Source organism: Parasteatoda tepidariorum, chromosome 3, assembly GCF_982258835.1.
Source record: "Parasteatoda tepidariorum strain Cologne lab strain chromosome 3, Ptep-v5.0, whole genome shotgun sequence".
Lineage (NCBI taxonomy): Eukaryota > Metazoa > Arthropoda > Arachnida > Araneae > Theridiidae > Parasteatoda > Parasteatoda tepidariorum.
In genome coordinates, this window is record NC_141757.1 from 95,324,431 (window position 1) to 95,432,234 (window position 107,804).

General features: G+C 27.8%; 2 protein-coding genes across 6 annotated transcripts in view; both read right to left on the reverse strand.

The window, feature by feature from the left end:
- The window catches only part of Zip48C (Zinc/iron regulated transporter-related protein 48C), a 15,793-nt gene extending 5,418 nt beyond the window's left edge, over positions 1 to 10,375 (reverse strand). The window contains exons 1-6 of the mRNA XM_016067478.3: positions 10,129 to 10,375; positions 10,011 to 10,049; positions 8,855 to 9,022; positions 4,639 to 4,753; positions 3,072 to 3,227; positions 2,446 to 2,515 (exon numbers count right to left, since the gene is read on the reverse strand). Coding sequence (XP_015922964.1) covers positions 2,446 to 2,515; positions 3,072 to 3,227; positions 4,639 to 4,753; positions 8,855 to 9,022; positions 10,011 to 10,049; positions 10,129 to 10,236 — 656 coding nt within the window. The 5' untranslated portion in view covers positions 10,237 to 10,375. The remainder of the gene's footprint in view (positions 1 to 2,445; positions 2,516 to 3,071; positions 3,228 to 4,638; positions 4,754 to 8,854; positions 9,023 to 10,010; positions 10,050 to 10,128) is intronic.
- A 10,452-nt stretch (positions 10,376 to 20,827) lies between these two features.
- On the reverse strand, positions 20,828 to 89,388 carry Hr38 (Hormone receptor-like in 38). 5 transcript variants are annotated; one of them, XM_016067471.3, is made up of 12 exons: positions 89,018 to 89,383; positions 52,033 to 52,155; positions 30,398 to 30,502; positions 29,843 to 30,030; positions 28,843 to 29,206; positions 27,756 to 28,119; positions 27,479 to 27,662; positions 26,499 to 26,628; positions 25,606 to 25,766; positions 24,483 to 24,688; positions 23,596 to 23,774; positions 20,828 to 22,220 (listed from the first exon to the last, which is right to left on the reverse strand). In XM_016067471.3, the coding sequence occupies exons 3-12, from the start codon at positions 30,462 to 30,464 to the stop codon at positions 21,964 to 21,966; spliced, it is 2,100 nt and encodes a 699-aa protein (XP_015922957.1). In that variant the 5' UTR covers positions 30,465 to 30,502; positions 52,033 to 52,155; positions 89,018 to 89,383; the 3' UTR covers positions 20,828 to 21,963. The 5 variants fall into 5 exon arrangements, with proteins under 5 accessions (XP_015922957.1, XP_015922959.1, XP_015922956.1 ...); XM_016067473.3 differs by lacking the exon at positions 30,398 to 30,502 and having other exon boundaries at positions 89,018 to 89,388; XM_016067470.3 differs by lacking the exons at positions 52,033 to 52,155; positions 89,018 to 89,383 and adding an exon at positions 33,828 to 34,101.
- Between the last annotated feature and the right edge of the window lie 18,416 nt (positions 89,389 to 107,804).

The following is a 107,804-nucleotide window of genomic DNA, read 5'->3' on the forward strand; positions in this document are numbered from 1 at the left end:
TACCAAATACATAAGTTAAAATTAAAAAATACCAATATAACACTTAACTATTTTTTTAACTGATACAACATAAAAAGAATCTTTCAAATATCAAAAACATTGTTCCAATTATGCAGAATATTAATGAATTTCTAAAAATGCAGTGAAATTTAATGCATAAAAACTAGTAACAAGGCTAAAAAAAAATATTTAAGTCTTAATATTTTAATACTATAACAGGAATAAATTTTTATTCCTAATGTGTTTTGACTTTGATTTTTTCTTTATAGTTTTTTTCATGATTTTTTCTCACTTATATTCTATCACCACATTGCCTAAATACTAGGTTAGTAAAGAATTAAACCAAAATTTTAAGATCACATTGCCTCTAAGTGATATATCACATTTCTTCTTTAACACACCACTTTAGATTGGTGCTTACTTTCTAATAAAAGTCCAATAATTAATCCTATGGAGAATCATGAATTTTTAAAATTGTTTCAGTATAAATTACACACAATTAGAAGGGCGATATTTTTTAAACAAATCGAATTATTGTTAAAAGTATTGTCTACATCTAGGTATAGCAAATGGTAAATATCAAAATTTTTCCTTGACTTATTTTCCTATCAGTTATTAAAGTTTTACATTTGCAGTACTTTTATTTTAAGTACATTTGCAGACAAATTCAATGTGCAGGTCTATGTCAAAATAATCTAAACACTCCTGTGTAAATTTTATGATGCAAACAGCAAATTTTACTTTTAATGCTAAGCAACATCAATTTGCAAATTTGATCATTAGCAATAATTTTATTTTCAGAGAAATATTTCATTACAATATTAAACAGCAGAATTGCAATGTTCAATTTGTTGGGCAAACTAAATTTTGATTGAACAATCAGATCACTAATTAAACCCATGAGAATAAAATTAATATCAGAATACAATTCCTTTAAAAAAAAATAAACCTATAGAAGAACTGTCATTCTTCTGTTAAAAAAAATAACCTGTTCAATTTACTGCCTACTCAAAGAGTGAAGACAACTGTGGTAAAGTTTTAGGTACAGTAAATTAAATTCTGATTGTCTTCAATTCTTAGATTACAAATTAAACCAATAAAAACAATAATAAGCAATATCAGAATAAATTATTCTAAGAATGTTTAAAAAAAAGCATTTTTAGAAAAGGCAATTAAAAATATTTTTATTTTGCTATCAGAACTTTAACATATATATATTCAAATGTATTGAATAAACATTACAAATGTTATAAAAAAAATTAAATTATACAAAACATCTGAAATTTCCACAAGAACTATAATTTGATATGAACTTCATTTATCAAATTAAACTAATTGTTGATTCATTAGATAGTGAAATGTAAAATTATGATTTCATACATAGCTTAATTAAAAGCATTAATTTTTCATGGTGCAAAGATTAAATTATAAGGCAAGCAAGTAGGAGAAAGTAAACAGGGCCCGATGGAAACCTTTGCCAACTTGTTCTAGTGTATTAAACAATGCATTTCAATGTTTTTCTTTGCATTCTTACCAACTAGGTCCTTAAATGCGTCTGGCATTCCTGAAAATAAGTTAATCAGCATTCATAATTAATTTTAATTCTAATCATTTTCCTTGATTTTTATATTTTTCATCAATCATTCACTTACGATAAAAAAAAATTATTTTTATAGTTGGAATGATCGACTTTTTTTTAACTAATTCAAAAAATAAAATCTCATATATTAACTCATGTGAACCATTATACAGCTGTGCAATTGAAAAAACGTAAGTTTTTCACTATAGATTCTGAAAAAAGAAGCTTTGACAGCTATTTTCTTTCCCTTGCTAATTAATGTTATCAACAGTAAAATAAAATTTCAGAAAACTGACAAGAAATGATTTTTGAAAGAAATTTTTGCAACATTTTTGTAGGTTATCATACAACAATGTCAAATACATAAAAATATCAATTTTGACTTTTTTGTCACTTCACTTACGTTGATGTTTCGATTGCACTGAAGTATAAATTTTATTTAAAAATTAGTTCATTTAAAATGAATACATCAATCACTTAACAAAACCTATAAATTAGCTCTAAAATCTCATACAGATAAAAAATGAATTTGATTTGCAAAAGTAAAAATATCAATACCATGACTATGTAAGTGTAAAGTAAGAATAGTTTTTGCAATGAGATATAAACTCATAGTCAATTTATTTGCTTCCACCATTTTTGTCTAATATGCAATAATTTTATTATGTCCTCCCACTTTTAAATTAAAACATTTCTCCCTTAACTGCATTAAGAATACTTATCTAGAAGTTAAATGACATCATGAATTAAAATAACTAAATTTACTAAAATAACATTTGATAATTCTATATTTAATGCTCCTAAAAAATTTAGTCATTTTGATGTTAAATTGTTTCTTTCCAAAGAAATAAAAAGAAAAAACTTACCTTGCACTTTCAAAAGTTGAGGATTTTGTTTTGCCAGCTGCACCAAATCCAACTCCTACAGCAAGGCCTTCTAAATTTTTTAAGAAAAAAAAGGTCTAAACTGTAATTTTAATATTTGCATATACACAATAGAGGATCACTTTATTAAAGACTAAAATCGCGGATGATCAGAAAATATGGAATCTAGATAAATATTGCATCACTAAAGGAAAAGCACTCAATCAAATTTTACCGATTATCGCAGAGATTTCTAAACTTTATTAAGGTATTTACAAATATAAATTTTAATATTTGGATTTTAAACACTCAAATTTAATTCAAAACTTAATAATAGGATGATCATAAAATAACCTCATGTATGTGGTAGCCTGTTACCAGAAAACAATTTAATTCAATTATACCAAATATTGCAGCTATTTCTCAACTGCTTGTAAATATCTGTATTTGTCTGAATCTATTTTGAACTATATAATAACACTAACTATTTTGAAACTAATAAATAGCTAGGAAAAGTAAATTCGATTAAAAAAAACATTTAAAAATCACAAATAGCATTAAGTAAACAATAAGGGTCAACTGAGATTGACATCGGAATGAGATTAACACAGGAAAACATTGTATGTTACCTGGTATGTTATGTACTGTAATTGCAATAATTAACAGTAATATTCTTCTCCATCGAACATCTAGTAAGCTTGCTGTATCAATCTCAATGGTACTGCTGTCTCGTCTGTCAAAGTTTTGCTTGTATCTCCTATGCAGATTGTTACCAGTATAGTCATCTAAAAATCAATTTATTTATTATATTAAAAGAACAATACACAGTGATTATAAAATGTTTCAGATATAAATACAAACAATAAAAATTATACACTTGCAAACAAATTTTATATAAATTCAACATAAAAATTCATGAATTACTAATTGGCCATGTGACAACAAAGCAAAAAAAATAAATAAATAAAACTATATCTTGAAACCATTTAGAAAAACTATTACAATAAAATGAATTTTCTTTCCTCAGTTTCATGGCAGGGATTTGGGAAATGAGAAAGACTGAAAAACTGTGGGGAAAACATTGCTGTGTAGACAAACATTTTTTTTTTCTTTTCCAAGATTGTGGCAGATTATGACCACACTTGAAGTGCCAAAAGGAGTTTTAAAAAATTACATTATTTATGTATTTTTAGTATAACTGAAAAGTAGAATTAGAACTCCTTCCAATTTCTCTTTTTTTTTAAACAGACTCATTTAAAAAAAAACAATAAAAACTAAAGAATTATCTTTGTGCTTAAAAGATATGAAACAAAACAAAAAAGTAAAGAGTAAAATATAGATCTAGGACATACTTTCCTTGTGTTTTTCACTGATAAAGATAATAACAAGAATTATAGATAAGAATTAACCTATAAAACTAATTTAGAATCCAATTAGATATAAATCCAAACATACTAATGAATTACAAGCTAGATATATATCAAAAACTCCCAACTAGCTTAATTTGTATAACAAAGTGTTAAACTTGGATGTGCATAACTCTATTGTAAACTACCAAAACCTTTTTTTGAAAATAATTTAATGTTATGAAGTATATCACTGTAGGATATGATCAATAACAGAACAGAAACTTTAGTATCATTGAAATAGTATTTATTAAAGAAATAGAAATTCTTTCCTACAATAAAGAACGCCATACTTAAAAAAATGTAGTAGATATAATTTATTTCAGGTTGCATATCAATAAATTAACTATTACACATTGTCTGCCATTTTTCGTCACAAATAATACACTGCATCAATTTGCATACAGTGATATATTTTACAGGGAAATATTGTAATAGTTTTTTCATTATATTGCTTGAGTGAAGATAGTGCTTTTTACAATATTTTTTATGTAAAAATTAATTTGATTTCTATATTTTTCAGTACTACTAAAAGAAAAATACCATCATCAGTGCCAAGACACTGGCATTACGGTACCTATCTATAAAATTGCAAAAACTGCTCTTTTTTTTCAAAAAAAAAAATCTCATTTGTGTTTTAAAAATTATATCTGACACTAAGAAAAAAATGGCAAAAAATATAAATATTATTGATTAAAAATTGTATTTCATACTAGCCTTTTAATTGAGATTTAAAAAAAAAAATATTTTTGTTTTGAAAAAGAAGTTTGACTTGTCAAATGAAACTTACTTAATAATAAATTGTCATAAACATTATGACTTTCTTTTCTTTTAGATAAGTACATTCCATTATTCACCGGGTCATCAAATGCATCAGAATGTAAAGTAGATTTTGCAAGATTTTCCTGAAGAAAAAAATAAACAAATATTATGCTTTTCTTTATTCAACTACAAAATAAATCCAAAGCAATTCTAACAACAATAATAATAATAAAGCTATACTTATGCTACTTGAAAATAGTAGACACTTTCATTAGCAAAAACATTTTTGTCATTCAATGAATTATTTCAACAATATTAATAAATGCTTATAATAGTGAAATAGAAGTGTTTTCCAACTAAAAATAGCAGTTTACAGAAATAGTTTTGATAAATTGTCGGTAAAAATATTTGATATGATCAAATAACTTGAATTCTCATAAATATAAAAGTAAATTTTAACTCAGTAAATATTCTCTTTTTTTTTTTCAAAAATTCTGAGGATTTAGGAAAAAATTAACAGTAATTGTAGCTTTTGTGGTCGGAATGTTGTAAATGAAAAGAAAAGTTAAAATGTAGAGACATTTCCAACTAAATGTTCTACGCTCTTTTTTATTATTATTATAAATAAATGAATAAAAGGATAATAAATATATGAAAATGTTAAAGAAAATATTGATAAAGCAGAACATTAGTATTAATACAGTTGGTTCTTATTGTTAGAATCAAATGTACTAAAAGCATGAAATAGAAAAAAGAAATTCTTTTCAAAATATGTTTGTAAAACAACTGATATATTTTTGTGATTTGTAATATTTATAATTATAACACTTTTAATCAGTGATAGATTTTATAGTTTAATCAAATTAGATTAATCAGTGATAGATTTTATAATATGCATTCAATAACAAGATGTTAGTACATGACAAATATGATAATATAAATAACTGTACACTTAAATTATAGTAGAAAATCTTTTCCAGGTTTCAGGCACATTAGTAATAAGCATTGGTACAGAGGGATCTTTGACCTTTTGATACAGAGTACATTGGCGCAGAGATCTTTTGAAACAAAAGGAACACCAGTGTCCCTTTTATATATATTTTTATGGTACTATAATTACAAGTAAAAATAGATTTAATATTTTTTTAATAGTAAAAAACAGTCTAATAGTTACTAAAAAATATGTTAGATTATTGGAATTATATTTGTAGTAAAATATAAAATACAAAAAAAGTAGTTTGAAATTTTTTTTTCATTCATATTCAAATATTTATTAATAATTGAATTGGTTAAATAATGAAATTTCAATGACAAATAACTGTATCTCTTAGATCTGAAGAACAGCAAATTTGAAAAATTATTGCTTGAAAGTGAGATCTATTTGGAAGATTTCACCTTTAATGCAGAAATTGACACTGGTATTTCGTGCTGCATTTCTAAATCAGAAATTATTGAAATTTTAAATATAATATTTTTCACTTATTTTGACCAAAATTAATACAAAATAATTGAGAAAAAAAATTTTTAATAAAAATTCTGTATCAAAGAGTTAAAATTATAAAAATTCAGTTCACTATGAAAAAAATGAACAAATACAGTTTAAAAAAGGACAAACACAAATAAACAGTAATTTATGTTATAAAAACTTATCTAACGTCAGCATAAGAGAACTTTTTCTTAAAAATTAATATAAAAAAATATTTTGTATACTAAAACATTTTTGAAGCATTTTATCTTAGTAATTGGCAATATGTGAAATGCATTTTTACATAATATTTCATCTTAGTTATTATCACTAACTTATCACTTAAGAAAGAACTTGTTCCTCTTAGAGCAGAGCAATATATTGTAAAATATCAAAATCATTTAGACATCATGCTAATGATGTTTCATAAAAATTTTCTAGACCAATTGTGAATATCACCTCTTACAATAAATATCAGATTTTAGGATAATTGTCAACAATTATAATGTTGTGATTATTAGTGAAGAATGATAAATATCAAATATGATAATAACAGGACTTTTATTGCAATGGATAACTATAAAACACAATATTATTGTGAGTGTTGACAAATTTAATTTTTAAACAAAAATATTGACTTGTATAAATATAATGTAAATTAGATACATTTGGAAAATATTGGTAATTTTTTCACAATCTATCACAATAGTAATATTCCAACTACTCCCAGCATTAGTTTCTACAGTGTTGGGCAAGAATTAATCTGAAAAATGAGTGGTGGATTATGCATAGATAAACTTCTTTTAATTATAAATACATAATTAAATAAGCATTTCCTTTAGTAACTTATTTATTGAATAATTATTTTTTTTTTCATTTTTAAAACAGTTAATAAAAATAAGTAACTCAAATTTTAAGTGAGTTAATTTAAAAGCCTGAGATTCATTTTTACTTCCATTTACATTAAGCAAACAATCAATATAGCAACATATTTATCAATAAATTTGAATTAAAAGATTGTCACCTTTCACACACGAATGAAGACTGAAAGTCAAGAAAAGAATATACAAAGTTTATTGTAACCTACATATAAATAACTAACATAAAAATACAGATAAATAACTTAAAGTTGAACAAAAGTGAAAGAGAAAACACTGAAGACCTGATTTGCATAAAGTCGATACCAAAAACTGATGCATAGAAATTGACAATTAAAACATGAAAATAAAAATACCATATATTTCCATATATAGGTCATAACTTTTGAATCGGATCTGTTAACTTTTTAAAATTCCATGCAAGGCATCAAAAACAAATATATTTTTTATTGGTCGAGCATTAGCAGTAAATTACCAAATATCATGAAACAGAAATTATAAAACATAAAAAATAAATTAACAGTAAAAATAAAGCACATTAAAATGATTATAGAAAATAATATTTTTTTTTTTAAAAATATTCCTTTTATCGCTTATGTTTCCTCATTAAACAGCAAACAATTACGAAAGGACTTACAGCTACAAGCAAAAATAAAACACATAGAAATGACAATAAGAAAAGAATATTTTCTTTAAAAAACTTTTTCTCTTACCGTTCATTTTTCCTTATTAAAACAGCAAACAATTTAAGGATTCACAACTAGAAGCAAACCGAACAAAAGATTTGGTTCCCGTTGGTTACAAAAGCGATGAAGGATAAAATATTGAGGAATAAGAAAGGGAAAGGTGAACAGATGATTTTAAGAAAACAGCAAATACTGGAAATTGAAGAGTTGCTTTTGTGATGTGTATGTATAAAAAAGAAATGCCAGCAATGGATATTTTGTAATTCCTGAAGTTTCAAAGTTAAAGCCAACACTAAGTTGAATACAGAAGTCAAGTAAAGAAAGGAAATCCACTTAACTGTTCTGACTTTACAAATTAGAACAGAAATCCATCAGATAAAGATATACAGATAAACTTCCGAATTCAAATAGCTCTAATTTGTAATTTACTTCTATTTTTCTGCAAAGTCAAATGGCTCAAGACCTCAACCCAGACTGGTAGTTAAAAGGCTTGGGAAGAAGAGAAAGAGAAAACAAAAGTACAAAAGAAAGAATCTCTGAGACTTATCATAGGTTTTTATTTCAGAGCAAAGGTCAAACGATCAAAGTAAGTCTGAATAGTCGAAAAGGGAAGTTGAAAATTATCCATGAAGTTATTATGACTTATTTTTTGTATGATTGATATGGATTATTTGATATGGTAAATTTTCAAAGAAAAAGCTTAAATTTTGACATACACAGGGATGTTTATATTCAGAAACATATAGTAAATGTAAATTCTTGCTTATAACATATAAGCTCTCATGCGTAATTAATTCTAGACTTTTTGTGAAAAGTTCGTTTTCATGAAGTAGTGAAAAATCTATTTATAATTTTGTAAATAAGTGAAAATAGTTTTTTTAAGGGGGGAAGAAGCACAAAAAACAAGTATTTCGAGGAGATTTTGTTTGAAAATTATAAATTAGTGCCTTTGTTTTTTTGATGGAACCATTTTTATGATAAAAAGTTTGTGAAGGGTTCATTTTAATAATAAACTATTTTGCAAAGAGTTCTTTTTCATGATAAAAATTTTAGTGAAGGGTCTATTAACAGACTCAAATTTCTCCTAAAAGAACTCCTGGCTCTACTCCTGATTACCACAAAAGATATAAACAAAATATACCAGCATATACAAATCTATAGTTTGACTATTAACATCAGTAGTTTGATGCATTACAAGATTTAGGAATTACTTACACAACAAGGTAAATATAAATCTGTTAAAAAAACAAATGCAGCTCCTAAGAGAAATCCCACAGCAACTGGAATAAAAACATATTCTCCTTCAGAGCCATATTGCATAGATTCTGTGGCAATTTCAATAGCTGGTTTCAGTAAAGACCAATATGATGCAGCCATCATAACCTGTTTAAAAAAAATTTAAAATAAGTACACTGATACCAAAATTTAAGTGACAAACATGTTTTTCAAAATAATTCTAAATTTGTACCAGTAAAACTGACAGAATTCGTTTTTTCTGTAAGTTAAAGAACTGGATAATATGTTTAGAAACTGGAGTTAGTATGTTTTTCACATATGACGGCATATAAGATCTGGCCAAAAAGACCAGAAATTTGGAGACATGGTATTTCAACCAGTTAAAATTTAATCCTAAAGTGTAGCCTAAATCTTAAAGCATTTATGTTTTTGAAAAAAAAGTTTAAAACAAATATTTGACAGAAAACGATTTAAGAGTATTGAAAAAATACAATGAATTTATTCCCAGAGAGAAAACAAATAGGCACCAAAATAGTAACCTGGAAATTTGCTAATTAAGCAATAACTTTTTTAAATTATAAATAAAATACTCAAAAAAAATTTATGACGCGCAAATATCTACAACACTTCGTTTATAATCATTTACAATATCTAACTCTACAAGAATTAAAATATTTAATGATGTTCAAAAATTAAAACTGATAAAAGATATATGAATAAAGCTAATTTGCATAAATATTTACAGATTAAAATGTACATTTTAACAAACCCATTTTAATCCAAAATGGATTTAATGTGAGATTCATTAAGAATATAATAGAATTCAGTTTTACTGAAAAAAAGAATCATAAATCTAATAACATTAAATTGTAAATTTAAAATTTATGTAATTTTGCAAGAGGGAATTGACAATGCACATTAAACACTTAACTCACTAAGACAAACGTACACTATGAATTTGCAAAATTTAACAACTAAGCAACCCTATATGATTTTTGCTACATTCACTTCAATTTTGAAACAAATACAAAAAATTAATAGAAATTATTAAAAATTTAAGAAATGAAGAAAAAAATAAAACCTATGTAAGCAAATGATTTAGAATGAAGATATGATACAAACAAAATACACTTACCCCAGCAGCAAAACCTAAGCTGGAATCCAAAAGCTTATGCTACAATAGAAAAAATACATATTGAAAAATTAAAATAAAATTATTAATTTTTAAAAAGACAAAATAAATGAATAATCACTTTGGTAGATGAAAATAAAAACACTAAAGAGGCGCCAGCGCCTGTAACGGCCCATGTAAAAAGCGTCCCTAAAAGAGACTGAAACAGAGGAGAAACTGAACGAATCATATTAATAATTATTTATTATTAAAATACGCATCTTGGAAATTATAAAGAATTGAATAGAATTAGAAGGGCTGAATAAGCACTAACGACTATCACGTCAAGCTGTTTCAACGTTTACAAAACAAAAGAAGTGAAAGTCGTAGTTGTAGTTCACTTTCCATTGCGACATCGATCTTTCAGTGATGCGAATCCGATGAGGAAAACTGCTTGCGCTTTTACCCAAATTTCTAATTATTTTCAATGATTTAGGATAACGTGTTTTTGCTAGTTATCACGCTTCAAATTTAAATATACTTTCTCTGTAGGTTAAATTATCTATTTTTTTTACATAAAATTTCAGAGCAAATAATTATTTTTGTTCTATTAAATTTAAACTAGTTCTGCATCCTGCTCGCTGCTCTCGCCAACTCACAGGACTGCTTTTGCTGTTCCTCTCGGATTTTGCTCAGGATCCTGCTGATTTGCTTATCCACTCTCTCTTTATTACTTTGGACTCCAATCTACTTTATTGTAGCTTTTTATGAATTTTGGTACTTATTTTTTTTCATTAAAAAAAGTTTTCAGTATTGGTGATCGCAACACTCGAATACGCCATCTGGGGTGAGACCGGTTTCATGCCTTTAGCCCTTCTCCCTTCCCTCTCATCCTCTTTTCAGTTGTATAGGAATGTACTACGATATTTTCCCTTTTCCTAATATTTTCCTTTTTATATAATAAAAATATTTTTTTAAAATTTCCATGATACTTTTCTTTAGAACTATGTTTTATGTAGTTTTCAGTTCAATACAGTTTTCCAACTTAAAAGAGTTTGATCTATATGAAAATCAAGAGAGAAACTAACATACTTCCTTCCTCTATGACTTTCCACACGCTAATTGGGTAAGCACGTGAAGTGTTGCCATATTGCCATAGGTAGAGAGTTCTACTCTACGTCACCTACAGCCCATTTTGATCACCAATTTATAGTCACAGCAGTTGTTAAATTTATCCTTCATACACTAACTAGTAAAGTGTATAAACCTGAAGAAAGGGGTAACAAAAATAAAAACACATATCCACGGTGTTCGTAAAAATGGAGTAGTACTCTTTTGTTAACCAAAAATTGAAGTAAAATCGATGAACGACTTCATTTAACACAATTAGCAAAAAAGTTGATCCTGAACATTTGTAAAATGTCTATGTTTGAAACTATTAAAAAAAAAATACTTGAAATAAACATGTAGTAATAAGGCTGAGTACCAGGCATATTCAAACAAAAGTTTAAGGTATAAACACGTGATCCATTATACTACTTAAATGAATTAAAAAAAAAAAAAAGAATAGCCTTTATGAAATATATTGTATACTTTGTAAGAATAATGCCAAAATATTTGTTAATATCTAACGCCATAAAATTTATTTTTCATTGACATCTCACAAAGCGTTAATGACTTCAGTTAATATTTTATTAAGCATCATGATTCTAACACAAATTCCTAATTGTATTTACAATTTTTGTAATGGTAGAAATTAGGCCATTACTATCTAATCTTTTATTTATTTTCAAGGTGAGTAATTCAATCATTGTCCCACATACCTATATACCTAAAATTCAGTTTTATAAAAAGCTAAAGTGATTAGGTTCTTTAAAAGGCAACAATTTTCGTATTGAAAAATGTGCCCTAATTTAAAAGTCAAGAGTTTATTATCACAGACGAAATACGTCTCCGATAACACGATAAGAGAGTGTTATCTCTGTTTATCATTTAAGTCCTTCTTCCATATTATTTTGCATACTTAGAAATCATCTTCTCAAATCAGCTCTAGTAACTGATTCTCTAACTTTCAGATTATTTCATGTGGCAAAAAAAAAAAAGTTTACAAAAAATGGAAATATGTCTACTAAATACTTTTGTGTTAGAAAGTAGTTCTTTAATTTGAGATTCCATCGTTAATATTATGACTATAATAATTAATTTTTATCTTCTTATTCTATATATCTGTCTTTTCTTTAATTTACAAAAAAGATTTTTTTAAATTTTATTATCAATAATGCTTCCTAAATTTCTGCCACAAATATACAAGTATTGAAAAATCATGTCTGCGGTTTAAGATCATGCGATTTAAGAAAAAAGAAGAAAAATTTCTCATTTCTATCAATTTTCTGTTGATGTTAATTGATCATTGATAGGGGCGGTCCATAACCATTGACATACCATCTAGAAGATCTAGTTATAGCCGATCTGAGGTATAAGCCTACTAAGCGGCTGCGTATTGCACCGAGAAAGTGAGCATCAGAGTCAAGTAAGGCTAGATTTAAATAATAATAATAAAAAAAATTAAAAAAAACGTTTTTCTTCCTTCAGGAAGTTTTTTTTCCCGCTTGCTTGTTGAAAAATAAAAGTTAAAATGAACTTATTTTCCTAAAATAAAATGTTGAAATATATCTAATACTCTGGTAACAAAATAACTCTTCAAACTATATAGCAATGCAGTTCCATGTCTTAGATCTTTTTACCAGTGCCAGTGACATTCTGCTCTGATAATTTACGATCTTCAGATGCAGATGACGGTCACTCATAGTAATTTCTCCCCCCCCCCCAAATGTTCCGAGAAAAAAAATTTTTATGAAGGTGATACTTTACTGATATCTACTTTTTCTGTAAAGAAAAATGGGAAGTACACAAAAATAATAAATATAAAATTTCTAAGGAAAACTAATAAGCGAAAGGTGGTTTCTGATTTATCAGAAAAATGAACAATTACTTCGTTAGAGGAAGGGTATAACAGACAATCCTTGAATTTCCTGCTGCACAGGGCTTTTAAAGAAAGTATCCATCTAAAATTTTTATTAGTTTTTCAAATTCTTAAAGTATATCAGCAATTTCAGCTTCAATTTACTTTTTCCTTTGTTCTAAAATTAATTACAAAAAATTAGTTACTTTCTTTCTGTTAAATAATAGTTTTATAAATTTTCACTTTTCAAAATGTAATATTAATTTTAAAGTTTTATAATCATATTATTTTTATTTTTTTATTTTATCAGTCTATGATTTGTTAACAATGCTTCAATTTTAGTTTAAAAAAATTTCAGAAACATAAAATTATTTTCCTTTTAATTATTGTGAAATAATGTGAAGTTGTTAGATTAGTATTAATTTTTAATTAGTTATTAAATTAGTTCTTTTTACCCCATTCGATTGTGTTTTCTTTAATTTTTCGTGATTTAAATATCTATTGCCATTTCATTGATTTAATGTTGATTTTTCCGATTTCAAAATTTTTTGTGATTCTATATTTTTGTGACTTAATTTTTGTTGTTTTTAATTTTCTCAGTATTGAACAAAAAATTATGCCAAATTGGAGTAAAATTAAAAATTATAATAGTGCATGTTACCTCTCCTATAGGTAAATTATAATCTTAAATATGTGATTTTCTTTAAAAAAAAGTTCAAAATATTGCTTTCTTTAAGTTTTAAAATTTAGTGATTACATTTATATTATAGTTATTTATTTTCGCTTTCTTACTGTTCTTCTGCAAATAGTTGTATTTTTAAAATTTTTTAAATACTAACAAATTAAAAATTATATCACTACTAGGAGGCTCCGCCCCCTGCTCGCCAACCCCCGAGAATTGCTACGCAATCCTATGTGGTTCACGCCGTGAACCATGGCTCGCTGCGCTCGCTCGCCAATGAACACAATGTTCTAGCACAAAGACATAATATATTATCATCAAAGACATAGTATTTTATCATCAAAGACATAGTATTGTACTTATGTAGAAGAATTCTACCAATGTTCTTATTGGCTTTTAAAAAAGTATATTAGCTATTTAGATTGTACATGGTGAAAAAATCAAAACATTAGCTAAATAAGAAACATATTAGCAAAATAAATTATCAAATATTGCTTCACTAATATTCTGCATTTTAAAGCGTGAAAATTCAATGCATAAATAAACGCGAAATATAAAAAAATTCAATGCAATCAATACAAACACTTAAACGTTTTTTAGACGTTTAGGTAGCTCCCAGTAGAAAAATATCAATTCAACAGCGGCCTTTTAAAGCATTCTCACTTCAATTAATTAATTAATTCCTAATTGAGTTTAAATTAAATATTGTCATGTTTTTAGTGCATGAATCTGAATTGAACAACCTGATAATGCTCACTCTGGTTATTGTTATCTGGTTGCTCACCACGTGCTCTTGCGCGCCGAATCTAATCAATTAAAAATGAAAACTGTTGCCAGCGCGAGAAAAGAAATATCATCGGTTTTATTGATACATACATACATACATACGTACGTATTAGCGTTTTATGTAATATAGATATTCAGTTTTTTTTATACTCTTATAAAAATTTTGAATTTTATTAAAAATCGTCAAATTTAAATTTTATTTTTAGGACATTAAAACAATTATTTTTAAGACAATTATCACATTTACTTTTATGTTTTAGTGATCATTCCGTCTTTGGTAATATATTAGGAGAACTGGTAATTAATGTAGTTTTTTTTTACGTTAAATTGTACAATATATTTTAACTAGTTTTATTAATTTTTATTTTAATCAATGACGTAAATGCCCACGTTATCAGAAACCGTTTGCTATCTAGTCAACAAAATTCAAATGCCAGATTGATAAAAAATCATTTCTATTTTTGAGCAAATATCAGGAATCAGAATGCATGGAAATCCGATGGTATAAAATTGGGCAATTATCATGGCTGATTGAAGTACTTCTACCTTTATTCATTAAATTTTACATGATTATTCAAGACAAAGCTGTGCGAATCCATCAATGAATAGGGGTAGATGAATTATTTAAGAAATGTACTAATAAATATTTAGCAGTGAATTCACATAATCAGTGAATTCACTGCTAAATATTTAGCAGTGAAGTAAGAAACTTCAGAATGAAACAGCTGAACAATCCAATATGTATACATTTGAACGATTTTTAATTTTTTTGCAATATTTCATGTTTTATATTTTGTCATATTAAAATATGAAGCAAAACTAAATGTTATACCTTATCCTTTTTTTTTATCCTTATCAAATAAAATAATTTCGAAAAGGTAAGATTTATAATTGTATGCAAGCAATACTTGTTTTTTATTTGAAAATACCAGGCGTAAATGACAAATGTAAATATAATATAGATATCTAATATTTTGGTTGCTCTTCTGAAATTGATTAGGATAGGACAGTTTTTTCACTCTATCGATTTTAAATAAAAGTACATTATATAAGTAGTTTGTATCGCATTTTCATAAAAAAAAAAATATTTAATAAATGAACAAATAATTTTAAAAAATATTAAATAAAAATTGCAGATCTTGACTTATTTTTAAAATTACGGATAAAATTAATTTTACTCCGTAAATATTTATTATTATTATCATTAATGGAGGGGAGCACCAAAAATATTTTTGCTTGCACTTGAAAATTGGCACGGACTGGCCCTGATCATTGATGCAGTTAATTTTGAGACAATATATTTAATGGAAACTCTAAATTTACTATAAGATTTCTTTTAATAATTACTAGAGCAATTTTTTTAAAGCTTAAATTACAGATTGTGGCTCGTATAATGAGCGCAAGCACCTGTATTATCTGCGAAGCATCATCAAGGATAAATCCCAAAACATAGACATTAGAGCATTGTAAGAGGTTCAAATAATTTAAATAATGCCTAATAATAAGTAAAGGGTTAAGTTTCCTCCAAAAATCAAACAGACTTTTATGATCTCCGTCCTGCTTTCTTCAATAGTGATTAGCCACATTTCGTTAGTGTTCTTGTTTTTCTCGACTGAAAAATTAACTTGCGATTCCTGATGTACAATACTTTACTTCATTTTTGATAAGGATTCTAGAAACCTAGTTACGGATAGTCATTTAGGAACAATCATTATATAATTAAAACATGGACACAATGGGCGAATTTTTTATAGTTCTCTATAATGGACCAACATGAATAAGATGGTTACCATCATAAGCGTCCCTCAAAAACCATCTTACTGCAGGATGGTGCCGTCATAGACTGATCATAATTCCGTGATATAAATTGAAACAACTTAATGTAATGCTTGATAACATAAGTTTTTTTTTTTTTAGTGTTGATAAAATTCAAAAAAGTTCTGAAGCAATTGTAATTACACTACCACTAGGAAAAATGTTCCTCGAAAAGTGAAAACGTTGGCGACTGTAATACTGTAATTTTAATTTCTGTGTTTTTCTGTAAATTTATACAAAAAAATTTTTTTAGGGTGCGGAGACAATCTCTCACAAATGTTTTTGTCTTAGTTCTCTGTTTAATTGTAAACTTTCTGTTAAACAAAGAATATTTTCAGCGTTTGTAGGTACAATACTGTAATTTTTGTTACACGAAGAATTTTTTAAGTGTGTTTATAGTTTTTGATTAATTGAAAGATAAACTCCTCCTCTTTTTTAAAGTATTTTCAGTTAAATACGTAATAATTTTGTAAAAAATTATTGCTAAAAAAGTTATTATAAATATAAAATCAAAATATTAAATTTTTACGCAAACCTAGCGGAGATATTTTTCCAACTACACAAGTCTTCATATTTTGGCCTTGTGAAGAATTTTTTGTCGGATATGTAAATAGTTAAATTTTTATTTAAAATAGTAAATAAATAAAATTGGCGAAAAGTTTTTTTTCAGTAGCCTTAGGTAAAAGCACTCAAAAAATTTTAAGGCAAATAATTTTTTAAAAAAAGTTGAAATCTAACTAGTAAAAGAAAAAGGTTAACAAGCCAAATTTGTAATAAAAAGTCACAACAATTGTGTACTGATTTGTGTTGTGTTTAGAATAAGCACTCAAAAGAACATACAAGTTCGGAAACAATAATAAACTTTATATTTTAATCGAATATACTTACATTACAGGTAACAACAATAAATAAATATTTTTAACGTGACTAGGAGCTTAAATGCCCGCTGAATGCTGAACAAGTATTTTTAATGAAGCAAAAATATGACATCTCTGGGATATAGAATATGAGATAAAATATTTGATTAAACAATGCACAGTAAGTCTTTATAATATACAAAATTAAACTTGCTTCATCGGAGCAATATAATATCTTTTGACATTGTGCTTTACATGAAACAAGATTAAAATAATTTGCTGCATTTTTCCCAAAATCTTGCAAGATTTTGTTAACTTTTCCATTTCAATCACATAGTCATTTCAAACAATAATATTAATAATAAATAGAGGTAATATCACATAAAAATCGAAAGATCTCAGTAACAATGAAGTGTCTATAATACAAATATTCTCTCATTTTAAATTGCAATCAAGCATTTTCACACATAAAGTTAATGTGAATTAAATAAAATAAATGCAATGAATGTGATCAAGCAGTTTAAAACGATTTTAAAAAAACAGCACTTTTATTGTAATAGATAGATGAAACGAATTATTAGTTATTGTTCTGCAACGGTAACTGAATTAATTATTTAATTGCAAAGAACTGATAAGACGAATAATTATTGCTTCAACGGAAATAAGACCAAATATTTAATTGTAATGAACAATTATAAGGATACATTAATTATCGTTGAGAAACTGAAATTCGGCTAAATATTTTATTGTAATCGACTGATTAAACGAATTATTAACGTTCTGAAATGGTATTGAATTAAATCTCTAATTGTAATGAACTAATAAGGCGAAACTAGTTAAAGGAAAATCAATTATCGTTTTGAAACAATAATAAGGCCTAAAATTTAAATGAAATGAACAGAAAAACGGAACATTAATTATTGTTCTGAAACAGCAATCAAACTACATTATTTTACGAAAGTGAACCTTCAATGCCTTTTCATTTAAAATATCGAAACTCTCCCACAAACACCGCGTTAAAAACCTTACTTGAATAATAGAGCATTTTTTGGAATATGCTAGAAAATACATTTCAAATTTAATTTGATTTCATAAATTTTCTATAAAACTATTTATATTTTAAGAATACTCCGCAAAAGCATGTAATCTTTTATATGTATTTCTAATGTAACATCAAGTGCTCACACATTTTTCTCATTTCAATTTGATATGCAATATTTTCTTTCCTTTTTTTAAAAAAAAATGTGCATGAACTCAGATCTCTGAAAAATTCTAATAAACATATGAAATTTAACTACCGATAAATATACAACAACAATATATATTAATATCTAAGTGAGAAACATATTTCATTAAGTACACAACGTTTCATTTTAAATTCCTTCAAGCATCAGCCATTTTAATTTTTCAAAAACTTTTTTAACTCAAGTTTAAAACAAATCAGCTAGAGAACTTTCTTTTAATCATTTTTTAATAAAAAACAATAAAACAGTGTAAAATTATACTTCTTTTCGAAAAATAATCCTAAGGAAATACAATTCATTTAAGTTACAACAAACATTAACTAGAGGAAATTTTTGAATCCTAAAAAAACTATTTGTAGAATTGAACGTTAGTTAATATCTAAACACACGTTCAATATAACAATTAATGAATCGTAATTTAAATAACTTCCGTATTTGTAACAGATTTAATCCTGAAAAGTTAATTAAAAGACCTTAACAGCACAACAAATCGTATTTCCATATTTACGAGTTATATTTTTAAAGTATATTACATATAAAATATTCACCCTCAATATATATTATTAGAATCCCTGTCAAAAAAAGACAAAAAGCACGTACTCTAGGGGTATATAAACTAATATTTAACAGAAAAAAACAAAAATATTCAAACAAATAATTAAGAAATGCAGATCTGAAAACATCAAAACCTATTTGATTATAGGATGAAACAGGGAGAAGTTGAAGATGATTATTAAAAACACTTCCAAATTTCATTAGGCAAATTTATATTTTCATATACTTCAAACCCTCTTCCCCATTAGTGATTCGAGAGATTTTAAAAGCATTTTGTTTAATCGTCTGTTACTTTTTTGAGAGGGATTCGAAAAATATATATGAAGAGCTGTGAATATAGAATACTCTGCATAGTTAGATCGATAATATACAACAAGAATATGATTCAATCATAAAAATTAACTATTATATAATCTTTATATATACATGCTTTAAAATAGTACAAGTTCTTTCATATCTACTCTAAGTTTAAATGATGTTCATAAAGGAAAAAAACTGGAAATCACAACAGGTCAACTATGGTTGATGAATATGACAGAAACAAATTAAGTGCTCAAAAACAATGCATTAAATAAATTTTCATTAATATCACAAAAAAACAATAGATAGAAATAACTTATTTGGTACATGCATAAGACATAAATTAAAGTCTTATTCTCAGTCTTTCACAGATACTCATGAATCACATTTTCACCATAGTCATTAAATGCAGAGTTATTGTAAGCGATTTCTTTGCATTAAATCGCAATGCACACACATTCTAATTGCTTTGAAAGAACACATATGGCACGACACTGCGACTAGACCTAAGTGAATATTTCTTCAAAAATACATCACAGGTTTTTTTTTTTAAGTACAGAAAATCGAGGAAGTACCAAGCTAGACTTGAAAGCGGGTCTATATATGGTGCATCCAGACCCTTTAACAAAGTTTTTCTTATTAACTCTTCCATGCACTCAACAATCAAACGTTATCACAATTAATTGTGAATATGTAGAGCAAGGCAATTTTTTTTTCAATTTTACACACATACACAAATACAGTAAAATTCGTGTCTTTTTCACTCTGTCTTTAAAAGAGCACTCGTTTTTAGTCATCACGTGATTTAAATCAGTTTTTTTTCTTTTCACTGAAATATGATTGGGCGGGTACTTCTGGCAAATTCCCTGGACGAAACACTGACTTTTATTAGTCTAAAACACTTTATCGATATCTTTTCACAACAACTCTTAAAACCATTATTTATTAACAATACTAATAATCACAAGAATATTTCATTATAGCTTTACAACAACTTGCTTTTTTATAATATTTTTTGCGTGTGTATAGATAATATTTAAATCATTGCTTAGGCCATAAAAAAGTACATAATTGTTAAACAGACAAAAAAAATATACTTTCGATACATTTTAGCTAGGCGCACTACACATCTATGTATTAGTTTAATTATTACTTTGCATAAATAAGATGCGATTATTTAGACATAGATTTAAACTTCCCTTTATTAGCTTTTTAGCACATGATTATATTTATAAAATTTTGTACTTTAAAATTAAAAACTAGAAAGTCAGATTCCAATTTGTACCACATCTACTTCAATATTTTTGTAAGAGATTGTGGTGAAGCAATAGATAAGATGTGTGCTTCGTCGGTTTTGAAGATGTTTTATAAAAATCGTACACCTTAAAAGCTTTAAATAAATAATGTTAAAATAAATAAAAATAAAGATTTAACCAATTTATTACGGTTTCTGAAGCAGCAACAGGTATTCCTCTTATGGAGGAATAGAATAAATTGAAAATATGCGTCACGTACGTGAGTTAACCACTCTATAAAGTAATTTTTGATATCTCGCAACTGAAGTGATGAACCTCAAACGTTAGTATAGTTTAGTTGTGGTTCAACATTATGTTATAAGTAAAATAAAATTATAACACAACTTTTTTTCGTGGAGAATTAAAATAATTTATTTAGCTAAAAACAATAAATAAATATGAGAATTTATACAAAGCAGATATTTTTCCACCTCATAATAACATTAATAAAAATATAACAAGTCCTTTAGATCTGTGTTAACGCATTTATTTCCTTTGAGGTAGAAATGGTCCAATAAACATGATTTATCTGTGTAATAACAAATAAAACGGATAATAATAACACAAAATAAATGTTCAATTTGAAAAATAAGTAATTTTGAACAAAAATATCACAGTTTAGTTAACAAAATATTTATAATAGTTCAGATGTTCAACAAAAAGAAAATAACAAAAAATGTGAAATTTGGTCACATGTACTAACAGTTCTAATAAAAAAATATTCTAAATATCGCATCAAGTCATATAATTTGAATTCAACGAATAACAGTACTTTATACTTTTAAAATATCCATAAATATATACAGAACACGAAATTTATATTTAAGAATCATAAAACTTTCAATTTGCAATAATTTCCAAATGTTTGGTTTTAAGAAATACTGATGCAAGTTGTGCTATTTTTAAAATATGAAATATTCTTTAATCTTTTGGCAATTACAAAATTGAACATCAAATTCGTTATGCATTTTTTTTCTGCAACAATACAAACTAAAAATATTCATTTTTTTTATTTAATTATTAGGAGTGAAAAAATTTGGCAGTTTTTAAATGAATAGTTCATTAGATTAAGCCCTTCACTTCTATAAGCTTTCATTGCAACAAGAATAACATTGATAGCCTATCTATCATAGAGAAGCTTTGGGTCTATAACCCTCTTGTCTACTCGCAAAATCTATTCGACTAAAAGTTGACAACAACACACGCATACGACTTGGTCTACAGATCGACGAGATCTTGATCGATGAGAGTTCTTTTTTATTTTGGTATAGGGTGGACCATTCGCAGGGTGCGAAAGTTTTCCGAGGAGGGGTCATGCCCTCGCACGGCAGGGGCACCCAAGTGAACCCTTTTGGCGGGCGGGCGCCCTGGCATACCGGCAAGGACATGCCTGATGAAGGTTTTTCGCATCCTGCTAGCCACCCTGAGCTTAGGACAAACAAACCAGCCGGACTCTCTATAGTCCGGGTTCATATCTAGATTCAGAATGGCAGGCTGGAGGTGAAGATGTTCTCGACCAGCGGTGGGGCGGGAACAAGATCTTCCAACCTTAGATAGAAGATGCGTTGCAATCCTTGCACGCTTAGAGTCCGCAATTCGGGTAACTGAGTGAGGATTCGACTGAAGTAATGGGGTTTCTTTTGAGCCTCGTTGTTATATGTGACGTGATCACGTAGCGAGCTGATTACTTTCATCTGTAATTGCTCCACGCGTTGGGGATCTTTCAAACCATGTCGTTCTGAAAGGAAATGAAAAAAAATTAGGCATGCAAAATATTCGTCATATAGTGGTTATACATTAGCTAAAAGTTAGTTTTATCCTCTTAACTGTGGAATAAACTTTTATTCAATTCGTTTCACAATGGGGACTTTTCTCTATAGGTATAAGTAATATCATCACACCCCAAGTAATTTGCATAACGTAAAATGACGCATGCCAATCGCAGTAGTAGTTCGCGAAGAACTTAATATTTCGCCATATGCGAACTAAAAGTAACTTAATTATAAAACGAAGTATTTCGTTATAGTTAAAAGGTTAAATTAATAGCCTACCTCAAAATGCAATATTGCCTCTAAAATATACATTTTTATACATGTTCCATACTGATAGCATATTGCAATTTTTACAAGATTTGACAATATGCAATTGTAAAAACTTTATAAAAAAATGAAGTAAAAAAAGAATGCACCTTATAGATCGCAAATTAATATTTATGCGTGAAAGAAATAACAACGTTATCGAAGTCAGCCGAATCACTAGTGGAGAAGGAGGGATGGAAAAGATCTTAACTAATTTAATTCAATGGTAAATCCACACGGATAAAAAATTTCGGTAAAATTAATGTACTGTATGGTAATGACATTACTGGTAAAAAAAACATAATTAAATCTAAATATTCGGTATTTAAACCATTCATTTGGTAATTTTTCCGTTTATATGGAAATAAGTTGGTTTACCGGAAATACTGGTATCCAAAATTTTAGTTCTTATTACATTTAGTAGAAAATAAAAATAAGGAACTGAAAAGCAAATTTAACCGAATAAATGGTTTTTATGCCATCCTCTGTGGTATCTTTATAAAGTTACCATATTTTAGCACATTTACCAAATTTTATTTATAATTTTATAAAAATATTACCAAAAATTTATTTTTACCATCGGAAAAAATTACCGAACTTTTGGGTGCTCCAATAGAGTAAGAAACACTTAAAAACTTGCTATATTCTTGTAGTTTGGACCATACTTTTTTTCTCAGTGCAAGAGGTGTTTCTAATTAATTACCTTTTAAATAGCTTACTTTTTTGGATAATATTAGAATTGTTTAATTTTTAAAATTCTGCAGAGTTATTTAAATGAATTTGAATTAGTAAAATATTTAAAAGCGCGTTTAACAAATAGATATAATTTATTATTTGCTGAAATAAGGGAACAGTGTAAGTTACAGTTCAATAAATTCAATAGTCTTTTTTCATTTAGCTCAACGCACACACGAAAATACATCTATTACTTTGACGAGAGGAGAACTCAAACTTATGAGGTTTATAAGCATTTTAACGCTTACACTTTAAAAAAAATTTTAATTTTTAAGACATCTAAATAAGTATCTAACTCACCAGTGACTAGAGCAAGAGCGCAGAGGCAAGCAAAAGCAGATATGTCGATATCCATACTGTGCAAACTTCGAGAGAAATCCAAGATGGTGTTGAGCCAGTCACCAAAAATCTGTTGACACTGATCTCTGCTAAGGACTGTTCCATTGCAGAAAGTCAATTTTTCATCTTCTGGATGAATCCTAAAAATGAAAACAAGTTTTGTTAAACTATTACATTCTGACAAAAGCAATTACCAAGAATAACTTTTGTTTAAATCATCAGATTTTCACGCACTAAAAGGGGAATAAACTTAATAGTTCAAAGAATCGATTTTGAAAATGCTAATTAAACAGGGCTAACTATTAAGTTAAAAAATTAGACATAATCTTTAAATAAATAAAACAGTCCTTGATAGATTTCTATTTTTAAATTTTTATCATCAAAATAAGGCAGTAGAAAAAATTTTGAATTGTAATCTATACAATGATATGAGCGATTTTAAATAATTCTTACAAAATGAAAATTTCAAAATACTACTTTCTGTCAAATTTCATAACTCAGAGACTTGTTCAGAAACCATTCCAATTTAAATGTTGTATTTTGTCATTTAAAATTACATGTTTAAAATGATGCAAACGATTCTAAAACAGCACCATTTAAAATTGATGATTTATCGATGATAGAATTGAAGATTGATTTATTGATGATTGAATTAATGATAATCTTGACTTATTCACCAAGATATTTGGCTATGAATTTCAGTTTATTCATATTAATTCAAGAACACAACGGAAAGCTAATGAAATTAATTTAAGATTAAGTTTTATTAAATTTTATTACACTTTCAATTAACAGATTTAAATTTAATAACTATTGCACATAAACAAAGGCAATAGGCTAAATCTCACCGATAGGCTAGTCGTAGAGAAAATAACTCTAAGCTTGCTGAATGGAATAACAGTTCTTGATCATCTTTATTTAGTTCTACAAATCCGGGAACTTTGTCAGCAAATTGTCTGATTACTTCTATAGATGAGACCAACAAGTCATAAAATTGCTGTACTTGATCTGCAGCTGTTGTCGGTTCCTGCTTTTGAGCAGTGTGATCAATGAACTGCAATATAAAACAGATTTCTTTAATAAATGGAATTTATAAACCTGACAAAATATTAAGTTACGGACATATTATGAAAGTAAATTTTAAAAAAAAGTCTTTAGAAATTTAGTTATGTGTAAAAAATTTTGACTTTTAAGTAATTTTAGGTGAAAATTTTACGACTATGCTTGGTAAATTTATCAAAGTGAAATTTTGATCATTGTAAACTGCTATTTTTATGAATAAAATTCGTGAAATGTTTCATTTAGACTTTATTTGACCATTACTTTGAAAACGAATTCGAAAAAATTTAATTTAAAATTTGAATACGAGATTTAATTGCAGAATTAAAATACAAGATTGAAAATCTAAATATAACATTGGGAAACGGATTAGAAAAATATAACTAATTTAAAATTAGAGATCGTAATTTAATGTTTCAGTGAGGAAAAAACTACAAAATATAACTTTCATTGAAAATTATTATACTTTGGTATATTATTACTTTTCATTCAATCATTTAAATAAACGGGAGCAAGAACATTAAGGAAAAAGGCATTTAATTGAGAAATTTTTTGTATGCAAGTAAAAGTTTATTATTTCCGTATTTCCTAAAATTAAAGCACTGAAAAATAATCATTTTGCATTTTAATATTCATTCTTTACAAAATCAAACCTAATTTTTTTTTAATAGAACCATTCTTGAATTTAGTTTACCTTAAACGCAATAATATGTTGGTATAAAACATATTTTTAAACCAAACTGTTATTTATTTTACTCCTTATCAGCAAGTGCGTAGTAGAAATCTGCGTCGATTATTGAAAAGGAAGTAATGCTGCGTCGAATATAAATCCTGACTTTTTTATTTTTATAAACAAATATTTCGAAGCTTATTTATTAGATGTAAAAAAAAGAAGAATAAATATTTTAATACCTGAGAATAATCAAGGTTTGCAAGGTCTGGTGTAGTGTCCACATGAGCTCGGACTAAGGCAGTAATAGTGCTGACCGGCGGCGATGGGGGAGACTCTTGGGGGGATTTGGGTTTGGAGGGCAGCCGGCCTCTTCGTCCCTTTAAGCTGTCCGTCCTTACAACTGTAAAAGAAATCACTAATTAAATATTTTAAAATAATTATATATTGCGCAACCTGCTAGCAGAGAAGGAGAATTTCTGTTACGCAGTTCTTATGATTTCGATTATTTTCTGAAATTAAAGTTTTTGGTGTTGGCGCCATCTATCAGCAACTAGGTAAAATCTTTTAGAAATTTGTTTTTCCCTCAATACACCTGTAACCTGCGTTTAACATTATCCGCTTATGTTATTCTCATGCAAATTACGCATTCTTTTAAATAAAGCGTAATTTTTTCAATTTTTGCATAGGATTTTTTTTTTCTACAGATTTTTAACAAAGTAAAAATATTTAATTTATGGAATAATAGTAGGTTATTAATTCTTCGGGGAGTGTAATATATTTATCTTCTCTTCGGATTTAAAAGCATTTATAATTTTTGTTGGATCACATACTCAAATTTTTAATAAAAATGCAGCTTCAAAACTCTTACATTAAATTATCGATTGAATAAATAAAACAATGCTTTTTACTGCATAAAATTATAGCAAATAGCACTGCAGAGTTTTCAAGCTTTTTTGCTTTAAGAAATTTAAAATTTATTCTAACAATAAATGCGCAATTCAATAGATAAGATCTCTCTATACATATTATACACTTCTTTATCTATCATTGTAAATGAAAATTTATAATATTAGTTTAAACAATGGTTTTTCCTATTTGATAAATTTTATAGCAATATAAAATTAATACACACCTTCTTTAACCATGCCAACTGCTAAGCATTTTTGAAACCTGCAAAACTGGCACCGATTCCTACGTCTTTTATCAACTGGACAATCTTTGTTTCCAAGACAGACATATTTTGCATTTTTCTGCACAGTCCTCTGCAAAATTAAAATTAGGAGCATGTGATATTATGCAAAAAAATAATTTTCCATTTTAACACATTTTTTTAATAAACATTAAATCGCTTTCCAATTACAATTGGAAAAATCTATGCATAATGTACATCTTTGTTTTACAGAAGAAAGCAGTATTGGCAAATAAAGTTAGCTAAAGCGATAACACATTTTCACACATTTTTTGCTGTTTTGTATTAATTTAGGTCTAAATAAATGAAAAATATTATATTTAGCATTTTAATAATTTATGGTTAAGAAATACACCATAAAACACTGGTGACTTTTTCCGAGTTAAAGGTAAAATCTTCCAAATAAAGCTCACTTCCAAACAATAATTTTTCAAATTTGATATTATTTGAAGTTATTTAGATCTAAAAAAGAAACAGTTATTAATAATTGAAATTACTTTAATTTACAAAATCAATTATTAATTAATTTTTAAATATGAATAAAAAAATAAACTTTCAAACTACAGTTTTTTAGTTAATTCTGATTAAGTTCTAAATTCTAGAAATCTAACACAATTTTTTTAGTGACTACTAGACGATTTTTTATAATTAAAAAATGCTAAAATATAATTTTGCTTGTAATTAGAGCGTCAAAAAATATGCATAAAGGTTATTCATGACGGTATTCCATCAGCGTCAAAGGGTTAAATATATTCAATATATTAACAAAATCAACAGATTTTAGCTACCCCACGAAGCACGTTGACAGACTATTATCTGCGCAAGCTAAGAGGAAAACTAGAATTCTTCTTTAGTAACAAAGCACCGCAGAATATGAAGTGCTACGTGACATTGCTAAATCTCAGTCTTAGAAAAATAATTACCTTGAAAAAGCCTTTGCAGCCTTCACAAGTTCGAACCCCGTAATGTTGGCAGGCAGCATTATCACCACAGACTGCGCATAACATGGAAGGTGGGGGTGTGCTCTCTTGCGCACTAGGTGAAGATCGACTAGAACCTGAGGTTGCACTAGGAGTTGTTGGAGTAGTGGGTGTAGCATGGCGAACACTGTAATTTACAACAATAACAAGGTATTAGTTTTTTTTCTTCAAATTCCTAAATTACCTTTGCTTAACATGCAAATGAGACATGAATCAATACCTGCTGATTTCAGATGCAGATGAAGTGGACAAGGTGAGTGATGGCTTTTTACTGCTTCGGCTGGATTTCGGACTAGGTGATGGTGAGGTCAATTCGTGCAAAGTAGGAGATTGTTGCCCAAATTGTGTTGGGGTTTCGAGACTGATTCCTGAAACACCCGTGAAGGTAGTGGGAAATGGAGAGACTAACTGATGAAAAGATGGTTTTGATGTAGATCCTTCTGATGCAAAGGATGGTGGCATGAAGGATGAAGAAGAAGGACCAGGACTATCTAGAGCTGGTGTGGCAGATGTAAGCGTTGTAATGGAGGTGACGTCGTCAGGTTGTGAAAATGGTGTCATGGAGATAGAGAAATGATCTGCTTCTATAAAAAAAAACAATAAAATGTCATTCAAGTAAAGAAAGAGTTAACTTCGTGCTACATAAGTATAAAGCTAAACAGCGTGACAAATTATGTCACCAAACAGATCCGGTTTTATAATAAAGAATCGGTTTCAGTGTCGGAACACAAAATGAAAGGTGGAAGCATAGAGATAGCATTCATATAAGGTTTATTTCGTGGTTTACTTCTTCATATTGTGTTAACACTGAAGAAGGTTACTTACTGTCAAATCGAAACTATAGAGCAATTCCCTCATTTACATCTGTCGAATTTGCAGATTTCAGTTTAAAAAATTAAGCTTTTGCGAAAGTAAGTCTTGGTTTCAATTGCCCTAACTCTAAGTTTTTTTTATTAATAGTTTTTTTTTTCATATTAAAATAGTTGTTACGGAAGTAACATATTTGCATTACGTCCATAACAGACAATTTTAGTTTTCAAAAGTTTTTTAAATAAATGAAAGTAGCTAACTATGCAAATGACACCAAGATTTATTTATTCCAACTAAAATTATCAGAAATTCTTGATTTTTTTAAAACTGGCTTATATTCTTTTAAAGTCTGCAAATATGACATTCCTAAATGTTAGAATAGCAATTGTATATTTGCTTATTATTTATGCTCTTTTTTAAGCTGTTTAGTTTCATGCATAAAATGTTAATAAATAGTTTGTTTTCACATTTAAATAAATTATTTCAACAATTCTTACCGATATCTTCCTCCATGGACACTTCTTCAGTTGGAATATCTTCGAACTTGAAGGAGAAAACACCGCAGACATCGGATCTTCTGTATCGAGGGGAATAAGTCTCTTGGAAACTGGGCAGAGATGCGATGCTGGTCGTAGAAGTTGTAGGAGTGAGCTCTTCGGTTGTTGTAGCCGAAAAAATGCTCTGCTGGAACATGTCCTGGAAAGTGCTTCCACTGCAACTGTCCCCGCCTGTCAAGAAACCTTCGGATGGTGCTCCGAACTCCAAAGGAGGTAATTTAAAATCTTCTCCAATAAAAGCCACTTCCTCTGGGAAGGGAATACTGAATTCCGGATTCAGAATGGTGCCACTGAACTGAGTGCTCTGCAGAAGAAAAAAAAATACAATTTTAGATGTTTTTCATAAAGTTAGACAACACAAAGTAAATGTACAGGAGGACAAGAAACACCTCACCAACGACATCGGCTCTTAAAAGAAATGTAGCCACATTTTATTGCTGGTATATGCAATTAAAAAGCATTAAATTTTATCTACAAGAAGTTGCTTGCTATATATTCACACGGTTCTTTTCTGTTGCACTTATTTATTTATTTTTATGTTTACCCTGTGTTTATTCCTACAGTAATCAACGACGCGTAATGGGCGGTGCTTCTTAACTGCTGCATTTATTATGTAATATTGTTGATCTCCGAAGTCAAGAATGCGGTTCAGTCGGTTCTGTTACGTAACAAGCCCTTCTTTTTAGTATATGTGTGAGGAACAGGCACGCTTGAATGTTGATTTTTGCTTAGGTTTGAAAGAAAGTTGAGGCAAATATTTATGATTTGACTATAAGCTTGGTTAAGAGTTAACTCTGACAGGTTATAAAAGGACATCTTGTTCCATTGTAAGGCAACAAATATTTTTAATACAAGAGTTATTATGTGTCAAAGGTGATTAGATAAATCTCAATAGAAAATGATAAGTTAAAAATAAGGTATTTTCAAGACTTTTTATTACCTGCGGCTGTTGGAGGAGAAGCATGGTTACCGGGGCTTCAGTTGTTGCCACTGATGTAGTATTTGTTGTAGTCGTGGTTATTCCACTGTCGCTGCTGGTGACAAGGCTGGATGATGTTGCCGAGACCAGTTCTTCGCTGGGGCTTGTCCTGCAGCCAGTGGCAGACTCTCGATTCGACAGCTCGGGGGCTAAAATAAAAAAAACACGATTTTAAAAACGCATCCCATAAGCCTACATCATAGTAATGGCAAAAAAGAAAGGAAAAAATATCCATGCGTTTTTTTTAACCTATGCTTCAAGATTTGGCATACTTTATAATGAAGGATAAAAGGGGTTATGTTAAAAGACGCCAAATAGCATTCCAACAAGGAAAAATAGGATTTTTTTTCTTAAACTTTCAAGATGCAATGAGAATGGTTTTTCCAGGTTTCAGAATAAGAGGGTAATAAATAAGAAGGAAATTGTAGATAACACTTCATTAATAACAATATCAGCACAATAACAATTAATTAGTAAAAGAATCAAAGTCTTTTTCATAAATTATGAAAGACTTACTAGGGTATGCGGCGAGCAGCAGTTCTGCCAGCCACTGATATAGCTTCTCATGCGAAGTGCTGAACATAAAGATTCTTTCACTGCCCCATGGACTGAGTCCAGATTCTGAGGGAAGGGAATCACGCATCAGAATAAATACACACACCCGAGTAAGTACCGACTCAAATTTAATTTAGAGCAATTATTAACAGATGCCAATTCCTAAAATGTTAGAATCTGATCCGAAAATCAAATCGCATGCATAATTTTACGAAACATGGGAAACACATTTGATAAAACAGAACAGATCAACATTCAGTCAATAAATTTTTTTCGAAAGACACATTTTGTTTTATAACATAATATAACACTAAATTAAAATATACAGCTTAAGGAGGCACTAATTATCCAGGTTTGACGTCATTGTAAAAAAAAATCAGTAAAGGACCAGCTCACTTGTCAAGTGACCAGTTTATCTGATGACAAGCAAAGCCTAATGTATGCTTTTTTTTAATGGTCATGTAAATACAAAATAAGTCATAAATTGAAACTTTTTAGTAACTAATTGGCAGAAATATTGTAATTGACTTGTAATTTCTCACTAATTGTAAATAACTGCCAGTAGCTCTAATGGCAGTTAGTATTTATAAAATCACTTAGTTACCAAAAAAAAAAAATATAGATATATATTGCTAAATAAATTGCGTATTACGTTAAATTAATTTCAGGCGTTATAGGAACCTTTGAAAATTTCAGGCCTATTGAATCACACATTTTTATAGTTAAACATGATATTTGGATTAAACATTTATTTTCCAGCTTTAGAAATAAAGAGGAGCTATCCTAATATACGACATTCTACGTTACATAGATAATATCCTGATATTTTTTTAAAAAAATTAAGCTTTATCAAAAATATCTCGAAAAATAAATCGTTTTCATTTATATTTCAAGCATACAGAATATTTTGAATATATATATATATACATCGTTTTCATTTATATTTCACGCATATAAAATGAGACAAGAATTTTAATCGAAGAAATCAAGAGATTCTGATACTGCTTCTTTTAAATTATAAAGGAAATAAAAAATTTACCTCGAGAACATGGCTCGAATTTTAAATCAGTTTTTCCTTTTAGTTTTCTCTCTTGAGCCAAAACAAGGCACCTGCCGATTCAACCTTGAGAGAAAATAACTGAGACACTTCAAGAGTGTTATTCTAAAATTAGAAACTCGGCAATACCATCGATTCCTCGTGACGTAACGGGGAAAAGAGGCGTTACTATTTTAGGCTTCTTGACGTCATAAAGTTTCATGCGTAAGTTTCGATTCTTCGCCTGATGATCTGGTGACGTCATTGAGAGTTATAAGAAAAGGGGGTCGATATCTAAATTATAAAGTTAGTTCATAGATCTGTCATGTAAATTAATTGGATTTCATCCATTTGCTATGTTACAAGTTTATTTCTATAACTTTTAAAATTTCGAACTTTTGGCAAGGCGCGAAAAATCTTTGTTTTCAAAACATTGACTAACAACATTCTCAAGAATTAAAATACATCAAAAGTGAGGCAGGGTAAAATTTTAAATTTAAATGTTGCGGAAATGAAGTTTTAAGAAAATATGTGTAAATAAAATAATTTTTTTAATCATATAATTTTATCTATAAAATTTAAAAAAAACGAATAATGAATAAAGCATAATCAAAATACTGTTCACAGGTAGTTATTAAATATGTATTTAATAACAAAAATAGATATGCGTTTTAGAATAAATATGCATTGCAAAAGATACCAAACCCTAACAAAAATATACGACAGTAATTAAACAGTTTTTAAAAATAGTATTTAGGTGAATTTATTAATAATTCAGTTAATTTGCACCCACAGAGCTTAATAAAACAAAGAATTTTTTATACAAATTAATTTTAAAAATAAATCAGCTTACAAAATTATTATTTGTGTGCTGTTTAATTTTTCAAGGAGCTGTAACTATGCTAACTTTTGTGTTGTTTCCTTCTTATAAAATAAAGTTTATATTTAAGTACTTAACAAGAAAAATTTATATTTTAGTATTTATTTTTATCCGAGAGTATTGCGTCATTCTAGATATTAAAATATACGTAGTTTAGATCCAACTTAATTGGGACATTATAGTACCTTTTCTTTCGAAAAAGGAAAAAAAATTGTCATCAATTATTTCTGAACCTCATTTTTATAGACCAAATGTTAGATTATAATTATTTCTGAAAAACATGCTTGGTAAACTACTTTAATACAATTTTTAAGCTCAAAATTTACTTTATTAAATTTACAAATAATAGGAAAAAAACATTAAAAAACTACTGAGAAAGTCAACGATATAAATTTAAATATAGATGGGCACATTTAAATGAGCGGAAATTCCCTCTTGTGGAAAAACAACACACTACAGCTATACATCTTCACGTACCAGATGACGTCAGAAGAACACGCCCAATCGATCATGTAGAAGACGGATCTTGCGAGGGAGGAGAAAATCATAGCACGCATTACACGTCACGATGTGACGTCACGATATTTCGTCTGGAGACTTTTCTTTTTCATTTGTTTTAATTTCGGTTTCGCATTGATTAATATATTAATAATTTCAGTTTCTTATTTCACATAAAGCGGTCATTTTACTTCAAATAAATAAATAAATTATTATTTTAGTTTTAATTCATGAAATAGTACATTATACATGGTAAAAAGAACATTTATAGATAAAAATTACGGAGAAATAGTAGCAATTTATTTCAGCAAATTATTAAGCAATAATTATTGAAAATTTTAAAAAAACATTTAGAAATTCCTTTATCTTCCTTTATAAACAACTTTTCGAACATAAATATTTAACAGTTACGAAAGAAAAACCGCTTATAATTCCGTCTTAATCAAAAATTTATAATCATATTAAATAAATAATAAATAAATACCTATGAAAAGTTTTTAAAAAGTAAATCACTGTTCTTTTTAATATATACTGCATTGTCCTGAACATTGTAAATAAATTTTGACCATAAATAGAATTACCAGCATTTTCAGCGAAACTTATAAAAAAAAAATTTATTTATTCTTGTCAAAAAATTAACTAAATAAAAACATGAGTAAATATACTTTCAATTAAGAAAAAACAGATTTTATAGTAGAAATTAAAATCAGAAATACGTGAAGTGCGAAGAGAGAACATAAAATAGTATATAGAGTTATTATTAGATAATATATGCTATCATTTACAAAAATACTTTTGAGCGCGTTCAAAGAACGAAGAGTAACTATTTAAATTCAATATGAAAAATGTAAGTGTAAGAAAAGTATAATAATTATTTATGAACTAAAACAAATTGTTATTTATATACAATATAGAATATCTAGCTAAGAGTTAAGAAATTTTCATTCAATTTATGAAAATTTTTAAGAATTACTCACATGTAACTAGCAAATCAACGTGTACCCAAGTTGAAACAGATAAAAGGCGATAATCATCGCCAAATCCGTTAATTTTATTAAAGTATTCCACTTTTCTGCTGTTATCAGATAGATCCAGATGATAACTCTGATAAATGATAAGGAGGAGCAAACTCGTTTAACACGTGTGATCTATAGGAAGCGCTAGAAGCTCTTCTCTCCGCATCTACACAGTTTCAAGACCTTCATCCGAATACTCTCCGGTCTGATGATATGCTCTACTATATACTTTCTCTTACGAACAGACAGTTCCCGGGCTTATGACGTCGGTTCCGGCTGACGTCACAAAACGACGCGCCCAATGGTGTACAGGTCTTGTAGTAGTCCTGGAAAAAGGAGGATACGTCACAGGTGACGTCAAAGCATTTAGCTAAGGAAAAGATCGATAGACAAACGTCATATATGCTGCTGTAGTGGTTGTGTCTTATACGTTGCTGTGGAAACAGTGGCTTTCTTCATGTTTTTCAAATACTTCGGTTGTTTGCAAAAATAGAATAGCCAAGATTAGAGATAAATAGAAATATCTGGAAATGAAGTAGAAAATCGGAAGTAATTCAGCTTTTCTTCCCATTCTTTTACTGAAAAAGTTTTCTCACCTGTTTTAGCGAAGCAACTTACTAAATCACGCTTCAGTCGCAACAACAACGCGTGCCGTTAATATTTATATCTGTAAACAGTCATAAGCTCCGGATATTACGAACGAGCTGTAAGAGAACGTTCTTAATGTCAACAATTGTTTATTTTTCCAATGACCGATAACAATCATCAAAAACTAAGACTGAGTAGCTTTACAGCTATTATGAAAAATTAACTCCTTTAAACTCAGCTAGTTTTTAATGAAAAGGTTCAAAACAAAGCAATTTTCTTAGATTGTTTGCTGTGAGTTTCAAGTAATTTAAGATCTAATTACTCTGCATTTTATCTAACATTAAATTACTCTGTACACAAAAAAAAATTATAGTAAGCTGATAAGATTTTGTGTAATTTAAAATATAGCTCATCAATTTTTGAGCTGTGGCTAAACTAATTGCTTTAATCAGTTGTTTAAATTTTATAATAGACACTGGATATTAATTACCCAATATTTAGCATTATGTATGACAGAACGTCAGAGATTTTTGAAATTCTCAAGACAATTAAGAAACTAGTGAACATTTTCGTCAATGTGCCAAAACAATTTAACTTATAAAGAAATCAATAGTTAAACATTTGCTATGAACATACGCGTATCAAACTAACATAAATATAATATGTGTACATGAGTATGAATATGAAAGAAAAATATATATAACCTACAAGTATAATATAGGCTATGTAACCTATAGTTAAGATAAAGCAAAATTATTTTAAACAAGCCAGAAAGAAGTTATAACAAAATCGCAAATAAATGTAATACAAATTTAAAGGTTACTGTTTTTACAAAAGGTTTAAATTTCCCATCTGCAAAAACAGCAAGAGAAAACATTACGATAAAAATGATACATCTCTTAGTATATTTGTAAAAACATCCTGTATGAGTATTTTTACTGCCAGTAGCGTACAATCAATACAGGAAAGCTACTGTATAGGCTTCTAAACATATAATAAAAAAAGTGAAGAACTATCGAACTTTGGACCGAATGAAGAACTATAGTAAAGGAATTAGGCGAATTGTTGAGAAAAGTAAACCAAAAATATAAGAAAATCATTGTTAAAATAGGAAATAACGATACGATAGAAAAGTAACTCTATCTTGCCTATAGGAGCACCCTGTAGAAGTGTTTTTACAGCAGATAGAGCACCCTTGGGGGAAAGCTATTTTATTTGCTCTTCAACATTGAGTGAAAAAGTGATATGCTGTCGTCTACAAAAATAATCGTTTTTCATGTAATTGTTAACTAATTTATTTACTTATTTATTGAAAAACAAACAAAATATAAAGCAAACAAATTCATGTCACTGATAAATTATAGTAAAAGTTGTAAGTAATGATGCCATTGTAACATCCCCTTGCTAGTATCCTGTAGATGTGTTTTTACAGCTGATCGACTAATCTTGGGGGGAAGTTACTTTATTTACTTTACAACATGGAGTATAAAAATGATAAATTATGAACTTATATAAAAAATAAAAATATTTTTTTTCTACAGTACTATGAGTAACCAAGTGGGAAAGTTTCTTTAATTACTTTTTACATTACAATAGTGAGTAAAGTTATCGATTAATAAATATAAAAAATCACATTTTTTTAAATATGTTTGGAAAACATTACTCAAGTCGCTGATAAATAAATTACTGCTAATGTAGTAAACATTTATTCTATAGTAAGTAATAAAATGATGGCATAGTAAATAATGATAAAAAAACAACCTGTAGAAGTGCTTTCACGACAAGTAGGGTAATCGTGAGGAAAGGCTGCTTTTATTTTTTTCACGAATCGATTTTTCACAATATCGAGTAAAAACCTAACGAATTATTGACTTGTAACAAATTATTTGGATTTTTATAATTAATAAAATAAAGACAATATAATCAAATCTTAGAAAAGAATATAAAAAAATTAAATTGTAGAAAAATTATCGTAAAAGAAGAAAAATAGGATGGCGAAAGAGAAATAATTTTTTGTTTCTAAGAATATACTGCAGAATATGTAAATCATTTCAGCAGAATTAGTAAATCATCTCAGACATTAAACTCAGTAAACATGTAAATCATGTTCAATAAAAAAAATCCTTCATTGATCTTATAAACGTAATTGAAACATGTTATTAGTAAAAAAATATATCTTTGATTTAATTTATTTTTAATTGGCTTTTATTCAAATAATCACAATGAAAAAATGCATAACTGAATAATTTACAAAACAAGTCTAATAACTCAAATAAAGGCAATAGTTAAGAATTTATGTAAATTATTTTTAAATGTAAGATATTATCTAACTGTTATTTTTAACTATATGATAAAACAACTATATTAACTAGATTATTTAATTTAATATGCTAATCGCCATTATTAAGTTATAGACTATATCTTGGAAGGGCGGAATTAAACGACAACATCTTTAGAATGTATTACAAACATCCACAATTTTTGTTAACAATACGTAAGTAATAAAATGGTATAAAAATACAAACTTAAACTTATTTTTAAAACAATGGTTGCTAACATTCATTGCGAATTTAGAAAAGATTATGAGTTACTTATTAATATTCAATCAGCCTTGGACAAAATTTAAAAACAAACCAGTAACAATGGAACTTTTAGGAGTCTAATTTTAAATAAATCCCATATATTTAATTAACTATATTTATTTTACTTAGAATTTCATATAACAGTGCAATTTATTCCAATAAATGTAAAAAGAGGAAACGTAAGAATGTTTTATTTGTTGTGATTTGTAAGGTTTACTAAATTGATTTAGTAAAATTTATGAGACAAAATGTATTATTTTCAAATAAAAAAAAAAGATATTAACTAATTTTGAGTATCATGCACCAATACAATTTATTTCATTAAAATTTAAGTGCAACAACGCTTTATTCGTAGTTAGTTGTGAGTTCAGAGATTTCGTAAGCAGTTTAATAAATGTAACGCAATTTTTGTGAGGTGAAATGCCTTATTTTCAAAAGTGAATTACATAACTAGTTTCGTGTATCACTCAATTTATTTTCTTCAAATGTAAGAACGCTTATTTGTAGTGAGTTATGAGTTCAGAGATTTCAAAAGCAGATATTTATTAAATTTAATTTTTGTGTGTTTCAATGCATTATTTTTTTAATGAAATACATAATTAGTTTCATATATAATGCAATATAATTCCTTCCAGTTTAAAAACGTCTTATTTGTAGAGAGTTGTAAGTTAAGAGATTTTAAAAGCAAATGTTTATATAATTTAGTTTTTTTTTGTGCTGTAAAATGCATTTTTTCAAACAACGAAAAATGTGAATGAATTTGTTTCGTATATTAATAAAATTTATTGTTTTATAAAATATAGTACTGGGAATCGTAAAAAGACTATTTATAGGCAGATAAAAAGTTCACAATCAGATATTTATTAAATTTAAAGTATTTCCTTAAGTACTAATTACTTTTAACGATGTATTTGTAGTTATCGAGGAGATATTTTCAGATATTTTCCCCACTAGATTTGAATTAAGCATAGAAATATTATCAGTGAAATCGGTACATAAGATTTTAAAAATTCTGCAAAAGCAAGTCGTATTCTTATGTACGTAAAGGCTTTAGTAATAAAATAACATGTAAATTATAATCATCAGTAAGATTTATAATTTCATTTATTTTCTTTGGTTTGATTACTCCAAAAAAAATTGGTTCTTTAAAGTACTGAAAGTTAAAAAGTTTATCTTGAGATTATTACTTAACTTTAAGACATGGGTTGTAATTATAAGTCACATAATTTTACTTGGTATTTTTTTCTTAAATGCATCTAAAACCATATTGACTTTTCTTTAAAAAATACAAAAACATTTTTCCTCTAAGTGCTTTATGCAGCAAAATTCAATTAGCTTCATAAAACAAGTTACTGACGTAACTTAGAAACAGCAAAAGTCAAACTTTTGTAATTAAGTATTTAAATTTCTTGAATGAAATATTTAAATTTTTTGAATGAAGTATTTAAATTTTTTGAATGAAGTATTTAAAATTTTTGAATGAACACATGTACTTAAAGCATAAACTTTTTGAAATAAAAATTATGCAAAGTACTTATGTCTTTATAACATAGCTGGTTAGAGAAAAAGATTTCCTGTTGATCCTGTTTAATCCTTACTTTTTTTACTTTATTCCTTCAATATCCTTAGTCCTATAATATCTTGAGTTATTTTAATATCTTTTTTTTCATTTAATATCCTTATTTTTCTTATTGATAAAAGTGTGGATTCGTTTTTAGCCTATTGCATTTATCTTCTGTCAAACATTGACATTGGTTGTTCTTGTATTAGGTATTAGAAATTACCTATTTTTAAATATCTCTAGTACCGGTACACGACGACCCTGACCCAATACCCAATGGAATCAATACCTCCCTTTTTATCCACGAAACATCATCCAACGGGGTAAAAGCAATCGCCATCAACTGCGCACATACGTAAAAATATTTGGTAATTTTAGTTTTTATTTTGAAAGTAACTTTCTCAGACTTCATTACGTCATGGCAGAATAGATCGATTTGAGGTATGTTCGGATGAATCTATCTTTATTTTTTTTATTTTTTTTTGGTATAAATAAAGGTTCTATGATATTTTTAGCTTGAAGCTCTAGTGTCGTAAGTTGTTCATTAAATGTAAAAATATAGCAACGAGATATTTAATTAGTTACATTTAAAAAGTATAAAATCTCATATTAATTAAATTAGAATATTTTTAATCTTCTAAGCTGTTGATTCGAAATTTCTAACCCTTAAAACTGAATATTACCCTGCATATCAAGCTGGTTTTGCTGATTTCGCCATGTATAAAAAAAGTTTTGTACAAAGGAGAAAATTTAATACAAACTTTGTACAATTGATAAACGTTTGGAGGATCAGACCGTTTAAACTTTTAATTTAATCATTTAAAAAATAGGAACTCTAAAAGAAAAATTAAAAAATTTTTAACTTTCTGAGAAGTTGATTCGAGATTTCTCACCCTTAAAATTTATTATCGCCCTGCATAGTTTTTTTAACTAGTTTTTTTATTTCGTTATTTAATAGGAAAGCAGAGTATGTGACAGATGAAACTTCTCTCACCAGCAGGCATGATTCTGGTACAATAGCACAAACATATCATAATCTAGAGCATATTCGAGAATCTCGATAAACATTCTTCACTGTAAAACTTCTATAGCATCTCAGTCAATGTTAGGGAGAGTATTTTGAATTCCCTCCTCCCCTGCCATCCGCTTGTTTATAAAAGAGATTTGGGTTTAAATACATGGAGAGTTACTCTATCTCCTCCATCCCTAGCTCAAGAATTTTTCCTTTGGAAGGCTAACTCAAGGAGTCAAAAACATGCAAAGATGTTAACACTAAGTTGACATAGATTGTAGTCTTTGCTTATTTAATTAATCTCCTTTTTAAAGTCTGAAAAAAATTATTTTCCTTTTTTAATATTTTCTAACTGAAAACTAAAAAGTCTTGGAATAACCTGGTAGTTTGATCTAAAACACAACATTTTATAAAATAAAACCTACTCGCCAACCCTTAATATTCGGTCGCCAACGACGAGCTGGTGATTGGAAATTTCGCGCCCTGTTATAGTACCTATAAAAATAGATGTCAGATTGAACTTACGTAACTGATTGGTTTAAATTGAATTTATATTATAATTAGCTAAATTGAACTATATAATTGATCAGCTTAAATTGAATTAGTACAATAAATTGAAATTGAACCTATATAATTTTTAAGTTTAAATTACGCTTATATAGTTGATATGTTTAAACTGAACTTATAGAACTGATATGTTTAATAAACATATATTATGAGTCAGTTTCAATTATTCCTATATATTTCATAAGTTTAAATTGACTCTATATAATCGATATAATATAATATATAATATAATATAATATAATATAATATAATATAATATAATATAATATAATATAATATAATATAATATAATATAATATAATATAATATAATATAATATAATGTAATGTAATGTAATGTAATGTAATGTAATGTAATATAATATATATAATATATAATCGATAAGTTTAAAACGAGCCTATAATTTGGACTAGTTTAAATTCGATCTTTATAACTGATAAGATGTAATTGAGCCTATATAACTGATCAATTTAAAATGAGACCAGAGCTCCGACGATTTCTTTTTTATTATTTCCTGTATAAATTTCAAACTTTGAGAAAGGTATTTACTTATTTAATTTATTGTTTTCAAGTTTAAAATTTATTCACTAAGTAAAGTTTAAAAAAATATTTCCGTTAAATACAATATCCTATTGCATACAAATAAAGATAAATTTTTTCTACAAGCATTAAATAAAATCAAATTTAGGTTTAACTCTAAATTCTTTTTAATCTAGTAACTCCAATAACGAAATATTAATTATTAAAGTAATTGAAACAAAATTATAAAAAAAATAAGAAAGAAAGAAAAGAAAAATTGAGGGATAAAATAAACAACTAATATTTAACGATTTTACTAAGTTTTTTTTAAGAACTGAAAAGCAAATATTAATCATAGCAATGATTCTTTTATTATAAAGTGGGTCAGTACAGGAGAATTGATTGATATTGATTTATTAATGGTTTTCTCATCTTAGAAACAGTTGTCCCGGTTGTTTCTTACTCATTTTAGTCCAAAAGGGTAGATAAGGGTTTATAGAAGAAATAGCAGATAAAATGTGAGTTAATTGCACATATTTTTTTCTAACCCTTTGTTATAAAACTATCATCAAACATGAAAACAATATTTAGCATTTTTTTAAATTTTATGCAACAAAAAATAATGATAGTCACTGTATGAAATACAAAATAAGGATGAAAAGGTATGTTAATATATAAAACATATGTAATAAATACATTTAATATATATATGTTTTTAATAAATATATATAATATACATGTTAATATATATAATAAATATATATATAACTCTACTTTGTGTTTGACAATGGTAGACAAAAGGGGTCTTCCACATTTAATGTCACGCATGCCGGGTTCGTAAAATTGTAACATAATGTAACAAGGTTGAAGGTGGAATAGGTAAAAACACATGTTTTGCTTAAATTAAAAATATATATATAATCAGAGGATTAAATATTTTTATATGCTTCTCAGCAAAATCGGCAACATATTCATTGTAATTGTAATGCTTACAAATATTATTAAAAATAAAATCAGAAATAGGATTTATAAGGCTGAGCTTTGTTTCAAAAGTGTTAGTGTATGTTTATGCAATACAGTTTGACGTGTGGGGAAAGTGGGGCACTTTGTGACAAACAGGAGGAGAGGATACGAAAATACTGAAAAAAATGTAACATCAATTATGGACAGCCCCGAAGTTCATTTTGCAATGGAGGAATGAATCTATGAAACTCGTAAAACACTGAACCAATTACATAAAGGATGAACCAATAAGAAAATTAATGAACTACATAATGCACTAATGAAGAAATGACTCAAATTTTTTATTCTTATAAAACCTATTAAGGTGAAGCGATTTGTAACAATTTCAGGTACTTTTCAGTCAGATGGGGGAAATTAAATTTAACTATTTATTTTTATTTTATTTTCATTTTTTTATTTTACACAATTTTTTTGTTAATATCCATTTTAAATAAAAAATAAAAAACAAAAAATTATTTTTCAAAAATTTAAAAAAGCTTTAAAAATTAAAAAATAAATAGTTGGATTTACTTGCGTTTAGGTAACTGAAAAATACTTCAAAAGCTCATTTTTCAATGCTTGAATGAATCTATGTAAAACAGTGAAAGAATTGAACGAAGAAAAAACTACTTACAGAATTAGGGAACTGCAAAAACGTAAGCACTGACTCAAATTTTTTAACAATGTTATAAGGCATATTAAGGTTGAGCGATTTGTAACAATTCTAGGTACTTTTCACCTTGGCGGGAGCAGTAAATTTTTTTATTTTAGTTTTTTGTGAACGTCCATTTTTAATAAATAAGCAAAAATAAATAAAATAAATAGTTGAATTTACTTGCGCAAAGCTAATCAAAAAGTACCCAATTTTATAGTGAAGTATGAACTAATTTTTTTAATAAAGTTATAGATAATTGTTTTAACAGATTCATAAAAAATTATCAAATAATAGGAAAAAAATATTCAAAAATAAAATAATTAAAATTTTTTTTCAAATAATATAAAATTTCGATTATAAAAAATGCATTTAAAACGATATCATAGAACAGTAAGAGCCAATTTTCCTAAAACAAAGTAAACAAATGAAGAAAAATAAATATTTAATTGAGAATAACTAATATTTATGGATTCTATCAGTTTTAATCCACTAGAAAATTTAATCAACGAAAAAACAATAAATGATAAGTTGCGCAACAGAACTAAACTATCGTATTGCAAACAGAAAAAAAAAACAGAGAAACGATAATTAATTAATGATGTCATTACCTGAAATTCGAAGCAAATCTAATGAGCGTCCTCCCCATGGATCACATGGTGGAAAGTTGTTGTGATGATTATCAGCTTCCATCCAGTACATTGCATTTGGGAAATATTGACCATTCAGATACTTAGCTGATCTTGCCATGAAAGACAATCCCATTCGGAATAATCAGTTATGATACTTGTATTCTTATGATACTTGTATTCCAATGATAATTGTATTTCAGATTACTCATATACTAACTCTAATATTTAAGTTTAATAGTATTCCAATAATGCTTGTATTCCATTGATACTTGTATTTCAGCATTCCAACACTTTATTCTACTTATATTCCAATGACATTTAGTTGATTTGTATTCCAATGATACTTCGATTTAGTTTATTTGTATTCCAATGATACTTCTATTTAGTTTGCTTGTATTCCAATGATACTCGCAGTTCAGCTCACATGAAGAGCAATGATACTCGTATTTAGTTGACATGCATTCAACTTTCTTTCCTGTTCTAAACTACGATTATTTGCGATGTGTGTAAAATTGCACAATCACGCAAAACAAAATTTTAATTATTTAAATCATAAATATTCCACTTAGCAGTCACAATGAATGAAACTTTCAATTTTGGGCAATAATTTCGAATTACAGGTTAACTTTTACTTATGAAGTAATTACTGATTTTACTTATCGAACTACACACGTAACGTGCACGCTGTGTAAATGGAAACTTCTTTGGATGCTACTTATTATTCATAGCAAGCTTTGGAGTACGCTTGCGTGTGATTCCCATTCTTTGATGAAACAAAAAAACATTTAACAGCCGGTTTTCAAACATACGCCCGCGCGCGAGCGGTATTTCCACGCACAAAAAAACACATGCACACCTCACACAAGCGTTTGGTTCCACTCGAATGGTTTTTCCTACGACTTTTCTCAATGAGTATTACAATTTCTCGTAAGATAAGCTCCGCCTCTAACTTCCGATCACAAGGGCTATTTAATCGCCATCTGATTGGCAGTGACGTAACTTTTATATTTTGTTGAACTGTGACGCCTAATGATGGAATTACGTCACGGTGGCAGTGACGTTTGACTTAAGGCAATTTCTGTTGACTGTTCGGAAATATACGACCAAAAGAAGATTTATTGCGGCTTCCTGTCGTTTTTATGTTTTTGTTTCGTTTTTGCATTTCATGACCACTTCGGACACTGCGTAGAGGTTTTCTTAGAAGAGGATATTAAGCAAGTTTATTTTTCGAGAGATAATTAAGAACTGCTTCCGAGAATGCAAGATGTAAAATAAATAATCTAAAATTTCAAATGTATACGCAATTATGAAAACAATTTATTTTAAAAAAGAATTTTATAATTTCTATTTTTATCACTGCATTCATGAATTATCTAAAAAGAAACATTTTATGAAACTATACTACCACAATTTCCATTATGTATAGTGGTATGATCCATAAAACCACTATAAAAATATTTGTAACGTTTTTTCTTTCTATTTATTTTTTTTTAAATATTAAGATTTAACTCTATAGCTTATTGAATAAATAAATAATAAAAAATATATAATATATAAATAAATAATAAAATTGAAGGAAATAAAGAAATTGGTAAGAAATAAATATTAAAAAAATTTTTTTAGCTAATGGCGGAATTTTTTCCTGATAAATATTCCGAAAAAACGCTTCGCCAAATTAATGAAGTTGCTTTTTTCATTTGTATAGGTATATAAATGTAGTCAAAGGTACTAGGTTAATGCAACATCGGGGCCGTTCATAAATGCATCAGGCTGTTTTAAATATTTTTGACGTCTCTTCTCCCATTGTGACATAATATTACGCTTCACCATTCTCCCGCCTCTCTCTGTCACATGTGACGCTATCTAACATAAATATATACTTTTAATTCAAATACAAAGAACTATGTTGTCAACCATATTTGACATTTTCATTAAAATTTTAACTGTCTGTTTTAGACGTTTGTGAATCTAACAATAATATTTATTAAATAAATACATATTTTGATGAATAAATGCAGATTATAAACACAAATAATAAAGAAATATTTAATTTGCTGATTTAAAACTTTTTCAATTTAACCAATATGTATAATATCACATTTTGTATTACCACTTCCACCTCCATCCCCGCTGTCACAATTTCACGAACACCCTTTCCTCCCCTTCGAACATGACATCATTTATGAACGATATATTAAATATTAGTTATATTTCATTATTAATTTTCAAAACCCTATCTTCGAAAAGATTAAATTTCATAATATTTTTTAAAATTTAAAAACTTGTTTCCATTAACGATATATTAAATATTAGTTATATTTCATTATTAATTTTCAGAACCCTATTTCCGAAAAGATTAAATTTCATAATATTCTTGAAAATTTAAAAACTTGTTTCCATTAACGATATATTAAATATTAGTTATATTTCATTATTAATTTTCAAAACCCTATCTTCGAAAAGATTAAATTTCATAATATTTTTTAAAATTTAAAAACTTGTTTCCATTAACGATATATTAAATATTAGTTATATTTCATTATTAATTTTCAAAACCCTATTTTCGAAAAGATTAAATTTCATAATATTTCATAATAATCATAATATACATAATATATATAATAATTTCATAATATACGATTAAGTTTATAACTTTTTACAAAATTACCATAACAAGACCTCGTCTTCACACGGTCATAAAAATTGACCTTAGCTAAACGATTTAACTCTGATTTTGGATTTAAAAAAATTATGAGTAGATATTGCCCAAAAACAGAACGTTTTGTAAAAATTTTAGTCATGTCTTAGTTTACAATACGAATGAAAGTTCCTCTTTTCTAAAGAATAATTAAAGAAGAAATCATTTATGAAATATTTTTAGGAATAACTCAATTAACAATGAAAATAATGTCCCATAAAGTATTACACATTTTAGGTAAAACCTTTTTCTTAAATTAAATGTGTTAAAAGAAACGCAGATTAATGTTATTTCATATTATGAAATTAATTCAATGTTCTTGAAGAAATAGTGAAAATAAAATATATGTATTAATCCAAGCCAAGAAGAAAGGTGTGGTACGAAGCCGTATCACGAAATCTTCGGGAAAGCCTATTTCGTACCCAAGACACGCGTCGTCAAAGTTTATTTTTCCAATCGAAACTAGTTACAGTTTCGTTCTCCTTTTACTTTATTCACAAGGTCAAGGTCAGCGTGTCTATGACTGTCAGACTATTGGGTTTCCACGTGATGCGCATTTGAATTGTGACGTCATCAAATTTAAATTTCGAACCCTGTGTAAAAACCAAGTAAATTAACGCATTCTTTTATTTGACATATGGGGTTTTCCTAACTGCCCATGAAGATCCAGGATCTAACCTAAGAATGAAAATAACACCAAAGATTCGTATCTAAAAATTGTTCTTGAGAAACTAGGTAATTTCATACTTTTCAATGAAATGAAAAATCATTTTTTTCTCTTCAAAATAAGAAAAAAATATTTCTTTGGTAATGTCGCACTTAGAGGGTTTTTGATTATAATTACTATTACCATTCGATTCTAATGAACAGGGCGCTCCGTAATGACAGCACTTTAATACATATTTTTAGAATTATCATCAAAAACAAAATTTTTTAAAAAAAGTAAGCAAATTACGGTTTCCAAATTTATATTTAAGTGACGTAAACACTAAAACGTTACCAAATAAAAATAAATAGTAAAAAAACGGGCTTTAAAACATCAGAACCTGTGTGATCGCCGATGAAAACTGAGAGAAGTTGAGGGAGTTTATCATTCAATCGAATTGCGTCTGAACTTTTCATCTCGCCTTCGTCATCAGTAATTCAACAGTGATCGATAGTGTTTTCGCTCCTCTTTAGCTTAAATATGAATTTGTTGTTCCTAATTGTATTTCTATCTTGCTTTTTGACAAACATTCTGAAAACATATATAACAGATGTATTAGGGTGCTATTTTAGGAGAAATTTGGATCCGATAACGAACTATTTAGAAACATTTCCAGAAAAATGCCTCTTCACAAAATTCATATTTTGAAAAACGGAGTCTATTACGTCAAACGCTGACTTTTAAAAATACCACATTAAAAACATGATTTTCGTATTTCTTTTATCAAAAAAAAGGGTTTTTTTTCATGTATGTATAGAAACAGGACATCAGCGGCACAATGTACTCGATTCTATGGTAATTTTTGACACAATATTATGAGTAAATTCTTCATATATTCACAAAAAAAACCTGAAACTTTCACAATAAGTCTAAATAAACCCATGATGCTTCACAAAAATCACAAACACAGCACGCTAAATTCATAAAATTAACACTAGATTGCCCAAGGAAGTCATTTTGAGTGCTTTTTAATTTCAATTACAAAAACAATGATGTATATAATAACACAATTTCTTAGAATTTTGTGACTTTTATAATTATTTTTATTGTTGATATTTACTAATAACTTGTTATATAACTGAAAATAGTATCAAAAATATTAAAAATTAGTTTTAAGCAAATTTATTTATACATTAGTTATTATTTCACAATGCAGTCATTTTGACTGCTTTTGGGCAATATAGGTCTTTTCAGTCTTTCTAGTGCTAAAAGATTTTTCTTTCACGATTTGTGTGGCGCGCAAAAACTTTCAATTAAGATATTTTTGTAAACATTCTTCATAACAAAGCATTAATATTCAAAATTGAGAATTAAAAGTAATGAATATTTCGTACAAAAAATGCTTATAAATAAGCCATTAAACGTATAAGGAGAAAAAAAATCTGGAAAATTAGCAAACTGTATAGTAATGACATTTCCGGTAAAAATAATAATAATAAAAAAACGTAATTCTGGTTTATAAAAAAAAAATTTCATCTTGTGATTTTTCGCTCATATGACCGTTTACCGAAAATTCAGTTTTTCAAACTTGTAGTTCTTATTACCACATTAAAAATACGAAACTAATAAGTAAATTTAATCGAGTCAATAGTTTTCGGCCATGCTTTAATGTATTCTAATAAAATTACCAAATTTAACCACGTTTACCAAACATTATTATAAATCGTTTTATTGTTAATTTTACAAATATTTATCCCAAAGTGCTTTAATAAAAATTAAGAGATTTTAGGTGTTCCCATAGAGCCAGAAACACGGAAAATTTAACCACACTTTCTTTCTCAGTGTATGAGGAGGTCTTTCCAAACGAGAGTAAATAATACAGCGGAGGACAGTTTAATATAGATGTCTTGAAACAATAGCTTTATTGTCTTTCAAAATTCATTACTAAATAATTTATAGATCCGCTTACTCGGCATCTATCCAAGAGATCAGCTATTAATTAACGCTGAATAAAATGAATTGGAAAAACTTATATGGCCGGAGACACATGATTTAAGAATGCCGCCTTATTTTGCTTAACAGCATCATTTTTTTAATACAATAAAACGCATGTAGTTTGTTGCACATACGAGAAAATGTTATAATTCAGACAATATCATTAAGTCAAGTTATTTTAAATTGAATGTTAAAACTTCTGCAAATTTGAAAAAGTACAAAAAGTTGCAACGTTTTTATTTCTAGCCAAGTTGATTTCAAAATGAATGCAAACAAATGGCTGGATCTAGACATGTTATTTTTATAATTACACTAAGAAAATAAGTATCGTCAAAATTACCAGACTATGGTATAATTTATCGTATTTCTGGCTCTGTGGGAATACCAAAAAGCTTGGTAATTTTTACCGAAGTGCTTTGGTAAAATTACTAATTAAAAATGGTTCTATAATATGTGATAAAATTAAGTAAATGTATTAAAATTGGATAAATGTGTTAAACTTTGGTAATTGTTTCAGCAAGGCATAAAAACTATTTATTCAGTTTAAATTACTTTTTTGTATCTTATACCAAATGTGTAGTAATAAGAACTATAGTTTTGGAAACCAGTATTTTCGGTAAACCGTTATCATACGAACAGAAAAATTACCAAATGAATAATATAAACATCGTATATTTTAGTTTTATTAACTAAAATTGTTTTTTTTTAACCAGAAATGTCATTACCAAAATGGTAGTTTTACAAGATTTTTTCTTCTCCGAGTAACGCGAGTAGTAAAATTAGGTAATTGTTTAAATGTTATTGTTATTGGAAGGCACGGAAGGAAAAAAATAAAAATTCAAATTTTCGAATTATTAAATTTTAAATTCGAATTATTATTACTAATAATTTCAAAAATTATTTAAAATTAGAATAAAAATTTATAATTTTTTTAATGAAACGCACCTTTTAGTTGGTTAATTAGGTCAACAAAAAGATTTTAAAAAATATACCAATCTTGAAAGAGACAACATTTTTGTAAATTCTTCTTTTTTTTAAAAAAAATTATCTCCTTAACCTTCACTGATTTTTAAAATTATTAATTGCTAGTATTTACTTTATTATTTTCATCAAGTATGCAAAAATTTTAGTTAATTTGATTTAATAGTTCTAAATAAAACTCAGTCGTCCTTATTAAAAAATCACTTTAAAAAACTGCGTTTACACTTTTAAAATATTCCATAATAATATATAAACTACATACTTTGGTATTACTTTCTTAATGTGATTATGTTAAATAGTAACATCATTTAGTTTTAGTCATTAGCTTTATAATCAATGAATTACATATTCGTATAACTTTGGAAATAAACGAATCAAGTTGATGTTTTGAACTACAATTTTTTTAAAAGAATTAAAAGAATAAAAATAATCGATTGAAAAAAAGGGTTAAAATTTTAATAATCGTTTGCTAACTGACAACCACTACATTCAAAAGTTCTTTTTACTTAATTCCTACGCAAAAGTCAAATCAAATATAAGGAAATTAAATTCGAAATTGTAAAAAAAAAGTTTCGCAGTATACATGTTATGAGTGTTACCGTTGTTCTGTTAAATGCAAGTTCTTTCCAAATCAAACACAAAAAATAAAAAAGAAGCTATATCAATACGTCATTGTGACGTCAAGTCGAATATTCTCCTGAAATAGCTAATGTAATCAACTTGCAATGACAACACTTATATTTAATCATTCTGATGTGTTTTTAGGTCTTGAGTATTACTTTTGCTCGTATTTTTCAAAACAATTCTATATTTAACTTCGATTCCTATTTTTAACAAAAAGACAATTATAAAGAAGTGACTATATTAAACTAACGCTATTTTTAGACTTAATAATTTATAACTCAGTATCCATCAGAGAAAATATTTATACTTTTGCCTTTATTTGAATCGTGTATTTACATTATATTTTTGTCTTAGACATTTGACTTAATTAATACTTGTTAGAATACTTGAAAATGTGGATAAAATATTTTCGTGCGTTACATAACTAATGTTAATAAAATACCTGAATAAAAAAGTCGGGTGTTCTAAATGCACGGAGAAAAAAACTCTGGTAAAATTACCATTTTTGGTGCTGACACACTAAAAAAACACAGTTAGGATAATAAAGCCGAAATATACGGCATTTAATCCATTCATTTAGTAATTTTTTCGATTGTATGGTATCGGTTTACTTTAAATCTGCTTTTTAGAATTATTGTTCTACTTACCAAACTTTTACTAAAAATACAAAAGTAAAAAAAAAAAAATAATAAATAGTTAAGCCATACTTTAAGGTATCATGATGAAATTACCAAATTTCACCACATTTACTTGCAAACCACTAAACAATAAAACCATATTGTTAATTTTACCAAAAGTCATTAGCAATGCGTTTCGGTTTAAATTACAGTGCTTTTCGGTGTTTGCATAGATCCAGGAACACGATAAATTTTAAAATTTTCTGGTCGTTTTCACAATGCTTTTTTTCGTAGTGTGACTATAACCATAACTAGTAAACTGACTCTGAATTGTGTTTTAAGAATTTTTAATTCTTAATGTCTAACACACAATATTTCTGCTAGTATTTGAGTTCAGTATTTTTATTTTATTTTTATCTCTCAAGTTTGACTTAATGAGTACTATTTGTCACAGTGTCTTTAAAGAAATGAGAGAAGAATTTTCGTCTTAACCGTTCATGTTGAATTTAACCGAAATTGTTTTTCTACTGGAAAATGCGAATTTCTGGCACAATTATCTCAGAATGTTGTCAAACGATTTATTGCTTTTCCTTTAGTCAATGAAGAAAAAATGGATTATAGCATTGGGTCAATTTGATTTTTATAAAAAATTTAAAAATTCTTGATATTCGAAAATTACTAAAAAAATTAATAAAATTAATTTTCGGCTTTGAAGCTGATACCAAAATTGGTTGACATAATTTAGAGATATCAGTGACAGGTTCAGCAACTAAAAGAAGAAGTAAAAATATCACAGAAAAGGGGGAAATTTTAAGTTTAAAATTCATATCCGCCCACTCCTGGCAAAACATGTATTTAAATTGGTCTCAATTGTAAGAGACGAGGGGTGGCACCGTATTTATAGATGTGGTTGGCGAGATTCGGGTCCGATTCAGGAGTGATCCCGATTTAAAAGAAAATTTTGAAAAACCGAATTTACGCATTAAATCAAACATAAAATAAAAATCATTCACCAAACTCAAACACACACCAAAAAAAACAAAAATCATTGATTTACAATTTTGACAAAAATTATGCCAGGATTTTTTATTTTCCACTTCCAAAAAAAACAGGATGGGAGGTGAAATTCAAGTTAGACTGTATTGAGTTCACAGTTGTATATCCCAATTCGAACAAAGTGACTATTGCAATTTTCGGATGATATATACAATTGATACACAAAATGAGTAGCAGTACCAAAAGCGACCTCAAATATTTCAAAAACTTTTGTTCACTTCACTTTAAAATGACAAAAAAGGTGAAAGAAACTAAGCTGTGCAAAGCTTGAAAGCTTATTAATTATATTTTATGCATAAAATGCAAAATAATGTTATTTGGCATAAAATTATGAAGAGTGTTCAAAGCAAAAGGGAAATTTTCCTATAATTTAAAAACAGCTGATACAAGCTTTATTGATTATGATAAAGATTTAAACATCAATTTTAACTCACCTTAAAAACATCATTTCACTTAAGTTTATTTAATGAGCCAATTTTCATCCGGCACACGCAGCTTTAAATATATTGATTTCTTGAAGAAAAATGGCAAGGCTGAAGTAAAGTTTGGCAACAAATCTAAAAAAAAAATAACATAAGCATGTGTTACAACAACAGATGTCAATAGTAAACAAAGAGCAAAATTTAATTAATTATAAAGTAACCTAATTTTCAATGTAAATTAGTCAACTTTGCTTAACGATTTCATTAAAATAATTTTCATTTAAGTCCAGCATTTGTTTTCTAAGCTTTTCCTGAAACGGCTCCAGGGTACCGAATCCTAAAATAGTTTAGTAGCTCCACCCATTAGCTAACGCCCATCAACGAGTTGTATAAAACTTTTCCTAAGATCTCTATCGATTAGATTACAGATAATCCCCATACATGTTTTTAATTGAAATCAATAACAAAAGAGTTTAATATATATCAGTGCTAATTTCGGCGGAAACTACAACTTCATTTGGTTTTCGGAACAGAATAAGAATTTTAAAATATTAATTGTTAAAATAAATTTAAAAATTATTAGAAAAGAGGTAAAAATTCTTCACACGGAAAAAAAAATTCTGGTTGAATTGCCGTATTGTTTGGTAATGACATTTATAGCTATAAAAAAATATAATTCTGGATAATAAAACCAAAATATACGATATTTAAATAATTTATTTTGTAATTTTTATGTTCATATGGTAACTATTTACCGTAAATTGTGGTTTTCAAAATAACAGTTCTTATTACCACACATTTAGTAAAAAAATACAAAACTGAAAAGTAAACTTAACCGAATAAATGGCTTTTATGTCACGCTCTAAGGTATCGTAATAGAATTACCAAATTTTACCGCATTTACCTAATTTTATCACATATTATGAAACCATATTTTACTCTTAATTTTAGCAAAACCATTACTTAAGCACTTTGATAAAAATCACCGAGCTTTTTGATGTTCCTATAAAGCCAGAAACATAGTAAACTTTACCATATTCTGGTAATTTAGACCATACTTTTTTCTCAGAGTACTATACATGCGCATCTTAACAATATGGCAAAAAAATTAAATGATTGATTAAGCATAAAAATGTATTTCAGGTACCCTAAACGCTAATTTTTATTGCAGCTGTTTTACAACTTTAAGACTCAATGTAATTAATTAATGTTTTAAAAAAACACAAAATCTAACTTAGCGCAAAAATTTAGTCATTAGCAAAATGAATTTTGTATCACTGTACAATGATTTCTTCAGGAAATAAATTAACTTCATTTGATTTGTGGAATATATTAATGCATCCTAAAATAAGTTAATACATTTTTATTAAATATTAGAAAAATATTTTGTATCATCAGTGCGCATTTAGAGATTCTTAAAAGATCACAAGAGATAAAATAATTGATTACGTACAAAAATGTGTTTAAGGAACCATTTAGGTACCCCAAACGTTAATTTTCGACTGATCTCTATAAACATAACATACTGATATAAATGTTTTAAAAAATGTTGATTTTTTTTCCACTTAAAATAAAATTAACTTCAGCTGTTGATTTGTTGAGTAAAATAAAATAAGAATCTTAAAGCATCCTACAAATCGTAAATAAGTTTCTAAAAAAAAGAAAAAAAGATTAGATTTCAATATGCCTTTCCAAACCCCTCTCAAGATCACAAAAAAAAAAAAATAGATATAAAATATGTTTTCGGAACCTTTTAGGCATCCCTAACACTAAACGCTTAAAAACTCAGTAGCTTTAAAACTCACTGTAATAAACGATTCCAAGAGCTGAGACTTGCTTTAACCAACTATATTTTTGAAACCTGTCATTATATTTATATCCACGATTGGTTATTTATTTAATTATTTGGTTATTCTCATGAAATGACTTAAGTAAAATGCAAGAGAAGGAAAAAACAATATATTGAACAAATAATGAAAATAATATGCATTTATAAAAAATTTTATTAATATTTCCTATCGAACGTTTGAGTCAAAACTACAAAACAGATTTCAACAATAAAAAAATACGTTCCTATGACAACTTTTATACAGTTCTTTTTCGTTTTCATTTCAACGCAAATAGTAATTCGATCAGCTAATTTAATTCCTCTTCAGCTTATGCATGCATACATAAAAAAAAATAATGATAAAAAAAATCAGAATTAGACTATTCAGAATTAGACTACAGGATTGTTCCAAACCTGTGAATTAAACTGTCTGCTATAAAACGTAATAATAAAACTGACATTGATAAAATGATTAAAAGTTTAATTCTTCATATTAAATGTTTTCAAAATAATTAGTGATCTTTCTTTGGTTAATTTGATCACAATTGGTAAAGAATTTTATTTATGAAGTCAGGGTTCCTCATAACCAACTTCTTAAGTTTCATCATTTAGGTTTAATAAAATTTGTGCTACTCAATAAATTTCAAAACTATTTTGCGCTTTCTTAAAATGTACACCGGAAATTGCCTTTTTCAACCACCAATGGTATTTATATTTATTTAATTTAAAAGGCTTTGTTCCCCCGAACCGAAGTCATCGAAGGGGAGGAGACAAAAAGAAGACATCTAAATGAGGTTTTAATTATTATTATTTTTTTTAATTTTCACAGATATACTAATGCTAGATATTTAGTTTACTCGACAGTATATTTCAAAAAATATAAAATACAATACCGTCACTTAATTAAAATGGGAAAAATCTAACTGGATACATCCTGGAAATTAAATAGATTCTTTTCTTGGAAAAATTATATCAATACAAAACTGCACTTAACATAAACATCCAATTTACATTAAAATAATTTATCGGCATCATCGAAACCGGTTTCTGTCACGTTAAACAATAAAAAAAGTAAATTTTATATTAAAAAAAAAAAAAAAAAAACAAGCTGCACCTGGAAAATATGGGGGTAGCCGCAATCTAGAAAATCAGAATTGCGATTGAAAGTTTGTACTTAATGGTAATTTTACTTGCACATTTTTTCATATCTTGATAAATTTTAGAGCGAATTGAAAAATGTTTGCGCACAATTATAAAATTCGTTTATCCAAAGATAGTTTCATACAAAAAATAACTTTTAATAATTATATACCATTTTTTATTTTTTTATTTAACTATAGTCGAAATTATTTTGAATTGTAAGGTATAAAAATTTTTACTTTATTTCAAAGAATGCGATTTTATGGGGCAAATTACAAAATTCGAACAAAATCGATCGAATCGTTCCTAAGAAATCGAATTTTAAATAAATTAATTTTTTTTAAATTATGTCCTAGTACGTTAAAATCCGATCATTAGAACAAAAGTTATTCAAGGTGTTTCGTTTATTTTTTTGAGCATAGTACAGTACTAAATTACAATTCAATATTACAAAATAATTCTTGACAAAAACTCTTAGATGCTTTCAAAAATCAAGCGTTATTTACCGTTATCTAATAAAGTGGCGCATTTATAGTATCTACCTTTTTATGAAATGCTTGGTAAAGTCGAATAATTCTCTATCATCAAAAGCTAAGAATAAAAATACATAAAAAAAACAGAAATCAAAAGTGAAATACCAGGGTTTGCTCTAAAGGGATTAAGAGAGTTTTTCAAACTTGATTCTTTGAGAAACAGATATATTATAACCTAATTTATTCTGAACAATTTAGAAACAAGTATAACATAATATTCAAAAAACTTCAAAGTTACAGCAAAAATACTGAAACCTACTCACTGAAAACACAAAAATAACACTAATTTTTTAAATTGGAATCGTCTGCAAACTCAAGTATTCAGTAAAAAATTATTATGTCATCTGTTACTGAGATAAAATCAACATGTTATCTAAGTAACCGATAATTGAAGAAATTTATATCCGTTCAGAAACCAAAAGAAATGAACAAAAATCAGTTTTTCGTCAGTAACACAATTTTTATCATTTATTTATTTAATTATTTCTCAACGTTTTTAACATTTTTAAATTCTTTCACTATATGTAAGTTCGTGTTTTTTTTAAATTTATAATTACTGAGGGAAAAAAAAGTATGATCAAAACTAATAGAACATGGTTAACCTTACAGTGTATCTAGCTCTATGGTATCTAATTTTTACAGTAGGGCCTTGCCCTTTCTTGGTGAAATTAACATTAAAATATGATTTTATAATATATAATAAAATTTAGTAAAAGTGGTAAAATTTTATGAGAATACATAAGAGCATGGCATGAAAACAATTTATTCGATTAAGTTTACTTTTCAGTTCAGTATTTTTTACTAATTATAAGGTAATAAGAACTATAATTTTAAAAACCAGAACTTCCGGTAAATCGTTACCATATATACGAAAAAATTACCAAATAAGTGTGGTTTAAAAAACACATATTTTAGTTTTATTAACCAGAATTAACTAGAATCATGTGTTTTAAACCAGAAATTTCATTACCATACAGTACGGTTATTTTATTAAAATTTAAATATTTATATATATATATTTCTCTTACATGGCGAAAACAAAAAGTCTCATCACAACTCCCCGAATGGCAACGCTAGAAAATCGACCAATGATTGCCGCTAAAAATGTCACATGCCAAAGCTAGCTGAGGTGGCTCAACATATAGCCCTTTTAAAAACGGAAACTGAAATAACCAGAGAGAGCATTCTCACCAAATGTGATCTCTTCCGAAATTCACCCTATCAGCTGCGGCAATCTCATACAATTAAGCTAGGCAGAGGTGAGTAGTCTTTGTCGATAGATCTCTATTTTAGTATTTTGTCGAAAGCGCTTTTTTTCACGAATTTATATATTACGAATTTATTTGACGATTTTTTATTTATATCGCGAATTTTTTTGTTTTATTATTGTTATTAGTTATTCATTGAAAAATGAGTCTCAGTCGTGCTGTCACGCTCTAAGATTTTATACTATAGCACATTTCTAATAGGTTTAACGAATTACGTGTCATTTATTTGAATTCAAATTTATTTTAATGACTTAGTATTTACTAAAAAGATGTAATTTCTTTTTTTAAAATAAGTTGTTACATGGATTTGAATGATTGCTTTGAATTCTTAGAATTTTGTACATTTGCAATGTAACTAAGTTAGTAACGAGCGAAGCGAGCTTGGTTTCCGAAGCAAACCATATAAGATTGCGTAGTAATTTTCGGGGGGTTTGCGAGCGTTAGCGAGCAGGGGAGGCAGCCCACTAGTATATATTTAAAATAATATATATTCGACAACATAAAAAAATTCTTTTATAGTAAAATATATTCATCATTTGTGTCTCAATCAAAATGCAATCTCATACAGCGTAACTTGTTAAATTCATCCCCTCAAAAATTTCATCACTTGTCCAACTTTTACGTATTATGCCTATAAGTGCCTATGAACATGTACAAATTGACAATGGCCTTTTTATAAGTTGACTACCAGTTTTAGTTAAACCTGTATAAATTGACTGTCCCAAATAGATTGAAATTAAATATTTTTTAAGGTTCCAGTATTTATCATTTGCCTTAAATAAAATGATAACAAAGAAAGCTTTTTTATTTCTATTGGTGAAAAATAATTTACTTTATTGATGTTTGCTGCTTATTATGATAAATACTGAAAGAAGGCTTTTTGAAGTTAATTACTTGTCTAAGTAGACTGTCAAGTTCGTGCATCGTGAGTGGTCAACATAAACAGGTTTCAATGTGAATCAGGATTAAATATTTTTCTTACTGTTTAAACCAAAGTTAATATTTTACTTTAAATTAAATAATAACAATGAAAAATTATTTTTGCTATTGATGAAAAATAATTTACTTGATTAAAGTTTGCTACTTTTAATGATAAATATTAAGACGAATCTTCGTTTTTTTTTAATACTAAATTTTAGTTTTCTAGTTATTTATTGGAATAATTATTTTTGTGTTCTACATGTAGCTTTAGTTTCTGTTCGTTCATTTTTTTAATAACCGTCATATTCAGATGTATTTTGAGAGCAATCTATTTTTTGAAATTTGTTTGACATCAGTTCTAAAGGGAAATTTTCTAAAATCTAAAAATGCCCCTTTCTACCTCTTCCACATTTATATCCATCCATTGATTCACCTTCTGACGTCATAAATTCTAAATTTAAACCAAATTTAGAAAAACAGGTACAGAAATTTAGCTACCTGAAATTTACGTCCTTTCCCGAACAATTTCTTACTAGAAAAATCGATGGGGCTTCACAAAACAGCTGTAAAATACGTCACTCGCTACGTCACATCTAGTCCTACCTTTCATGACATCACTACCCAGGTGATTCAGGTGACGTAACGGGGTCTAGGTCATTACCGAGGAAACAGTGACGTGAGAATCTTAATCGATTAATCGAAAATCTCATGAGGTAGCCCTATGTTGAGTCCTTTACATTGAACTTGGATTTAAATAGATTCCTGTTTTCTGCCTCTAAATACATTTTTCATTGGCTTTTTAATTGATCTCAATTTTTATCAAAATAATAAGTTTATCTCTAATCAATTCCTCGATAAAAATCATGTTTTTATTAGTTATAAAAATAACCACAATACTTTTATTTAATATTAATTCATGCTTTTTTGTAAGTGAATTTGAATAAGGGGAAATACGAGAAAATCGAGTCAAACTTGCCTCTCCTGATTAAAAGTATTTTATAAAACAAGTTTAAAATTGTTACATTTTCTTAAATCTAAAACTTTATAAAAATATATATATATAAAAGTGATTAAAAGACCTCAACAATGAAATTGTATCAGAAAACAAATTAGAAAAGTATAATAAATTGTTTTTCAATGTTGAGGAGGGGACAATTGAAGCCAATTATAAAACTTGTAGTTGTCCGTAAAAGAAGAATATGAAAGAAAAAAATTAAGAATATAGGATGAGATGGAAATGTAAAGAAAATTTAATAAAAGCTGTTTCAAACTCAATATTTTTCCAGTTTAAATTTATAACAAGTATTTGTATGCTTATTATGTATTTTGTAAATAATTCAAGCGTCGAAAAACTGAAATTCAAATAATTAGAATGAATTAGAATTATCAATTCACGACATGTTTTTAAACTATGTTACGCAAGTTCTCTTAATCTCAAGTTAATCTTCAGTTCTTACAAGTTAAATAAATTTATCATTATTTAAAATGCTGAAAAGAAATTGAAAAATTATATAAATGTGTGATTTAGAACTATTAAACTTATTCAAACGTGCAAGTCAATTTGGAACACAGTAAAGTATACTTAATAAACCTTTTGGCAAACCACCAAAAAGTTATGTTAGATAGTCAAAAAACCATTAAAAGTAAACAAAATGATATATATCAGCATTTTTTAACTTATAGTTTGATTTTAAAGTGTGCGATTGATTGCACTGAGAAAATACAGTCAAAACCACCAGAATACGGTAACAAAATATGGTAACATTACCAAATCGCTTTGATAATGATTGTGGTGAAATTAACAATGAAATATGGTTTTATAATATGTGATAAAATGTGGTAAATATCGTAAAATTTGATAATTTTATCACAAAACCTTAGAGTATGATATAAAAATCATTTATTCGGTTAGACTTATTATTCGGCTTAATTTATTTTAACTAAATGTGTGGTGATAAGAACTATAATTTTTAAAACCAGAATTTCTGGTAAACCTTTACCAAATGAATGGTTAAAAAGCCATATATTTCGGTTTTTTATTAACTGGAATGGCGTTTTTTTTTATAAGAAATTTTATTACAATACAGTAAGGTAAGTTTACTAAATTTGTTTTCTTCGTGTGCTTAATAAATTCACATTATTATGAACAACAATTAATCCAATCAAATTATGAATTATTTTTTGTCATGAGTCGCTCAAAAATGATCGTATATTTATCATATGGCAAAAAAAATTCAATGCTTAACTTAACATATAAATTGTGTCCTCTTTACTATACAAACTGGGTAAAAAACGTAAGAAGCGAACAGTAGTGTGGTTGAAACTTTTTCTAAATAAGAATGCAATGAATTTCAAAAATTATAATCATTATACAAGATTTTTAACTAACGTAAATATCTGGCATACACATTGAATGGAGTTACCATCGCGGTACGATTAACTGATAATTGTGATTTTTAAAGATATTTTCACCAGACGAAACTTATTTTATCCAGAACATTGGAAAAATAAAAAATAAAAAATTGTAAAAAAAAAATTGAAGAAACTGGACAAAATTATAAAAACTAAAAACAACCAATCAGTTCTTTAGTTATGAGTATTATAAGAATACTTTAACTATAAAAAAATAAAATTTAATGTAGCACAAAAAAGTTAACATTTTTTCCACTTATTTGGAAAAAAAAGAGCTATTTTCATATTATTTATTTTAGTCTTAAAAATTTTTTCATTTAAAAAAATAAAATAGTAATGGTTAAATTAGTTATTTATTTAAAAAAAAAGAACTATTTTCCTTTTATTTTTTTTTTAATTTAAAAGTTTTTTTCACTTATCTAAAAAAAAAGAATTGTATTTTCATATTATTTATTTTAGTTTTAAAAGTTTTTTCTATTTATTTAAAATAAAAGAGCTATTTTAATATTATTTATTTTAGTTTTAAAGGTTTCTTCCATTTATTTGGAAAAAAGAACTATTTTTCTGTTATTTATTTCAGTTCAAAAGTTTTTTCCTTTTATCTAAAAAAAAAAGAACTATTTTCATATTATTTACTTTAGTTTTATGCAAAATTTAAAGTCTACCAATATAATCTGTTATTTTAATTTACTTTTAAATAGGATTTATGTAATCTGTTTTCCTGAATGAATATGTTGTTTAATTACATTATTTTTTACTGTGTTTTTTTAAAAAAAAAATTAACTCCTAGTTAATGGTTGCACACAGAAAGCATTATTTATGTTTACTCGTTTAATTCTGTGTGATTGCCATTCCGAAGTTTTCTTTTGAAATATACATTACATTGTTAAAATGACATTTCTAGTAAAAGAAAACCACAGTTCTGATATTAAAAACCAAAATATACGGTAATTAAATCATTTATTTGGTATTTTTTCCATTCATATGGTAACGATTTATTGGAAATTCTGTTTTTCATAACTGTAGTTCTTATTACCATAAATTTAGTAAAAAATACAAAACTACTAAGTGAACTCCGAATAAATGGTTTTTATACCATGCTCTTAGTTATCACGAAAATATCATCAAATTTTATCACACATTATAAAACTATATTTTATTGTTAATTTTACCAAAAGTCATTACCAAAGCGCTTCGGTAAAAGCTACCAAGCTTTTTAGTGCTGCCATAGAGTTAGAAACACCATACCGTATCATAAATAGGTAGTTTTGATCATGTTATTTTTTCTCATTGTGGTAAAAGCTTGCAATCCCTGCAATCAAATATTCTTGTATAGAATTGTTCAAAAAGTTGAGTCATTAGTCTAAATCTGTCTTGCGCAAATTCCTGAAATTTTTCTGACTTCATTTGACTGATTCCATGTTATCTAAAAAAATCTATCAGTCACCGGAAATGGAGATATTTTTAAACATCGATCCATCATTTCGGGTCAAAAAAGCATTGCTAAGATGACAATTATTACTTACAGTGGATTAACTACTTATTACTTTAGTTTTGCCTAACTTAATAAATTAGCTCTAATGCATTCCCTAATTAAAACTTCTTAATATCTAACCCATAAAAAAGAAGAAAAAAATCAAGAAAACAAAACTAAAGAACGAAATAAAGTTGAGTTTAAAATGTTTTATCTAAAAATGTAACATCTGCCATTATTTCGCAAAATTGACATACGTGAATTTTTCCTACGTAATTTTATTAAAAGTACTATCAATTTACGTAAAACTAGAGGTAAGTAAAAGAACTAAAATAATAATGCTGATTTGCGTCAGATATATCATATAAAATGACGTTGAATACGATGAAAAATAAGGACAAAATTGTATATTTCAAATAAACAAGCAACTACAATTCTATTGATAATATTTTATTAATAACTGACGTAATCGTCGTATTTACGATTTTAATATTGTTCATCATTTCAGATCCATCAAAATTCTCAAATATTTATTATTATCAAGATAATCATAACTTAAACTACGAAAATGGCTTTAATAACTAAATCAATAATATTTACGATACCTATATGGCTTGAAATAGTTTAGATTATTAAAATTACGCTTAATCCGTACTAATTGTCGTTACGACTTTTAATTTTTTGAAATAATAAATGAATACAGAAATAGACAGTTGAATAAATCAATAAATATATGTCTTTCAATTTTCTATACCCATCAGAAAAGGTCTAAATACTTCATGATTGAACCATAATATCAATGAACCATAGTATCATGCTAACTTGCAATTTCCTTAATAGGGTATTTAATTAAGGCATTTTTTTGTGGTTTAAATGGAGCCTAAGTACGTAAATTCTTATTACAATATTTACTTTTAAAACAATACCGCTGCTAGCTATCATGTATTGTCAGAAAATTGAGGTAAACAATCTCACTGCATAAATACTAATAAGTATTCAAGAACGAAATCTTTATATTACCACACAAGCTTGTACCTTATTATTTTAATTTTAAATCGTAATGCATTTTGTTCTGATATTTACTTCGTTTTCCACAAGCTCTTTCTACCCTTAAAGAAAAAACCGGGTTAATGTGTGAACCATAATACCGGTTATTTGAATCATAATACTATTTAAATTTGCTGCAACTTTGATAAGGTGTTGAATTAAATCAACAATGTCTCGTGTAAGCTAAAACATAATGATGATGATGTAATTAAGTCTAAGAAGTACATTGATGTTATTCAACTTAGCACCATTTTAAGGTTGCAGCAAATTTGAACAATCTTTTGGTTCGACTTAGCACCATATTCAAGTTGCAACGAATTTTAACATTAATGTCGTTCCACTTAGCACTATTTAAGTTTGCAGCAAATCTGAAAAATACGGTTCAACTTAGCGCTATTTGAAGTTGCAGCAAATTTGAAAGACAATACAGTTCAAATAAGTACAGAATTAAGGATGCACCCAATTTGAATGATAATATGCTTCAACCATATTAAGACTGAATTAAATTTGAACGATAATATGTTTTATCTTTGCATCATATTAACGTTGCAGCAAATTCAAACGATATTCTGTGTCAACTCCAAAATTTCTAACTGTATATGAGACGACTGGTTTTGCAACTGAACTAATCAAACGCATAGAAGTTGCTAAGATCTTTTTTTTTTAAATTTTTTTCCTATGTTATCATTTTTTAGAAATTTGCTAGAAGAATGAAAACATTTATAAAGCGGGCATTTTTTACTAAAACGGAGAGCCATATAACAAATGTTCGTGCATCCAATGCAGCAAAGCATCTTTTTTAGCATAAAACACGCTTCTGACGTGACCTAAAATATAATATGCATCGATTTGTTCATTCATTCCTGGGGTGTACCTGACGTCACAGGTAGAGCTGCTGAACGCCTTTGCCCGGGCATGCAATATTACACCTACGTCATCATGACGTATAAAGGTACCTCTACCAAGGCGTGGTACCCGTTACACTCCAGAACTCATAAAAACTTCATTATCAATGTCAAGTTATATGAGATGATTTCTGCAAACATTATTTTGTACACTTCAACAATAATTTTTCTTAATTTCGATTCTTATAACAATTTTATGAGAATAAAAAAAATGCAATAGATCGTTTTGTAATATTAAAAAAATGATGTCTTTCATTAAAATAAAAATAAAATAGTTTTGCATAAAACAACTAAATAAACTAATACTGATAATACTGAATATAACTGAATAGTATATTATTGTTCGGTTTATTTCGAGTAGCTTTAAGCAAATAACAACGTTGCTTTGAACTTCAAGATAAATATTAGTACACAATTATTTATCACACAATGCTCGTATTTTATAATATTGCAATACAACCGTGATTTATGCAAAAATATATAAATAAATAAATAAGAGAGAGAGAGCAAGTGCTACTTAAAATTTACTAGAAAAGCCATAAATCAAATTGCATCTGTAAAAAATTGCATTTTCTTTCGCTTTCAACTAATAACAATTACTAAATTCTATATACACTTTCTTAAACACTTTTAACCTGTATAATATGTATATATATTTAACCTGGATGTAACTTTTCATCCTGAATTGAAAGAAAATTTAAATAGAGCAATACTTTTATATTTGCTTCATTGGCATATAGGAATTATCAGAAAAACTATTGTGTTGCCTTCAATTTATTGAAAATGAATGCATGAAAATTAATAAAAACAAAATTTTTAAAAGTATAAATGTTCAGTCGACTTAAAATGTAATTATTCAAATAAAACTATTTCAAAGTTTATTCTCAAGAAAATAAAGCAGAAGCAATTTCTAAGAAGTTTTATGAAAATAATATTATAATATTTTGATTTAAATTATGCATAAAAACCAATTTGATGAATTACCCAATTTAAGCGTCATGTACTACACTTAGAGTGTAGAATCATAATATTACACAAATTTGCAGCAGCCATAATACGGTGCTATGTTTAACCTTTTAATAGTACTTCTTCAACTTGATAACACGAAACAATGGTACTACAAACTTTAAAACTCACCAATATTTATAGCATTTTTAATTTAACTTTTTATAGCTTTTTCCTTTTCAGTATACTTTTCTAAACAATTTCCCACTTTGACACATTTTTAAGATTCTTGCAAATTAATCATTTAAACTTAAACAAGGGAAAAAATGTTCGCAAGATCAGATAAGAATTAACAAAATGAATAATAATTAAAAATTTATTATTTTTTTGAAAAGTGGAAAATAAGCAGGAAAATCAGTCTGGATAAAATTCCTTTTGACTTTATTCTTTACAAATAACATACTAATCAACTTAACACCTACTACATTGATGCAAACTTGGATAAGTCTGGATAAAATCACTTATGACTTCATTGTTCTTTACATATGACATACTGATAAACTAACACACATGTACACACATTGATGCAAACTTGCTTCAGACCGTGGGAAAAATTTTTGTAGTGGTAACAAAAATTATATTTTAATAGTTTAAATAAATTTGACATAAATTATTTTGTCCACCACAAAGCATAAATAATTCACAAATTAATATGAAATTCAACTTTGCTATCCTATGCTGAGCCTTATAAATGTTACCATAACTATCAAAAATTCTGCAAGTTTTGGTTTTTTATTTTTTGTCTTGAATAAAATATTATGGGGAAAACCGAGCAAATTGCATCCCTGCTACTTCTACGTTAGAAATTTTAGAGCGAACCAGAATATTGTTCAAATATTTTGCAATCCTAATATGATGCAAACATGAACTATAATTACCTATTTTTTAAACATGACTACACGATATTAATAGTTCAGTTTGAAGAAAATATGATTAAATTTAACATCTTATTTAAGTTGTAAAAATCTTGCTCAGGAATACAGTTTAGAGTAGTGATATTATGCTTCAATGTTAAACCCATTTTTCTGGGAGTGTATCCTGGTTAACTAAGCAATTCTTTCCAGTATGAGCAGTTATTTGCTTCCCCGTTTTAGGAAATTTTTCAACTATTTTTATTAACTCGTAAGAAAGTGATGCCAACATAATATCGTTATTTCTCTCATTTTTACAATAATAATAGTTGATAAAATTGAAATTATATGCGATGATATACGCGCTGTAAAAATTCATGGTATCTAAGTAATGAAAAAAAATTCTGGCATAACTACCGTACTGTTTGGGTAATGACATTTCTGGTAAAAAAAAAAAAAGTAATACATAATTCTTAAAAAAAACATATACAGTATTTATACTAATCATCAGCTAATTTTTTCGTTCATATAGTAACAGTTTACTGGGACAAACAAAATTATATTTCTTTTTACCGCACATTTAGTTAAAATATACAAAACTGAAAAGTAAATTTAAACTAATAAATAGTTTTTATGTCATGCTCAGGATAAACTTTTATGATAAATTACCAAGCAATTACAATTTTTAACACATTTATCAAATTTTATCACACATCATAAAATCATATTTCATTGTTAATTTTACCAAAATCACTACCGAAGAGCTTAGGTAAAAAATACCGAGACTTTTGCTGCTCCCATAGAGCAAAAAATGGTAAATTTTATCATGTTCTGGTAGTTTTGTCGATATTATTTTTCTTAGTACAGAGAAGATCTATCATATCAGCACTATGGTCGCTGTGAGAGCCGTGATGGCTCAGGGGATAGAGCGTTCGCCGTCTAATAAGGTGAACCGGGTTTGAATCCCAGCAATGGCTGGTCAATAAGAATTCCGCATCCGGCTTGCATCGACCACAGTGGCGTAAAATATCCTCAGTGGTAGACGGATCATGGGTTAGAGTCTCCTAGCCATCAGGCTAACCGTAGATGTTTTCGGGGTTTTCCTCTCCATGTAAAGCAAATGTGGGTTAGTTCAATCAAAAACTCCTCCACGAAGAAGAATTTCTCCCAATACTTGATCCAGAAGTTCCCTTATCTTCTGGATTGAGTTCAAAACTACTAGTCTAAGGAGTTGAACATTAGTAGTCGTAAACCCACAAAGTTTTGTCGCCTGTTCAACGACGGTTATAAAATATAAAAACTGGTCGCTGTGAGCCGGGGGCAGAATTCCTATCTACCGACCATCACTGATTTTCGAACCTGGGTCACGTCATTGCGAGACTAACGCTCTATTCACTGGGCCGTTGTGTCACCCAAATTATTAAATTAATTTTATTTTATAACCGGTGTTTAACAGTCAACCCAATTTTGAGTTTACGAGCATCAATGTTAAACTCCGTAGCCTAATTATTTTCATTCCAGCCCAGAATACAAATAACCCTTTCGTGAAGGATTTTTTGATGAAACTAACCCGTATTTGAGTTATCGAAATAGGCGTTCGCTAATATGCATAATCTTATGATTCATTTTTGCCAAGGATTCTAAAATTATATTTTAATTGTCTAGGTTTCGGAACTCCCGATGTATGCAATATATATTTTTAACAGATGTTTTAAGCAAGCAGGGTATTTTTAATCGATTCGAGATAGAATTGAAAGCTATTTTTGTCAGTACTATCTAAAAAGATGCATACAATTTCATAGAATTGAAAATAAATATAAACGGTGGCGGTGTAAACAGCTACGTCATATAATCATGACGTCAGAAAGTCCCACATGCCCGAAAATCCGGGGGAAATGTAAAAGTAATATCTCCCGGATTTTATCGACCCTCCAATAAATGTAGCTGTAAGTCAATCGTTATCATCAGTTGCTAAGACATTCTAAGAAGAGTTGCTGCTCTACATCTTCCTTGAAGTACAACTTCCTTATTTTGAATATCTTATAGTCTTTAATCATTTTAAGGATTACATTTTTTTAAATCCAATTCAGGTTTGTTTAAAATATCAAACAGGGCCTCGCGTATTTTTTTTATAGTGTTAAATATTTCTTGCGCTATTTTTATTATTTTTTTGCATGCATTAGTTTTCATATAATTTTATTATCAGTAATAAATTAAGGTTGCAAGGCATATAATAAAAATGAATTACATTTTAAAGCTTTAATAGAATTTATTTTTTAAAAGTTCATTTTGCTTATTATTGGTTATGTCAAACCGAGTCTCAGTTATGTTTAATGCTTTTAAATACTTTTGAAGCTATTCTTTTAGATTTTTTGCATGCATTTTTATTATACAATTGCATAATTGATAATAAAAAATTTTAAGTAATAATACATGATTATAATAGATCATATTTAATTTAATAGATTAAAATTTAATAGAACTGATCAATTTTAAGCTTCTTTTACCTATTATTGAGTATTTTGAATTTTTTTAAGTCAGCAATCATCTTAAAATTTATTATTTGTCAGCAAAATTAGATTTATTTTATTATTATTATCAGGCCACAGTTGCTTTTCGGTGTTTCTGAATATTTTTTAGTTATGTCTCTTTCCAAATTTTTTACTTGCACTTATTTTTATATAATTTCATAAATGATATCAAATTAAAGTTATAGTAAACAAAATTAACTATGGTAACCATTGAAGTTTATATATTTTTAAGCCTATTTCGATACTATTATTGTTTATTTTAGCATACAATTGATTTCATTAAATATCTTAATCATTAGTCATTAATCATCTTAAGAATTATTATTCAACAGCAAATTTAGGTTTGTTTCAAATATCAAGCCAGGTCTTAATTATTTAAAATATTTTATGCTATTTTTTAGATTATTGCATACATTTATTTTTATATAATTGATACTAAATAAAAGTTATAATGATATGATATCAAAATGAACTGTATTTTAGGTTCATTAAAATGTATTAGGTTTTTTTTTCAGATTTTTGTTCATAGCTTTTCCTTTTTAATTTCTTTCGGACAGTAATCATCTTAAGAACTATAATTTGAAGTCAAATTCAGATTTGTTTCAAGCGTCAAACCAGGGTTGGCACTTATATTAATTCTGTATAATTTCAAAATTTATAATAAATTAAGGTTAATTTATATCGATTTAATTAATAAAAAAATTGAAAACTTGGCAACAAAAAAAAATCCATTGACGGTAATAAGAAAAACGTCAACTTTATGATGAATGTTTATACAAGCTGTTTATAAAACATCTCTGATTGAAACTACATTACAGTGCTGGCAAAAATATATTTATTATATTTACGAATATATTACGTATATGAATATTTTATGTCAGCAATGTGGTCAGAGCGAGCCGGGAACAGAATTCGTATCAACCAGTCACCAATGGAATTCGAACCTGGCTCACCTCATTGGGAGGCAAACGTTCTATATCATGAGCCACAGAGGTTCTCCATTCCTCTTATCGAATATTATGAAAATTAAGTAGTATTTTATTTGTTAATATGTTCACGTTTATCTTTATATACTTTGTTTATAAAGTCGGGGTTCCGTAGAAAGATCGTTGGCCATTATTTAGGGTTCCCTAGCTGAAAAAATTGGGAACAGCTGATCTTGATAACACGTTTTTGGGAACAGTTCTCATTTGGGAGGATTCATTTGAGCTTACTGAGTTTGCACTCGAAAACAAGAACTTAAAATTTTATTTGAAATGATCTATGATTATGTAATTACAACTATTCTTTTTTTCAATATTGCTTCAATTGTGAGAGGAACAGTTCTCAAAAGGTGGAGTTTAGGGCAGATTTAAACTTGAAGCTCCGGCAATGATATTTAAATTTAATTCAGAGTTAAAATTTTTAGAGTAAATTTATAATTCTATCTACTAACATGAATTAACCTAAACCACAGCAATATCTTTCTGAAACACCTTAAAATATATTTTTTTTCTAACCAAAAGAACAAATTTTTCACATTTATGTTTTCAACCAAGCCAATGTAACAGCAACAAAAGAAATTTATGATTTTTAGATGATTCACTAGGACGATTACTGGATAATATTCTTAACAAAAGGAGGCACTAGACTTTTACTGATTGAAAGTTTTTTAGAAACATTAATTAAGTGTTTTAATGCTTACCCACAGGTAACAATCACCACAACTCTATAATTTTTGGATAAAATACATCAAAGTAAGTATATTAAAATTATTTATTAATTCCTGGAATGAGTTTTGAAAATTTTAAAGTATTTACTTATGTTTTTGTAAACTATTTCTGAAACAAAATACCATTTTTTTCCAAAAAGGAAATCGTGAAACGCCCGTAAAGCCAATAGTTTTTCCTATAAATTTATTTTAAAGCTATTGTGATGTCTTAAATTAAATTTAAAAAAAGTTATCATGTTACTAATTTTTAAATAAAAATTTATTTTCTAAAAATAATGAGTTATTTTGCAACATTCTTTTTAAAACAAATCATTTTCGAGTACCTTTTGAAATAAAATTGAAGTTTCCAGTAGAAACAATAGTGCATAATAACTGCAATAAATTGTTTAAATATCTCCGAATATATATTTATTATTTCAAAATTTAAATGTGCTCAAAAAAGATGGAATAAAATGAAGTGTAGCCGAAAACTCTAAAAAAGTATGATAATCACTTCTAATGATGTAATCTTTAAAGGTTCCAAATCTTGGAACTAATACAGGAAGTGTAATTTAGCAACCGACGATAAAATATATCACCAAAACGTTTAAAATGAAAATTTTAATTTCAATCACGCGGGTATATCATTCGAGAATATAATTAGGTACATACATACTGTGCATACAAATAAATTAAACCTTGCTTATTTCATAATTTTAAACATTTCGATTAGTTCGGCCGCTTTCTTTTATGCCGTCTCCAAATGACGTCATTTCTACGTCATGTTACCTAGCAACGGAATATTCTGAATCTCAGGTTCCGAATATTGACCGTGAAATTTTTTAACAGAAATAGTTAAGACATCGGTCAGGTTTGTCTTACATTTTTGATCTTAAACAAGATAATTTGAAAAAGTTAAATTACCTAAATATAATTCAACCTCATGTTTTAGATCATTTAATGAACTATTTCATTAAAAAAAATCATTCATTTTAGAAAATTCTTCTAGAGAATTATTACTGCTAAAATTTTCCATTCCTGATTTTATTTTCATAACTTTAATAAAAATAAAAGCATTGGTTTCAAATATGAAAGAAAACACTTTAGTTTATCCGGATAATTTTTATCATCAAATTTATTAGTGGGAAAGCAGTTGTAAGTAAGCAACAATATTTATTAATTTATTTTGTGGCTCTCTTATACACTGGATTTTAAAGACGTAAGTAATTACAAAAATGTTTACTTTTCCTTTGTAAATTCACATACAAGTCATAAATATGTGCTGTAGATAATTTTAATAACAACGAAAAATATATAACAAACCAAATTTTAATAATTAGTCTAGTTAAGTAAAATTAACAACTTGAACAATCATAATTTCATTTCTAAGTTATTTCCGTATTTAATAAGACTAATGAACATAAAAATTTAGTATTACTTAACTTAATAAAGTAATTAAATTTATAAAAACAATTTCAATAACAGTTACTGGCTTTTTTTTTCAGAAAAAAAAACAGTTATGTTAAATTAAATTATCTAATCGGTATTATTTTTTTAAACTAACTATATCATTTTTTAATAAACTGTAAATATATGTAGAGATAAATTCATTACATTTAACAAATTAATTATAAATAATTTTTTTAAATTATAAAAAAAAAAACAATTACCTACTAAGTTTGTCTGGAAAGAAGTATTGTTTTAAATAAATTATAAATATATAAATAGAAGAAATCAATTTTTTTTCAACATTTCATTTGAAAAGAATTACTTTTTTAAAGAAACTAAAATTATCCAAATTAGAAATTATCTTCTAAAACTTTAGTTGTTCAGAATTTTAAATAAACTATAAATACACAAAAAAAAAATCTACATTATAATTAACACAAGTTGACTTTCCTCTGTAAGGATAATAGAATCAAAACCTTTTAACTCTAAGTTCTTCATCTGATAAAAGTACGCGCATTTTAAACCTTGTTGGTATAAGTTTAGAGTTTTAAATCATATCTAGTTATATTTAAAACAATATATTATTATAATTTATTAATTGAGATAATTTAAGTTTAAGTAATAATTTAAAATCTATATATTGTAGGATCGATGCATGAACATTTATCAGTTATAATAATGCATTTTTATCAAATATTCATAAAAATGATAAATTGACACTTCCATGTCATAGTTTAAAACTAATAACATATATTTAAAAGTATAATTATGGCAAATGTGAATGAAATTGGTAAAAGTAATTTTATTTTTTGACTAATATTGTTATATAAAATAAATATGAGTTAATATTTTTTAGTGATTTTCTAATTAAAAAAAATTTAACTATAATTTCAAATAATAATGAAGATTTTTTATTTAAAAAAAATTCTACAAGCTTTTGAAACTGAATTCATACAATTAATGATAAAAGTTAGATTAATCTATACTTATAAATAAATTTGTCAAACGCTAACCTAAATCTTTTTAAAAATTCAATTAAATTTTAGGTCAACCTGATTAGCTAAAAAAATTTCAGATTGGCGTTTTCGTTAGAATTTCAAAAAAAAAGAAAGGAAGAAAGAAATGAAAAACGTATGAATCCTTCAAAGCACATTTCAAAGGCAGACTGTTATAAATAATGGGTGTTCAATAGTAACCGCCATTCATATATATTTTTAATATCTTTTCAAAAACGAAGTAAAAAGTGTACACATTAGAAAGGAGTCGCATAATAATATTTCTGAGAGAAAAAAAAATCTAAATTTTCAAAATCTGAAGACCTATTTAATTTCCGGAGGTAAGGAGTCGTATAGCAATTATATTATTAACATCTTTAAATTTCTTCAAACTCTTTTTGATGTTTTACCTTGTACCCTCCTCACTCATGATTTGTCAGATTTAGAGAAGATAGGGGGGAAACATCAAAACCAGTTTGATTTCTTGATGAAACTTGGAATAGTTTATAATAATTGCTATTTAACTCCTCGCCGTTTGCTCCAAAAATCAAACAAGCCTTCATGTTTTCAGTTTTTCATAGTAGTATAATTCGCCAAATTTAGATATTTTGTTTCTTTCTCGCGCTCAAATACTAATTTGCAACCTGTAAAGTGCATACTTTTTGAATTCATATTATAAAAATATAAGTTAAGGTAAGTGATTATCGAACACTCTGCTTAAAAATATGAAATGAATATTTTAATGACTTTCTAACTGCAAATTTAACTGAAATTTCAATTAAAAATGATAAATAATAATGATGAAATGATGCTAAATTCCTATTATGCAACTAAGTAAAATAAAGGCCAAAAGAAACTCTTTTTTTTAGTTCTGCGTTGTAGTCTAAGACATGCGTACTATTTTGTCGTAAGGGTCCAAGGCACTAAACATTCTTAAAATATAAAATGACGCGTTAATTCTTTCTTCAAACTTGTATTACACATTTTCCATTATAAAAATTGCATACATGATGAACACTCTTACACAACGCTCGAGCCTTCTTCAATCCGACCATCTGATTGGTAGATGGATTGACGTAGTTCTGACGTTCTAAAATAGTTGAAACGAAGCCTATTTCAAAGGAAACAGACGTTTTCTTTCACTTAATTTTAATTTTCTTCGAGAGTCCTTGAGCTTGATTCGTCTCAGGGGTGAAAGTTAAATTTGCAAAGAGTTAACAAATATAGGAATACGTACATGTCTTGAAAATAGTCGACAGAAATTTCTTACTGAGAGATTGATTTCTTTAACACATCTGTCAACTTCATTATGTTTTATTTGTATAACAGAAAACGATACACTCAATCCCGTTGCCAAAAGTGTATTTAAAAACACTGCCGTAGAAATTAGTTTTTATTTAGGCAAAGAATTCCAAACATCTCAGTTGATTCATCTATGAGGCATAGAATTTCTTCTGATATCTTAACTGCTATAAAGTAGTGAAAAATAATATTTTGGGGTCTTTTTGCACATTATTTTTTAACTACATATACTTTTGTACACTAGTTATACAAATTATGTATAATGTGTTTATCCAAAATATCTATATGAATTTTTATACTACTCATGTATACTAATTAGACAAAAGTTATAAATGTATTTTTACATTGCTTATGCATATTAATTATATAAAAGTTATGTATGCGTTTATATACTTTAGTACACTAATTATACAAATGCATAAGTAAGAGTGTAAAAAGTGGTTAAAGATACTTCTAGACATAAAATAAGGGGATCAGTTAAGCATGGTCTTAAATCAAGAAAAACAATTCATTATCCGAAGTTTTATATTTATTTCTTGTATATATATTTGTTGTTAGAATTCGTTAAAACAATGAAAAACAATCAGTTGTCCGAAGTTTGATATTTATTTATTTTCAGGTATATTTATAGTTCAAATTCGTTGAAACGATTATATATGATGAAACAACAAAAAACAATTCGTTGTCCGAAGTTTCATATTTATTTATTTTCATATGTATTTATTCTCATCATATGTATTTATTATTCAAATTTTTGATACATAGTTATTGTTTGAATTTTCATGTTCATTTTTTACTTATAAAGTGTCATTTTTCTTTAAATTTCAGCAATCAAGGTTAAAACTAAACAAAAAAAATTACACCTTACTATCGGATAAAATATTTAACTCGAATTAGAAAGTCAAATGTTAATTTTCTTTGATAAGCAGTCACAAAATATTGCATCGTTGCATAGCCAAATAAAGAATGCAACCAAAGCAACATGTTTATGAATGAAAGCTTTTAATTCACATGCATATTAAACATGCAAGCTTTATAAAAAAAAATTATTTTTTAATCTTTAAATATGTAATTTCCTTAAAAATAATTTATTATTAACTTTTACCAACTTTATGCAACCATTGTTTAAACCTTTCATTTACGCTTCATGAACGAAAACTTAGCAAACACGTTTCAAATGGTATAACACAAAATTTAATTTTGTAGTAATTTCTAATTCTTAGAAAGTAAATATATCGTATTTCTGGATCTTTGGAAACACCAAAAAACTTGGTAATTTTTACCGAATTTGGTAATGACTTAGGTAAAATAACAATAAAATATAGTTTTATAATATGGTTTGGTAAATGCGTCAAAATCTGGTAATTTCATCATGATAACTTAAAGCATAGCATAAAAACAGTTTATTCAGTTAAATTTACTTTTCTGTTTTGTATTTTTTTTTTACTATATGTGTGGTAATAAGAACTATGAAAAGCAGAATTTTCGGTAAACCGTTACCATATGAAATGAAAAAATACCAAATGAATGATTTAATTATTGTATATTTTAGTTTTTATAATCAGAACTGCGTTTTTTTTTTAATCAGAAATGTCATTACTAAACAGCACAATAATTCTACTAGAATTCTTTTTCTCCGTGCACAGTAAAATTACCCATCTTTAGGTTCTTTTTTTTTTTGAAAAAAATAACATTAAATATTAATTATTACCCGATAATTTTACCAGAATTGCTTTTTGCCACGAACTTTCCTATGTTGTGAGTAAAAATCATTTTTAAACACATATTATTTTATACGGTGATAATAGTTTTGACATATATTTGCAAATCTGTAATTGAAAATAAACAAAAGTGTTAATCAGTATGTAAGCATTAAAATGTCATTGGTGTATCTTTATTAAATGACATTAAAACAACGAGATTTAAGATGGCTTAGCTTAACATTTACCGTTTAGGCAATTGTCGCGCTTTTAAACTTCTTTGATTTAAACAATAATCTTATTTTTTATTGCAAATCTATTCTTTAGTTTACGCTTTGCTTTCTTTTTTAATTTCAAAGTTTGTAATTTATTCTTGCTTGAGAAAAAATATAAGGACAAAACTACCAGAATATGGTGAAATTTACCGGGTCTCTTTAGCTATGAGAACAACTACATCCTCGGTCATTTTTACCGAAACGCTTCAGTAATGACTTGGGTATAAAATATTGTTTTTTAATACGAGATAAAATTTGATAAATGAAGTAATAATTGGTAGTTTTATCATGATACCTTAGAACATGACACAAAAACCATTTATTTTATTACATTCACTTTTCAATTTTGTATTTTTTACGAAATGTGTTATAAGAAGATCTATAATTTTGAAAACCAGAATTTCCTGCAAACCTTTACCACGTGAATAGGAAAGACATTGAAATCAAATTCGCAATAAAAATAAAGGAGGTCAAATTTTGTTACGAATTTAAAAACACGTAATCATACTTTATTGCAGATACTATGGTTAACACATCGATGGAGCCGCCTTGCTACCAAAATTTAAAATAAACAGCTAAAGCAGCTTGTCTATTTTCAGTACACTTTGATGCTTTTATTTTAAACTAAATCCATTGTAACTTGCGTAAATTCGACGTCAATTGTTGACGTCAGTAACTTCAAGTCCCTTTTAACGGTACTGTTTATAAAAATGTTCTATTTTTCTTCAATTTTCTTTCTCTCTTCCCACGTTCAACATCTTTTCCTCTAAAGATATAGACTTAATCGAAAGTAAAGAAAAAGCACACCTGTCATTTGATGTTTTGAAATCACTTCAAATGTGTCGATATCAATATTTCATCCATTCTCAAAAAGGATCCGGGAAATTATCGTCTAATAAAATCATATTTATCTTGAATGAGACGTACTTTATGAATGAATAGTGTATTTTTTGTAACATCATAGCGTAGTACAACGTCATAAAAGTATAACAATATCATTTAAACGTATCTATTGTTGTTTTGTCCTTGAAATTTCAGTGAAATATGTCATAAATCATTTGAAATCATTTCATTGTATGTTTTCATTCACAAAAATAATTATGTTCTTCGCTAGAAGGTGCATTAGTGGGTGTTTGTTTTAGGTATTGACACGGTTGGTATTGGTTTTTACCAAATGAACTCAATAATTACAATCAATGAAATATTTGTAAAAATAATCTAGAGTCGAGTTTTGCAAATATAATTTTGGTCAAAATAAGTGAAAAATATTATATTTAACATTTTACAAATTGACGGTTATGAAAAACAGCATAAAACACTGTTGTCATATTCTAAGTTAAAAGTACAAATTTCCTAACACAGCTCGTTTTCAAACAATAAATTTTCAAATTTGCTCTTATTTGCAGTTATTTAGAAAGATAACAGTTTTTCACTATTGAAATTTTTGTGATTCACAAAATCAATTATTGATAAATTTTTAAATATTTAAGAAAAATAAATATCAAAGAAAAAAAATTACTTTTTTTAATATTTTAGTACAAATTTAATTCCGATAATCAAAGAGATTTTTTTAAATGACTAGTTGAATGTTTTTTTTTAATTAAAAAAATACCAAAATATATTTTTGTTTATAGTTAGAGCATCAGAAAAATATATTATAAATGAGACACAGGTTTCCCATCTACATCAAAGGGTTAAATTACCAAACTAAATGCAAATCATATATTAAAACTAAATTCTGCTGAAACAATTTTGAATGTTGTATCTTGTGGAATGCAATGAATCAAGCATTTTCGAAGGAAATTTTTATATCGCAATTTCGCACCAATCAAAAAGTTTGATTCACTAATTAAATTGCTACAGGTACAAAACATGAAAAAATACGAAAACATCAGTGATGTGATGTGAAACATTAATTGAAACGAATTGAAATATTTTGAAACTAAATATGTAACCAATCTCAACGATGTGCATTATTTTGAAACCGAATATGTAACCAATATCAACAGTGTGCATTATTTTGAAACTAAATATGTAACCAATATCAACGATGTGCATTATTTTGAAACCGAATATGTAACCAATATCAACAATGTGCATTATTTTGAAGACAAATATGGAATATTTTCATTTTATAGAAGTAAGTTTTTAATTGTGTTGTTGGAATAAAGTTACTAAAGAAACATATTCTGACTTATTTTTTCTTCGAACTTTGAATAAATCTAACGACTGTTAAGTTAATTTCTAAGAATTTTTGAATATCTTAAAAGGGGGTTCAGTACCTAAAAACCTTCAAAAAATCGAATTTGAGATTTTGATCAATAATTAAACTAGAAACTATTAGCTTTCTAACGATATATTGCTTTTGTTTGAAATCCACGTAGAAGTGCACTTAAACTTAATTTAAAAAATGTAAACAAACCGAAAACACCCATGCCACGCCCACTTTTGACAGACGATTTCGTAAACATTATAATGTCCATTATTTTTTGCATGTGCTATTACCAAGTCATAAAAAAATTATTTATAATTTCAACTTCACAATATCTTTAGTTGATTGTAACTCTAACTGGATTATTTGTTTGTTCTTTATTTCCATGCGATTTTTCGAGAATTTTGAATATAAAACTGAGATTTACATTAGTTTGATTTGTTAAATCAATTTTTGTTTTGTTCTTTTATTATACTGTTATTAGGTCATTATTTTTACGTTTTTTTTATTCTTCATTACGTTTTTGTTTACTTACGTAAAAGAAAATAAAATAAAGTACTGAAATGCAAAAAAAAACATTGCTTATGGACCAGGATTGTTTTAAAGCTGTCATTACCGGCACAGATTAGGAATTTCGTTTACATTATTCGAATTTACCTTGGACCGGATTTTTTTTTCTCCCTAATTTTTAGTTACATCATTTTGATTTTTTGTTTAAATGTTCTTTACATAAAATTTCAAATTTTGAAGTAAATTCTTATTTACAGTTCTTTGTTAATTATTTCTGTGTTTAGAATGTTTATCTTGAAATATGCATTTTCTTAGATTTTTTTGTAATATTGTTATTTTTTTTAACAAAAATACTTTTAACTCATTTAAATTTAAACAAAACATCTTGGTAAAGACTTGAATATTCAATTTTCATGAATAAAATTTATGGGTGATTTATGAATTATACAATTTTATAATTATCGCATTCAGTTTGATCATTTTAAGGGCTTTTTATTCGCTCGAAAAGTGAGGAGAGTACAGTATAAAAACTTATTTTTCAGTCAAATAAAAGAAACATTTAAGAGTAATTTGTTTGAAATGTAAGCAGTACGAGATTTATAACTTAGAAACAATATGATTTTGGAATTTAAATTTCAAATATCGTTGGTAGTCTAATATTTACGCTTTAAATGCAAATAACTCAAAACTATGTTTTTTTGGCTTCAATGTACCTTTTCTTGAAAACTATTGATCACAACACTTTGATTTTTGAATTAAAAAGTTCCTTTAGTACTGTAGTTTGTGCTGAAGTGATCAGTTTTTTTAGAGAAACTTAATATTTTTTTTTAATTCAAAATTTTCGGATGAAAATGTGAAGTTTTTAAAATTTTCTGACATGCTGTGTAATTTATTTTTTTAAAATTTCTTTTAATTTACTAAATTTAAAAAAGTTCACTTCAGTATAATCTAGAATATCTATTACATACACAAAAAAAATTTCAAAGCTCTAACTACGATACTTTTTTTAAAAAGGTACATCGAAATATGCCCTTTTAACATTGTCAACATAGGAGGTACCGAACCCCCTTAAAACAGGATCACGATTTTGACATAAATTACATAAGTAATTTAAACTTGAAAAAACTCCAATGATAGGTGTAGGATCAAGAATTCAATTATTTAAAATTTTTTATTCTTTTAGATATTATCTATTCTTTAGTTTTATCTTTAATTAATTCATTGCTTTACTCATTTGATTAATGCAATAAAATTAATGGGCCGAAACCCTTATGCTTGATATTTTTAAGTTTGTCTTGAATGAAATTTAAATAATATTACCATAAGAAAGTGTTAATTTTTTTTCCAACAACTTTTAAAATATACGGAAGCAAAACTAGGGTAATATTTTTAATGCTAATCTATGCTGTAATCCTATTTGAATTCAAAAATAATACGAATTTAACAATTGGAAATATTAAAATTCAAAATAAAAAGTTACCAACAGATTAAAAAAAATTTTAAAAAATAACAAGAAGCTGGCATAAAGGATTTCGGAACAAAATTAGAAAAATGTAATTGATTACCAGTAATTATTTCATATAATCTTATCTATTATTTCATCTTATCTTTACAATTGTAATTTTAATCACAAGTAATCAAGATAACATGTAATCTTGATTACAGAGTAATTGATCACTGTAATAGATTACATTTCTTACAACTCTATTTCGGAAAATTAAAAAAAATAATTCCGATATAAAAAATATTAATGAGTTTTCCAATTAAAACTGGCTAGAACAAAATTTTATATCGATATTTTAAATATTAAAAGCAAAGAAATAGCTAATGACTAGTTATTTAGTAGTTTAACAAAAATGAATTGACAATTTCAAATAGTTTCGCAATCAAGATTAATCTATAAATGTTATTCAAATAAAGCTTATTTGTGCTTAAGTTTAAATTTCAAGAATTTTACTTAATATTTATTTATACAGATGAATTGTTGCATTTAGGTATTACTCTCTATTAAAGCAATAATTTTAATTGAATTGGGGAAAAAATTTCATCAACTATTAGTATGAAAAACAATTAGATTTGATGCTTTTCACTGTGTGCTTTTCACATACACAGAATACTAACAGTTTACATACTCAGCAGTTTCTAGACAAATTATTTTAAAAAAAGGAGGGGAGGAAAAACATTTATGCTATATTAGTTTTGCGTGTAAGATTAATTGACATTGTAGCGCCATCTATATTCAGAAACACACTTTAAAGTCGCCAAATAAAATAAAGATTTTTACTGCTACCAAAATGTTCAAAATGTATTCAACTTTCATTTTGAGTTTTAAATTTAGGTAAAACAGATCAAACATTTAGAATTAAAATCTATCGATTTCTTAATGTCTACTATGTTTCCCATTCTTCAGAACGTCTCTGATATCAATATCGATTTCAATTCTTTTAAAACTTGAGTTTTAATAAAAAGAGTTTTGAGGAAAGAGATTTAAAAAGGATTGACAGGATGGGATATATGACTGTCTCTCTCTCTCCTCTTTTTAAAGAAATATTTGATTTTAATTCAAATTTGATTAATTAAATCACATTTGATTAATTTAATTTAATTTCTTTTTTCAAATTTGAATTTTTTATAAATTTATTTTATTTGAAGATGGTGATATTGTATTACAAGTTTTAAAAATTAGTTTTTTTATTATTTTTTTCCTCAAAATGGTTGAATGGTGACAAAAATATAACAAACACACCTCAATTCAAAAAATAAAACATGATTTGCTAGCAAAAAAAAAAAAAAAAAAATACAATCTCCACAAATCAGTGAATATTGACTTCACATTTATTCTTTTTTTTCTGCTTGTTTTAAGAATAATGTTTAACGTGGATTACCGATTCAATGATCTTCGACCATTTTCCTTAATAAAAACTATGCATTTTAACATGAATTTTTAAAATTATCCAAGAATAAAAAATCGGAAGAAAAACATTGACTCAGATATTAATTATATTACAAGAAAAAGTTAGCATATCACGGAATTGGCAAAACATACGTTGAGATTCATAATGTTAATTCATGGAAGATTTTTCATTCACTTTATAATTTTCCAATAAATTAAATTTATAAATATAGTGCTTTAATGATTATAGTTGATCTCATCACTAAGTGAAATAGTTTTTGTCTATTGCGTGTTCTAATACGTTTTATTAAAATATCAAACAGACTAAGAAGGCTTGAAGGTATATCAAATCAACTGTTTGATTCAAGTTACTGATATTTGCGAATCAAATAAATATTTCCCTCTCTCATTAAACTTCTGGGGGACAAAAACAGAAAATTATAACTAAGCGATTATTTTTTTCCTCCAATTTTTTCGGCTATGGAATCCTAAATGTTCTTCTTTCACCGGAGCCACTATTTTATAAACAAAGTATATAAAGACAATTGTAAACGTATTAACCAATAAAGAACTTAAATTTTAAAATATTTAATAATAGGAATGAAATTTTTTCATCGTTTTATCATTATTAATCTTAAATCAGATTTTATATCCGACAGTTAAATTCGCTAACCTTTTTTGAGTATACACATAAGCTAAAAATGAATAAAATAAGCCAAATTATGATTTTTTTTTTCAATGAAAAGAAAAAAAGGACTGCTATAAACGTAGAAAATGGTTATTAGAGAAACATATTTCTTTATTAACGATTTTTTTAAAATTTGATTGGGAAATACTATTGCATTTTTTTACATAAATGAAAGTCCTTTTCACAATTTATTCAATATATTGTTGTTAAAAAAAATTATATATTTCTTTTACTTGCCATTTCTTTAAATTTGTATTTTAATTTCATAAAGGCAACCAAAATATTAAATAAATAATGGATTGTTGATTAAATCTAACTATAATAAAAGATTTCAAAAATCATAACTGGTTATAAATACAAGACCTAAATCTTGGAACCCCTTTAGCTATTGAATCCTAGGGTTCAATGGAACACAATTTGGGAACCTCTGTCCAAACTTAGATACAACGATCTGCATCCGCTTCACCACGCTCAAGTTTCAACCAGTTTTTTTCTCTGCATTGCAACCGGATTCTACGTAAGTGCATTGAGGGAAAAATTCCATACCAACGATGAGCGTCGCTGTGTCGTTGCTTCTCATGTGTCCCCCTCAATATTTCAGTCAAATAAAACTTTTACCAATCATCATCGATTTAAATTCATCAAAGTTAAAAACGAGAAAGAGATTTAAAGAAATCAATCTAATTGCGAATATTTAGCAGACATAAGAAATTTTTTTCTGTGAGTGAAATATAGAGAGCTATTGTTACTTCCCATTTTAATTTTGCTCCCCTCAAAAATTGGACCCATGTGATTCTCATGATGCTATCATTAGTTGGGCGCATGCTACAAATTTAAAAATAGAAAGATACGAGGAGATGAAAAAGACAACAGGTATAAAAAAAAAGTCTGTTTACTGGTTGAAAAAAATTGACAATTTTAAAGTAGGTAAGCATTGACTACTTTTAAGACAGAAACAACATGCCCATAGAAGTTTGTTGTCTAAATTTAATCATCTCAAAATTTTCTTCGTGTTTTTTTACTTCCTCTATTTAAATAACTATTCAGTTGCATGATTGCGAAAGGTTTCTGGAAAACAGTGACAAGCCACATATATTTCTGTTCACTTTTTCCGACCTCTTTGGATTTTTTATATAATTTAATATTGAATATTAATTAAGAATTAAATTTTAACTTTAGTAAGTTAAGTTCTCGTTTTTAAAAAATTTTGCTTTTGTTCTTTTTAATTTTAATTAAGTGTTTTTTAATTATCAGATATATTTAAGACTAGCATAATTTACATAAACTATGAAGTACTTTAATTTAGTAGTTAAAACAATTTAAACATTATTTAGGTATATGTAATACATTGATTCAATTATTGGTGTAAAACCTTACCGAAAAAAATTTGCAAACGAAATTGGAATGTAAGGAAAAACTTTGCAATCATTTTCTAAAATTGAGAAACTTGATGCAAACGCCAGGTAAGTCCAAAATTTCCACCAAAACAAATTATGCATTTATGATTATGGACAATTAGTGCAAACCCCAGACATAAATATAAATTTAGTCACATTTATGTCTATATGGGAAAAAGGAGGAGAAAAAAACTACATAAATCTATTGTGTTTTTTAATTTTATTTAACACTATTCAATAAACTTAATAATTTTTTTTCGGTCAGACAATTTTACATAAAGCAAAATTTCTAAACTCATTTTAACGTACTTCTAATAGAAAACATATGCGCAAAAATTTACTATAAGGCAGCTTTACCATTTCCCAATGTCACATTTGCAGAAGTTAAAAGCATAAATCTCAATTTAGAAAAATTAAACAGTTCTAATAACTTTTACTGAAATAACTCTGAGTGTCATTTACACTTGTTTCAATTTCAGAAACTTAATATTTTAGAAAAAAAATTAAATTAATTTAGAAGAAATTTAATATTTAAAAAAAAAAATTAAATTAACAATCAGCGGATGTTTCGGACGTATCCTATTGCGTTAAGTTCTAACCAGACAGTTTTTTTTTTTTTTTTTTTTAAATTAAACTAATAAAAGTTATTAAGAATTGGAATAAGTATCATTGACCCTAAGAATTAGTTTAACAAAAATTATTTAAACTTCCTGTTTTTAACTGAATTATGTGCCTTTAAAGTGAGCAAATGTGACCTTTCGTAAATGGTAGAATTGCACTTTAGTTTAGCATGAAAGGATAGGAGTTGGAGCTTCTCTAACTTCTAAGAAACTTAAATATAATTATTATGCTCCAATCTTTAGATGAATAATTAAAAAATTTTAACAATATTTACTCCATTTTGACTGTCGGCAGCGCAAACATTTCACCCCTTTTACTTCTTAAACAAACCCTTTCTTTATATGTGCATGAGTTAAAATAGGCAGCGGTAGGTATCTTCCACTCGAGATTGCGTCATAGCTTGCATACTTCTGTACCGTGATGACGTCAGTAGCGGCCATTGTTACTAAGATATTTAAAGTGAAGATTTACGTTAGCACATAAATTTGGTTTTTCAAGCCTCAGGTTCTGCGTCATATGAAACAAAGCCAAGAAGCTAAAAAAGATTCAATGTCGCGCTGCAAGGGCAAAGTCATAATTTTTAGAAAGTGCTATATTTAAATAGAAAGAAACTGCGCAATCCAAATGAAACCTTAAAATTCATATGAAATATTTAACATTGAAAAATTAAATTGATTGCGAGCTTAAAAATATTAAAGCAAAATGCATGTTCCTAACAAAAGGTTTATAATTATTGCAAATTGCAAGAAGTAATTAAAAATAAACAATAATACAACAAAGCTTATATAATTGGCTAATAGTCAAGATAAGAATTATCGAGAAATAGACATTTATACACATTCTTTTGTTTTATAACTTATTTAACCTGTCTTGCTTTTTTCGACGCAAATCTATAATTTCATTAAATTTGTTCATGTTTTTAAAAAATTATAGCTTCTTATGGACTACCGTAATTAAATTTTGAATACCCTTGATTACGCATAAAATGTGTCGCACAAATTTAAAATTTGGAAGAAAAAAGTCCCAGTTTATAACTCACGAAAGTAAAGTAAAATAAATGTATAATTAAAAACAAGAAAACTTTATTTAGATTATTTTCTACAATAATCTAGCATTTTCAATTTATATATACAGTCATTAAATTATAACAAAAAGAATATTTGCAGAATTTTATTTTGGGAACTCTAACCAGTTATTTAAAAAATAGCACACATATTAACTTGTTTACCGTGAGGCGATTTCATGCAAAAAATAATTACTATGTTTAAATTATCGCCTCATTATCTCTCCAATGTTAAGAGGTGATAATGCAATAACTAAACATGGCATCACTACTGTGTCAAGAAAGTTATTCAGTGAATAACATTTCTATTTATTTATTTTTTTTAATTCCAACTGTACATAAATTACATTATATTTAATGAGAAATTTTTTTATTATTACTATTCATTCATATTTTAAGAAATTTACAGTATTCCGTTCCCTTTTTTTTTAATTATTCTGCTTCAGCCCAATTGTAGAATTTAATAATAAATCATTTCCATAACTCATAGGGAATAAAAAAAGTGTTTATAACTACCGAAAGGTTAAAAAGTGTTGACTGATGTTTCAGACTATTTACTATGAACTAATTTTATTACACGTTTTGGTATTACACTATTACAAACTACGCAGTCAATTATTTTTGGTGCAAAAATAGCCGGTAACTTCTAAATATAATTTATATTTTTTGGTACAAGTATACGTAATTTATTTTTATCAGAACCTTGTGAAAACAACTTTACTGAAAAATCTAAACAAACATTGCAAGATAGAAATAGAATCACAAGATCAATCATCTTCTTTTAAAATTTCATGTGGTTCTGCTCCGTAAAACAAAAGTGGGAATCGCGATTTTATGAAGTTAATAAAACAAACTATTTTTCGTTCGGTACTTATCGGAAAAATTGGCTCAACGCTGAACCATAAAATTGGTACTTTAACCATAATATTCTGTAAAATTGTTTCTACCTTAATAAGGTGTTAAAAACCACATTTTATGTCAATTTGAACCGAAGTATCGTGTAGAATTCTTCGAAATGTTGTGTTCAAAAAGCTCAAAAGATGTGTTTCAATGTGTTCCATAATTTTTTAACAGCGTTCTAATTATAAAGTAGAAGAGCGTAGTGGTGATAGAATATGTTAAAAAAAATGTTCTAAAAGCATTTCGGAGTAACGAAAATATTATGTACGACTCCAAGTGAATCCTGCATTTTTTTCTGAAGCATTTTTGAGACGATTAGTGGTGTAAAATAAATTTTTGTAAAGAGCATCCTGATGTTTCTATACATTCAAAAACTGATTTGTTTCATATTCATTAAAATGTCATATTAGCATGGTTCTTCCTCAGTGATTGTCAGCGAAATTACAGAGCCAAATCACACAATCTTCCTCAGTAAAATCAATTAAGGCACGGGATCACTGGAATATCTTTACATATTCCTATTCCATGGATTCTATTATATGAATTCCGTAAGTTTCAGAAGACTTTTTGAATGAATATTGCAGCAAACACTGTGCCACAAATTCTTCATTGCGTGTTATAAATTACCTTGTTCTAGCTGTCATTAAAATTTCTCAATAGTTCTACATGAAAATGATTAATTAATGTTGGTAGTATATGGAATAGCTAATACTAAATTAACTTTTTAATCATATTGATTAAGTCTTATTTAAAATATGCCCCCGTAAAACAGTCATACAAAAGCATTTTGAAAGAGCAATGGTTAAATGTCTCCTAATGAGAAACAGCAGAAAAACTTATAGAAGTAACAATCGGAACTAGAAATTAAACTATATCGTGACCAAAAAACTTAAGCGTGACTAGAATTTAAATAGAAAAACGCTAGATAATGTTTTTTATGAATGCAAAGAAAAAAAATTGATTTATAAGGAATAGTATTCAACGCGCAGTGAATGAACAAAATCAATTCTTTTAGGCGTATTTTATTAACGCGGGCTGTATAGAAGTTATTGACATTGACAAGTAATATTCGATCCGCGAGTTAAAATCAGATCCTCTATTTTGAAATCAGTGGCAAAATATGTCCTTTTTCTAGCATAAATCAAAATTCTATTTAAAGAAATTAAAAGTATTAGTAAAGTAAGAGTTAATGAGAAAGTAAAATCCTTTGATTAAAATAACATTGTTTACAGACTTAATTGATTTTATCACAATCCGTCTTAGAAAAATATTTCAAAAAGTAAATAATCTTTTTAAAAACAAATTAATATAAAAATATTTTAGAAAGAAAATAAAGAAAATTTGTAAGCGCCATTACTTTTTAAGCGTCATTACATTTTTATTTGATACAAATATTTTTTTACTAAAATTTATAAAAATTCATAAACTTTTTGATTGGCATTTTTGTATAATAGCATGAAAATATTTGTATTTGCTTATAGAACAAGTTTAATATTACTCTTTAAAATAATTTTCACCAGCTCTCAAGAAGTTTTAATAACTATGCAGTAGTGCAAAATTATAAATAAGTAAGTAACATAAGAATAAATCAAAACTTTTATAATAATGTTTTAAATTTATAATCGATTTAACTTTTTTTTTTAAAAATAATGTAATACTCGCTTAAAAATATATTCGACAAAATATAAATGTATAACTGGAAAAAAGAACTAGAATAAATTGTATGATTTGAATTAAGCAAAAGTAAAAGACAAAAATAGTAAACAAAATAAAAGGCAAATGTGCATAAAATAAAATACATCTTTTATATAATTTACAAATTATTTAAAATATAAGTTAAAATCAGAAATAAAATTAGATTAGAAAAATTATACATGTTAGAATTTTGAAATAAAAAGCTCAATGTTATAAGATTTACATTTTAAAAAGAAAAATTTTCGATTTAAAGATATACTTTAAAATAATTTTAAAGCAATTATGATTATTAACAATAATGCTTTCAGATGATCAAGCTATAGCTGTAATAAAGCTAACTACTTTTAATATATAAATGAAGTTAAAACAATATCGCATCTTTATGCTTTCAAAGAAAAGTATTTATTATTAAAAAATTTATATACAATTTAAGTTCAACATCAAAAACGATTCCTTATGCTTTTAATTTTATATGTAGAAATATATATTTCATTAGTTTGGCGTAATTCAGCGAATTAAAAAGACAGATAAAAATTGGAGAAAAATTAAATATTGCAATTATTGTTCAACGCTTAAGAGATAAAATAGTTATATTTAATGAAAAAAAATTAAAATAATAGCAATAATTACATAATTGATGCTTCTTAAATTTAACTTATTACTTCGACTTCTTAAATAATAAATAATTTAATTTTTTAAATTCAACTTTTACTGCTACTTTTTAGTTTAACTTACTTAAAATTTATAGAGGAAAAATATATAACATAAAAAATAAATAACTCATTAACTTTTATAATAAATTAATGCAATTAAGTAATAAATACGATGGAAAAACTCAGTATTCACATTTTCAATTAGAAATAAGATAAATTTAATTTTCAAATAAACTGATGCTATAGAATAACCAAATAAATGTTTTTATATCTCTAATTATATTCAACAACGAAATAAATAAAAAATAAAAAAAAAAGAAAGTTAGAAAATAAATAAAAAAATTAACATTTACCATAATCGTGTGCTTCGAAAACTAAACTATGCTTCTATGACAGCTATTTTTTTCATATATCATTTTTAAATAAAAGATACCTAAAGTAAATTTTACAGAATAAGTTATTCAGCAGCTGTAGATTATAAGTTGTGCAGAATTTAAAAGCTAAATTTATCATATAATACTTTAAATAATATGATAAAAAAAATCGCAGAAATTTCTTCTATTTCTACATCCTGTGCTGAAATTTTTAAAAATTTATAAAGATATGACGAAAAATAAGAAATTGCCACCATTCCTAATATATTAATATTTCCTACATTAAAAATTACATTTTCCTACACTTTAGCACTGGAAGAAATTATTTAATTCAGAGCTATTTTAAGTAAAGAAAAAAAGAAATGGTCAAAAGTATTTGATAAGTAATGATTTGATATCTCCAAATAATTAAAGAAAATAATGATTAATGTTTACTGCCTGGCAAAAAGAGGATCTAAATTTGTATTTGAATGATATTTATATCATTAACTGTCAGTCAGGAATGATTTTTCAATGAAATTATCGTCTAAAAATCATTGTCATGTTAGACTTTTTTTATATGCCTATCATTAAACAATCTCACCTTCATATTTTTATATAAAATGGAATCAGTAAAATTTCAATTTAGAAATTAGTCGTTTTAAAATTAAAAAAATTCGAATTACCTTTTCATTGAAGTTTGCATCCTGAATGAACAAAGTTTATCCAAACGATCGGCACAATTTTAAACTATTTTTTTTCACTAAAATCAACAAAAAGATCAAACGATTTTACTTAAATGCTTCACTCAAATCTAATAATCTACGAAAAATAAACAATGTCGCTCGGGCACTAAAGCTTTTCCAACCCATTATTTTAATACAGTATAGACAGAGAAAAAAAAAGAATTTATATTTTATTCCTCAAATTTGTTCTAAGTAGTAACTGTTCTGTAGCGAACCAAAGTAGGGTAGGAGCTTGCAAACGATTTGGATGCCGTATTTATACTTTGGCAAAGGAATCCTTGTCTTTGAAAGAGCAAAACCTTTGGCTCACTAACTGGAGGCAGATGTAGAGGTTGGAGAAAGTGGAAGGTTAGCAGCGTACGAGAATGGATTTTGTGACGTCATTACATGTAGCCGTTGCCACAGCAACTATAACTTCTCTGACGTCATTTAAGTTACGTCATAGAACGGCAGGAAAAGATCTGCATCCATTGCCAGAAATGAATCTTATGGAATAAATGATGAGAAGAACTGATGCAATAGAAATATTCTATTTTAGGATTAATATTTCATAATAGAACAGGTGTGTTTGTTCCGGTTGGATTATTTTTCGTGTCCATATTTATGTGAGATTTCTCAATAGATCTGTCATATTTGAGGGATTTGGATTCTACTATTTCGATACTTGAATGAACGGAAAGACAAATATTCTGGTGCTATTTTCGTTCATCAGCTGTTGCTGAAAGCTAATAAACTCTATAAAACCGAATTAATGATAAGAAAATTTATCCTTCAAGGTTGTAAAAGATAAGGACTGCGTACTATTTTAAATTAGAATCATCTGATTGATTCATGAACTACTTTTTTTTTTATCTGAACTATAACTGGAAAATCCAAAAATATTACGATGTGAAATCGAACAAAACAATTATAGTAATTTATCGCTACATTTTACAAAGTTATAAAAACATTAATAACATATGCTTGAAATATATATCCCTATATAGTTTGTAAAATATATGCTCTGAACGTCACATAAAGTAACGTCATCGTCGTTTGATTTGATTGTTGTTGATGTTCATTTACGTCGCACTAGAGCTGCACAATGGGCTATTGGCGACGGTCTGGGAAACATCCCTGAGGATGATCCGAAGACATGCCATCACAATTTTGATCCTCTGCAGAGGGGGTGGCACCCCTGCTTCGGTAGCTCGACGACCTGCACGCGAAGTCGAGCACTTTACGGTAGAACAGTTTAACGAGGACCAATACCGCACACCCTCGGTCCCTACGCAGGCTGATCCAAGTGGTCACCCACCCGCACACTGACCGCAGCCAGTGATGCTTGACTTCGGTGATCTCCTGGGAACCGTGTCTTAACGATCAGTCCACTGCGGGACCATCGTCGTTTGAAACATAGTCAATTAATTTCAATTTTCTACTTCACTTTTTATTGAAGTATTTGGGGCAATAGTGTGTAAGTTAAATTATTTCGGTGGTGGCTTTTTTGCATCAAAATTTCATCACTAGTGTTACTAGATAGGTACTTTAAGTGTTCCCGCAACTTTTCTATAATAGCACAACAACGGATTTATTAATATTCGCAAATACTCGTAAATATTCGTGTTAACTGAACACAGTTTAGCACGAAGCTTGGAATAAAATATATATAACTTATTTACTATTATAATTTTTAATTCATCGTAATATCTTGACTTCCTCCAAAAATATAAAAGAAATATTTTTTTCTAATAAATGCCTTGAGCTGTATTTTTATTTACGTTTACTTTGGAATTATTAAATTATCATTTTAAATCAAATATTAAATTATTAGTTCTGGTCTAAATCACCTTATATTGCTGGATAACTTAGACCACCCTGTTGTGTTTCATTATTAATTGGTCCCGCAGTGGACTGATCGTTAAGACACGGTTCCCAGCAGATCACCGAAGTCAAGCATCACTGGCTACGGTCAGTGTGCGGGTGGGTGACCACTTGGATCAGCCTGCGTAGGGACCGAGAGTGTGCGGTATGGGTTCTCGTTAAACTGTTCTACCGTAAAGTGCTCGACTTCGCGTGCAGGTCGTCGGGCTACGGAAAAGGGGAGCCATCCCCTCTGCTGAGGATCAAAAATGCGATGGCATGTCTTCGGATCATCCTCAGGGATGTTTCCCAGACCGTCGCCAATAGCCCATTGTGCAGCTCTAGTGCAACGTAAATGAACAACAACAACATCATTATTAATTGTCTTAACCGTACATGATTTAGAAATTTCCATCAGTTTAAATGTAAAGTGTAACTGTAGATCCAGGTTCTCTAATATTTATTTAATCTTTTTAGTAAATGCTCTAAAAGAAGAAGTGTCTTAAACTGAAAAGTGTGCTAAGTAACTACCACCCACGAAATAATATCTTAAAAGGATAAATGTCTAATGCAGAGGTCGCCAAAGTGGTCTATATAGACCCCCAGGGGACTATTTAACAAAAGCGGGGGTCGATCTGAGACAAGGGGGCGAATGGGGGTCGATCCGAATCGGAAGGGTCGATTGTGGGTCGAAAATAAAAACAGTTCTCATTACGCAAATCACACATACCTAATTAAAAATGAAAAATGTGTGAATTTTTTTTATAATTGACTCAATATCAGTTTCTTTATAAAAAATAAATTAATAAACGTATATTTATTGGGGTGAAACAAGTATTTACGTACCACCGCGCAGTGGCACGAACACAGCGCAGTTTATAAGTCATATGCATATGTGCGTTTGTCCAAATGTCACGTGTGACGAGCATTGACGTTACAAATGCAAATATCATACGCAGTTTCAGCCATCTTTGCAAAATGTATTGAATATTTGCAGTGTCGTTATTAAAACTTTTATAGTTTTGGATAATTATTGTTTCGATAAAACCATTCGTTTGGTTTAGATATCAATTTTAATTATCAATGCCCAAAAAAGAAGGTAAGCATTAATAATATGGATTAGTACAGCCCGCGACAAAATTATAGCACACTTTGTATTTTTTTACAAAAATTACAAAATTGACCAGTTTTGACGAAAATTAAAATTGACCAATTTTGAACCCAATGTAGCGAACCTTTCAAAAAAACACCAGGCACACCCATCTCATTGATCAAGAAGCAGTAAATCTTTAGTTACTTTACTTATTATATCTACTTATGCATAATTACTTATTATTTAATAATAAGGTATTTAAATTTCAATATTAATAAATTTTTCATAAAACTATTGTTACACAATGTACTATTACTTTAATAAATGTTTAAAGTTATAAAATAAATGTACAAACACAGTATCTAATAGAGTTTTATTTTAATTAGCAGAAAATTGCTTTTGTGGTGGTCGATGGAGATTTCGAAAAATTATGTAGGGGTCGATGATCAAAAAAGTTTGGCGACCCCTGGTCTAATGTTTTAAAGTACCTAAAATGTTGGTTAAAATTATTTATTTGATTTGTCCATCGTCGATCATAAAGTTTTGCTCATAATTGCGTTTTTCTGGTTATGCTCACACATTCTGATTCTCTAACTTTTTTTTATTTAATTTCCCTTATTTGGACATAATTTTAGCAAATGACCCACAAGTGTTTTACTGTCTCCTTCTTTCTCAGCTGCGATATTAAAACTAGGGAGTACTGCAAACATCAAATTTTATTTACATGTAGTTGTCAGAAGTAAAAAGCAACTATGTTTTCTATACTTTACTTTTAATATCACGTAATTTCCCATATTAAAGAAACAATTATAAAATCAAACTTTGCAGCTAAGCGATTTAATTTTACATACAGTATTTTCTTAGGTTCTTAGAAGTAAAAATCTACATTGCTTTCTATACATTTTGTTTTTGTTATCAATAGTAGTAGAGGTAGTTTGTAAATTACGACCCATAATATGTAGGATTTTTTTCGCTTTATTTTTGACTTGATTCTAAAATATATTTAAAGAGGGAATAACGGAGCATCCTGTATCAAAATTTAAGCTTGGTATCTTTGATACATATTGTTTTTATTATTAATAGTAGTAAAGGTAGTTTGTAATTTGCGACCCCTAATGTATATGCTTTTTTCACTTCTTTTTTAACTGGATTCTACAGTATATTAAGAGCGGGAATTAGTGAGCATCCTATAATTTGAATTAAGCTGTATTTAATGTTGGTATCTCTGATGCATTTCATTATTGGTAGTAGTAATAGAGGCAGTTTGTAAATTCTGAACCCAAATGTGTATGCTATTCTTCACTTCATTTTTTACTGGATTTTAAAGTATATTAAAAGCGGGAATAACGGAACATCTTGTATTTTGCACTATGATGTACTTAACCTTGGTATATTTGACGCAGTTTTTTAAGTTATATTTTTAATAAGTATAGAGGTAATTTGCAAATTACGACCCCTAATATGTATGCTTTTTACACTTCATTTTTGAGGTGATTCTAAAGTATATTAAGAGCGGGAAAAACTATCATGTATTTTGAATCAAGCTGTATTTAACCCAGGGCTAATTTAACCTCGATATCCTTGCTGCATTTTGCTTTTGTCATTAATAGTAGTAGAGATAGTTTGTAAATTACGACCCCTAATGTGCTTGCTTTTTCATTTCATTTTTAAGTAGATTCTGAAGTTAAGAGAGGGAATAATATCCTAGCAACAAAATAACTTGGAAACTCATTGGGCCAACTTGGCTCAACAAGGTTTTGAAAGCCAATATTTTGCCAATATTGAGCCGATATAGAGATGTTCTATTCTCCCGGTATTTTATACCCACTATTCAGCCGATATTTACCCTATATAAAATTGCCAAATATTTCACGCAATATTTTAAAGTCGTTATATAATCAATGTGGCCGCTTTATAGAATAGTTCGATTCATCCAATATTTTTTGGGCGATATTCAGCCAATAAAATATATTATATTACGAGGAAAAGTGGGCCACTGTGGACGTGGGGGACAAGAGTTAACAACATGAATAGCTTTTTTTTTCCTAGTCAAATTTCCTCTGAGAGATGTCGCAAATTGGTAACATTAACGTACATTGAGCAAGAAAAGGACCAACCTGAAATAACTTTTGATTTAATCATTCATTGGTGCAGACGATATTTTATTTTAAGTTACATAATCAGAAGCAAAAACATACCTTCTTTGAATGAACATAAATTTTGTTCAACGGATTCGATTTTCTAACCTTCGTAATATAGTGGGTAGCCGTAATCTGCGACATATGGTCCCAATAGTTTGGTCAGGTGAGCGATCCAGAGTTTGGACCCCCAAATTTTAAGTTTATTTTTTCGTATTTCGACATAGCTTGAGAGCTTTTTAAGGGAATTGAGAAATTTTTGCACACATTTATGAATTTCTTTTATCCAAAGATAATTCCATGCAAAAAATAACTTAGAGAATATTTATTATTTCTTATTTAATAAAAACTAGAAAAATTTTGAATTTTAAGGCAAACAGTTTTTTTTTTTTTTTTGCATTACTTTAAAGTTAAAGTTTCTAATTCCACATGGAAAAATGCAAAATTTGAGTGAAATTTGTTTAATAGTCCTTAAGAAATCAGGTCTTATATGTACAACTTTTTTAAAATTTAATTTCTCAAAATTAACCGACTTCGCTCAAATTTTATACTTCGCCGTGGGGAAAACTTACAATATTTTGTAATCGAATTTATATGTGAACAAGTAACTTGTTTTCATAAATGTATTCGTTAACATGTTACATAAATAGCAAAAGGGGCGGTTAGAGATGGAGCACGGAAAGTTTTTGAAAGGGCTCCCGGCCAAAATTTTTGCCCCTGGACCCCGATGAGCGAAGTTACGGCACTGGTCATATATAGAATTGAACGATTCACCCTATATTTTAAAGACATTATTCATAAAATGTAAACCCTATTTAAAATTGGACGATTAACCTGATATTTTATAGCAGTTAAATAAAACCTAAAAGGTAAAATAATAAATGCTTTTCTTTAAAATCCTACTTAGTTGTTTTCAAATCTCATGGGCCAATCGCCATCAATGCAATCTAGTGCTACTTTTAGAATAAAATCGAAACATGTAATGCTCTTGGTAACATGCATTCTTGGTAACTCGATTTTCTGCTATCAGGATTTGTCATTCTGACAACGGTAGATGTTTTATTTTATAACCGCCGTTGAACAGCAGACCCAATTCTGGGTTTACGACTACTAATGTTCAACTCCTTGGACTTGTAATTTTGAACCTAATCCAGAAGACCTGGGAACCTTGATTAAGTATTGGGATAAATTTGCCTTCGTGGAGGATTTTTTGATGGAACTAACGCGCATTTGCGTTGCATGGAGAGAAAAACCTCTCATGGTTAGCCTGGCGGTCAAGGGAATCTAACCCATGATACGTCTGCCACTGAGGATATTTTATGCCAGCTCGCACTCCGTACGACCCGGGTGTGGAGTTCGTATCAACCAGCCATTGCTGGGATTCGAACCCGGTTCACCTCATTACAAGGCGAACGCTCTATCCCCAGAGCCGCTCTGGGTGAAAATGTTTGTAGTTATCATTTGTAGTTATTCTATAAAAATTGAGTGTTTAATTGGATTGCACATCACGTCTTCTGAACCCCACTCTAAAATATTGCAAATAGTTCAAATGCAGCTTTTTATCAATCTAAATTTTTACCCTTGCAACATCAAACATAAATTTTGACAAGAAACTTACCATTTTGACCAAGGAGAAAATAATTACCAGTGATGCTGTTTAAGAGAGTGTTTAATCGGATTGCTCATTGTATCTTCTAAACCCACTCAAAAATTTAACCTCAAATACAGCTTTAGCAATCTATTTTTTATCATCCTGCAATATTAAGAATAAGAATAAATTTTTAAGGCCCCTTACATTGCTTAGTTTTCTACGCCAACTCCCAAAAGCCGCATAATGAGTAAAAGCAATTTTTCCTTTTTAAAGTATGTGTGTTTAATTGTTCTATTAATTAATTAATTTCAAGATATTTGGAGCAGCTAAGAATTTTAAGACAAAACCTTTATTCGGTCATTTTCTTATTTCATAATAAATAATCCTAAAAAAAAATTCCCTGCATAATTTTACCAAAATTTTATATGAACTATAAGAAGTTTAATAGAAAAACAAAGAAAAAATATTTCTTTTCAAAAGGTGAATGTTTATATTGTACTTGGACTATTGTGAAATAAACAAAATTGTCTAATGAGCAAAAAAGAAAAATCTGTTATTGGTAGATTTGTTTGTATTATAAATCACTTATTAAGGAACTAGATATAGAAATGGGTATTATTGAAATATTTTAAGCCTTTCCAGGTTTAATAGATGTAAATACAAAACTGGTCCTTAATTACATGTCTATAATGGTCTTATATATTTCGAGACAATGGTCAAGGATGGCTTGCGATATCGAACCGAGATTGAGGTGTATAAGTTTTGTAATTATAAGTCCTAGAATGGCTTTATATTCTGGTCAAATATTTATTTTTATGTAGGACTTTTATAGGTCTACTATATAGGGCCACTATTGACTTGTCTAATTTTTTTAACATTGGTCCTCGAATGATTTTAAACATATGACCAATATTATTTTTCTACATAGGACACTTGTAGGCTTACGATACAGAGCCTGTAGTGTAACTACCACTACAAATTTTAAATTCCAGTTCCCTAATGCATAAGATAGGTTAATTTGATTCTATCTTGAGTTACCTCTTAATAGATGAAGGTAGACAATGTGGGTAACTTAACCACACAAGGATTGCTTGCTTGTAGGCTTGTTTCAACAAACACTCTACCAGGACCGTCGTCAACGGCTCACCCCCCAACGATTTCATGACGGCATTTTTTTTTTTTTTTTTTTAAAGTTTTAGTTGTTCCAGACGAACAAATTACAATTGTTAGATTACGTTTTGAGAAGGAGATAAAAACATTTTAAGGTGTATTTATATACGCAGGTCCAATCATAGTCTCAAACCAGCCAAAATCTCAAAGCTGGATTTGCTTTGTCTTTGTGTTGCAAGCTTGATATAAGTGAATTTAAACGTTGTCAGTATTTCACCAATGTTGCGATTTCATCACGAATCCGACTCGGCAAATCTTGCCGGGAAATGTAAGTTTTCCAATTGAGTTTTTTTTCACTCCAAGAGTAACCATTTATGATAATTCGAAGCAAAATGACAGATAATTCAAGCCAATATCCCGATTTAGCCGAAATTCTTTCATTGTGGGAAATTTCATCGGTGATAAGATTTAAACAGATTTCAATGTTATTTGGGTTTCGCCCATTTCGGGATTTTGTCCCATACCAGCATATCCTCCAACTGCTTCGGAATTTCCGTAGTTTCAGAAATCTTCTTTTCAGACGGTAGCAAAATTAATGTCTTAATATTTAAAAAAAATTAATTTTAGCGTAACTTGTCCACTATTACTTATAAAAGTGCAGGCCATATGGCTATATTCTTAAGTTCTGATAAAAGTTTTATGAGAGATCCATTTGCTTTAAAAATTTCTACTTTGGTTCGCTACCACTAGAAAAAATTATTTTCAAAATCCTCATAAGTTGGAGGGTATGCATACCAGTCTCGGCAAATCTTGCTGTGAGATGTGAGTTTTCCAATTGAGTTTTTTTGCTCCTCCAAAATATCTCATTTAAATCGTTAAACTTTGTTTAAATATTACAGATTATAAAATAATTTTGAAATAATGAAATATAAGATTTAAGTAATAAATAAGCATTAAAAATAAATAATTATTCGCAAATAAAATTGCTAAAATTAAATAAATATGCATATAATATTTGAAATGCATCAAAAACAATCATACTTAGATTAAGATTTTTAAAAAAAAATGCACGAAAGGCATAATTGATGTCAGATAATTTTTCAGTTAAATGTTTCAGTTTAATGAATAAATACTTATTTAATTTTTATCTACATAGCCTTTGATGTAATTATTTTGTAAAACATGATGTTAAAAAAGACCACCCTTAATATAAATTTTTATAAATCTTGTCAAAAATAAAGATAAAAATCCACTTCAGTGGGTGTAATAAATTAAAATTTAAAAGGGAAAACACAAACATATGAATTTATAAAATATCTAATACAATATATGGATAATAATCTTTATAATAATAATAATAGATCTGTTTGATTGCCAGTTGAATCTTAAAGTTTTTAATTTATTAGTTGTTTTTAGTTTAAAGTTATTTAATAGGCAAAAGATCGTTAATCATACATGTTTTGATGCCTCTTTACACTCGCCTTCCTCAACAGTGATTTGTCTGTTTTCGATTGTTCTTCTACTTTTTCCTCACTTAGTTAAAATTCTAACGTGCGATCTCTATGCGTTCTTTTCCGCACCCACTTGGAACAAAATTTCTAAAAATGCATATTAAGAGCAAATCTGATGTTCGACACGGCGCTTTATTTAGTTAAATAACATGCAAACATGTGTGGAGAAACTTATCACAATTTTAACACTTCATTTTGCTTATAAATGATCAGCTGGCGCTGATTGTTGTCATAGGTCGCATGTGTGGGCATATGCGATCTTCTTCGTGCAGAAAAAGTACCCTGTTGACGCCAGAAATACTAATCAATGTTCATTGGGCCGGGATAGCCTGGTCGGTAGGGCGCTGGGCCCATATCCAAGAGGTCGTGGGTTCGATCCTCGCCGGCCGAAGACTCCCCGTGTAGTAAATGGTGACTGGTGCACGTTAAATCTGTCGAGTCTCAAAGTCCTCCATGTTCCCACAACAAATCAATACCTCTGGGGGTACTGATCCAGGAGTTTCCTTGTCTTCTGGATTGGTTCAAAATTACAAGGCTACGGAGTTGAACGTAAGTAGTCGTAAACCCATGAAATTGGGTCGGCTGTTCAACGACGGTTATAAAATAAAATATTATTAAATTATATTATCAAATGCATTAATGTTGTAATTTTGCGTATAAAGGATATTTAAAATAATTAAAGATCACTATTTTCAGTGACTTTTATTAACTTAATTTTTTTTTAAAAATTTAAGTTGTTTGAGTTGCAAAGCTCGAGGCTCTATAAATTTTGAAAATTTTCACAATAAATATAAAAAAATATGTGACCATCATTTCTAGCATTTCATTGTAAGTCGATTTAATGTTTGTTTTGCCAAAAAAATGTAATAATTGAATGTTTAAATAATACTTTTAACAAAAACAAGAATAGGCGATACATATCTATTAAAAAAGAAAATTGTGAAAAAATTATGATATAATATAAAATGAATATTAATTATATAAGATAAATCAATACTATTGCGGAATTGCTATAAAAAAATGAAAAATAGTTATATTATAAAAATAGCTTATTTAAAAATAGTAATAATTTTGTTGCCAATTTAATAATAAAAATTAATAGAAATTTAAAAACTATATATTTTTTTTATTATTTTGAATAATTACTGGTACAATTTAGTTATCAATAATACCACATTTATACACTTATGGCGGTTGCATTTTTAAGTGTTGTAAAAATTATTTCAATGAATAACATTACGTTTATAACTAGTTGAAATGATTTTAAATAAACTTTGGAAGATCAAGTTTTGCTGCGCATTTGAACTCTTTTATTTATTTATTTATTTATTTTTGTTTTACCTTTGATTATCAAGCTCTAGCCAAATACAAATTGTGTGTGTGTATAATATATATATATATATATATATATATATATATATATATATATATATATATATATATATATATATATATATATATATATATATATATATATATATATATATACAGTACAGAACCCGTTATCCGGAAATCAGAAAACCGGAAAACCAAAAAACCGGAACGAAATTCGATAAATTTCCTCGCTATTTTTAAAAAAAAAAAAATTTCTTTCCTCATAAGATTTTGCGATTTTTCTTTCATTTTTTAAAGATGTTTACCTTACCATCATTTTGGAAATAATCATTAGTGTATTACTTCATCGTTTTTTCTTATTTTTAAGATTATTTCCAATTTTTTTTTTTTTTTTAGTTGGGTTTAACAATTTAAAAAAACGGCTTATTGTAGCGATTCAGAAAATCGGAAAAATCAGTTATCCGGAATAGCGATGGTCCCGACCGTTCCGGATAATCGATTCCCTATGTATATATATATATATATATATATATATATATATATATATATATATATATATATATATATATATATATATATATATATGACGATTGGCAAAATAAACTTCAACACCCCCCCCCCCTCTCGAATCGGGTAGCGACGAGCCTGCACTCTACCCCTTTGACTTTCGTACGAGATCTAAACTTAGAGGAGATATTAGGGATCTTCAAGGACCAAGACACACGTGTATCTCGACAGAAACGACCACCTCGATAGAAACACGCGTACTTTGAAAGCAATGAAAAATTCACTAGGAATTTGTGCCTACGACATTGACCGCCTCGTGCTGTTGCTACATAGTCTAGACCAGTGGTTCCCAACCTGGCGGCGATAGAGCTTCTCAAGGGGGCGATAATCCGTAGGGAGGCGATCAGGGGGCAACGAGTACTCAAAAGTTAAAAATTGTTAATAATATTAATAATAAAAGCTATTTGAGATTGAAATTGAGAATATATATGAAACCTATGGTTCTGGCGTAGACAAAGAATTATGATAGTTAAAAATTAAAAAAAATTCAAGTGCAGGATCGTTTTCGTCATACGTTTTGGTATCGCAGGCAGAAATCTGATAACTCACTCTGTTCCTCCGAGCAATAATACTGTTTGATAAGATGGCCGCCGACAATGAATCATAACTCATCACATTTCTGATAGAAGGTAAATTTGTGTTGCAGATTGATGAATCAACTGTGATAGATAACAGAGCTGTTTTAGCTTACTTGAGATTCATAAATGAGAGTAAGGACGAGGAAATGCTGTTTCCAAGAACTTTGTACACAAATATAAAAGGATAGTCGATTTTTAAATTGGTCAAAGATTATTTTTAGGTAAAAGAAATTCCCCTCACAAATGTAAGTGCTTGTGCAACAGATGGTGCTCTAACCATGTCTGGTTGTTATACTGGGTTTCTGGGTCACCTTAAAAAAGAAGTACTGGAAGTTATCTCCCCATTCATAATGTCATTCATCGTCAACTTTTGGCTGCGAAAAATTAGTTATTTCTGGAATCAATAAAATAAAAGCTAATTCTCCTAATAACCGTTTGTTCCGAGAACTTTGCCATCAGAATGATGAAGATTTCGAATTCCTGCTCCTACATACAGCTGTGAGATGGCTTTCAAAAGGAAACTGAGCCGTTTCTTCGAATTGCTGGATTCGGTTACTGAGTTTCTCGACACCACTGATCCTGTTTTAAGTAAGAGTTTGAAGCAACGCAAGTTGGAAACTGCGTACCTCACTCATAGTTCTGAAAAAATGAAGGAAATCAACGTAAAACTTCAAGGAAATAAAATGAACATTATCAAGGCAAAGGGAATCATATCTTCATTCATCGCCAAATTTGATATCTACAAATCAAACATTGGTCGCAAATAGCTAATGCAATTTCCAACTATTAAAAAGTGTTCAATGGCAGATATCGAGATTCTCGAAAATAAAATCTTAATTTTTACTGATCACCTTGATCATTTATGGAATCAAGATTTAAAGATTTGATGAAATTAGAAATTCTGGATTGGATTTTCGATCCTTTCTCTTTTGAAGTTGTGGATAAGCTCACTTCCTCTTTGTAAACTGAGTTTTTAGTTTTGAAGTATGGCTGTGAGGCTTAAGTCGTCTTTAAAAAATACGGTTACGAGTTAGCTTGAGTAAAGCTTATGGACGCTTATCCACAATTGTGGAAACAAACTGAGCCGCTTTTCATCTCGTTCCCGTCAACATATTTAGTGGAGAGAGGATTTAGTTCTGTCTTCCAGCTGCTCACAGAGCAAAGAGATAGGTTGGACATTTGCTTCAAAGGAGACCCGCATTTAAATCTGACGAGCATAAAACCTGACATTCAAGCTCTAACTTGAAATACACCAAGCACGGGGCAGTCATTGAAGTGGTAAAAATGTACTTTCTCCCTCTTCATTTTTTTTCTCAAATTTTAGTTGTTCACGTTTTACTTTTTCTTGATTACATTAAAATATGAATTTAAAAAAATTCACTTTTGTTTTGATTATTCCGTTTTAAATATCATTTCTTTTTGAAAAAAAAAAGATGCAAATTTTTTTTTTTAATTAATAAAAATGACAGGATAAATGTGCCTCCTTATTTGCATTACAATTTAAATTAAAATCAAATAACATGGCATATTTTCAGTATTTGGTTGCTCACAAGCAACAATAAATGGTTTTTTGAGCAAAAAAAAAGGGGCGATAGGAGTCAGCCAACCCCAAGAGGGGGGCGATGGTCCACAAAAGGTTGGGAACCACTGGTCTAGACCAGACACAACGGCGTTCTTCAGCCTAGCCCCACGTGTACGTGATCTGAACACGCGTGCTTCAAACCATGCGCAAACAACAATCTACCAGCCAATAAGTATCTTAAGAGCGGAAATAACAATCCAGTATTTTTAATTAAGCTGTATTTAACCTCGGTATCATTGATGCATTTTGTTATCAATAGTAGTAGTGGTAGTTTGTGAATTGCGATCCCTTATGTGTGTACTTTTTTTTACTGCATTTTTGACTGGATTCTATATAAAGTATATTAAGAGCGGAAATAGCAATCCTGTATTTTGAATAAAGCTCCATTAAATCTGAGTGTCTTTCATGCATTTTGTTGTTATTATTATTAATAGTTGTAGAGGAAGTTTGTAAATTGCGACCCCAAATCTTTATGCTTTTTTTCCCCCTTCATTTTTGACTGGATGCTAAAGTATAAAAATGGCGGGAATAACGTAACATCCTGTATTTTGAATTAAACTGTATTTAACGTTGGTATATTTGATTCATTTTGTTTTTATTATTAATAGTAATAAAATTTGCAAATTGCGACCCATAATATATGTACACTTTTTTGACTTTATTTTTGACTGAATTCTAAAATATATTAAAAGCGGGAATAAAGGAATACCTTTTATTTTAAAATAAGCTCTGTTTACCATGGTATCTTTGATGTAATTTAGTTTTGTTATTAAAAGTAGTATTTTCACTTAGTTGTAATTAACCTAGGTATAGGTGATGCATTTTTTTTTGTTATTATAATTAACTGTAGTAAAGGTAGTTTGTATATTGCGACCTTTAATGTGTATGCTTCATTTCACTTCCTTTTTGTCTGGATTCTAAAATATTAATAATAATTATATAATAATTATATAATTTAAAATATTAATATATATAATAATTTCTCCATTTGAAAAAAAAAAAAGTTAGTCCATTCGCTTGAAATATAAATTCAAACAATCATGCTAAAATTTATAATAATTTTTCTGTCTGTAATACTTTATTTTTGCGTCCGAGAAAATATTGACAGACTTACATTTTAAAAAATTAGATGCATATGGTAGCTGTTTGTCTGCCTTCTTTTCTCTGCAGAGCTGTAAGCTGACTTTCCACCTCCCCCCCCCCCACAGAACATATATGAACTCGAAACATTCTTTCCTCTACGATATAAAATTACTTTTGTTTTTATAGTTCCGAACTTTAAATCACAGAAAAAGAGATACAAAAAATTGAGATGGAGTGCTAAAAATAGAAAAATACGACTTTTTCCTTATTTCTCAAGAACTATTTTGCCGATTTCACTCAAATTTTGTATTTTGCCATTTAAATTTGCATTCTTTCAAATGATATAAAAATTGTTTACCGTACAATGCAAAAGTTTTTCGACTATCATTAAATAAAATAATAAATATTTACTAAAAGCTATATTTTGCATGAAATTATTTTTAGAGAAAGGAATTTTATAATTGTATACATAAATTTTTCAATTCGCTTGAAAAAATATTGGTATATAGTGAAATAGGAAAAAAGTAAAGTTAACATTAAGGGGTCCAAACTTTAAATCGCGCTCCATACCAAACTATTAGGACCGTATTTCCAGATAGCAGCTACTCCCTATATTTTTGGGGTCAGAAATCCGAATCCGTTGGAAAAAAAGGTATGTTTAATCAGTGAAAGCGCATTTGGTATAATTTCCTAATTTAAAATATCATTTGCACTAAGTAATTAATTTTGACATCACCCTCTCGAACCATTAAGAATGATCATAGAACATTAAGACCGGATCAATAGATCAAAAGTTATTCAGGTGGGTTCGTTTATTTTTTGCGCACTGTACATTCATTTGAAGTATATGACAATATTCCTAATAACAGTATAAGATATTTTAATGTTTATATAGGAGGATAATTTAGCTGGTGGTTATCCTCATATACACCGAAGAGCCATTACATTATGACCACTCTCCATCTATAACAATGGGCTCGCCCAGGTTTTCATGGTTTCTCGCCCGGGACACTAGGACCCATAATCCTCATAGAACAATCCCTGACGTCTCTGAGCTACTTGAACATAGTTGCAGACCATTTTCACCCATTCATGGCAACAGTTTTTCCTGCGGGGGATGGTGTTTACCAACAGGATAATGCACCATGGTCAAATCGTCGAGGAACTTTCCAGTGACTCTCAAGTCATGTCTTGCCCCCAAATTCACCTGACCTTAATCCAATAGAGCATTTGTGGTCCTACTTGGAAAACCAAATTCGTGCTGCCACGCTACCCCCTCGCAATGTGAGGGAATTGCAGGACCAATATGTGATCGCTTGGTACTACTAGATACCTCAGACTACCTATCAGCACCTTGTGGAATCAATGCCACGGCGGGTGCTAGCAGTTTTGAGGGCTAAAGGTGGTCCTACATGTTACTAGCAGGGTGGTCATAATGTAATGGCTATTCGGTGTATATGCTCTTAAAGAATTAAGATTGGTAGTAGAAAATAAGGTGAGATGAAGGATGAAGTTCTCGTTCCATATCGGACATAAATGAAAACGTTTTGTTCTCTTTCGTATAACTTTGTTAATTTAAATAACAGAAAAAATGTATTTTCCTCAAACAAAGTTTTGCCTCGTTACCCAATATTTTTGTTAACTCGTTATAAAAAAAAAATTTGTAGCTTAAATATTAATATTTTGAGGTATCAGACTTTCAGCAATATACCAAGCATACTAAAGTTGAAATTTACAAAAAGATGAAATGAAGGTTTGATTTAAAGAATAAATATTTGCACCTATGGAAAGTGTGATAAAATTATGCTAAACTAATTATATATGCTGTGAAAAAATTTTGGAAAAAAATTTGCAATTTTTATTTTCCTTATTTTTTATTTGAATTGAGTATTTTTAATTTTAATGCATTTTTTTTTAAAGTTTAAAAACACATTGATTTGAACAAGCATTAATCGTCAATCTACAAACATTTACGTTACATTACAATAAAATTTACACTTTACCTAAAATAAGTAAGTAAATAACCAAAAATTGAAAAAGATCAGATTTGCTGCAAGACTTAAGATATTTACTTTATTTCAGAACTGGTATTAATTCATGCAGATGATTTTTTTTCTTTGTTTTTAATGTCAAAACCTGTAGTTTTGCAATTTTGAACCGAACTTAGAGTACTAAGGAAGTCCTTGTAAAAGTTTTAGGACAATTTCAATTTCATGGAGAACATCAGAATTGTAACAAGCTTACATTTGATTTATGGATGATTCTCACGAAACATGACAATTCACTGTCCCTTGCTCCAAGATCTAATACTATAATACTAAAAGAACTTTTTTTTAAAAAAAAAATTAGTAAATAGCATTGCTGTTAGCATTTCAAAATGACTTTGCACTAGCATTGACTGTTTTGTATACTTAAAAAATTTAATTGAATATCAAAATGTCATTTTTCTGGCGTGTCCCAAACAATATTTCCAATAATAACTAACTTCAAAACTTCCCATACATTTCTGGCAACTTTTATTTAGTGATTTATAACCAAAATAGATTGCGCCAGGAATCAATATCTTATGTAAATAGATTGATTAGATACCCTCCTATCTGAGCATGTCTTGTTGCATGAATAAAAATCCAATTTTCTGGCTCAAAATCTATTTCAAAAAATTTTTCAAGGTGAGTGATTTTTATCCTGTCATTTTCCTGGCTTCTTGAAATCATTAATAACAAAAACTACATAGATTTATCTGAGTTATTTTAAGAAATACTGTTGTTTTCTGCAGAATATAAACGTCTTCGGCCAAAATATTAAATTAAAGTAAAGTTATATACTATAAAATGGCGAATTTGTCATTTTCCTGGCTTATGAATGCCAGGACATTGAAGTGTTACCAGAAATTCCTTTTCACTGCTAATACTGTAAAGAAGGAAAGCAAATATTAACCTAATACCAATTTTATGTATGATTGTAATATGCTTGGATGTAATCAAAGTTATTTATTTATTTAATGATTGATTATTATACGCAATTTTATTCTGTACATATCAGCAACAAAAATTTTTTTGTTTCTTTCTACAGTGGATAAAAAGAATTAATTTAAGTAATTTGCGGTCCATCTAACATAAAGGCTTAAGTTGAGTTACTTACTATTAACTTAAAATGACTGTTTTTTAAACTTCTAAGGTAATATGTCATTTTCCTGGCATTCAAGATTTGGCAAATTTCTATTTTATTTTTTTTCTCAAGCAAATGTCAATAAACTACACTGCTGTCTATAAGATATTAATAAGTGTAGCTAAAGAAGTATACAAAAAAATTTTAGATTATTTTGAAGACTTTAAATTTGAAGAAATTTTTTGGTCCGAATTGTCATGTTTCGTGAGAATCACCCTTATATTAGTGGGGGGGGGGCAGGAACATATTTCATGATTAGTTCGAGGGCAATATTATTCTCACTCATGACATGATTCCTCTGTCACTGAATGAATTACATGTCGAAATTGTTGTTAAGCGCAAACCAAGAGCAGTGTACTAATTAACCTGGGGATTCGAACCAAAGACTCATCAATGGTAAATGAGGGCTAAATCATACAAGCCATATCGGCTCTAGAATATTTATTATTTAAGTTGAAAAAAACAATGGAAAAATTAAAACGAGGTATTATAAATTCCGTTATAATGTAAACGTACTATATGCCATTCAAAGGTGTTGTTTTGTCATCCCCCCATCTCACGATTTCGGAAAAAGCGGTGCTTTTAATAATAATAATAATAAAAATTGGCGTAAAAAAATTAATTCTTATTTTTCTCGTTTTTTTTTTTTCTTTTTTAAACATTTTCTTGACGAGAACTTTTCCTGCGCGACGAAAAAAGGGATTACAATCGTAATTTGTTTGTCCATTTTGTTATTCATAATTGTTTTTTATAATATTAAAAAATTGTATTTTCCTGATAAGTAGAAAAACTATTTTTTATGCCCGCACACTTTAAAAAAAAGAATTGTTAAGGTCATGATTGTAGTTCATGCGACAACATGGTAGGTATAGGGGATTACAAGTCTATTTTAACTCATATATGAGAAATTATTTATTATACAAAAATATATACACTATTTAAGAGCAAATTAAAAAGATTCAGTGTACATGTATTATATATACAGTGGGTGATCGGTTAACGAACATAATCCGTTCCGAGACTATGTTCGCTATCCGAATTGTTCGTTAACCGATCATCGATTCACCATAGACTTCTATGTGAAATCGATAAATTCGTTCTGGAGACCCTAAAAATTAAATTTTAAAAA

Excerpts from the sequence above, each read along its gene's own strand:
- Hr38 (XM_016067469.3), bottom strand. The coding sequence starts at position 43,114 with ATGGGATTGTCTTTCATGGCAAGATCAGCTAAGTATCTGAATGGTCAA. Across the intron at positions 27,663-27,755 it reads TCTGCATCTGAAATCAGCAG|TGTTCGCCATGCTACACCCA; the intron begins GTATTGATTCAT and ends TGTAAATTACAG. Across the intron at positions 25,767-26,498 it reads AGTTGGCATGGTTAAAGAAG|TTGTAAGGACGGACAGCTTA; the intron begins GTGTGTATTAAT and ends TTTCTTTTACAG.